The sequence below is a fragment of the Xiphophorus couchianus genome, chromosome 4, assembly GCF_001444195.1.
Source record: "Xiphophorus couchianus chromosome 4, X_couchianus-1.0, whole genome shotgun sequence".
Classification (NCBI taxonomy): domain Eukaryota; kingdom Metazoa; phylum Chordata; class Actinopteri; order Cyprinodontiformes; family Poeciliidae; genus Xiphophorus; species Xiphophorus couchianus.
The window spans coordinates 2,092,043-2,236,221 of record NC_040231.1 but is presented as its reverse complement, the minus strand read 5'-3'; the positions used below and the strand labels follow the sequence as shown (position 1 = coordinate 2,236,221).

The window sequence follows — 144,179 nt, the reverse complement described above, 5'->3', positions numbered from 1 at the left end:
ACAGAGTTGGGGTTACTGAAGTACTTAACCCTATAAAGGTGATCTATTATGCTTCCTTGAACAGGTTACGATAAATCTATGGCCTATACAAAATATGTTCATATACTTTTTGCACAAAGTCAACCTTAGATAATGAGATTTTAGTCCGGACGTTCCAGAATGAGCAGTTTTAGTGTGCGTTGTAACTTTAAATCCAAATAAGTTGCTGACTTATGTGACTCGTTTACACTCACACATAAAATGTATGCAAACAGACCCACATTTATACAACTGTACATCTTTGAAAAGCAGAAGTGGAGACTCCTGCACAGTCAACAAGAATGCATTAAGTGGTTTCTGGATGGTAAGTCAACAACAAAACATTTGTCTTATCCAGCAGCCACTGTACAGCACATACAGCGGTAAAACCAAATATGTTGGAACTAAACTCAGGTTGCTAGGTAACGGGCTGAGCTCTGCTGGGGTTGCTAGGTAACGGGACGTGCCTGCTGGTATGTGACGTTACGTTCTGGAGGTTTTTTAAATGGCTCATTTTCCAGACACAGAAAAGCATGAATTTACTTCCATAAAAATGACTCGGGGTTTTTTCTTAAGCAGTTGGGATGTTTTTTTAGAATCAGTTCACGCTGATTCTAACCATTTTGAACCATTTTTTAGCAGAATTCCTGAGAAACATCCAAATTAGCATGAAAGAAAGGCAAACTGAAAGTAAAGTAGCTGCTACTGAAAGAAGGAAAACCTTAAAGCTGTGTATGTTCTGGCAGCAGGACGCAGCTCAGCCTTTCAGACCTCTGTGTTCCCGTCGCCATGTGATGTATGGAAGGCATTTTAAGGCAGTTCACCCACATGTGGTGGTAATGGCCCTGCGCTCTTCTCGGGGTTATTGGTGAGGCTCAGAAAAGCTCCGTCTCATTTCTCACCGGGCCGCAAAGACAGAAACTGGAGTTCTGCAAACAAAAGTTCCAACATAAATCTCCTGTGGGTGCGTCCCGACTGTGACCGCGGGCAGAGCTGAAAGATGGCCCATCTTCTGGTTGGCTTCATGCTGGGAACGTTTCTGGGTGTATCTGGGGAAAATAATGTATTTTTATGAGTAAAACTCATTTTAATGTCATTGAAAATTTGTATTTATATAATAAAAAACTACAACCTAAGGGGAGATTTTAAAAAACTCTATTTGCGTGTTCAGTAAATGCGTGTGGATATACTGGCACAAATAATGCGCCAATATATCCACCTACTTGCTTTGATGTGATTCCCAATCAACAAAGTCTTGTGTTTTAACGACTTTATATTTCTAAAATGCTATTTAAACCAGTTCAACTTATATATCTTCCCACACAAATTAATCACCATGTTTAATTCCTAACAGGAAGTCGTAGTTGTTTGGAACAATCTGATTGGCTGACAGGTTTTAGCTTTGCTTTTTAAACGGTTTGTAATGTTTAAAACAACGAGCAGAGAAAAACTTTTCTGAAACTGATTTGGTGTGTATAATATTATCTTCAAAAACGATGAGGAAGAGATTTCTGATTCTATAAAGATCTGGTTACATGTGTTCAAGGTTTAAAATTGTAAATAATTCATTAATATTGGTTAAAAAGTTCTACATCTATTGGCAAATATTTTCAATCATAACATGGAAAAAATGTTTTGTTAAAATGAAATAATCTGTCACTTTTTCATCAATATTAAAGAATTATTGACTAAAATCAAGCTCCGATATGTTTCTGTAAAGTTAGTTTTGTTTTCTTCAAGTGTGCTGAGATCTTTGGAGTAGAAACAGAAACACTTGGTAATATTTTGTGTTTTTGCAGGGAACCTATATTCACCATTGTTCTCCTTCTGCATGTCTTTGCAGCTGAAATGCAGAAGCGGTTAAAGCTAAACCAGATTCTCCACGTTCTGTCATTTCTGTGGTTTTAAAATCAGTAAATATTTTACTGGCAACGCCTCAGACGTTGACCAGACCAGCAGAACAAAGATGCGTATAAAAACACTCACATTAGGGATGAATGTGAAGGAATAAAACATCTTAATCTGACTAATCTGTGCTGCCTTAATGAGTCTGGGGACTTTGAGGAATCCAGATCTGGTTGTGGATTCCAGGGGAGTTTGGAGTCTATTGTTACTCCGGTCACAGAGGAGATGCTGTGATATCTTTCCAGGAATCCCACATCCACGCAGCAGGAGGCTGCGGCGATTTATCTCTAATTCCCTTTCAGCCTGACGAAGTCGTCTGGCTGCAGAATATTTTATCTTCTCGGGGTGATGGAAGAAAATGTGGAGAGATGATTAAAAAAAAAGCTAAACACGTTCATCACTTCTGCTGTTTTTCTGTAAACAGAGCAGGAGGTAATACCAGCCAAAAAAAGAGTTAAAAATGGGGATCTTCACCAGATCATCCGCTGCTGGGTTTTTAATGTGGAGCCAGTTATTAATTTTTTATTGGCCTTTACTCAGTTGACTTATTGCTCACCCTGCTTCCATAAATCAGAGTCAGGCGCTTTAATGGCCTGGGAGCTTCTCCCAAAAATGCTGCACAGAGAAAATCTGAACATTTTTACACATTTTTCCCAAAAAATTTAAAAAGAAGCAACAAATGTTATAAAAACATCCAAGGATTGATATATTTCATTTATTTGAGCACAAATAATGAATATATTTTAATTGCTTGGTTGCTCTTGCATGGTTTCTGATCTCCTGATTGGAGCTGGTTTGTCTCCCAGTCCCTTACTGGTTTTTTCCAAATTCCTCCCACAGTCCACAAACCTGCATGCTGGTTTTCAGTGAACCCAAACTGGGACTGAGTGGGATTATTTGTCTTTTAAGTTTCCTTCCCAGCTTCAAAGCGCTCAGTAATTAACTCACTTCTGAGGTTAATAATGAATGTTTTCCGTCAGAGGCTTACCAAAATAAAAGACTAATTCCTTTTCAATCAGTAAGGATTTCAAATGGGATTTACTGCCTTATGTGTAGAAACAAGCTTTAAATGTTTCCTTAAAATGAAGCAAAAAGAATAGAAAACATATATTTTGGAAGCTGCTGTCGAACAAGATGAAAACAGAAAATCAAATAAAACATTTGGTCTTAGAAAAATATGTGAACATTGTTTTTGCAGATTTATTTCCTCAAAGAAAGTTTTAAAATATACTTACTTAATTACTTAATTAAGTAAAACTGACTTTCTCCCATATTTTCCCTAATACATATTAAGTGAAGATCATTTGCCCAGGCTATACTAGCAGCTCAAAGGACTTTATGCAATGAAACATAAACAATAAAAAAGAAGTAAAAAAAATCAACATTACATTACAGAGGCAGAATAGAGAGAAGTAAAGAAAAGTTGTGATCCATATCAGAATTAATGTCCCAGTTGTTGTAAATTAAAGTAAACAGCTGCTTTTAGCCTTCATTTAAAGGAAATCTGTGTTTCGACTGTTTTGCAGTTTTCTGGAGCACAAAGAGATTGACAGAGTAAATTTTCCTTCTTTGAGTTTTTTAAAATATCTTTAGTTGATTTTAGTTCATTTTGCCAATAATCAAAGTTTGTTATCATCGTTGGATCGTTGGTTGATCAGACGGGCGGTCGGTCGGTTAGGCTGCATGTGAGATGGTTGGTTGTTTGGGTTTTGGAGAGTTTATTGGTTGGTTGGTCTGATGATGGATGGATGGATGGATGGATGGTTGGTTGGTTGGTTGGTTTATAGGTTGGTTCAGCCGTTTGGGTTGGATTTGAGATTTTCCTGCACGGTGGGTCACTGTAAGGCTGATCTATGGTCAGTTACCAAAAACAGAAACCAACAGGCTGTAATTCAGCATAAATTAGATGTTTTTATAGATTAAAGTCTGTTAGCTGACTGAGGAGAGATCAGTGCCAAACATCCAAATGCTGGCCTTTTCCGCCTCAGTGGAGACTCTCACATGCTACAGATGAAGTGTAACAGTAATGGCTGACTCCTGACTGACCCTCCCAGAGCCCCACTTTAATCTGGGCCCAGAAGGCTTTGACATTTCTCTGACATTTCACATCACACCCTTCCTGCATGGGAGTGAAAGCGCCAGCGACCGGCTGTCAGATCAATATTCAGTCAGTTCATCCTCCTGCAGAGTCCCGCTGTGAAAGAAGGGACGAGTGTAATCACATTACAGCTGCTTAGCACCTCCACCGAATCATCACCGGGACGCGGCGCTGCGGCGCTGCGGCCGGAGATGAAGCAGGTACGATCTGTCAGCGCAGAAAAACTCAAAAATATGAAGAAAAAACAATTCACAGGTGAAAATGATCTGTTGGGTTTCCTCTGCAGTCGGTGTATCAGTCACCAGGTTCAAACAACTCATCGCTCCGTTTCACTTCTGTTTGCTATAATTTAATTTTCTTTTTCAGGTTGGAGAATTTTACTCAAAATGCCTCCAGCTATTTATGCTGTGATGTTCTGTTTTTTCCCTCATGACGTACATTTGGCTTTTAGCCTGCAGCTACACGGAAAAACAACCTGATAAATTGTTCATTTATGCATCATATTTTTAAATTATTTTAAATATAGGCATGAGGTGAATGTTTGATTTATTGCTGCATATTTCAGGTCTGTAAAATTTAGGATTCTGTGAGAAAAAGCGGGAAAACGATGAATGACTTGTTGACCCTCTCTGTTGGTTTATCTCTGTCTCTTTGTCTCTGATGTTGCCACCTGTAATCCCACGCTGAGAATCCAGATTATCTCTGTATCCATCAGATTTACGACTCTCCAGGGTTAAAATGCAAAATAAACGGCAGGAAATTAATTCATGAAGCTCATGTTCAGCATCGGCAGCGTGCGGCGGAGTCATTAGGGCTGGAAGGAAGAGCCGGTTTCACATTGAGCCAGGAGGAAGACGCCATCATGGCTGCTCACAGCAGCAGACGATGAAGATGTGCTTGGGGCGGATTTTCCCCCTGAGGAGCCAGAAATAATCCCGCTAACACTGATTTCATCACAGATCTGCAGAACAATGTGAAAGATTTTAAATATATCTTTAATTTGGTCAACTTTGATCAACAAGGAAATACGAGGTCAGGTCAGCGTGAGTCTCTGTGATGCGTCTGTTGTGTTGGTGTCCAACTGCTGCAGACGGAAAAAATCCCACCAAAAAAACTCTGTTATTTTGAGATTAAGCTCAGAAATTTTCTAGAAAAAAAACATGGAAATGTCTGATCTACAAAAGCAAAACATTTTTGACTTTTGTAGCTTTCAAGTTTGCAGTTTTTTGGGGGCGGAGCTTCACGTCGGTTGCTAGATGAGGGGCGGTGCCCACAGTCTGTGATGTCGTAACCAGGAAGTCTTTGAAACGGCTCATTTTCCAAACACTAAAAAACTTTTTTTAGCACTTGGTCTGTTTTTACAAACCAAGAAGGATTATTAGGCACTTTGTAAAAACAAAAAAGGTGAAGGAAATTTGAACAAACTCAGAAAAAACATGAACATTTTCTGAGTTTGTAAATAAAAAAAACAAAATTTTTTAGCTTGTAAATTAAAAAATATACAAACTCAGAATTATTTTTTTTTAAATGTCCATGTTCTTTTTCTAGACAATTTCTGAAATTTCTCTCTTAATTTCAGAATTTTTGCTAGCAAATTTTTCTACTTCTCAAATTTTTTATTTATTTTTTTCTAGACAATTTTTGAGATTAATCTCAATTTTTTTTTCTGGTTATTTTTGGGCAGAAAAGTACTCTTTTATTATTATTATTATTATTATTTAGTTCAACCCCAATACATCATCATTGTAAGAAACGCCAGAGACCCAAATGGAAGCTCAAAAAATGCAAAAAGTTAATCTTGCATAACAGATCCCCTTAAATTTGAATTATTCTTCAGTGTAGCATTAATTTCTTCATTTTGTAATTGTAAACACGTGTTGGTCTGAGAAAGGCACTTTGAATTTTTTAGCTTTATTCCTAAAAATGGTTGCAAACATTAAAAGAACATTTTTTACTGATATTTATATTATCTCTATTTATTTTTATTTTTACTTGTCGACCACCACAAACACCGCCTCCCTCATCGTCTTATTTATAAAAATGAACCAAACATAAATATTCAGTGTTTGCTTTAGAAATCGTGCATCACATGTTGCAGGACTGAGTTTCTGGTGAATTATTGCAGCTTAAAAGTGTTTATTTTTAAGACACTTAAAGTAATTATGTTGTTTCTTCGCAGCTGACGAACGAGGCGCCTGGAGGGTTTAAATCTATTAAAATCGAAATAAATGTGTTGGTGTCTGTTTGTTGTCTGCTTCCTGTGCGGGTGTGAAGGTTAATAGTGCTGCATGTGTTCCTGTGTGTGGATGAGTTTTGGATGAGGCCCATTTGCGGCGCATCATTACTCCTCCGGCTGCCGGCTCCGGCTGCTGACAGGCTGATCTATAAATACGAGCGGTCCGGACCGCCGACGTGACGCCGTCGGACCGAGCCGCGTCTCCGGCGAGCAGACAAACACACCTGGAAATAAATCACACAGAAATGAGGCCTGGCTGCTCTCCGTGTCACCAGAACCAGCAGACAGCCGGGGAAAATAATGATGTTATTTTATTTTCTCCAGAATACGATCTGTTTTTATATCTTGTGGAATTTGATGCTTTCACAGAAAATGTCCCCAGAAGGCTTCCAGTGTTTCTGTAGTCTCTAGAAAAAACGAGGGAATTTCTGAGCTCCAAAAGTTGAAAAATTGATAGAAAAAAATCTCAGAAATTTTGAGACTTGATTTCTTGGAATTTCTAGAAAAAAAAACAGAACATTTTTTAACTTCTAAAGCTGAATATTTGTTAAAAAACTCAAACATTTTGAGATTAATCTCAGAAGTTTCCTAGAAGAAAAAATAAATTCCTGATGTCCAAAAGTTGAAAACTTGCTAGAAAAAATTCATGACGTTTTTAGGCTAATCTCATAAAATTTCTAGAAAAACAATAAAAAATTTTAACTCCAAAAGTTGAAAATTTACTAAAAGTCAATGTTAAAACATTTTAGATAAAATAAAGAAACTCAGAAATTTTGAGATTAATCTCAGAAATTTTCTAGTAAAAACTTGGAGTTTTAAAACTCAAAAATGTTCAACATTTGAAAATTTCCAAGTAATTTTTTTCCTTGTCCTTTTCTTTATATTCTGTCGTAATATATTGTACTTCTCAGGCACTGGAGTTAATTAGCTGATTTTTAACATAAGTTTTTGCAAAACTCTTTCAATCTATAACTTCCATCTGACGTCCAGATTGCTATTAAGTCTTTGATTTTACACCAGAAAAAAATTTAATATAAACTGTTTACTGCAGCAATCCTCACTCAGAAGAATCAGGTGAATCTTTAAAACACGATAAATAGCTTTTAAAAAATCCCTGAAATCCAAAATAATGCATCTCCATCATTTCCCCCATCATGCCTGGACCTCCAGTCGGTTAAACCTCCAGCTGAAGAATCTCCAGAACAAACGAGACAACAAGACAGAGAGATGAAAGTGGTCGGTCCGATCCATTCTCTTTGATCTGAGCGTTTGACATTACCGCTGAGACGAAACCTGAAAGCGAGCGGCGCCCTGAGCATAACCAGGCCGTCCGTCCGTCCGTCCAGCCGCCTGTTGGTCTGGTTGATAACTGGGAAGGAACACGAGACGCTGCTGCAAAAGACACAGCGAAAAACAAAAACATGAGAAACTGGAACAACTTCCTTCTTCATGAAATGTGAACAAAAATGGCGGCGTCAGATTTTAGCAGTTGGAGGATTTCTCTTTAGCCTTTGGCAAAAACCACCAGACATTTCTCCTGCTAGCGCTAGCCTAGCGAGTTTGCTTTGATTGTATTTACCCATAATGCCCTGCACTGTAGTCCACTTACTTCATTTGAAACCGAATAATACCAGGAAAATATATGGTTGTGAATCTATAGCAATCACGATTATCCTAAATGTTTTCTTTCCGTTTCATGATTCATTGTCCAAACCAGTCAGTGTTACACTCCAGTCACTAAAAGCAAACATCAGGTTTGTTCACTAAACTGGTCAGATTTATTTGTTATGAGTAGAAAATGGATGCATGAAGCTCCAAATACCAAATATTGCACCAATATATTGTGCAGCTCCATGCGATGAGTTTATGTTTAGACTGACTGGGTTTGTTAAAAATGGAGTTGTGCATTCAGTATTGATGTTGGAAGAGCAGAGTCAGCAGCTGGTGGATGAAAAAGTTTAACATTTAATTCTCCTTAACAATACCACAGAAACGGATTTATATGTGGAAACAGCAACAAGGAGGAGCACTGCAGTTACCCTGGAAATATAAATGTATAGATTTTTACTTGTTGGATGTTTGCAGTAGCAGGAGAGTAGCAGGGTTATGATAGTTTGGGGCTTTTCATTATAGTTTAATTTTAATTAATTATGACTTTTTGCTTGTTTCATTCAGTTCGTTTTACTTAAGTTTTTAAGAGCATATTTACTAGTTTTTATTAGTTAAACATTGTTGGTTCATTTCAGGTGCAGATTTGTAAAATGTCAAAATGTTATTAGAATATTTACATAAATTGGTTGGTTGTTACTGAACCAGCAGATTCTCCTGTTTTCTCCCAACGTTTTTTGCTGTGGCCATTTTGCGGACCATCTTCGGTGCCGTAATTTGCCGACAGCTGACGTAAACTGCTTGGCTGAGGTGGGGTGGGGAAATAAATTTCACATCAGTTCGAAAAACAAAATAACAAGATTCATAAACACGAAAACAAAGGATATTATATCCATATTTTCAGTATGTTTAGTGTCATAAACATATAATTTAGTTCCAGCTCGTCATACCTTTTCCTCTTTGCTTAACGTTTTAATTTATTTCATCTTATAAAAATGTTTTCTTAATACCAGTTTCTGTTATTTTGTTAGTTTTAGTTAATGACAATAATCCTGGAGAGCAGAAAGACAGTGTCACTGTAGAGCTGCTGCCACAAACTAGAGAAATATCTGTGTGTGTGTGTGTGTGTGTGTGTGTGTGTGTGTGTGTGTGCGTGTGTGTGTGTGTGTGCGTGTGTGTGTGTGTGTGTGTGTGTGTGTGCGTGTGTGTGTGTGTGTGTGTGTGTGTGTGTGTGTGTGTGTGTGTGTGTGTGTGTGTGTGTGTGTGTGTTGCACTGAGGCAGAAAAGCTTACCGGAGCATTTTATGCTGACTGCTGACAGAGAAGCCCGTTATCATCAGAATCGGGCCGTAACATCCAGGAAATCAAAATATGATTAAGTTAAGGCGAACCCAGAACCCAATCAGGCATCTGCACGGACAGTCCCGTCGCGGCTCGCAGCTGACGTCAGTAGGTGACATGTTGGAGAGGGTCACTGCGGCCTCACCCTAGTAGAGTAACAGTTTCGGTCTAAACCGGGGAAACGGGACGCGCCTCCGTTTATTTGTCCCTCACGGTTTTATCTGTTTTACGGATCGTGTAAAATTTTACATCCAGCAGTTCATTTTAAGCTTACATCTTCGTAAATTCCGTTTATTTTCACACAAGCAGAAAATAAACAGAGTTGAAATAAGCAGACTGGAGAAATAAACATTTTCCCATAAAATCCAGAATATCTAGTTCACTTCTAGTTCTGAATCTCTAGGTTAGGAATCCTGTTTGTCGTCAGATAAACATTATTCTTCAATATTGATCAAGTTTTCTGTTCACCTTATAACATTTAATCCATCACAAAAAAATCTGCTAAACCCTGATTTACTTATTTTTTAAAAATGTATGAAATCTAATATTATTTAATAAATTCTAGCATTTATTTGGAAAATTAACCTTGTGAAAACTAAGTGCGCTAAACATTTTCAAAGCAAAACTGTAAACCGCTAAACGAAAATGTAGCTCCGCTATTAGCGCCTTAGCATATTAGCAGAAGGGGCCCAACGCAGCTCAGCCCAACATGTTAGCATCTACGGCTCATCGACTGAGACTCCTCTGTATTCTTAGATGGTGGAAGCTAAATTTCTCCAGAAACCGCAGAAACAAGATGCTTTTGCAGTCAGATATTTCCCAAGGAATGAGCTAATTGTAGGAACCAAAAACCACCTTGGGTAGATCACACAAATTGCAGAACATTTGGGACAAAAGCCAGGAAATTGTGATGATTTTCCTTGTTATTGGAGCATCTGGTCCAAACTTTCCATAAATCAGTGTCTGCTGGAGGCGTAGCGCCTGGTGAAACCTTGTGCTAACTTCAGCCAACTAAAGTTTGAATGCACCTAAAAACCAAACAATGAGGTACTTAATAGATTCCAGTCTTCCCTTTTTCCTGAAGTTTGATTGTTTCCCTCAGATACTGGATCTAATTCAAGACTCTTTACTCTTCTTCTTGGGGATAAATTGAGTTCATCCTGACTTTTAAATTAAACTGCTCTGCTTTTGACACGATGTTATCCAGAGCAAACAAAAGACGAAGGAGGCGGGACAATGGAGGACGGAGCTATTCTTCCTCTAAAATCCCAGTCAGATCTGCCAGAGGAGGAAATATCTGTTAACAAAAGGTTCGTTCTTCATGACTGAGACGGAGCTGATAGATTAACCGACTAACGCAACCAAAAGTCTTTGACTGCATTGAAGAGCAGCTCTATCTTTAGTCCCGAGGTTCTTGATTAAAAATAGAGGTCGCTCTCGGTGGTAACTGGAAAATAAAATTAGACTCGACTTGAATGGAGTTGAAGTGAAAGCGAAGACAAAGGCTGGAGAGAAAGAGCTGGATCCAGAGTAATTAATGACGGTCGTCAATGAACTGTCAGCCATTGTTTTAGCTTTAATGAAATGTGCCACCGACACCAATTGTATCCGCTTCTGAGCCGACGAGCAACTGGCTGTTTATCATTAGGCTGAATTTATTCATGGTTTTTTTAGTGTTGGAGAAACAAAAACCCAGAGCCAAAGGTGAAGCCGATACTTAGAAACCCAGAGATTGGTTTTTGATTTTCGGTGGAGGAGATCCAAAAGTCGAAACCTTTGTTGTTTCGTTTGCCATGTTTTTCTCCACAGTTTTATTCCTGGAACCAGGAACGGTTCGGGTTGGTTTGACTGTCAGGTGTTAACAGGTTTATGTGGAACTCAGGATTTCACTCCTTTTTACTGTTGGAAACGTCCTGGACTCAGGAACCTGTTTCTCACGGTCCGGCTGGGTCACAGTTTGAGTTTCTTCCTCCAGTCACTGACGGAGATGCAAAATATGTCACTCAAAACAGCAAACATAACTCAGAAACTATAGTTTTTTAAATGTAATTTATGTGTTTTTTATAGCTCCGTCATTAAACATCAATTTCTCCTTATCCATTTCTTTTATTATTATTATTTTTTGTTCTTAAAAAGCTTCAAATCATCAGACAAATTGTTCATCAATGCTTTCAGATGTTTTCCCACTTTATAGTCCGACAGACTCGGTTTGACTGAGGACCAAAATCACATCATTTGGTTCATTATCAGCAACCTGTTCCCCTCCTGGCCTGTGGGGGCGCTGCACCAATGAACTACTGAAGGAAACAAGACAAAAAACCTCTGAAGACACTAAACGCAACTTCCTGTTTCACCAAATGAAGACAGAGATGGAATAGCGTCAGATTTTAGCGGTGGTAAGATTTCTCATTTGTCTTTGGCTAAAGACCAGGATCCATTTCTCCTGCTAGCGCTAGGCTAACATGTTGGTTTTGGTCGTATTCACCAAGAACGCCCTGCGCTGTGGTCCACTCCCTGAGACCGAGGTTTGGGCGGACCAGAGATCGATCAGCATTCACACCTCACCAGCTGAACCGGACTTTCTAAACAAACAGACCGGAGTTCGAACCAGAAAACTCCACAAGTGTTACACTTTTAAAAAGCTATCAGTTTTGTTTCAATGAATAATTAAAACAACTAATAAAGTTTTCATTATTTAATATCATCTGACAAAAAGACCTTACGCCTTTAATGGAGTAAAGTTTGAAACTCCTGGCAGGAACCACACATTTATTGTCAAATCATGAATTTCCCGACTGTAAAAAACAAAATTTAACTGCAGAACAAAGAAGCAGCGCCTGCAGCGCCTGCAGCGTCTGCAGCGCCTGCAGCGCCTGCAGCGTCTGCAGCGCCTGCAGCGCCTGCAGCGCCTGCAGCGTCTGCAGCCCACAGACGCCGTGCTGCTTCAGTCTGTGCTCCCAGCCAGGAAACACGATCACGTCTCCCTTCTCATCCTCACATAACCAGATTTTCTGTGATTACAGGGTTAAACGGCTTGTTTTCTGCCAGACGGCTGAATCTCAACGCGACTCAAAACGTCTCTGAATCTCACATTCGGCTAATCACAGATTCTCTGTGACGCACTAAAAATAATAAAAAGAAAAACAGCATTTTGAGTCATTAACCTTCAAATGAAGCCATCATTAGTGTCTCAGCAGAAAAATAAATCTCCTTATTCAGTGTTTTCTATTTATCGTTGGCTGCAGGTTGTGTTGACGGTGCAGTCGCTGATTCTTTTGTGTTTTCTTGTAAGAAAAGCTCTTCTTTTGGAAACAAAGACTAAAATATGGAGTAAACAAAGGCAGGAAGTAGAGGAGGATGTAGAAAGACCCCGAGGGAAATCCCGTTTGCTGAGATTAACTCGGTGAGAACATCTCTCCCCGCCGGACGTTAATCCGAGATAAAACGCAGGAGACGGGATTAGAGCGCGGCTGTGAAAGTAAAACTCCTTTGTGTTCCCTGCTAGTTTGTTAAGTCTTGGACTCCATCTATGATTGTAAAAGGTAATATATTTTGTTCTGACAGAATGAGAGAACAAAACCGTCAAACCTCTAAATACATCGGTGCATCATCAGCATAAAAGGGAACCGCTCTTTTCCAGACGGATGGGAAAGGAGCCGAGTACTGGCTTTCTGAATGGAGGTTGGAGGTTCTGGTCATGTTCGGGTTCTCTCTGGGTTCTCCAGTCCAGAAACATTCCTGCTGTGTCGATGGGCTTTAACTTTAGGTTTCAGTTCGGTTGTTTGTCCCGATTTTGTGAACTCTTGGCTCATTGTTGGCGGCTGTAAAGCATGGCTACCTCCAAAATCTGTAACTTCCTCTCAGATCAACAGGTTGACGCCTGGACTCAACTGGGGGAATAATAATAATGTGGATTCAGACATTTACAAATCGGATGTAAAAATTATGTTTTCAACTTTACATCGTCTTATAAAAACATTCCTGGAGTGTTGCTTTGAGTCATGTTTAAGAAATCTTTTAGTCTCCATGGCAACCATTCAGCTGTGCAAAATGCCTGGTGGACCTAGCCCCGCCTCCACTCAGCTCCTTCAGACTAGCCAGCAGCAATTAGCAAGCATCTGGTGAACCTGAGCTCATTATAGGAGCTGCTGCTCAGAGCAACGCTGGTAAAAACATGAAAGGGTTAATAGAGGAGCCATGTTGGGATGAGCTTCTTAAAGAGACAGAGGCCCAATTTCAAGATGTTAATTATGAAGTCAAATATCTTTCAAGTGATGAGATATACAGCATTTTTAATAACTGATGGTAGTTATTTGATTATGCTGTAAAATGGCGCTATGTTCCTGGAAAACGAATTAAACTGCCACTTTAACCAAATGTTATTAAATTATTTGATTTCATAACCATCCCTGGTTATTACTCACCCGATTTTAGATCCTCATTTAACTATTTTACTAAATGAAAGTCTATCTAAAGCAAAGAGTTTGATCCGCGCACCGAGCCAGGTGGAACTCCTTAGCTCAGTGGTTCCCAAAGTGTGGGGCGCGCCCCCTATGGGAGGCGCAGTGCCATTGCAGGGGGGCGCGGGAAGCAGTATGGATGAATGAAAAAAAAAAACCAGTAACACAAAAGTGTTTCACTGTAAAGATGGTTTGTAGTTTTGTTGCAACATGAAGTGTTTTTTGGGGGGGATTTTATTGTAATCCATGGGGGGGCAGAAGGAAATCTTTGGGAACCACTGCCTTAGCTAACGCTGGAGGATGTAAAAGACTTGTTAGCATGAATGAACTGACATCTGTCCATTAAAACCAGTCTAAATCTCATCTGGCTCAAGCCTCTGTCAGACTTTATCATGCCAACTGTGTCAAATCCAGCTGTGCGAATATCATCAGACTTTCGCTAATGCTGCTTCAGATGAGCTGCTAGTCGCCTGGTATTCACTCTGAGTGTCCTCAATATGAAAAGCTTCATGTTTATTCTGGACTTGATGAGCTGTAAGTCATCGTTTGCAGCAGTAAGCAGTAGCTTTCTCCCCAAACGGTGATGAAATCTGGATTTCTCCAGCCCAGTTTGTCGGCTCTGATCAGGAGGAATCTCACCTGTGGCTGTGAATTTGCAGAGAAGCGCTCTACTGTGAGCAGATGCTGAGGGCAGGTGTCTGTGCTGCTGTTCCAGATGAGAAGCTGGTCAGTAATTGGAGACCTGAGGTCACGTTGTTTTGGACACACATCCATATTTCAGAGCGCCGACGCTGCACTGCTTGGGCTTCATTTAGCAAATGTTGCAGCGTGTGTCTCTAATGAATCCATCGTGTAAATGTGTGCTCACCCCTTCGCCCTCATTAAGCACGACTCCCGCCGCAGAGATGGATGTCTAGAATGAGAGCGCGGTTTTATGATCCATGTTTTGTTTCTGCAGGTCTGAGAGAGGCCGGCCGGCCGACCAGCGCCAGGCCCGGGAGCAGCCTGTTTAACGAGCTGAAACCTAAACATCCATCCACCTGTGATGGGGCGAGAGGCGGGGGACGCCATCTATGCTAACGCACACAGCTAACGGCCAAACATGCTAACGCACACAGCTAATGGCCATCCATGCTAACGCACACAGCTAATGGCCATCCATGCTAACGGCCAAACATGCTAACGCACACAGCTAACGGCCATCCATGCTAATGCACACAGCTAACGGCCATCCATGCTAATGCACACAGCTAACGGCCATCCATGCTAACGCACACAGCTAACGGCCATCCATGCTAACGCACACAGCTAATGGCCATCCATGCTAACGCACACAGCTAACGGCCATCCATGCTAACGCACACAGCTAACGGCCATCCATGCTAACGCACACAGCTAATGGCCACCTAGACAGAAACAGTCTGGGGTTTGAACTGTCTAAATATTTAGCTCAGTTCAATATTTAGTTTGCCAACTATATATTTAGCTCAGAGCTAAATATGTGAGCTATATTTAGCTCAGAGCTATATATATAGTTGGCAAACTAAATATTTAGTTTAGAGATAAATATTTAGCTTGCTGGGTTATTATTTAGCATTTGGGCTCTCTAAATTCTCCCTAGTTGTGTTGTGTGTCCCGTCTGTCTCGCCGTTGCCCTGCAACAGACTGGCGACCTGTGCAGGTGACCCCGCCTCTGACCCCGCCTCTCGCCCAAAACGTCCACTGGAGAGGCACCAGCACCTCCTGACCTCACTGGGAACAAAGGTGTAAGAAAATGGATGGATGATTAATATTTAGCTTCCTAACTGAACATTCAGTTTTGTGATGAACAAGCTAAATATTTACCTACCAGGCTTCCAAATTAAATATTTAGCTAAGAAACCAAGTATATTGTTTGGAGTTACATATTTATCTACCAAACTAAATATTTATCTTGCTAGCTAGATATTTAGTTTGTAAATTGTAGCATTTATAAATGACAGAATAACATGGTGAAAATACGACTGACAAACTGAACCCTCATTGTGGCTAAATAACCCAAATTATTGTTATGGTTAAGTTTAACCTCCACTGAGTTACAGTTTGCAAACTCCTGTCCATATTTTCCAGTTCCAGCCTGGATCCACTTGAAGATTTTAATTCAAGTCAGAACAAAACAGCAAGAGTTGCACCATAAGATTAGAAATCCTGTTTTTAATCAGCAGAAAATAAATCCCTCTATTATTCTCACGCAGCTAAGAGCCGGGAGTCTCTGCAAGCCAACAAAAGCATCTGAAATGATAAATCTGCCAGATTGATCATTATTCCATGAGAATACACGAAGTCTCTGACCAGGGACAGAAACAGATCACTGACCAACAGGCATCTCTTCTTTCTGACAGAAAACACTCCAGGCACGAAACTAATTAGCTCTGAATTTTTAACGACGTGCTCTCAATTAATATCTGAACGGTCCCACCAGATTACACAGCTCTTAATTTGGTCCAAAGCAGAGATCGGAGCACCGATGGTGTCAAAAGTCACAATTAGACAAACGTCAGCAGGCGATCAAAAACCAGACCTGATGGACATGGAGGTCCATCGTTTTATTATCCAGATTTCTAAACCGAGTTCGGCTGCAGTTTTCTGAATGCATTAAACTCCAGTCATCATTCTGAAGAATTCTCTGACTCGGTTCAGGACGTCCGGAATCCCGAGGATCCAGCGGTCAGTGGAGCAGCGGCGGGACAATAACAGCCCGGAGTTAATGCTGCGTCTGCCGGCCGTCTGAGCGACTAATCACGGCCGGGGAGAGAAGGCTGCGGGCCGCGGGCCGCGGGCCGCCCCTTTATCGAGCTCCTGGAGCGCAGCGCTTATTGCCATTGATCTAAAGGCGACGAGTCCCCGGAGCCGCTGCTGGGACTCGGTTTTTGTTGGAAACACATCGATCCTGCCGCAGCTCTGACACTAATGATCGGCCTTTGGCTGGACTGGACGGCTCCATCCCACTGATACCGGTTCCTGCTCCCATCAAACCCTAAACTAATTATTATACATTCTAATAGTGCACCGAGCATTAGTGTAAATGTATGTATGATACTAATTAGCCACACTGGGCTTTTATGGAAAAGAACAGACATTCTATGAAGTGGCCTTGTGAAAAGCTACTTGAGTTTTTGCTCTCAGACACTAAATTAATTCAAAACTATCAATTTTAAAATTGCACCTAGCTTTAGTGTAAATTTACATATGATGCTAATTAGCCACACTGGGCTTTTAAGGAATGAAACAGACATTTCTCTCTCAGGATGTTTATTATTTTATAGATTCTGCTTTTGATCAAACAAACCTTAAAATGAAGTTAAAATGTGTAAATAAATGAAGTTGATGCAACGTGTTGTTGTTGCGCAACACCCCCCCCCTCCTTTCTGTCTCTACTCTCTCACTCTCGTACTTCCTCTTCTGAGAGGGGAGATGTGCTACCAGCTCTCCGTCTAACGGGTCCGTTGAGTTTCCTAAATCTGCTGGGATTTACCCTGTCCAGAACTGAAGTAAACTCTGTTTAAGCTGGTTTCGAGAAACGATTCGCCTGGTTATCTGACGGCCTACATCCAGGTGTCCCACCCTTCTTCCCCCTGTGAATTAGCCAGACTGAGCAGCCTACAGCCAACTAGTTTCACAGAGCACACCTGTTAACGGTCGCTCGTTCTCTATTTTGCAACTTGCATTTGTTATTGAACCAGGTAGGTTTTAGTGACTCGGTCGAGTCCCAAGGATGTTGTTTTAAATATGGGCTACCAGCAACCTAAAAACATTTTCCACCTTTTCCTCTCCAGAATCAAACATCACAGCTATTTTACAACCATCAAAGAACTTTAAGGTGACTCATTAACTGAATGTCCACAACATCTTTAGATTTTCTTTATGCTAAATATTTTATTAGTAAGGCATTTTTGCAAGGGTCAGTACAGCTTAATTCAGTAGCAGAAATAATCAAATAAGTAAAATCAATCATCTAGTCTATCTTTCCCTACTGCTGATACTGAGAACTAAAAAAGGGAACCTTTGAGAGAGACGGACGGAGTTTGGCGCCTCGAACCCCAGACCTGGCACGATGATGAAGAAGGTGTTGCAACAGGAGGAAGATGTTGATCGATGAAGGCCAGGATCTCCGCAGGTCTGATGAACTTCTTCTCCGCATGGATGCTGAGGTCACACAGGACTTGGTGCTGGCAGGAAAAAAGGCACCAGTTCTTCTTCCTTGTCTTTATCTTCATCTTTGTCTTTGGGGTCTGAACCCAGCCGATGAGAGAAGTGCGATTCGAAGCCACAGATTGTGGGCCAGACGGGTTGGTCTCCATGTGCAGGACAGTCTCCGGCTCCGTGGCCCCGGCTCTTCTTCAGCTGCAGAGTTCTTTGTCCATCTCGATCTTGGCTCGAAGCTGCCCGGAGGATCCAACGAACGGTTCCTCTTTTGCACCCACCTTATATAGGGTTTATCTGTCTGCTTAGACAGATGATCTCATATCCGTCACTGTCTTAAGAGACATCATGTCATGATGTCTGTGCCAATGTCTCAGGGCTGCTCAACCTCCTGTTTCCATATAAGGTGCTGATCATCTCTGCTCTCCTGTTAGTTCCCCTTTTTCCCTTCCTGTCACCTTTCACCTACCATCTACCTCCAACATATCAGTGATGTTTAATTGCAGTTTTACAACCTTTTACACCATTTCAAGTTCAATGTCAAAATCACATTTATATCACATTTATTTTCTTTAGCTTCTCTGATTTAGCATTCATTTATAATTTTATAACCATAACTTATTAATTATATTTATTATAATCTTAATGTGAGTTATTACAGATGTTTTTCTGAAAAGAAACCAAGAATAATACATGATTCTAATTATTTACTACTAAAGTTACAGTTACTTGTTTTTCTTGTAGGTGTTCTCACAAATATAAGTGTAAGTATTATTACAAGTAAACCAATATTAATATAAGTATTTTACTTTGAATCTTATCCAATTACTAATAATGTTTAGATTTCATTCTTTAAAACTTTCATGCTTTAAACTAAGAAATAGTCTCAGCTATTTTTATAAATCTGCAGGCTGGAAACTTCCTCTTTTTCCAGGAAACCTGCTTTTCCTGTTTAATGAATCTCTCTGACTAACTATGATTTCTTATGATTAGATAGAAAAAAGTAGAATTAAAGCAAAGTTTGCATGAGACAAAAACAACACACACAACTAGATTTATTTTATTGACACTTAAGTCTACTGTTGGGCCTAGATGTCACTTGAGTGATTCATTTTAAAGATAACTTTATTTATTATTACTGTTAAACTAACTTTATTGACACTTAAGTCTACTGCTGGGCCTTGATGTCACTTGAGTGATTCATTTTAAAGATAACTTTATTTATTATTACTGTTAAACTAAAATCTCCAGCATGGGGAAGTGGGATGAGCTCGGATTTTCTTGACACCCCCTCCACGAGGTCAGACCTTTCACATGCTGGGAGTCCATCACCCTCCTGCAGTTCGCCGTCCTCATCCACTAGAAAGAGAAGAGGTTCGTCTGGGATGTGAAGATGCAGATTCTTCATCCTCAGTTTTCACAGAGGGCTCGGTGTAGTCATCAAAACTCCACTTCTCTTGACACCCCCTCTTTGGAGTTTTGATTTCCCCCATGAGGTGATGAATGTCGAAGAAAACTTGGATCGCTCTGATTCTTCTACAGGAACCTTCGCTGGATGAACTGTCGGTTCTTCAGGATGTGGAATGGTTCTTTAGGGAAGATGGGCTGAGACAGAAGGCCTCAAAAAAAAAAAAAAATCAAATTCTGGCTGTTCAGCAGAGCAAAGCAAAAAGCATAAGCATCATGACGCTTTATCCGTAATCATGATCCTTTTCCATTTTAATCCATCAGGTTGTGACAGGAGTTCTTCTTTAGCATAATCCAATTTCTTCACGGCCCTCCCAGTCCAAAGCCTTGAAGTTGTTCTTTGAACGGCAACCTTCCTGTAATAGTGGCCAGTCTACTGTAGGATGGCATGGTGCTTGATTCTCTGGCCATCTTCTCGTAATGTTCTGGTTTGCTGTAGCCAAGAACTGGCTTGAGCACTGCTTCCTCATGGACCCCTTTCTTCATCAGTAGTACTGTGTTGAAGTTCAGTACTTACTTTACAAAATCTTGGGCGTTGAATCTCAGCTTGATCACCGTAGTTGCAGGCCGATCTTGAGCTTTAATCCAAACTCTCTGCCCTGTTTTCAGTGACACTTCAAGCTGCAACTTCCCTTTTCCTTCTCTAAGCAAAAAGGAGAAGTGTCTTCGCCTCCCTGCTTTCTGTGACGTGAACGGAGTTCCTCTGCAGGGGAAGACCTGCTCTTCTAGCAGTTGTCACTGTGTCCATCAGCACCAAGAGGTACGTCTCACCTCTCTTTCCTGTTATCCCATTGGTTCTGCTACATCCATGCAGACTGAACCCCATGGGACTGTGCTCTTGATGAACAAACCTTCCATCCGCTGCCCTGGGTGCCCTGCGTATCGACCACATACCTCAAAGTCACACAGCTGCATCGGATGGGCTGAAGGGACATCCAGCAGTCCTGCTTGCTCAGTTCTTCACGGGGGTGTAGCACGCCTGCATATTCGAGGGCCTTATGCACGCACCGTACTACCTGGTCCCCGTGCTACTCTAGGACCACCTGTCCTTAGGTGTTCTGTCCCACTTCTCGGTACCGACAAAGACGATCTTCCTTTGTTGGACATAACAGTCCACTTCATCATTCCCACGCCAATGAGCTCCCTCATGCGTGTGTGCTCTTTGATGCTCAACTTCTATCTCCAACTGCATTTTTAGCTCAGCAATCTTTTTCCACAAATCTTTGTGTGCCACGGGCTTGCCCTTTGCAGTCTCGAAACCATTTTCTTCCCAAATGGCCAAGTCCTCTCTAAGGGCCTGAGCACAGTAGTAACTGTCAGTTACTAACCTGGCACTCTTGATTTTCCTTTTCACCAGCTCCAGCAATCCTTCCAGTACTGCCGTTACTTCTCCGGCTTGAGCACTACCGGGAGCTTTTCCTTTCTGACGGCATCTCTCTTTGCCGTCTTGCTTCAGAATAAATCCCCAGTATGCCGACTGGTCGGACCCCTTTCTGGATCCATCGGTGTAGATTGTCCATTCCGGTTGTTCTGGCTTCTCAGATGTCTTGTGCATGCTTGCTGGCTGGTCTTTTCTTGTCAGCATTACATCACAAACCACTCCAGCAAGACTGAGCCAACTTTCCTTTGTCAGGGGTTGATGTTTCAGTTCCTCATTCTTGGAACCAATTTCCCCACTTGCTTCAGGTCTGAGTCACAGTAGCTCTGTAGAAGCTGATGCAGTTCTGTTGAGGTCTCCTCCTTTTCCAAACGATCTGGGCGGCCGGCTTCCTCCGGTTTCTTCCCCAGATTTTCCTCCTCGAAGTGATCATCCATCACTCCGTCTCTCTGTCGGTTCGAGTTGTCTATCCCCCAAAGCCTCTCTTTAGCCTTCGAGCAGGGATGGGTCTAGACTATGTTGGCTACTAGCTTCACTGTCTGGATCCGGTCATTTATCCTCAGTAGAAGCTTTCCCTCACCTGTATGCTATACAGTTACTGCAAGGGTTGTGACTGACGGCCTTATCAGTCACCATTAACTCTATTCCTTAAGAGTTAACAAGCCAAGTGAGCTATTCAGATCCTCACATCTGTTTTTACTAACTTGGCCATAGGGCCCTCCTACTCCGTTGGACTGGGCCCCACGTTGGGCGCCACTTGTTGTTGCGCAACACCCCCCCCCTCCTTTCTGTCTCTACTCTCTCACTCTCGTACTTCCTCTTCTGAGAGGGGAGATGTGCTACCAGCTCTCCGTCTAACGGGTCCGTTGAGTTTCCTAAATCTGCTGGGATTTACCCTGTCCAGAACTGAAGTAAACTCTGTTTAAGCTGGTTTCGAGAAACGATTCGCCTGGTTATCTGACGGCCTACATCCAGGTGTCCCACCCTTCTTCCCCCTGTGAATTAGCCAGACTGAGCAGCCTACAGCCAACTAGTTTCACAGAGCACACCTGTTAACGGTCGCTCGTTCTCTATTTTACAACTTGCATTTGTTATTGAACCAGGTAGGTTTTAGTGACTCGGTCGAGTCCCAAGGATGTTGTTTTAAATATGGGCTACCAGCAACCTAAAAACATTTTCCACCTCTTCCTCTCCAGAATCAAACATCACAGCTATTTTACAACCATCAAAGAACTTTAAGGTGACTCATTAACTGAATGTCCACAACATCTTTTAGATTTTCTTTATGCTAAATATTTTATTAGTAAGGCATTTTTGCAAGGGTCAGTACAGCTTAATTCAGTAGCAGAAATAATCAAATAAGTAAAATCAATCATCTAGTCTATCTTTCCCTACTGCTGATACTGAGAACTAAAAAAGGGAACCTTTGAGAGAGACGGACGGAGTTTGGCGCCTCGAACCCCAGACCTGGCTTGATGATGAAGAAGGTGTGGCAGCAGGAGGAAGATGTTGATCGGCGAAGGCCAGGATCTCCGCAGGTCCGATGAACTTCTTCTCCGCATGGATGCTGAGGTCACACAGGACTTGGTGCTGGCAGGAAAAAAGGCACCAGTTCTTCTTCCTTGTCTTTGTCTTCATCTTTGTCTTTGGGGTCTGAACCCAGCCGATGAGAGAAGTGCGATTCGAAGCCACAGATTGTGGGCCAGACGGGTTGGTCTCCATGTGCAGGACAGTCTCCGGCTCCGTGGCCCCGGCTCTTCTTCAGCTGCAGAGTTCTTTGTCCATCTCGATCTTGGCTCGAAGCTGCCCGGAGGATCCAACGAACGGTTCCTCTTTTGCACCCACCTTATATAGGGTTCATCTGTCTGCTTAGACAGATGATCTCATATCCGTCACTGTCTTAAGAGACATCATGTCATGATGTCTGTGCCAATGTCTCAGGGCTGCTCAACCTCCTGTTTCCTTATAAGGTGCTGATCATCTCTGCTCTCCTGTTAGTTCTCCTTTTTCCCTTCCTGTCACCTTTCACCTACCATCTACCTCCAACATATCAGTGATGTTTAATTGCAGTTTTACAACCTTTTACACCATTTCAAGTTCAATGTCAAAATCACATTTATATCACATTTATTTTCTTTAGCTTCTCTGATTTAGCATTCATTTATAATTTTATAACTATAACTTATATCACATTTATTTTCTTCAGCTTCTCTGATCTATCATTCATTTATGATTTTATAACCATAACTTATTAGTTACTCTTATTATGATCTTAATGTGAGTTATTACAGATGTTTTTCTGAAAAGAAACCAAGAATAATACATGATTCTAATTATTTACTACTAAAGTTACAGTTACTTGTTTTTCTTGTAGGTGTTCTCACAAATATAAGTGTAAGTATTATTACAAGTAAACCAATATTAATATAAGTATTTTACTTTGAATCTTATCCAATTACTAATAATGTTTAGATTTAATTTTTTAAAACTTTCATGCTTTAAAATAGTCTCAGCTATTTTTATAAATCTGCAGGCTGGAAACTTCCTCTTTTTCCAGGAAACCTGCTTTTCCTGTTTAATGACTCTCTCTGACTGACTATGATTTCTTATGATTAGATAGAAAAAAGTAGAATTAAAGCAAAGTTTGCATGAGACAAAAACAACACACACAACTAGATTTATTTTATTGACACTTAAGTCTACTGCTGGGCCTTGATGTCACTTGAGTGATTCATTTTAAAGATAACTTTATTTATTATTACTGTTAAACTAAAATCTCCAGCATGGGGAAGTGGGATGAGCTCGGATTTTCTTGACAGTGTCTTAACAGTAGCAATCTCTGTGATGGAGGCAGAAAGTATGTCTATAAATAAATATGTTTTACATACTGAGTAACTAAAACTGCACATTGATTTCATCAGATGCTAAAACTAAAGTTGTTTTCAAATTGCAGTTGGTATTTTAAGATGTAAATGTTATTTTTAAGTTTCAGACGTAAACATTTGAACAGTTTGTTGATTTGGTTTTATTTTTCTGTGTATTAATTATTTTAACTCCATGAATTCTCAGACACTTTTTTGCAAAATAAAATCTGTTTCACAGATTAAATTTCAACATCTATTTTTAAACAATGCTGCAGTGTCTTAAATACAGCTAAAGTAATGAAACATCCATTTACTATATGGTTCCTGGGTTTCATAATAACATAATGTTGTATCAGGTACCGGTAAATATTTATTCATAATTATTGTTTTTTTTATGGTAATGTTTTTGTAAAATTTGATTCAAAGTTGTATAATCAAATTAGATTCATAGAATTTATTATTTTTACAATTATACATGACACATAAAGTTCAATTTAACTTTTTTTCTGTTCCTTAGTTGCCTAGTGTCGCTAAAAAGCTTCACACCTAAAATCACAAATCACTTTGAAAAATCTGGTCACATGTCTATTTTAATATGTCATATATAAATGACATTAGTAAACCTAAATATATTTTATTTCACAATCTGACTCAGGGTTAACGATTATTTACAGTAGTTCCCACTTTTACCACTAGATGGCATTAAAGCACTTCTAATCGCATCTATTTTATGAAAAACATTGTAAATAGTATTTTTACGTCTCCTGGCTGCATTCACATCTAAACAGCTAATGAGCTTCAGTGGTTCATGAAGGTTTATTTAAAGGTTGAGATTCTGCTAATGAAAGAGATAAATAATGTATTTCTGTGAGTTTCCATCAGACTAACAGCTGCCGGCGTGGAGAGGATGACCTCCTGCTGTGAACCCAGAGATGGAGGGTTCTCCGGCTGCGCAGCGTGGGATGGGCTGCTCTTCATGATGAAACCTCTGGAGAGAAACCGTGAGTCGGTCCAGATCTGCTGCTGCTCTCTGAATCTACAGAAAATAAAGAAAATATTAATAATGACCTCTGACCTGGTCGGCTGTAGTTTGAGTTAGAGAAAAAACATTAAATGGAAACAGGAACACTATGAAGTTACTGTCGTTTAAAACTGAACACAAATCTGTACGTTTTTATTTTAGTAGATAAATATCAATAATTCAATTCAAAATACTTTAATTATCCCAAAGGGAAATTTAATGTCATAACTCATACAGATCCAGTTAGAGTCACTCTGGGAGGTTTGGTGTGGGCAGGAAGAATCCTGCAGCTCCTCCAGTCAGTGCTGCTACACATCTGAAGAACCCTCTGACTGAATCAACGTTCTACAGCAACATCTGAGATTTGGGGTCAAAGTTCAGGTACTACTTGAGCTTTTCAGATGCTAATCAGCTACTCCCAGTTGTAAAAACATTTGTTGCCATGATTACGCATCATAACAACGGTCCAAAAGTTTTTAAAAAAAAGATGAAAAATCCTTCCAGCTGCACAACATCCAGAACAACAAACATTAAACGCCTCAACCAAGAAAAGATGATTCAAAGTCTACAAGAAGAACAAATGAGAGCTGGCAGCATCATCATGTTTTTATAACTTTAAGGTGTTTTATTTCAAATCTACGGTGGCCCAGAAGGGATAATAAAATCCAAAGCAACAGCAGCAGAAGCCACTAAGCGATGCTAAACCATAAGCTGTGCTAGCAACATTAGCTTTAGCTTTTATCACGTCCATGTTAGCATAGCTTTGTGGTGGCTAGTTGACCTTCTGGGCCACCGTACATAAACAATCCATGGGCTGTTTTTGCTAAGTTCTGAATTTTTTTTGTTACAAATAGATCAAAACATAAATATTAGGAAATATTTTATATCAGAATATGAATGCTTGTTGAACATGAAGTTTTGAAAATCAATTTTTCTTCCACCTCCAGAAAATAACATTTAAATTCATTGATACAAACTGTGATTATAATTCATTACAGAAATTAATCAACAAAATATTGCAGCCGTTTTCCTGGCAGTCAGATTAACGAAAAGTTTGTTTCTGATGAGTCGATCTCTCAAAAAGATGAAACAAAAAGTAAGTTATGAAACTGAGATTTTACTGATTTATTTGCAGAATTTCTCCTTGTCTTCAGTCTTCCTTTCCTTTCTGTTGTTTTTCAGTTTTTTATTTCTTTCCTCTGTGAGTGAAGCCAACTCTGGAGAAAAGTTCAGTGAAACTATTTCTCCAATTATTTCAGTGATTAGCATTTAAACAGGAGGAGAAGCCAGGGGACCCATTTCTCCAAAACAATGTGTTTCTATTAAAAGTTTCTTACTGGACCAATTACACACATGGAAGCGTCGCTTGGCTTCAAACCGCTGACCCCGATAAATATAAACGTTGGATCTCCCCCGACATTCAGCCTGCAGAGGGAGGAATATAAATAATTTCACAGGGTAATCCAGAAAATAAAATTAGCTCTTTGCAGAAAACACGCAGCAGGCGGAGTAATTAGAAAAGGGCAAATTTATTTAAAGCACTTACATAGAAAAATATGATTGATTTGAGTCAACAATAATAAATAGAGCCTGTCGGTTCCAGGCCGCGCCGTCCGTACGACTGTACAATCAATATCCAGTTTCACAATACAGCAAAAGGCACTAGCATTTACCACAATCAACAACAAGAGGCTGGAGGCGGCGTGGACGGAGCCGCGACGGTCTCCATGGCAACGGTCCAGTCGCTCTGCGCCAGACGCGATCCGACGTTTGGTACCGGGACGTTTCCTCCGCCGGGGAGCCGCAGCGACGACGCTTCCCTCAACATGGCGGCGGCGTAAAAACGAAACGGTTCAAAACAAAACAAAGATTAAAAAAATAAAATAACAATTTTAATTAAACCGAAGTCCAGAGGAGAAAATCTGAACGTTAAATACTTTCATAAAAAATTAAATAAAAACAGGAAATCTAGCTGGAATTAAGATGTTTTTCTTGCTGCTCGTTTGTTTATGAATTCTTCATTTTTACCCTGATTATGATTAATTATAGATTAATGAATTCAAATAGTTTTTTTTTATAGTCAGGCGATCAGGTGGGACCTAAAAGTTTCCCTTCACACAAATTTATTTCCTGTTTTGTTTAAATGTTTCGGATCGAAGAGAAAACTGAATATTTTCAGAACGATTTCATCAACTTTCCTAAAATGTCTTTTTTTTTTTTTATAATTTTTTTGAGCCAATCAGAGGAGGAATTACTAAAATGTTTGTTATTATTTTCCCAGTGCATCATGCTGCCACCACCGTGGAGAGCATCGGGGTGATCTCTGAGACGGGTCAGCGCCGGTTCTGGTCTTGGATTCCTCCCGCGGCGGCCATCTTTGACCAGTTTCTCTCTGTCATCGTTGAATCATGACCTTTGACCTTAGTTGAATCTAGGACTGGGCCATAACTTGATTTTATTTCTTTTACCCACCAATGATGTTCTTGGGTCTCCATCGTTCAGAGTGATGTCATCATGCCCATGGCGGCCATCTTGTTTCACAGCATTTTAAGTTCATTTATCTGCCACTGGAACAAAATTAAGGAATTATTTATTAAAACAAGCCTCCGTGTCTTGCTGAAACGTTTACTAGGATATTTGCACCAGAAACTCGACCAAAGTTACTTGGTAAAGTTTTGTGTTTTTTCAGTGTTTGGATCTAAAAAACACAGAATTTCCTTAAATATGAAGAATTTTGACGCAGCAGCAGGAAAAACGAGTTAATTTCAGCTGGATGAGTAAAACTCAGCAGGATGACGAGTGAAAACGGTCAGTAGACGGCGCAGACATCCAGTGACTCAGACGTAAAGTCCAGCTTCCTGTTGGTCCCGGTCGGTCCGGTCAGAACTTCTTTGCCGCTGTGAAACCCGAGCGATGAGATGAGGACCTGGTGCAGCGGTTTACATGCAGAACGAAGCAGACGTGACTCCGAGTGGCGTCGCTGCGGCGACAGATCGCACACACACTTAAAGCACACGGAAACGTGATCTGATCCGGAAACCGTCGGGTTCTTTTCCCTTAAACCCGTCCAGAAATATAAAGCCGTAATCAAAACTCTGTAAATGCAAATGTTTCGCTATCATTGGTTCAGATTTATGCCTTAAAAAACAAAAAAAGTGTTATTAAATATCTTTGTAAATGTCGTGAAGTTGATAAGGCTTGAATCGTTCTCCAGCTCGACTGGTTTCCCTCGACCCGGAGCGCCGGGTCCGGACTGGCTCCCAGTGGGAAAAGCCCTGATTGTCAGAACAAAGTGAAAACCGTTATGGTTCCTGTTTTCCTTCGCCGCCGCCGCCGCTCCGACGGGCCATAAAGCTTCACGGTTCCGCCAGACGCGCTCCGGGCCTCAGCGCTCCGTCTGGAGCTCACATGTTCCTCTGGGCCGTCAGGTACTTGAGGGCGGCGGCGCCGTACTTCCTGGACAGATCCTGGTGGAACTCGTCCTTCAGCGTGTTCAGACAGTTGCGGTAGCTGGAGCTGGAGCGAAACTTGGAGATGTCAAAGCTGGGAGCGTGCGGCATGTGGATCATGAAGGCGTTGGGAAGGACCATGAGGTCGAACTCCTGCAGGAGAAAAACGGAGAACCGGAGTCAAAGCTCAGGATGTTTACCTGCAAGGTTCTGAAACCGGATTATTATTCCACGGTTTCTATTCCAGTTTTACTGAATAGAAAAACTTTAACTACATTTATGAACCCAAAATGGAAATTATGATGTAAATGGAGGAAAAAATTAAATCAGTAGCTGGAGGTCAACATTCTATCTATGCTAACCATGTTGGTTTACTGATTTCGCATTAGCATCAGCTTATGCTAATTATTGTGCTCGTGTGGCGCTTTAGTGTTATCTTCTGTTAAATGTATTAATTTAGTGCTTTAGCATCAGCTTTTGCTAATTACTGTGTTGGTTTAGTCAATTAGTGTCATTTTTCACTAAATATTTAGTTATATATATATAACATATATATACTATATATAACTATATTACTGTTATTTCTTTATGAATACCACGTTGCGTTAGCGCTTTAGCATTAGCTTCTGCCAAACCTGTTTTAATTTGTTGGTTTAACAGAACATTTGCTTCCACATAATTTTTTTAAAAACTCAAACATTATTTTCAAAATCTCCATTTTAAAAATACTTTAAGGTTAAAGTGAAGATCAAAATGTTTATCACATAAAAAACTTGCTAAAAGTAAACGTGAGCGCTCTTCCATAATTATCCCTGTTTTCTTGTGGATTCCATTTTGTTTACTAAGTTCAGTCCCGTTTGGTTCCAGGCGGTGGCGCACCTGAGCGTCCAGCTCCATGATGTGGGACACCTTGTTCCAGCCAAAGCCCACGAAGCGCTGGTCGTACTCGGGGCAGTCCCGCCTCACCACCACGTACGGCTCGAAGTCCGACTCCCACTCCACCTTGTAGGGCGTGGTCGCCGTTCGCCACTTAGCATAGTTGGTGGGAGCGTGACCCTTCGGCCACACGTGGTACCTGCAGACAGGGGGCGCTGTTAGCTGGGTGCTCCGCTCATCTGGAAGGTTCTGGTTCTGGTACCTGAAGGTGTAGAGAGTCCCCATGTCCAGCATGGAGAGGAGCTCGGCTTTGGATTTGGGGAAGGACAGACGGTAGCGCAGCGTCTCGAAGGCCGGGACCACCAGAGCCTTCTTGGTATGAGCCACATCCAGCTGGACGATCGACTTTCTGAAAGACCCAAAACATTTAAGGTCGTTGGGTTTCGATTCCCAGGTGACGATTTGGCTGAGAAACAGCTGGAGCATTAAGTATTTAATACTCAGCAGATTTCTTAAGTGACAAAGAATGGAGAGGTCAAAGGTCAACTGTGAGGGAAAAAAATCTGACTGGCATTTTATTGCATATATGTAGCATTAGCAATTGGTTAGCAGCTAGTTAAGCACCTTAGCGTTAGCTTCTGCTAAATACCATGTTGGTTTAACGCGTTAGTGTTGTTGCTTAGCTAATCACCATGTTGGTTAACAAATTAGCATAAGTTTCCACTAAATATCCTGTTTGTTTAGCAGGTTAGCATCCACTAAATGCCGTGTTAGTTCAGAGATTTAGCATTAGCATCCGCTACATACCATGTTTGTTTAGCAGGTTAGCATCCACTAAATGCTGTGTTAGTTCAGAGATTTAGCATTAGCATCCGCTACATACCATGTTTGTTTAGCAGGTTAGCATCCACTAAATGCTGTGTTAGTTCAGAGATTTAGCATTAGCATCCGCTACATACCATGTTTGTTTAGTGCTTCAGCCTTAGCATCCACTAATTGCCGTGTTAGTTCTAAGATTTAGCATTAGCTTCCAATATGCATGATGTTGGTTTAGCACATTAGCATTAGCGAAAATAATGTTTTTGATTAGCACACATATCTTCTTATTTAGCGTAGAAACCACAGACACCAGGATCAGCTAAATGTTTTGTAACCAAACCTGCAGGATCGCTGTTCTCACCTGAGGTAGTCGTAGAGACCGTACATCGGCAGGAAGTCCACGTCTGTCAGGAACACGTAGGGCGTGTTGGCGTTCCTCAGGGCCACGTTCCTCACCAGGTTGACCGGGTAGAACTGGCCTTCTTTGTAGACGATGTGGTAGCCGACGTTCTTGCGGTTCTTGAGGACCTCGGAGGCCTGAGCGTAGCGCAGGAACTGCTGCGCCTCGGCGTCGGACATGTAGAGCGCCAGGCTGATGGGGCCCTCCCAGTGCTTACAGATGGCTTCCAGCATCTGCAGCCTGACCGACACAGGAGGAAAAGAGCTTAGAGCAGCAGGAATCAAACTCTACGGAGGGCTAGAAGGGACAAAATTCAATAAATAAATACATCATTATCTTAATGTGTCATGAAATAAATAATTGATTTCATAGATGGTTAATTTGTTAAATAAGTCATTCAAGTCAAGTCAAAAGTTATTTATATAGAATATTTACAAGGTCTGAGCTTCACAATAAGTACAACATCATAGACAGAGGAATGACAACAGAAACAAAATGAAGTTTGAGTACAAAAAATAAAAGTTGCAGTAAAATACCAAGAAAATGATAATAATACAAATAAAAGACATACTGTAGCAATAATATAAAAAATAAAAAATTGGGGGTGGGGCTACCGGAGAAGCAAAACAGTGGGCGAGGTGAAAAGGTGGGTGGAGTTATATTTAATAAATTAGCTGTTCATTAAATAAATTATTTTAAATATTTAATGAATTATATATTTATTTCATGTTACATTTACTAAATAAGTATTTTTATTCAGTTCTCAGTTTTATTCATGTGAACATAAGGAGTTCCTCCAGGTTCTGCTCTGGGCCCAGTCTTGTTCTTCCCTCTGTGGTTAATTTTAGCAAACACAATGCCGATCAAAACTAAAAACTGATGATTTTATCTGAGTTTTCCTTCCCCCACCTGTCCATGGACAGCTGAGCCACCAGCGTGACGTCGGTGTCGTCCTCAGCAGGCGTGTAGTCGTACTGCAGGAAGTACAGGTGGACCCGGTGCACCGTCAGCCGCTCACGCCGGAAGTCATAGCACTGATCGTCTTCGTCCAGCTCCTCCAGCGCCGCCTGCAGCTGAGGAGAGGAACTACAGCTTCTAACAGACTCTTTGCCTTTTTTATACTTAAACAAACGCAGGGTGATTAATTTTCATGATGGAATGGATTATTGAGACGTAACGAGCTCCTGTGTTTATTCGTGTGTGTGTGTGTGTGTGTGTGTGTGTGTGCCGTACCCGGACGCTCTCCGGACTGGCCTGGCTCGGGCAGCCGAACAGCTCCCTCCGCAGCAGGTTGCCGTCGTACTCCAGGAAGGTCAGGTAGAGGTTCCTGAAAAACTCCACGTGTTTGTTCTTCACTCGCAGTTTCTTTGGAGAGTTCCAGTGGATCACCTGAAAACACAACAACAACAACAACAACAACAACAGGTTGTTTCTCACACTGGATTAGAGAAACACAAAATATCAGATCAAGCTGCGGCTGCAGCTAACAATTATTTTAGTAATTGATTTTCCCATTCATAATTCTGACCATTAATCTGATTAAAAATTGGCACTTTTACATATTTTTCATTTAACCAATATTAGAAATTCATGAAAAGATGAAAAAAAATAATACAGTTAATTTTTTAAATAAGAAAATAAACATTTAATTGAATAAAATGCAATAACAGCATTCCTTCACTGAATTTGAACTAAAACTACAAAGACGTTTTGGTTAAATGTATTTACTGACAAACTGTTTTTATCCTAAATGCTTTATGTTAATTACAGCTGACCTGTAATTAGCATAATTAATTACATCTCAGTAGGTGGCATTTTTTTCTGTTCCAGTTAATGATTAATTGATTACTAAATTAATAGATGATTATTTCAATAATCGATTCATTACGATTAATCTGATCAATCTCTTCAGCTATAGATCAAGCAAATCTATAGTTTGATATGAAGGTGACCTATCATATCTGTGGCCTATACAAAACATGTTCATTACATTTTTTCCACAAAATCCTCTTAGATCATTTAATTTCAGTGTGCTCAGTTCTGAGCTGTTTTAGGGCCTCTGTCACTTTAAATCCAAATAAGCTGCTGCTGGCCACGCCCCCAAAACCAATGTTTCTACTCACACATTTAAATGTCCACAAACAGAAGCAAAATTATACATCCGTACAGATTGGAAAAGCAGAAGTGGAGCCTCCTGCACAACCAGCAAGAATGTGGAAAGTGGTTTATGGATGTCAACAACAAAACACTTTGTAGAAGCCATACAGCAGTAAAACCAGCTGGAGTTCCGATTGGGTTGCTAGGTAACGGGTTCAACTCTGCTGGGGTTGCTAGGTGACGCCGCGGTGCCTGCTGATTTATGTCGTTACATTATGGAGGTTTTTTTAAACGGTTCACACATCTGGGGGATTTTTAAGCACTTTGGCTGTTTTTAGAAGCAGTAGAAAAAAAACATGCAAAATGTGAGTGTTGCATGTGTTCCCTTTAAAAGGTTTCATTCTGGGTTCTTCTTGCACACGGTCATTGAACCCAACCAGAGGAAGGCCGACGGCGGTCCGGTCCGGTTCGGTACCGTACCTTGAGGTCGGACACCTCGGTGTAGCATTGCTCAGAGCGAGTGTGATCCGACAGCTGGACGTTCCAGAAGCAGGGCAGCTGGTGCACCAGGACCGGGTTCTGCTTGATGAAGGCATTGAAGATGTCCTACACACACACACACACACACACACACACACACACACACACACACACACACACACACACGGTGTCAGCCACACGCTCCTGCTGCCAGAGCAGAACTGGATGATCGAGCGTTCTGAGTCATCGCTGCTTTACAGAGAAAGTAACGCTCTGATAAAAACATCTAGAAGAGAAACCTTTTCCTTCAGGTCAGGCCTCAGCTGCCAGTTAGAATATTCTGATTCGGAGGTCGTCTCACCTGGTCCGCCAGCGACGTACTGAGCATGCTCATCAGCTCCCGCTCTGCCGTCAGGCGCCACATCTGTTCCCAGCTGATTCTCCGGAGTCGCTCCAGGTAGAGCAGGATGACGCCTGCAGCGGCAGCAGAGGAGGAAATGAAACCCGGAGGACCGTTAAAACGTTCACCAAACATACAGGAAACAAAACTGCTGCCTACCCGTGTTGAAGCCCCGCCCCAGCGCCGGCCAGGGCTTGTGGTTCTTCCACAGGTTGCCCAGGTACCAGTCGCTCTGGTTCTCCACCAGACCGATCACCTGCTTATCTGGAGACAGGAGAAAAACTTCAGTCGACAAACTTAAACTCTTTTGGTTGAAAAACCAGCCTGAGGGAATTTAAGGGAAGTTGATTTTTATCAAGTCAACTTCTTGTCTTTATCATGTTGAGATGGAGGCTGACCTAGTCAGATCCCCAGTAATCTGATAAACTCGGCTGAACTACACAGAAAAAATGAGCTGCTGCTGATCAATCAGGGAGAGAAGAAAGTGATCGGCTCTGCCTGCAGCAGAGAAACCGTTTACATCCTGGATGTTTTCATGGAACATTTTATTTTCTGTTAGATTACAGAGCAGCAGCCATTTTCTGAACAGATCAGTTAGGATGTTAAAGGTCAGGAGGATCGAAGGAGAAAGTCTCAGTATCAGAATCATCTTCTGAACAAATGATCAGACTGACGTAAAAACTAAACATCAGATCAGCAGAAACACTTCAGACCAGCTGAATCCAGTAACTTGACTTTATCTTTGTGGTTTTGAGCAACTGGACCAAGTCAGAAATTTGGTGACGCTCAGATATCCCAGCTTTTCTTCTGCCTTAAACGCAGCATTATAATTATAATTCTCTGATTTTGTGTACATTTGAGAAACTGTTTACACTGGAAAAACTAAGATCTTACCAAGTAATTTTGCTCTAGTTTCTAGTGAAAATATTTTAACTATGCTTGAAATAACTTAAAAGTAACTTTTCAGTAAGATTTATTTTTTATTTGCTTTAAGCAAATAATTCCTTAAGATTGATGAAAAAGTTCTAGTTCCACTGGCAGATTATCTCACCTGTAACAAGACATTTTCCCATGTTATAAGTTAATTTATGCGCCAATAAAACACAAATTAACGTAAAACAAGCCTATATCCTGCTGAAAAGTTACTTTTAAATTATTTTGTCTTATTTCAAGTGTACCAAGAAATATGAACAAGAAATTAGACCAAATGACTTGGTAAGATTTTGATGTTGATGTATGCATTTATAAGTAATGTTTTACACTTACAAGTCTTGCTGTGAATGTTTTTGACACTAATTTAGCTCCATATAAACCTGTCTTTTTATGCAGATTGGAAACTTTCTGAACAGGAAGTGAGCAGGTTTGTGTTCATGAAGCGAAGCCCATTCTCACCAGTGAACTTCTTGAAGATGCCCCACAGCTCGGCGATGTCGGTGGCGAAGGTGATGTCCGTATCCAGGACGATGACCTTCGCCAGGTCGGCCGGTAAAGCTTTGGTTAGCGTCAGCTTCATCAAGCCGTAAATACCTGAGTAATGCTTGTTGGGGATCCAGGAAACTTCGGACTGAAACGGCAAGCAGACGGAGATTATCTCTGCTCTGATTGGTCGGTTCGCACAAAGACGCTTTCAGCAGTTTTCTGGCAAACACTAAACATCAATCTGCAAACAGTGTCCTTTAATTAATTCTCTCAATTCAGAGTAATTGGATCTGCGTAAGTGCATCATCTGTAAACATAAGCGGCTTACAGTCGCCGCCGTTTTCCTCCACTTAATGGAGAGTGAGGAGCGGCTGCAGGTCGGCACGGCGACGGCACAAAGGGCCGATTGTTGGGCGCGGCGGCGGCGGCGCAGGAGGAGAACGTTAAACACAAACACCGATTCATGCCTGATCCTCTTTATTCCACTCAGACCGCATCCATCAGCATCAAACTGAGGATTTACTGGTCAGCCTCTTTCTGACGGCTTTAAGAGTCCAACTCAGCTACACTGCAAAAACACAACCTGTTACAACGCACTCTGATCTGGTTTCCAATGCAAACGTCTTGGATGGATCTGTCGCTGTAACACATGCAGACAGATGATAAACTGTCCCAGAAGTTATTGTGATAAACAATAATATGAAGATAATGGTCTAGAACACGTTTTCAGAGATCAATCCACTTTAAACTCTAATATGTTTAAAACTAGAACTGGAAGACATTTAAAATGTCCAAAATAAATCAACAAAACAATAAAAATAACAAATAAAATCAAATATGAAGTCTCTGTAAACTAAACTGTTGTTCATAAAAAGGCCAAAGCATCAGACTGACGACGTCATCATCCAGAGTTTGGTAGAAAAAGAGGAAAAAATCAATTAACTCATCTTAATTTATCATGAGATTTAATTGATTTATTGCTTATTGCAAATATTGAAATAAGACAAAACTAACTTAGAAGTAATTTATCAGCAAGACACAGGAGTTTATTTTAGGGCAATAATTCCTTAATATTAATCAAAACGTAACAGTTCCTCTGGCAGATTATTGAACTTATAACAAGATTTCTACCCATGTTATAAATGACATAATCTGCCAGTGGAACTAGAACTTTTTAAAGTCAATATTAAGTAAATATCAAGCTCCTATTTCTTGCTGAAATGTCACTTGTAAATTCGTTTATCTTATTTCAACTGTACTGAGACATTTGCACCAGAAACTAGACCAAAATACTTGGTAAGATTTTGTGTTTTTACAGTGTAACTTCTCTTTGTGACAAATTAAAAACAACACCAGAACATTTACAGTATATTATATTATATTAACCATCCAAACTTTCCAAATTCCAACCCACAAAACTAGAAGCTGCAGATTTTAATCTCATGTTCAAATGACTGAAACTGATTGAGGTCCATCTTACCCTGATCGCCATGGCAACCAGAGACTGACTGATTCCACAAATATGGTCATGTATCCTGTAACCGAGAGCGGAGCCTAAACCTGAATCCGGCTCCAGAGGTAAATCAGGAAAATGCTGCGCCTGATGCGATTCGATGCGATACGATATGATGCGGCGCCTCACCTTGAGCTCCTCGGCGTCGTAGAAGCTGACTTGAACAGACGGAACCATCCAGGACCGGAACAGGGAGCCGAGGATCCGACTGGCCACCGAATCGGTGATGAAATGGAAGTGGAGAGGATTCCTCCTGGAACCGGACGACAGGAAACGAGAGCCGAGAATGAGAAAGGGATCAATCCATCCATCGATCCATCCATCCATCCATCCATCCATCTATCCAACCAACCAACCAACCAACCAACCAACCAACCAACCATCCAACCAACCATTCATCCATTCATCCATCCATCCATCCATCCATCCATCCATCCATCCATCCAACCAACCAACCAACCAACCAACCATCCATCCATCCATCCATCCATCCATCCATCCAACCAACCAACCAACCAACCATCCGCCCGCCGGTTCGGTTCTACGGACTCACCTGTGAAAGAGGACGGACTTGACCAGAGTGACCACGTCTCTGCTGGCGTTGTGACCGGCACAAACACAGGCTACATGGATCAGCTGCAGAGACACAGAACCATATTGGTTAAAAATGGTGTCAAAACAGCAATATTATCGCTTATCGCAATAATTTCTGGGACGGTTTATTGTAAACATTCGTCATGGCGACACTTCCTGACCTCACACTTCTGGACCAGCGGCGATCGGGAGCAGTCTGTGTGGTTGCTCTTCTCCTCCGCCGTGTTGTCGCCGTCCTCCGGCACCGTGTCCGCTGATGCGCCCCACTGCTGGTTGCCGTAGTTACCGTCAGAGAGCTGGGCGGCGCCCTGCGACTGGCTGAGCTGCAGCTTGATCTGCCGGTTCTCCTCCTCCACCTCTCGGACCCGGGACTCCAGGACGGCTCGCTCCAGAACCTGTGCGGCGGGCGTGTCGGGCAAGCAGGGCGCCAAGAGGAGGGAGCGGCCATCTTAGGAGGAACAACACGGCAACCGGCTTTAGCTTAAACTCTAAGATAGTTTACCAGCTGTGATAAAATAAAAACAACTGGATTTTCATCACCAACATGGTTTCAAATCTACTAAAAACAACTTAACAGACTAGAGTGGAATATGAAGAATAAAATGCTTCTTTTTGTCTGGTTTTATTTTGCAGCCAAACATCAGAACCAGAATCTGTGAGGCTGAACTTTGGGCTTCCAATCATCACGTCTCCATCAGAGTCGCCGCCGCCATTGTTTTTTCCCGTCTGTGACACAAACAGACTGTGAATCTGTGAGCTAAACCTTCTCCAGAGTCTCACACTTCAAATTTGGCTCATCGCACTTCCTCCTCCTCTTCCTCCCCAGGAGGCTCGCTTCTGTCTGAAACGTTGGTGGGTCTTTGCTAAGAAAGAAAATCCTCCAAAACTGAAGGAACGTTAAGGTAGGATAACCTACAGTTTACCCTAAAATCACACTAACGATGAAAATGAGACGCAGCTGGTGTTAAAAACTGGACTAACATCTTCTTCTCTTTGGGTTTTTCCACCAATCGTCTCTCTAACTTAACTCTCCTCATCGTTCTGTCCCTAAACCAAACATTATTGCTGGCCTCTCCGTCTGTAGCGTCCTTCCTTTCGGTCTCACTGAAGCTCTTTTCTCTTGTTGTAGCAGAAGGTCTACAGAATGACGAGTCGGTAGGACTGAGATTTCTCTGAGAAAAGCATTAAATGCAACATTTCTACCCTCAGTGTCAACACGAATGTTAAACTATAATGATTTTATCAGTTTTTAACACTAATTCAGATTTTAAAATCTAACATATGATCTAAACTTGAGGGCCTGGTGGACGAATCAAAACAACCGAGTCTGACCAGGATTTGGTTCAATGTTCAAAGGAACTGAAGAAATCGACTGATTCTGGTCCGTCTACAAACCTCGGTCTCGGTTCGGTTGAAGTGAACTCTGGTGCAGATCGGAGACCGCTCCAAAAGCAGGAAGTGCAATACAGCGCAGGGCATTCTGGGTAAATACAACCAAAACAAACGCACGTGTGTAGCGCTAAGAGGGAAAACGGCTCGTGACATTTTATCAACGACAAAATAGAAACAGCAGGCAAGCTAGTTTTCTTTGCACTTCTTCTTTTTGAGTTTTCATGCCATTTCCTTCAGTGGTTCTTGGAGCAGCGCCCCCACAGGCCAGGAGGGGAACAGGTTGCTCTAAGGGTTTGGTTGGTTTGACTCAGAGCAGAGAGAAAGAGAACCGCAGATTGATTGACAGCACTAAGACCTTTCTCCTGGCTCTGGTTCTGCTTTTCTGGCTGTAGAAAAACACAGAGGAAATTGATTTTTTCACAGATTATGTCTCATGCTATGCTGTCAAAACAGTTTTAACTGTAAAAAGGATATATTTTAATAAAAGTTACCTACTGCAGCTTTCAAGCTCTACCCTTTGAGGTAGTTTCCACATTACTTCACAAAGGTTTCTGGGGAAAATGTTCCTTAAATCTGGATTTTAATTAATTGAACAACCCTTTTTCTGCCTTTCAGCAGAAGAAGACTCATTTTCTTCCTCATCTCCACATTTAAACTGCTAAAATCTGAGTTTAGTCATGGAGAATAATCAGGTCATTTCTGACCTTTGAGAGAAAACTCAAAGATAACCAGAATCAGGACGATAAATGAACTGCGTGTCTGTTAGGAGCCAGATCTAATTCACTTTGGCTGTTTTTCTGCCAAAAGCACAGAAATGCAAATCGCGCCTGGTGGCCTGAACACTGGGAGCCGACTGCAGCGCTTCAGAAATGGAAATGTGTGCAGCATCTGCCAACGCTGCGTCCTGTCCTGTTTGTCCAGTCCGCTTATCGCCGCTCACTGAATCACATGTATCGCTCTGCGTGATGCTGACTCATCGGTACGTTTCCTCTCGCATATGAAATGTAATCATAAAAACCGACAGCAGCGCTCAGAACAAGGTGTTAATCACGGCGTTCCAGGTAATAGTCACATCCCGTAAAAACAGCATCAGCAGACAGAAAACAGAAAACATGAAAAACTCCAGTTTCCTGGTGAGACTTAACTCTGGAAGCAGGTCAGTGCGTCACACACACACACACACACACACACACACACACACACACACACACACACACACACACACACACACGCCCTCCTTCCAAAGATTGCTTTTCATTGTTCTGAAACACTCAGAACAACAAGCAGCAGCTGAAAATATTCCCAAAGAAATTATTCTCAGATTAAACCGGATTAAACACAAGATCCAGTTCTTATGCTGAAAACATTTTTACAAGACTGATTATTTTTCTGTCAAATTTTAAGTAAAAAAGATTCTGAATTTATGGCAGTTGGACGTAGAGATGATGGATGGAGGATGGATGGATGGATGATGGATGGATGGATGATGGATGGATGGATGATGGATGGACGATGGATGGATGGATGATGGATGGATGGATGGATGGATGGATGATGGATGGATGGATGGATGATGGATGGATGGATGGATGATGGATGGATGATGGATGGATGATGGATGGATATATGGATGATGGATGGATGGATGATGGATGGATGGATGATGGATGGATATATGGATGATGGATGGATGGATGGATGGATGGATGATGGATGGATGATGGATGGATGGATGATGGATGGATGATGGATGGATGGATGGATGATGGATGATGGATGGATATATGGATGATGGATGGATGGATGGATGATGGATGGATGGATAATGGATGGATGATGGATAATGGATGGATGATGGATGGATGATGGATGGATGATGGATGGATATATGGATGATGGAGCTGGGCTGGCTCTGGCTGGCATGGCTGCCTGGACTTGGCTCTCTTGCTGCTGGCTGCTGGCTGGCTGCTAACCTGGCTGGCTCCCTGGCTGGCTGCTGGCTGGCTGGCTGGCTGCCTGGTGGCTCGGTCCTGCTCCGTTCCCTGTTACCGGTTTTCCTTTCCCCCTTCGCCCCCTGCCGGCTCCGCCTTGCGCCTTGCTGCAACGACTCGATAAAGAAAATGATTCATTATTAAAATGAATGTTATTGACTTTGACTGAACTGAACAACTAGCAGGATCATTTCCCTTCATCATCATCATCCTCCTCCTCCCTCCTGATCCTGATGGCATGATGGGAATGTTCACATGATGGGAATGTTCACATGATGGGAATGTTCACTCCCCCGTCTGAGGGAGGAAAAACACTTTGTTCTCCACACAGAGGAAAAGCTGCTGCTCCAGTTTTAGTTTCCTGCTAGATGTAAATAAAATGCAGAAGTGCATCTTTAATTCTGGCTCTGAACACACAGATTCCCCTGTGGCATTATGGGTAATCTGTATGATCTGCAGCTGCTGCGTTTACTGACTGTGGGATTTTAGAGCTTCCAGTCAACAGACAGAACTGCTGGGCGGCCATATTGGTTCTGCTGGGCGTCAGGATGAGAAATGAGTTGAGGAATCAAACTTTGTGGTGAGATTAAAGAAAACTGAGCTGAGCTGGATTAAAAACTGGACCAGTTCCAGTAAAGCAAAGGTGTCCAAAGTGCGGCTCAGGGGCCGTTTGTGGTCCTTGAAATGAGTTTGAGCGGCCCTAACTCCTAAAATGTAAGGTGGGACACAAGTTTTACTTTTTAATTTGATTTAATTTGTAAAATCAAATCACTTTTACTAAATGAAGACTTGGGCGTTCCCTTTTAATTAATTTTTCAAAATAAAGCAGGAGTGAACCAAAAACATAAAAATATAGAATAATATGGTCAAGATGAAAAAAATAAGATTTTTTTTTTATCTGGCAAACCTGCAAAACCTTTCTCATGTTTTAAATCTTCAATAAGCCCGGAGAAATGTGACCGCCATCATGTTCAGTAAAATAGTTTTTGCAAAACCAAAAATATTAAGAAGTTTTCTCAGTTCGAGTCCGACCCAAACCGACCCGGCAGAACCACTTCCCGCTCCTACTCACTCTCCAGGTTTCCTGCCAGCAGGTAGAGCCAGGTGAGCAGGACGACGGCGGTCAGAGACGCCACCAGCAGCTTGAGGCGCCCGCGGCACAGCAGGTGCATGATGGGACGGCGGCGGTCGGGTCGGGACGGGGGTTCAGGTGGGGCTCAGTCCGTCTTCAGCTCCCTGCAGCATCCTTTCATCTGAGGAGACACAACGGGTCAGAACCAGAGATAACGACCCAAACATTTCAGTAACTGAATGAAGCTTTAAGCTAAACTGTGTTTATAAAACTAAAACCTGCTGAAATTACAGATATTTATCCTTTTTTGTGTTTATTAATCCATTTATTGAACTTTCAAACTGATGGGAATTTTTTTTTTTTTTCGCCACACAAGCAGCTAATCTAAGATAATCTGCAAAATGGCGGCAACAGAAGAAGGGAGAAAACTGCAGCTGATTGTTCAACATTACTTGGATAAATGTTTTTTACATTTTTGTTGAGCATTCAACCCAATCCAGGTAAACATAATCACAAAACTAACTACTACTAACTACTACTACTACTAAAACTACCACTGTAAGAGAAATGAAACAATATTTACCTAAAACAAACAGACTGTAAAAACTCATTTAAACCAACTGAGTTAGACAAAGAAAATAAAACTAAACCCAAAACTTTTTTAATAATTCTGGTCAGAACACAGGAAGTGGCTCATCAGACCCGTTTCCTCCCAGTTCGGCTGGGAATTCAAAATAATCCCTGGGATTAAACATCTCTTTCACCCAAAAGACAGAAACCGACAACATTTACACGCATGAACCAAAACCAGGAGATTTACCAACAAAGTTTAGAGTTTATGTTGGAAAAAAAACCTCAAACGAAAGTTTGGAAGGAAATTTGAGATTCAGGATCAGAGAAAGCAAAAGAGTCACAGGAGAGAAACCATTAATGAAATAATCCTCAGATAATTTAGTAATTGATTCATCATTAACTGGAGGTTAGAGTTCCAAAAGGGCCATTTAGTGAAAACAACATATTCAGAGCAGTAATTAAATATAAACATTTAAAATGAAAAATCTTGTTTTTCTGTAAATCTGATCACCTCAAAGCTTTTGGCAGTTTTAGCCTCAAATGGTTCAAATTCTGTAAAAATCTCTCATTAAGCCCCTTTTACTATCCAATCAATAATCAGTTAATCTAAACAAATAACCAGCAGATCGAACAGAAAGTTTCCCACATGTTGATGTTAGCAGGATTTTTAAGCTGCTGATGCTGCAAACAGCCAATCACTGAAGGAATGATGCTGCTGCCGCCGCCGCGGCTGCTGCTAATGCTGCAAACAGCCAATCACTGAAGGAATGATGCTGCTGCTGCTGCTGCCGCGGCTGCTGCTAATGCTGCAAACAGCCAATCACTGAAGGAATGATGCTGCTGCCGCCGCCGCGGCTGCTGCTAATGCTGCAAACAGCCAATCACTGAAGGAATGATGCTGCTGCTGCCGCCGCCGCGGCTGCTGCTAATGCTGCAAACAGCCAATCACTGAAGGAATGATGCTGCTGCCGCCGCCGCGGCTGCTGCTAATGCTGCAAACAGCCAATCACTGAAGGAATGATGCTGCTGCTGCTGCTGCCGCCGCCGCCGCAGCTGCAAACAGCCAATCACTGAAGGAATGATGCTGCTGCTGCCGCCGCCGCGGCTGCTGCTAATGCTGCAAACAGCCAATCACTGAAGGAATGATGCTGCTGCTGCCGCCGCCGCGGCTGCTGCTAATGCTGCAAACAGCCAATCACTGAAGGAATGATGCTGCTGCCGCTGCCGCGGCTGCTGCTAATGCTGCAAACAGCCAATCACTGAAGGAATGATGCTGCTGCCGCTGCCGCGGCTGCTGCTAATGCTGCAAACAGCCAATCACTGAAGGAATGATGCTGCTGCAGCATTTCAGGAAATAAAATGTTGATCTTCTTAATTAAAAAATGATTCAATGTTTGTTTATTTGCATGTATAAGTTAGACGATGGGGTCTGAGGAGACGCTGAGGCTCTGACCCAGAGGTCAAGGGTCATACTGGTCAGGTCTATGGTTGATCTGCCACCAGTGGGCGGCGTAGAGCAGGTCACTGAGTGTCACATGACCCGCTGAGCGTCAGATCGAGCGTTTAGCTCCAGAAACAGTCGCTATGTTGAAGGTAAACAATCCAGATAAGCTGCAGGTAAATCGTGGCCCAGTCATGGGGCGGGATTATTAATCCCTCTTAAATTACCCAGAATCCCCAGCAGCAGCAGAGCAGACACGTACTGTGCGATTTTACAGAAACTTTGGGGTTTCATTTGTCTTCTGGTGGATTCTTGGATCGGTACTGATCCGGTTCTGAGACAGAACCACAGATTACAGATTAAGGTGGATTAAATCTCCTGAGTTTAGGACATATTTAATATAAACATGTTGGAATGAGAGTTTTAAAGTAGTGAAGAAACAGAGTTGGAAAAAACAAAAAACAGTCGGACAGTTTTTGTGTTTTTATTATTAAAGCAGGTTGAAATGCCTGAAAGGTGATTTACAAATAAACTTTATTGATTTAAATGCAGAAAATGATTAAAAAGTTACAGAAACAAGAAATCTTAAATAAAAAGTTAGGGACTGTCAGGCAGATAATTTCAGATTAGAAATCAGATTTTTGGAGGTTAAAGGAAAAATAACAATTGTTGTATTTAAAATGATTTTTAATTCTGCATAAAGCCTCCAGTCCAGGAGTTTGTTTTCTGTTGGCTGAGCCCCCAGAGCCGAGATAAGGACGTCTGTAGATGTTAGCCTCCTTGCTAGCGCTGAGTCGGTTTCCACTGAGCTTGTTGATTAATTTTAGGATGTTTGATGTTTAAACTATAGATAAGAGCCTGTTCTTGTTCTTAACAAAACCATTCTGCTAATTGTGCTGTTATCTACGTTCACAAGTTGGTAATACTGGATACTTTTACTTACTTATACAAGTAGTTTTACTGAACTTTTCTCTTTTACTTCAGTAATATTATTATTATTATTGCTCTTGATTTAAAGATATAAACTCCACAGATTGGAAATATTAGATTCTTAAATTTAATCATTGTATGAGCTAATGTTTACGCAAATTTGAGCCTAATTAACATTTCATACATGTCAGTGTTTACATCATAATTGTTCATTTTGTTTTACTAAACATGGTTAATTTATATGAAAGGTTACATAAAGGTTTGGAATCAGTCATAACTGGAGAACAAAGAGGAACACGAGTTCCTTCAGAGTGACGCAGCATTAAACGCAGCACAAATATCTGCTTGTCTAGTGGCTCAAAGCGAGAGCAGAAAGCCCTCCAACGCTCATTTAAACTTCCCAAGTATGATTTATGAGTTAATTAGAGAGGCTGATGTATGCGCTGGATGCCGTCAGGAGCCAAGAAAGCTGCTGAGACGGACAAGAAAAGAAGACGAATGGAGAGCAAAGATTAGGAGAAAGAGGTGAAGAGGTGACTGGAATTACTGGAAGGAGAAAAGGACAAAGAGTGGAGAAAAAGAGAATAAAGGGAGCGGAGAGATAAATACAGCGAACAGGAAAGGTGACAGGAGGAGAGGCGATAAAAGGAAAAGCAAAGATTAAGCGAAGGCAGAAAGATTAGACGACAACAAAGAGGGAGCGATAAACCGGAGGAGATAATAAACAGGAAGATTCTGTTCAGCAGATTAAATAAGCAGAGAGGAGACGGTGGAGGTGATAAACCGGGTCGGGACAGAACCCGGACAACCCGCCTCTAATTACGACCATAAAACCCAAACGACTGGCTGACAAAACCTGAGCAGAGCGGAGGACGGCACCGCGGGGCGCCAAGTTAAAACGCAGCAGCAGCGGCCGGGTTCTGTTCACTAATCCTGGAAACACTGCAGAAACGACCGGACCGGTTCCAGAACACGGAGCTCAGAAAAACCCAGAAACCCGGAGAGAGTCGGGTCAGAGGAACGACGAAAACACAGAGGGGAAATCTGATGTGGGTTCGTTTTCTCCGGAGTTTAGATCCAAAGGAAGAATGTCCAGGTGGGCAGGGAGGCAGAAGTTCTGCCAGACCGGACCGGACTGGACCGGGTCCAGGTGGGCAGGGAGGCAGAAGTTCTGCCAGACCGGACCGGACCGGGTCCAGGTGGGAAGGGAGGCAGAAGTTCTGCTGGACCGGACTGTACTGGACCGGACCGGGCCCAGGTGGGCAGGGAGGCATAAGTTCTGCCGGACCGGACTGGACCGGACCGGGTCCAGGTGGGCAGGGAGGCAGACGTTCTGCCAGACCGGACCGGACCGGACCTAGTCTCGATCTCGTCTCCACAGATCTGACAATCAGACGGTTTCCTTTTGACTGACTGACCCGGTGGACGGGGTCACCAATGTTTTGGTTATATTTAACCATTTTTCAAAAATAAGAAAAAAATAAATCTGTGATTTGGATCCTCCATCCATCTTCCAGAATCCCACAGCATGACGCTGCCATCACCCTGCCACATGGTCTGGTCTGAGGTCATCTCTTCAACCATCTTCCATAAAAGCCAGACATGCGGAGCAATCGAGTGGAACGGCCCAGTCAAAGTCCAACTGAGAGTGTGTGGTGAGACGATGAAGAGGACGGACTCACACACTTCCTCTTCCCGCCTGGGATTTTCCCGGCGTTCCGAGCTGCAGCAGCAGACGAACGGGATGGTAATGAAACGATCCTGAACCGCCGCAGCCGTTCCCGGCGCCGCTGCTCTCTGAGCACAGAGCTAATCACGGAGAGGACGGTTCTGATTAGCAGAATAATCAGCAGGCGCTTCTTCCATTAGCGCAGATAAAAGAGCAGAGCCGTAATCAACTGCCCTCACGCTCTGCGTTGACCTCCCTGACCTCTGAAGAGGAGCTCCGCCCCCTGACATGGCCGCCATCACATTCTGATCTGCTTCCACAGAAAAACCCGTTTACAGATTAAACTCCCTGAGAACATCCCTCCTGTCTTCGGATCATTGCTTTCTGTGCCAGCAGGAGGCGCCGCAACGAGGTCTTTCTCTCTCTGACCCTTAATTATCTGCCTTGATCTGAACGGAGACGTCAGGATGAATTTCACAGGCAGCTGGAGTTAAAAGCGACCGTGACGGTCCGAGTCCTCCAGGCCGCTAACGAAGCCGGACAAGCTGAAGAGTCGGCCCGCTTTCAGAGGTCACGCCGAGGGACGGGTCAAGACTTTCAGAGAAGTAATCTCTGAATAACAGCTTTACAGACAAATCAGTCGGGATCCGACCCAAACGTCCCTCCTGCATCCTGATCCTCCGTCTCCCTCACCAACTCCTCCTTCCTCTGAGGTTTTCTTTTCCAATTTCAACTTTAAAAACTTTTATTTCCAGTTAATGTTTGACCCATTTTTAAAACTCTAATCTTAAAATTTACTCTGAATTTACAGCAGATATTTCTGCAGCAAAACAAGTCTGGAATAAAACATTAAAACTCGGGTTGTTCAGTAGAAACCTGAAGCCTTCAGGTCACAAAACCTCAACCTCACTTAACGACAATAACTGATATTTACAGATTATACATATATTTATATATTGGTGGAAATAAACATCAGTTAAAATCAGCCCAGCTTTACTTACTGATACTTAAAAAAATACAGATACAAATGCTAACTTTTTTATTTGTTTTAAATTAGCATATTAATGTTTCTTTATTATTTTTAAAGTAACTACAGCTTTGACAAAAAACTCCAGCTTTTAAAATGTTTGATAAATTTTTTTATTATCTTGACGTTTCATCAACATGTTCCAGATGTTCCTGTTGATCCTGAATTTAATCTTTGCTTCCCGTCTTTTGTCCAGGCAGCAGATTCTGCTGAATGTCTCCATGTTTTAATCCTTCACAGGAAAAACACGATGAAGAATAAAAATCATAAGAAGCGGCGCAGAAAGCTTCCAGCTCGGCTGAGACACGGTTCTTATCGGCCCGTCTCCGTCCCGTCCCGGCTCCAAAATCCAGTTTTAAGATATTTAAACGATGCAGCAGGATCCTGCAGAACAGGATCTGTTACATCTGAAGCTGGATTATCTCTGATTGGTTTCTAATTTCCACTGCGGTCAATTTTTGAACCCTAAAGTCAACTTTTCAAAACAACAACTTAGAAATGAGGAACATCAGTCAGAGTGGAGCTTTGGTCATAATCTCTAGAATAATAGCAAAAATAATCAAAATATGACAGGAAACCTGATCCAAGTTATAATCAGCTCAGTGGAGAAACTTCATGCTGGACAGGAAGGAACAACGTCTGATCCGGAAGATCCGGGTCGGATTTTACTCAAAGCTTGTCCACATGTAGCCGCGTCTTTATAAAAACTAAATATCACTGAAATATTGTTTTAAAGAAAACATTGTAAATGGGATCAGTTTCTGAAGTTTTCATCCACAGGAAACAAATCTGTTGTTTTAAACATGCCACACCCACAGGGGGCAGCGCAGCGCAAAGCTGGAACCCAAGGCAGCCAATCAGACTGCTTCATAACAACTACCACTTCCTGTTAGGAAAAGCTGCAGAAATCAAAGTGCAAATTTGAGAACTTAGATTTACTAAAGGTGTTTTTATTAACCTGTAAGGTTGTAAATGTCTGAGTTGGTTTTGGATATAAAGTCTTTAAAAAAAACTTGTCTTTAATAATAAAAATAGTTTTTAAGTTTTATTATCAACAGTTTATAACATGTTGATGTTGCTGCTTTGCTGCAAAAATTCACACGACTTAAGTGAAGTTTGACTAACAAAGAAAAATCAGATTATACTTTTTCATTTTATACTAAGAAAAAGAAGATTTATGATCTGTTTTGTGTAAAAATACAAAAACAAATCCTCCTTAGAGAAGAATTATTGAAAATGCAGAAAAACATTTTTCTGTTTGCAGTTTGATCTTGTTAATTTTTGACCAAATGAAAAGTAAGTTTATTCACAAAAACCTACGAAACGTTTCTGCTCTGAATTCAAGTGTTAAATAAAACAGTTGATTCTTTTAGGTGATGTTAGTTGAACACAAATAATAAAATTTAACTCAACTGAGTTTCATTGTGTTGGACCAACCTAAATTATTCACATTCTGAGGTGATTCTTTCCTTCAGATGCGTGTGGATTCGGTTGGATGGAGAAACTGCCTTGAACTGAGCCGAGTTCGTCCAGTGAGTCATTTTTCAGCGTGTGAGGACAAGTCGGCTGATCCTCACTTCCTGACTTCCAGTTAAGCCAAAGAAGCTAAAAAAAAAAACCCTCCAAAAGCCACAAATCCACCGACCGCCTGCAGAGGAACGAGAGCGAAGCGGCGGCGCTTGTTTCGCTTCTAACTCGGAGAAGCACGGAGCTGCAGGAGCCGCAGCAGGAAAACCGACGGCGGCGTTTCGACCTGCTGGATGTGTGGAAACGGATCGAAGCTCAAACAGCTGGGTCGGCTCTGCGGCGCTCAGCAGACCTGCAGAGGGTTCGCTCGTTTCTGCAGCTCGGTGAGTGAAAACAGGAAGAAACCAGAGTAAACTGCTTTAGAGGACAGAAATGGCAGCAGTGACCTTTGCCCCCACCTTCCCACCTGGATATTTCCCGTCCTGCGATCCAAACAGAAACAAGTCAAAGTCCAGCCGCTCAGAGAGCTCAGCTCTTCCTCCTCAGGATCTTCCTCAGCCCAGGCTCGTCCAGGATCTGCAGACCTTCGTCCCACTTCGTCCTCCTCCTCCTCCTCTTCCTCGCACACAAACAGACCATAAATCTCCTCCACCTCCCAGGAAACTGCTCCGATTTCAGCCCCACTCCCTTTTTTCCCACTTTATGGAGAAAAGAACAGATCATCCCTGCCGGGGAGGAGGAGGGGAGCGGTGTCACCTTACATTGTCGGGAACAACAGAGGGGCATTGTGGGGGTTTTCTTCCTGCACCGTGGAATGCACCGGTCCCCTCTGAGGCCTCGTTCGCTTCTTTTCAGCATCATAAACGGTTAAATAGTTTATGTCTCCTCCAGGAAACGCGGCTTTCTCTGGAAGCAGCGTTTCTCCGCTGTACATTTGACTGAAGAACAGTCTGATCCTTCCTCTGTTCAGGCAGGAAGGCCGTTTATCCAGACAGATTAAAGGATTCCTCTCCTCATCCCGGGAAAAAGACACCTTATCATTTATAAATGCCGCTTTATGCAACAGGTGGTGTCTGTGAACGCTCCGGTTAAATCCAGCGATTCTGAACAAAACCTTTATTCCAAACCAAATCTGACCATTTACTAACAATAATCTCACTGTTTTCATTGCATTTCATATTAAAGTAATAAACCAAGAATTGTTAGATAAACCTTTGATGTTTACTGTGTGGTGTCTCTTATAAATTAGTATTTTTCAGTTTTTAATCAATCAGGTTTATTTGTGTAGTTTGTTTCAGCAGTAAGTGAGTTCAAAGTCAAAAATCAACTGAAACATTAAATTCTTCCATCATTAGAGATCAAAATGTTTCATTTATTATGAATCAAAAGAAACTGCGACCAGCTGGGTTTAATCTGGATGTAAAGGAACTCAGTGTTTCGGCTGTTTTTCAGTTTTCTGGAAGTTTGTTCCAGATTTGTGGTGCATAGAAGCTGAGTGCTGCTTCTCCATGTTTGGTTCTGGTTCTGGACGCAGAGCAGAACCAGCACCAGAAGAAATGTGCTATTTAAATAAACTGATCTAATCTGAATCTAAAGTATCGACCCGATACCGATATTATGGATATTTAGGATCGATGCGTCCAGCTCTTCTCCTCAGAGCTGCAGGTTTTTAACCTGAAGTCAACATTCAGAGATCAGAGCCGAGCGACGCTCCAGTCAGGATTTCCTCCTCTGTGGAAGCTGCAGACCGGCTGCAGGTTTCATGCAGAACCTGCTCAGGAACCCGCAGAACCATGTTGGTTTAGTCTGGAGGTTCTGCACCATAAACACACCATGAGGCAGCAACGGCTCCACCATTACAGAACACACTTCGGGTTCAGGTGGCGAGTGGAAACGAATCCTCCTTTCCACCCAGCAGAGGTCAGCAGGTCAACAACACCTTCCTCTGTTTACTCAGAGGAACACTGACCCGACTCGCCCCTCCCCCGCCTGCTGCTGGGAGCCGGATCAGGAAACATACCCAGACGACCCGACAGAACAGCGCAGACACTTCGCTGCTTGTTATGGAGTCAAAGGTCAGATCTATGGTCCCACAGAGGCAGGGTGGGGTGGGGGGAGAGGGGTTCCTGGACCTGCGGCTGTTTGCTTCTTCCATTACCGACTCTGAACTATAAATAAACGTCTGATCTCAGAAATCCACTGATGATCGTTTCCTGTAACGTCTGGAGCTGAAAGAGCTTAACTTTGAGAAGGGAACATTTACCTCCAGAGTCCAAACACACAAACACAAACCGGGACACACACACACGCCAACACACGCACACACGCACACACACACACACACACACACACACACACACACACACACACACACACACACACACACACACACACACACCGAGTCTGGATGCTAAAAACGATATTTTTTCTGCCTGGTCTTTCTGTATTTAGTACAATCAAGTTACTATGTTAACTTCAGTTTTTATTAAAATGTTATATACAGTATATCAAATATGTCTTAAAAGAAATTTGATTTTCTAATTCAGTGACTTGAAATTGGGCCACTGTCTCTTTAAAAACTCCTGCTCTTTCTGAAGCTCCGCCTCCATGTTGTTAACCCTTTAGCAATGTTTTCACCAGCGTTGCTCTGAGCAGCAGCTCCTATAATGAGCTCAGCTGTTTGCTAATTGCTGCTGGCTAGTCTAGAGGAGCTGCTCTGTGAGGCAGAAACTCGTTAACTGCAGCTCAGAGGAGGAGCCGTGCCTCGAAGGCGGAGCTAGGTCCAACCAGGCGTTTTGCACAGCTGAATGGTTGCCATGGAGATTTGTGGTTCTATGACGCACATCAACAAAACATTGACCAACATGTTTGATTTTAACGATGGAACTTTACAAAACGTAATGCCTGTTTTTGGTTTTCACACATTCTGACTATATGACGTGTTTATGATGTTTTTCATAGTTTAATGATGGAAAGAACTTTGAGCTGCTTTGATGCTGAAATGTGTTAAATAGATAAACATGATTGATTGAAAAGTCAAATAAAATGTGACCGTTCAGACTGCACACATTTCAAAAACTATTGGGAAATATTTTGTTCCACATATGGAAGTGTATTATTTTTTTATTTTATTGTGAAAGGATCAAAATTGGATCATTCATACTGCCAAGAAAAAGTCTGAAATATGGGTCTCATTCGTCTGTTGTGTGAACATAGCCTTACAGCGGCCTAGTCAAAGCCCAGTTGACTTTGACTAGGCCGCTAGTCATCCTTCGCCATCCAGTGTCGCTGAGTTTGAACCGTTTTGCAGAACGAAACAGACAAGCATGTCTGTTACAGATTTGCAGAACTGATTGAAACAAACCTTTAAACAGCTGCAGCACAAGATGGCTCTCCAAAAATACACTCCACACTTTTCAGATTTTTATTCAACTCACTTTCAATGATGCTCTAACTTCTGCCTAACATAAAACCCGATGAAGTTTGTGTTTTTGATGTAAAATAATGTGAATATTCAGCGTTGTGAGAAATGTAAAGAAAAGTGAGCTGCAGCTGCAGTGGGAGGACGAAGATCAGCCGAGTTATTCTGAATCCAGATCGCCGTTCTTCATCTCTCAGTGTAAACACGCGCCGCCCACACACACGGACAGCAGAAATAATACCACAACACAGCGCTCTGAGCCACACACAGCAGCTCTTCTGTGTGCCGCTGCGCTCCGGCTGCCCACACACTCCACTTCCTTCCACAGCGAATCGGTTTCAGGAGCAGAGAGGGTCAGAGGTCGCATCGGGAATCTATTATCAGCCGCTGCGCGTTTAGCTGCTGGATCCATAAAGTCCTGGAGACGAAGCCGCCTTCGTTCCAGATCAATACGCCAACTAAACTGGAGAGTTCTGACTTTTAAAACTTTCTGGCACGAAACTTGAAATTCCCCCCGGAACGCCGCGTTCCCGGGGAGATCGAGGATCCGGATTGGATCGTTTCTGGGTAATTAGCTTAAGAAACGCCCACATAATCGAATGAATATTGGAAAAGGAAAACAGAGGATTTAAATGAGCTCTTCAAAGTGGGAGCAACATGAAACAAGAAGCCCGGAGCGACAAACACGTCCAGCACCACCCACGGCCCACACTTTGTCCGTCCAACAAGTTTCCTTTGGGTTCTTTCAAACTCCTCCGAACTTTATTCCTGTCAGCTAACGCAGCTAAGCTAACATGAAGGCGGCGCTCCAATCTGGAGCAGAAAACATGGGAGAAAAGCAGCTGAAAAGCATTTTTATCTGCAGAATTATTTTTATCTTGGACATGTTTGACCGGGTCCAAACGTTTCATTGCAGAATTTAATGATACTCATGATGTTTTCTGACAGAACCGCCTGCTTTCTTCCTGGATTCAACAAAATGTCTGAAATGTTCTGCCACAACCCAAAGGGCTTCTGATGATATCGGCCCGTTCCGGTTCACTATGTGAATATTTTTATGTGGAATGTGACTCCAAAATGTTCACAGAGTTTTTAACAGAGCATATCTATAGTAGTCAAACGTAAATGTAGCTTAAAAGCTGAAATACTGATGCTAATGCTAGCTGACCTGCGATTGGCTGACATTTCCAAGGCAGCCAATCCAGGAGCACCATTTACTTTCCTTAGCATTGAGTAATTGATTACTAAAATAATTATTAGCTGTTTATCTGATTTGACTGGCTGTTTATTTTGGCATAAAAATGGATCCATAAACATTGGTGGAGTAACAATCTGAAATTTACCTCAATATCCCCTAAAATAAAACTTGTTTTGTATAAAACATCTAAACTTTGTGTTTAAGCCAAAGCAGGAGGAAACTGAAGAACCATCGGCTCCGTCTCCTCCTGCCCACAGCTTCCTCTTCCACAGAGGATCCAAACTTTTCAGAATTTGGACGGATCCAGAGCAGATGTTTGGTTTCTCTGTTGGACGGGAATGTCGTCATTCCACCAGAACGTCTCAGACCGAATCGGGTCGGAGAGCAGCACCATTGGGCTGGACCACGCTTCCCTTCGTCCGGTCAATGAGCTCCATTGATTGTGGCCCGGTGCCATCGTGACGGAACCGGCCCAGCGGCTGCAGCGCCATGATCCGTCTGGACAGACTCGAAGCTTTTAACCGCTGCTGTCAGGATCCTGATTGGTTGAGAGACAAAAACGAGTCCAGAGAGACGACAAGATGGCAGCACAGATGTGACACGAAGATCCGATTGTATCTGAGGTTTGACCGTGTTCAACCAGAACAAACTGGATCAAAGTAAGTACACCCCGGTCCACTCAGCAGCTGCAGCTACCAGGAGGTTTTCTTATCATTTTTAAACCGCTGGGTTCGTTTTTACGAGTTCTGCATGTATGTAGTTTATTTTCCATTACAATCCGCTGCCTCCAGTCATTTTAAAAATCAAGGTTAAGCAGACGGCCTTGGCCCGAGTCCGAAGTGGGAATGTGTTTGGGTTGGAGGGAAACCTCGGCCCGGCGGGAGAAACGGCAACATGTCAGTCAGGATGTGGATCCTGCTGGTGGAGCGATGTCTCTTTAAAAAGACGCGTCGGTTCTGATTAAAAGCCAATCAAGACGACAGAAGGAAACCGACCCGCAGACGGGAGGAAAGCTCTTCAAATAAACGATGTTCCTGCTTGTTCAGCATGAGGGAGTCTGATGGGTTTTAACTGTTCACAGAGCGGCTAACGGAGAAAAGGCGTGCCGACGGCCTAGTTAAAGTCCACACCTCAGCCTGAATGAAATGCTGTGAATGTGGATCAGATGAGAACGTCAAGTTTCCTGATAAATGATTGTGGAAACCTTTACAGGTAAAATAATATCCAATTATATTTATTTACTGCTTTAATTAATCAAACTGGGATATTTTCTACAAAATTTGATTCCAACAGAAATAAACTTCTAATCTTTTTAGAAAATGATCTTAAATATTAGTTTTTTTAGGAAATGATTTGTAAGATTTTTAAAACCAATTTAATGTTATTTTCTTTTTTTTATTAATTTATTGTTGCTTTGTTTACTTTCAAATTATTTTCAAAATTTTATTTCAACATTTCTCATCTAAATTCCATCTAACTTTTATTTTATTTCCTTTGAATGTGATTTTTAATTGTGTTTAATTACATTTTAATCTCGTTTTAATTACACTTTTATCTAATTTCAGTTTCATTCCCAGTTACTTTTATTTATTTTAATAATTTTTTAGCAATTATTTAATAACAAAAGGTAAGTAATAAAGACATAATTCCACTTAAATCTTTATGTTTTTGGATTTTTACAGACATAAAGCAGTAAATATCAGAGTTTGTCGCTGAAGCTGGTTTATTGTTTTTAATCTGTAATCTGAGAAACGTGAATGACTGCAGAATCTGCCTCATGTTTAAACTTAAATCCCAGTTTCTGCCTGACAGCGGCGTCCTCAGCTGATCTGAGGTCAGCTGAGGACGCCGCTGTCAGGCGGCCATGATGCCGCCGAGCCGACGTTCACACGCCCAAACATGTCATCAATAATCTGCTGCAAAATGCAGGAAAAATAACTCGCTTTCTCCCTTATGCACTCGTTTATTTTAAATGAATCTTAATCTGGGTAAAAACTCTCCTTTAATGCATCAGGAAGAGAATTAAATAGATTTTAGTTCCCGTTGACTTCCGACCCGCAGCTCTCGATTCTGTCACTTTTCTAAATGCTTTTTAATTTTGTATTCTGAATCCATTTAAATAATAAAAAAAATAGTAAAAATTAGTTTTTTTGTGATTGGAAAATAGTAATTAATTATAAAATATTTCAACATTCAAACAGCTTTTCTGGTTAAAATGTAAAAAATAACATTTTTCTCCATAGTGCAGAATTATTTATGACAGATGTGAGACACGTTTATGTGTTAATTATGCAGGAGTTTGGTTTCCCAGTGAAGATCTGCAGAGATTACTGGTTCTAATGGTTAGTTACTGGGACTAACTGGTTAAATATTGAGACGTTGGCCTCAGTGGTTCTGAATGTTTCTTCTGCAGCTTTTCCCCATAAAATGCTGCATCCATTCAGGTTCACAGTCATCAGCAATAAAGACGATCATCTGCATCTCTGATCTATTGCTATTGCTTTTAATCTCTATGGAAACGAAGGTTTGGACTGAATGCTGACCGTTACGGACAGAGAGGGAGAATTCTCCGTTCTGGGCCTAAATGTGTCTCTGAGTCTCAGAGGTTTTAGATGACAGGAGTTTTTAATGAAGCTGGAAGAACAAAAGCAGAATGAACTGGTGCTTTAACTGGTCCGTCTGTCCTGGAAACAGACGGATGGATGATTCAGTTCAACTGGGACAGGAGAATAATTGAAATGGGACAGATGGATGGATCGATCCATTTGGGACAGGTGGATGGACGGACTGCTGGGTTTTGCTTTCCCAGCTTTAATCAGCTAACCACCCAGAGGGTAGGCTAACTGTAAGCTAACTGAATTAGCCACGTTGTGCCATATTTCTGTCCCGACTGCCTCATAAAATCACAACCATTCGTTGTTATGAACCATCTTTCCTGATTCCACCAGCACTTATGCAACAGCAGGCAGTGAAATCCGTCCTGCTCCTCTCTGCTGATGCGCAGGAATTCAGCGCCTTTCATGTGGGTCACAAAGTGCTGAGAGGCGTCAGTTTCTGGGAGCTCCGGGATTTTGTTTAGAGACCGGAGCGATTCCTCACCTCAGCTGTCAGCTGGCAGAGGACAACAGAGAGGCGGAAAGAGCAGAGAGAAGGAAGACGGCAAGAACAAGGAGTGGAGGTAAATGATTAAGTATAGCTGCGACTTAATTTCCCCAGCAGAGCTCCATTTCTTTCCAGTCGCCAGCAGGAGATTCATCTCCCTGACAGCGGAGGAAGGAGGCCCGTGTTGTTGTTTGTGAGGTTGGAGCGAGTCGAAAAGCAGCAGCAGACATCCATTAATGAGAGCTTCTCACTGTACCAATCACATGTTGTCTCTTTCAATCTCCGTCCGTCACTTTTTCCCTCCTTCAATCTTCGCCCCTCATTTCTCCGCCAGTCATAACAAATGTAGTAGATGGCTCTTCTGGAGCGCCTCATCATTTACTGTCTATGAAGAAGAGGACAGCGAGGGAAGATGGAGAAGCCAGGGAAGGTCCAGCTCAATGTGCTGCTGGCGAAACGGAGATTCAGCCGGATTTTCTGAGTTCAGATCCACAACCAGGCGCCCAACGGCCATCTGCACCGGAGAAACTGCAGATAATCACTTCAAGCCTCCACCAATCAGATATTAACATCTGTATCGGTCCCAATATCAAAAAAACTTCTAGATGGGGTTTTGGTGACAATGTGCCCAATCCATAAGGGCAGATCTATTCTGTGTATTTCTATGTTCTGTGCTCTGAATGACGTCATGCTTTATTGTTTATTTCGTCCTACATTTATAATTCCTAGTTGCATTTTCTGAACCATGTGACAGTTTATTATCACATGTAGAGAACTTATTATTAATTATTTTACATTAGCTGTTCCAGTGGAGTTGTGTTTTTTTTACTGAAGAAGCTGTTGGTGTTTGTCAGGATGGAGCTGAGTTATCAAAGAAATGTGTAATTCAGTGCATTTATGTCTGTCTGTGTATAAAAAGAGAAACGTTTTAAGTCAACGGAGCTCTGATGGACCTCAGATGTCTGTGCCAACACTCTGCACTGGGAAAACCTTCGTCACCCAAACCCTGACCAGTTGGGCCTCATCTCCTAACTGGTTCTGCAGTGGGAAGATGCTGGACTTTTCTAACTGGTTGAATATTTCCAGCATTTTTCTTTGCTCCTCCTCTGCAGGTCACATTTTCTGTTGGGTGCTTTTTTTTTTTGCAAACACATTCAATCCTGTCTGAGCTGAATCTGCTGTCTTACAGAGATTACATTCCAATACATTAGTAAAATCTGCCGACATGAGCGGAAATATTCAATCAAAAAAGCACCGACTTCTGCTTTTATCGTCTCCATGGAGACGGAGGGCGAGAGTTAATCTGAGACGTTGGTTGGTAAAGTTCGGATATTTCTCAGTGTTTATGTCCTGACATTAAGAAAGCAATCAGTTTTACCCCAAACTGTTTACTGTCCACTGATTATTGGTCTGAATGAAACCGAGGCGCTGCAGGGAGGGAGCCTGGATTATTAAGATCTTCTGAGTTAGAAGTGATTTTAACTCAGTTTTACAGTGTAACCACGGTGAAACAATCAGACATCATGGCGGCTGACCAGAACGCTGCAGCAGAAAAACCCCTTTCATTTGTTTCAGACGCGTTTCCATCAGGTCTGGAGCGACTTTACACAAGTTATTAATGTAAACGGCGTAAAGAATCATCAGTGGTTTTATTACAGAAAACCAACCGGAAGGGATTTCATCTCCTCATCAACACTCAGCAGTCAGGATCAATTTAAGATCGACTCCAGTTTCACATTTCCACAGACTTCAAGGTGACACAGTGGAGCATTTGGGCCTGATGAGCCAGGCTGGTGTCGGTGTTTCCAGGCCGTTAAAGCAGAAACGGGTCCATGTTTCCCCTCTGGACCCCAGAACAAAACTCTTTTGTCTCACAACCAAACAGTTTGTTTATGTCTGTGTGAGCCGACAGATAATCAATAACCAGATACGCTGCTGATTTGTTTACTGCTGATTGACCGATCGACTCATTGACAGGCCGTTTTCAGCACACTGAGCCGTGTGAAAACTGCTGCAGCCAAACAATCTGCCACCAGTTTACAGTCGACTGGCCTTTTTACCACCACCTCTCATTTAGCTGCTGTTCTTACAGGAAACTATATTTATGCATAACTATGGCGGCTTTATGTTTTCAGCGCTGTCTGAAATATTCATCCTGACATTTTTAGTCTTTATCAAAATCCTGCTAAACCACAAAGAAACAGATGGTTTTAAACCCAAAGTGAATAAAAAATAATTAGCCAACAATTCAGCTAATTATTAACATGGATGTTAACAGAATCAACAGGTGGAATAATGAACTTTTCTTTTTCCTGTTCATTAAATCCATAAAACTCATCAGATTCCAAACTACCTGGAGAGTCAATGTTTTCTTTATTTAAGTGCTGGATAAAAACACTAAGCACCGGCCCAGTTTGGTTAATTGGGAGTACTGGGTCATGTCCTGGTGGGCCTGTGGGACGTTTGGGCCGGTTTCCCCTGCCAGTCTGAGACAGGAAACTCCAGGGCTGAAAATGAGTCCCACTCCAGTAAAACACTCAGGTTTGGATGTGTTTCTGCTGCTGGACAAACCACAGGAACCAGTACTAACTGGATATCAGTACTGGTCAGTAAAAGTCTCAGTTCTCCACAAACGCAGCACAATCATTTGTTTCAGTTTAAACAGTTTAAACGGTGAATCTATGCCATTATAATGATCAAGTTTATATCTAATAACTCAGAAAATGTAGAGTGTGACATAAAACCCGTGTTTTTAAAAACAGAAATGTGGGTCTACTCTGACGGTTTTCCATACGCTGCACAAGATATGAACTCGTTGCTCGTTAATTTGCATGAATTATTGCATCATCGAGGCGTTGAGTGGTCTTATGTAACGCTCCGCATTTCTCTAAAACTTAATGTGAGGTTTTTATTTTCTGTTCACTATAAAGATGAACATTAAATAGTTGAAAAACATCTTTCTGTTGAATGAATGCATGTAATGCCATATGAGGAATGAAACGGCCAGTCCTTCTGACCACAAGCTGAACGACAACATCTGGCTCCAAAAACCACTTTACACTCCGACTCTTTTATTTAAGATCTTTGCAAAGGCAGAAATCAAACAGTGGGTAAAATTTCTCCTTTATTTACAGGATTGACAGCATGTCCTTTAAAAAAATTATAACAACAAACTGGGGATTGGTTTATAATCTCGTATTTATGAGCACCTCAGGAGTCTACAGTGATGATTTATTAAGGAACATCTGAGATTAGGTTTGTAACTAATGTAACGTTAATGTTTCATGCTGCAGCATGTGGTTCATGTTCCTTCCCCAGAGCATGATGGGAGCAGGATTTTGGTTCCAGCTGATAATCCGACCTGGAGGTTTTGTTTTGCTGACTCTGCAGCGTTTTCCCCTCCGGCTGCGGCTCCTCTACCGGAGCTGAGACCGTTTCACTGAGGATCAACACATATTCAACACCCTGCTGAACATTTGGGTTTTGATTCAGGAAATGTTCTGACCCGGTCCCAGAAATCAAAGCTTTGGTCAGAGTGTTTCTGAAACAGGGATTACCTCGTTACAGCGGTTAGTCAGAGTCAGATTTTAGTCAGGTTTCCTCGGCCTCCAGCAGCTCAGACCTCCAGTGTGTCTGAACTATCCAATGAGAGGCAGAGGTCAGAGGTCAGAGGTGCTCTGAATGGGAGTGGGGTAGATGGGAGAAAAAGCTCAGTAAGGTTGGATGTTGTTTTGAGAACATTTTAAAGTAATATTACAGTAATAATGGCAAAATAATGCAAGAACACATTCTCACAGATGTGAAACTTTAAATTTTAACTAACATTTAACTCTGGAACTGGGAGGTATTTTAAATATTCAATAGATAAATAAATCAAACAACAAATTAAATGAATTATGAAGTCTCTGTAGAGAAAACTGTCCTTCAAGAGACGGGATAGTTGAGAAAACATGAAGCCGATCCTCTTCCGCTCAGCAAAGGTCTAAAAATCAGCGACTGTCGTCTGCAGCTTCGCCTTTAGAGGTTAGACTGACAGACCACCTCATGTCTGCATATTTGCACTTAACAATAGTTGCTCAACTGTTGCCAACTCAGCAACTTTCTTCCTCCATTTAGCAACATTTCAGAAGAAAAAAAATTGGTATCGGCCAAAATCAGCTTAGCCTTTTAAAAGATTGGTGCGATTTTAAATATTCACAATAAATAAACAAAACAGAAATAAAAAATTAAATGAATTATGAAGTCTCTGTAAAGAAAATTGTTCTTCAAAAAAGGCAGAATCCAGCAGGAAAGACATTTATCATCCGTTCTTTAGAAGAAGGAGAGAAAACCCTAAATCATGCAAATGGGAATTACTGAGCTCGTTTTAATTTATCATGCGATTAATTGATTTATTGCGGCAGCTTTTTGTTTTTGGAGGCGTGAAAACCTTGAGCTCTGCGTTATTCTGCTGTTTTATTATGATTATTATCTGCTGGCGGCGCCGCTTACTGAAGCAGAACCACCGCAGGTCAGACAGACCTCGGTTTCATCCAGCGGGGAGTTTTCATTAGCGCCGCTTTGTTAGCTGGGCACTCATGAGCCGGTTCTGTCTCATGAAGTCAACGGGTTGGTCCGATCCGTCACTCGGAGGGCGGATCTTCATCAGGATGACTCCGCTGCAGCAGACTGCGGCGCTGAGGACGGGGGAGGGGGGAAGGGGGGCGGCTAATCGAAAGCAAGGTGTGAAAGTCTGAGGGGAGGATGAGGGAAGTGGTGACAACTGGGCTAAAATCCCCCATCAGCAGTTTGGGTCTCCAGCTCCAGTCAGAGCAGCTTCAGCACCAGAAACCAGGAAGCTCGTCTGAAACCGGACCGCACATATTCTACATGTTTAATAAACCAACAAACTGGTTTACGGCCGATCATAACTCCAGGTAATCATGTACATTTTAAAAAGAACCTTAAAAAATTAATAATGAAATAATATTGAATTTATAAATGGGTAAATTTACACCGACAGTAAAGATTGTTTTAGTTTGTTTTTAATCTCTGAAATTGGTGAATTTTTGCATTTGAAGGTATTTCGTGATGTTCTTCTGTAATGTTTGTAAAATGTTTATTTGTTGAGATGCTTGATTTTGACTTTGTGGCTTCAGGAATTTCATTACGTCTTTTTTTGTGATGTTTGTAGAATAGTTTCTACAGGGATCCTTAAATAAACAAACAAATATTAAATAAAATATTTTAAATGTTTTTTTATCAAGTCCTTCTTACGTAAAAAAATAAAAATACTAATTAGATCTGGATGCAGTTATGGAAGAGTCCTGCTAACAGCGCAGCTAGTTTCTCATGTTAGCGCTTTAGCATTTTTGCTAACTTTGAAAGTGATTAGCACACATAGCTTCCCCTAAATTAATTTTTCTGTGTAATCTTTAAAACACTCATTTATTTAGCTGTTTTGTAAACTTTCAGTTGAATAAATAAAGATTGCCAAAAAAAGAAAACTGAGTCAAGAACAAGACGTGATTGGTCGACTCTGTGGTGGGAAGCTAAATATAGCATTGTGTAACTCAGCAGTCTTCCATTGTTTTAGCATTAGCACTTTAGCATTAGCTTCTAAATAAGATATTGGTTTAGCGCTTTAGCATTAGCACAACTAAGTTTGTAGCTAGCGGTGCCCACCACTGAGAGTATTTAACTATTTATATAAATATCATAAATATGATTAAAAGCAGACTAATATTGATTAAAGTATTGATCCTACGCACAGAGATATTGTGATCAGGATAAAACCAGATTGAAATCATAACCTTTCTAAGGCAAATCCTGTTAAATGTTTGTCAGGAAACAAATTAATATCCACAGAAATGAGCTCCTGCGTCTCAATCCGACCTGGAAGGCCTGATTTGTGTGAAGCCAGTTTCTTCCATTTAACAAATATGGTCCCTCAGAGCATAAAGGAGAAGCTCTGCAGTATCGATCTGCCTGTGGTGCTTCTTTTAGAGCTCACTCCTCTGAATGAGGCGCCGACGCTGAGCTAAATCCCAACAAAAAATGCCTCCAGCACATATAAATAATTTCCTCTGCAACTCCTCCAACGGCTGACGCAGAAAAGAGGAGCAAACAAATAACACGACATGATAAGAACACGGTGAGAGCACACCTTAATAGCCTGGAAGCCAATTTAAAGGGAGAAACAGAGTCTTTACCAGATTCACTAATGTAAATCCCAGCATGAGGAAACCGATGAGCGGTGACGAAAAGCCTCTGCGAAGACTTCAGGAGAAAATCCAGCCTGCAGAACACACAGGAGGAAACGGACACAAATCAGACGGTTTAAAAAGAATAGCTGGAAAAAACTGGAAAACAGGAGAAGATGCAGAAAAGTGCTGAATGTGAGGCGGTGAAGGCCTCAGAGGATGAGAGGAGCAGCAGACGGAGCCGCTGCTCCTCTCATCATCACAGCAAACATCCATCAGCTTTCCTTCTTTATTCTGCTGCCAGAGCGCGCCGCCATGTCAACGACTCGTCACCAGAAGAAGAAGAAGAAGAACGCCACGACTTCAAAGATTTTAAACCCAGGCGAGGCCAAGTTGGCAGGGTTTACAGCAGGGGGCCCAACATGTGGCCCGCGGGCCATTTACTGCGCTTGAAATGATTTTGTTCAATCACAAGTAAAATAGGCAAAAATTTCTCCAATGAAACAGAAAACAATCGTTGACCCAAAAAACTAGGAAACTGCGACAATCTGAGGCCAGTTTTAGATCTTTAATAATATAAAGATTTCATTAAAAATGTTTATAGTTGAGCAGGTAAAAGCAAAAAAAAGAAAATAAATCACAGTAACTAAGGTTTGCATGTTTTACTTTTGCAAAAAGCCTAGTTTCCCAGCTGTACCTGAATGCAGCATGAGTAGCTGCTGGAAAATCATTCTGAAACATTCTGAATGGGTCGGTACCGAACCGACAGGGAAGAGTCGGATGTTTTCAGTGTAAAGAAGAGGCATGAGTTGAGGAATAAAGTTTGGAAACGCCAAACTTTCCATCCCAGTCCTGGAATTGCAGACAGTTCCGACCCGGAGCGCAGCGGCAGCCATCTTGTTGAGCCATCAGCTGTAAGGAAGCAGCTGCACCGTAACAAACTTCACTGGTTGTTTCTGTCGAAGGTCGTTTCCATTCTGCAGGCAGCGACGTCTGGGGAGGAGACGCTCTCTGGACGGAGGGGCAGATAAAAGCAGGTTCTTGTTCTGGTTTCTCCGGTCCAGATGGCCGCTCCGCGCCGCAGCGGTCAGAACCCTGAAAACTCCAGATCGGATCCATATTCTGAGATAAACAACGCTCTGATCTGCATCAATGCGGTGGGATGCGGAGGTTCTGGAACGATCCGGCACCGCAGGAGGTCCGGGACGCTTTTATTGCTGCTGTAGTGAACCAACAGCTCTCTGATGGCTGCAGGAGCGCCGCCAGATTGGCTCGTAGGGTGAAACAGCAGCAGCCATTAAAGCTGCTTCATATGGCCTGAGGCGATGAGGGGCCCCATACGGAACGGGCTGGGCCCAGTGTGGGGCGGCTCTTTCTGTTTCAGATGGCAGCAAACTGAACCGGAGAGAAGCAGCTTCGTTTTATTTTCACTGATAAATCTGCAGCTTTTGGTACCAACATGATGTAACGATAAAATTACGGATTAAAGTTACAGATTAATGACTTCATCTGAAGTTAATTGGTAAGCAGCCATCTTTTCTTTTGTATCAAGATGGCGGCCATATTTTAAGAAATCTTTCATAATGGTGAATTCTTTTTAAAAACTTTATATTTTAACATTTTAATGCCCTGAGAAAACTTGCTTGGTGGTGGCGGCGCCAGAGCGGCCATGTTTTTCAGTTAAAAAATGTTTAAGGTTGACAGGAAATTTGAAAATATCACAAAGTAATTGTGTGTTATTTGAAGACATTATTAACAATTCCCATACATCAACTATAAAGTCTTAAAAAGGAGAAAAATAATCCTAAAATATATAAACAAGGAGCGCTCAGTCTGGCAGGGCTCCAGTCAGCCTGGTGGCCCGCCAGGCTGATAAAACTCTGAGGGAAACCTGAGTAAATACTGACTGAATGAACAGATAACTGTAGTTTTCTCACATTAATAAACTTAGATATTTATAAAACAACAAAACAGAAAGTTCTTAGGTTATTGGACAGAAAAATAAAAGATGAAAAGAATAAAATATGTGAAACACTAAATTCCCCAGAAACAGAAAAATGTTCGGCTTATTTCTGGTTGAGAATTTGATGCAGATCAGCTGTGTGAGCGGCATTATGGTGAAACTTAGTGTTGATATTTCTAAACAGAAGCGCTTTCATCCCACATCGGCCTTTGTTTATACCATTTCTCTGTGATGTCTCCGCCATCTTTAATTCTGTATTTTATTCCATGCTGATTTTTAGACATTTCAGTGCTGCTCTGTGCAGAATCCAAAGTATAAACTAATCTGAATTAGTTGGCCTCATTTCCAAATTCCTCTTAAATCAACCAACTCACATCATTCTGCTGGTTTTATTCTTGAATATTTATCACAATTTGATCTTTTTAGTAGTTTAATAGTTTCATCATTTTTACTGAGATTAGTTGTCTTTGTAGCTCAGTGAGTTTGTTGATTTAAGTATTTAAGTGTTAGCTCTTGTATAATGGTGGGAGGTATTTTGTGTTTATTCCAAACGTGTATTTAAAAATAATAACTGAGGCTGAAACATTAGGCTAATATTTTCTAATAATCAGGCATCAAAACTTGCCAATTTTCATCTAAGATATTATTTTTGTTAAAAAATAAAAAACAACCCTCAGTAAACTTTCCTTGTTTGCCAAACCAGAGCTTTTGTTGCAGGACATCCTGGAGTTCCAGCTTCATCCAGGTGCAGCTTTGCAATTTAAAGTGATTCTGTTATATTTTTATAGAAAGTCTCTCCAAACAAGCTACATTTGTTCAGTTTTTTCCTAATTTCTCTTTAGTCTTTGATGTAAACAAATATAGTCAGACGTTGAAACGCTAACCAGGCAGAAACAGACGAGGGAAACACGGCAGAGAGATTAGAAACGAAGAGACGTCATCAAACTGAAACCAATTAGCGAGTTGCAGAGCGACAGTCTGAAAGTCAACGCTTTGATGTTTGAATTTTCAAAGCACCACAAAACAAATCATAGTACTGAAACAAGGAGAAATCCCGATCACACTGCTGGAGCTTTTGTTTTCTAAAAAAATAAAGAGAACTGAAAGGATTTCAGGGAGCATTTGGAGTTTATGTAAACAGCATCAAACCAACGTCTTCCATCCACGAAGTTCGGTTTTAACTCTACTTCCAAACATCAGGAAACAAAATGGCAGCAAAGCTTTTCCTCCGGTGTGCGAGTTAGAGGTTATTTAGAACATAATGCTGAACGGAGCGAAATACAGGAAAACTATGAAGAAAAATTCTGAAAAGCTGCAAAAGATCCGTTACTGGGGTGAAAGGTCACCTTCCAGCAGGACAACCACCCTAAAATACAGCCAACGGATGGTTTAGATCAAAGCAGATGCATCTGACAGAATGGCCTAGTCAAAGTTCAGACCTCAATCCAAGTGAGAATCAACCAGTTTTTCAGGAACATATCTTCATTTTAAAGCACAATCATGTAATTATATTGTTCTGCAAATGTTATATCAATCAATCAATCAATCAATCAAATGTTATTTGTATAGCACATTTCAGCAGCAAGGCATTTCAAAGTGCTTTACAACATAAACACAAAAGTCATGCAACATAGAATCTATCAGTGATTTATCAAATATGACTTAAAACAAATTGGACTTCCTGATTTAACACCTTGAAATTGGGCCTCTGTCTCTTTAAGAAGCTCCTGCTCTGTATGAGGCTCAGGAAGTCGTCCCAACATGGCTTCTCTATTAACCCTTTAGCAACGTTTTTACCAGAGAAGCAGCTCCACCAGGTGTTTGCTAATTGCTGCTGACTAGTCTGAAGGAGCAGAGAGTTGGAGGAGCTACGCCTCGAAGGCGGGGCTAGGTCCACCCAGGCGTTTTGCACAGCTGAATGGGTTGCCATGGAGATTATTTTTTGCAAACATGCATAAAAAAAAATTTCTGATGAGGGAAAAACATTTTAACACGATGGCACGCTCAAAAACGTTGATTTTACATAAATCTGCCCCTTTAAATGGGCAAACAGGGCAGCTTTGAACCGGTTCCAGAGGGTGACATGCTTTCAGACCGGAGGTGGTGGAGGCGGAGGCAGCGTTCCCAGTCACAGACTGGGATCCTCCAGCCACCCTGGTGTTAATTTTCTGCTCTGCTTGTTTGTAATATCTGCAGCTGAATGTACTCTGATCATTAAAGTCAATGATTCAGAGAACACTGAAGGCTTCCCCTGTTGGAGTTTGATCAGCCAGCAGCTGAAGAACTGCAGGATCGTCTAGAGGCAGACATTAGTTGATCAATCTAATTATAAAGGCTTCATTAAAAACATCATTATTTCTGCTTTTTGGCTCATTACAGGTTCTCCTTATTAACTCATAAGGTTACATCATAAAACAGAAACTTTGATTTCATCCAACTTTCATAAAGTTGGATGAAAAACCTTTTTTCCTAAAAAATATCTTTTATATGTTTTTACGCTGATGCGGACAAATTACTTTAGTTTAATAAATCATCCAGCAGCCATCTGGAGATTAAAGGGTCAAAACCTGAATGTGACAAATGAAAACAATTTTTGGTTCTTTATCGGACGGATGGAATTCATTTATCTATTTTTAACTCTAAACTGTAAACATGAGGAAAATAATCACCAAGCCAGTAAAATGTTTGAAAGCAGCGGGTTCTGTCTAGAACCAGTGAGGTGAGACTGGTCTCCTGGTGTTTTCTGCTGCTCAGCCTGTTGGAGTGAAGCTCAGCTCAATATGAATCTGTTTCTTTTACTCCGATTTCTCAAAGCAGCTCAAACAGCTGAAGAAGAAAAAATAAAAAACTGGGAGGAACGGAGATAAGACGGATTTTGGGATGAGTTCGGGGACTTGGGGAGAGATTGTGACTTTGGTTGGAGGCAGGAGAGGGAGGAGGTTCAAACCTCCAGCTCTGCGTTCGGCGCTGAAGGAGCAGGAGCGACTTTGTGTTTCCTCCCAGGTTAAAACAATGAAGATTTTAAAATATCCTCATTAATTGGAGCCGATTCTCACGACTCCTGGCGGCGATCACCAGCGGGTTCCTCTGAGGACGGATCAGAGAAAGAAAAACGTTGTTTTATCTTCATGATAAAGATCGGGGCCTCTCAGAATGTCTCAGGAAACAAACGTGAACCCGCCGACACCGAGCCGTTTGGACGGAGCTCTGAAGAATAACCGGGCCATCGCTGCTCCCCTCAGACGCTTCGGACCCAAATATGTAGCTGCAGTCACTCCATCAATCTCTTCAGGTTCATCTGTCAGATTCTAACAAACGCAGAAATAAACGTTGTGTTTTTGGGTTGTTTTTCCTTTCTTTTCGTCATCACCCACAGAATCCAGAATCTGGGTCAAGAATTCACTCGACCCGTCGTCTCCATGAACGTTTCAACATGGCTGCCTCAGTAATGGAGGAGGTTTCTGCACCTGCACCGTCAGTTTCAGGCAGTCAGGAGGAAACAGACGGACACATCGCGTAACACGTTCGCGTTTGGTGCCAGCGTTCACATCCTGCAACACGCCTCTCCGCTCGCCGCTCTGACATCACATCCTGCAGCACGCCTCTCCGTTCTGAAGTCACATCCTGCAACACGCCTCTCCGTTCTGACATCACATCCTGCAGCACGCCTCTCCATTCTGACGTCACATCCTGCAACACGCCTCTCTGCTCTGACGTCACATCCTGCAACACGTGTCTCCGCTCTGACACTCTGATAAACTCTGTTCTGGTTATTTCCGGTCACATTCTTCCTCCTTCGTTTCATCGATGACCTGCATCATATTTTAGATTAAACTCTTAAATTCCCAGTGAATATTTTGTCCACAGCTTTTCTGGTGATTGAGGCAGGATGTGGGCTAATCCGGCGCTCCACATCGCACAGCGGTGTTAGACTAACACAGGAGGAGGTGGAGGTGAAACCTGACACACAGGCTGGATGTTTGCTCAGCTTGAACACACACACACACACACACACACACACACACACACGTCTCACATTGACAACCTCTGACATTTAAACAAAGATTAACCTCGTCAATCAGTGCTTTGACTCCCCGCTCAGATGGAAACAGGAAGACAAACAGAGCTGAACAAACACCTAATAACCAAAGATGAGTCATTATTATCTAAACTAAATAAGTAGAAACACACAGATATGAAACTTTAGGTCAATAACTTTGAGACTTGGCGGTTTAACTCCTAAATCCTGCTCCAATAATATTCCAGGCTGCACTGCTCCATCAGGAACGTTTTAAAGTTTCTACATCATTTAGACGGACTGTCAGGAAAGTTCTCGCTGGTGTCTTCTGGTATTTAAGAGCTTCTGTCTTGAAGCCAGTTTGGTGCCAGCCCTGGCAGCTGAGCATGAGCTGATCATGTCTGACCCGGGGGAGAGCCGTGGCTCCACATGTGAAATGAAAATGGACAGAGCGCAGTTTGAGCCCCAAGGCAGTGAGCCAACCTGTCAGAGGAAATGAGTCCGACCGAGGCCGGATCAGCGTCTCTGTTCCCGCTTTAAACTCACTTCGCCCAAATCCAAACGCCACTTCCTGAACCGCAACCTCCTGCCGTCCAATCAGAGCCCGTTTAAATCTGGATTAAAATCTAATATTTGAGTTTAAACCAACCATAACTGCTGATATTCTTCCACCTTTATAGTCATTCTGACTGTTGATATGTGAAACCTGAAGCTTGTGCAGAACATGAGAACGGTTCCAGACGGTTCTGAACTATTTTAAATCATGAGTCTGGCTTGTTTCAGTGAGTTTCCAGCCAAGCAACCATCAGCATCACGTCTCTGTTTCATACAGTTATTATGTCATCACCAAACCAGCGAATAAAAACATCAACTAAGTAAATAAAAAGCTTCATTGTAAGATGATTAGTGTTACATTAAAACCAAGAACAGTTTTATTTTTTAAAATTGTAATTTTTTTCTCTAAAACTTTCTGTCAAAATTTAAAATCTAATTAAATAAAATGTACAGATCACAACAGAACATCTGGGTGTAGATTCACACATTCAAGAAGCTCAAACTTTAGAAAAGGCAGCAAGAATCTACAGTAGCTTTTGCGGGAAACTTTGTAAAAATGACAATAATTTGGTTTAAAAAAAAAGGTAAAAATATGACATCAGCAAACAAAGTGATGCGTCGCCCTTTAAACCTGCAGCTGCTGCAGGTCTGTTTGGTTTAAAGGTTTGAAGTTTTATCCACCCACTTCAGGATTCAATGAGTTTTTAATTATCAAAGGTGGGCAGAATACCTGAAAAATATAATCAAGTAAGAGTAGAAAAGGATTTGGTCGTCTACTTATGTACTGAGTAACTGATCAAATGATCATTTCATATTTAAAACTACATCATCAGGTGGACCAAAGTGTAAGGTTCTGTGGAAATCTTGGTATTTTAAGGATGAAAATGACAATAATTCATATGATTAACAAAATCATGCAAAAGAAAAAGTTTCCAAATCAGATTCTTTCAATATAAAACTTTAACAAAAGCTGCAGGTGTGTGTGTCTGTGTCTGGTGGATTTTTGGTTAAAACATGTTTGTTTTTCATTCAGTGGGTAGAAAATACACAAATTTTACTCAAGAGTAGAAATACTTCATAATAAAGTTACTCAAGTAAAGGTAAAAATTACAGTGTATGTAAGCAGTTTCTGCTCAGCTGTGTTAATAATTAATCGGTTAGATCAACACGTTTCCACTGGATCAAAGATCTAAACCGGATTCTTCTTTCCGTCTTCTCTTCCCTCCTCTTTGTTTCCGACCGAACCAAGTGATCGGACTCGGCGCCGGCTCTTCTCATCTGGTTCATTAGCCTGTTTCCAAACGACGAGCCGACGCCTTTTATGGTCTCCATGGAGACGATGAGGGGGCTTCAAAACGGTGCAAACTCAATCTGCCGCGCTCATCACCAACCTGAGCTGCAGTGGGAGCAGAGGTGGAGCGGCGGGCTCATGCAGTGAAGATCTGTTCCCACACACACACACACACACACACACACACATACACACACACACACACACACACACACGCTCAAAGAGCTGGGAAAGAGAGGAAAGACTTCCAGAAACAGGAGTCTGGAACAGGAAGGAGACGATGAAAAGACTTTGGTTTATTTTGGTTTTAATAACTTCACTGCAAAAACACAAAATCTTACCAGCTAATGTTGGTCTAGTTTCTAATGCAAATATCTTAATACCACATGAAATAAGACAAAACTAACTCAAAAATAAGTTTTCTGCAAGAAATACCAGCTTGTTTAAGGCCAATAATTCCTTAATATGGATGAAAAACTAATTGTTCCATTAGCAGAATATTTCACTTATTACAAGATATTTTCCTCAGGTTTTTAATTAAACAATCTGACAAAGTAACTAGTAGTTTTTCATTTGAAATGAGATTAACTTTTAAGTTAGTTTTATCTTAATTGATTTTTTTGCCAGAAACGAGACTAAAAATGTGTTTTTGCAGTGAACACGTCTCTACCAGATGAGTTAGAAAGGTTTTATTCTGACTGATTAGTTATGAAACGTTAGTTTGGGAATTGATAAAAATCTGTCTGTTCATCAGGAGGTTACGTGAACGATGAGTCAGACCTTCATAAAATAGTGATTCTGCATTTATCATTCATCTCTAACGGTCCAGCATCGCTGCATGCATCTGTTGGTAATTAAGTGAACACAACAGTTTGATGAATATTAGATTAATACGGGTTGTAATGAGGCTCCCTGGTGATTTCTGTGGTTTTCTCCGTTCTGCGTCGCTGCTCAGTGGAACCGTCACCAGGCAGGAAGCGGAGCGCTCCGCCGGATCATCAGCTGAGTGCCTTCATGTCTGAATCCTCACTTACTGGGTCAGGAGAGAGCATGCAAATGAGCCGCTTCCCTGGGCGACCTGGTTTCTCTGAAGACGGAGTCTGACTTCATATTTAGCTAATGTCAAGAAGAAAACGTGGGGAGGAGAAAAAAATATATATATTTTTGGCCTTCAGGAGCAGGAGAGGCTCAGGTGGCTGAATTCCCATTAGGAATAAATCCAAGGTCTCCTGCAGGAAGGTTTGATGAAGATGAAGACGAGAATATGATCCTGAAACTTGTGTTATTGTGTTATTTTGTAACATTTATTAATGATAAAATCAATCTGTGTTTGGTGACAGACTGTTTGCTCTGCTGTGATTTTTATCACTAAACAGTAGCAATGGGAAACATGGATTAAAGTTTTATCACCAGATTTTGTGGTACTGTTATGATAAGGATAAAACTGAACTATTTATTATCTTTTTCAGGTAACCATATGGCTGTGACTGCATGGCACAGAAAACTCAACACTGCTCTTCAGAAACATTCAGATTTATAGAGAAGTGTGATTCATATCACTGAACTGCACACAGTAACTGCATTTCCTCATATTTTATATTAAACTCTCACTGCAGAAACAATGGAGAAAATAAAATAAAACTAACAATCCTGACAATACGAACAGCTTTGGGACTTTTAAACACCATTAGCTGCTGGCCGACTGGAGCGCGCCACCAAGCTAATGTTTACATTACCGGAGACGCAGCTAGCCGAGGCAGATGCTAGTTAGCATGAGCATTAGCAGGCCATAAGAAGAACAGCCTTCTGTGTGCGACGTTGTATTTGTGCTGCCAACCTGAGCGAGCAGTGAGACTGATGTGAGCATATAGATCTGAGAACAAAGAATAATCTGTCATGTGAATTTAAGTTTTCACCGCGACTGGCTCGCTTCCTGTTTATCTTATAATAAACAGGAAGTTAGTCTGTTTGCATTCAGTAGTAGCAGCATGAGCTAATTGTTAGCTAAAATTAGCTAATTTAGTTAATTTTAAATAATCTAAATTAGCTAATTAACATCTCACACACACACACACACACACACACCATCCTCTGGGCCAGGCGGTGTTAAAACTCTGCACACTCCATGATGGCTGCATGGTGCCAAACCAACACTGGTTGCTACTGTACAGTCCGACTCAGAGCCTCCATCCTCCTGCAGGAATCCAAACGCTTCGTTTTTGATCAACGACCAAAATGTGCTTTCTGTACATCATTCATCCCAGGTATCACATTTGGTCAATCTCTGTCACACAGCCTGAAAATCTGCTGGACGGCAACATGTGCAGAGAAACCTGGACCAGCTGATGACCAATCAATACTGTTCGAAGTCTCATTTAGTGCTGGAATAACTTTAGCATCAATCATTGTAACCAGGCCCGTCGCAATAAACAATAAATCAGTTAATCGCACGATAAATTTAAATGAGCTCAATCATTTCCATTTGCATGTTTTACAGTTTTTCTCTTTTTCTACCAAAAACTGGATGATAAAAGTCACTTAGCCCACTAAGGTCACCAACAGGTTCTCTAAGGTCACCAACAGGTTCTCTATGGTCACCAACAGGGCCGCTAAGGTCACCAACAGGGCCGCTAAGGTCACCAACAGGTTCTCTATGGTCACCAACAGGGCCGCTAAGGTCACCAACAGGGCCGCTAAGGTCACCAACAGGTTCTCTAAGGTCACCTATAGGGCCGCTAAGGTCACCAACAGGTTCTCTAAGGTCACCTATAGGGCCGCTAAGGTCACCAACAGGTTCTCTAAGGTCACCAACAGGTTCACTAAGGTCACCAACAGGTTCTCTAAGGTCACCAACAGGTTCACTAAGGTCACCAACAGGTTCTCTAAGGTCACCAACAGGTTCTCTATGGTCACCAACAGGGCCGCTAAGGTCACCAACAGGTTCTCTAAGGTCACCAACAGGTTCTCTATGGTCACCAACAGGGCCGCTAAGGTCACCAACAGGGCCGCTAAGGTCACCAACAGGGCCGCTAAGGTCACCAACAGGTTCTCTAAGGTCACCAACAGGTTCTCTAAGGTCACCAACAGGTTCTCTAAGGTCACCTATAGGGCCGCTAAGGTCACCAACAGGTTCTCTAAGGTCACCTATAGGGCCGCTAAGGTCACCAACAGGTTCTCTAAGGTCACCAACAGGTTCTCTAAGGTCACCTATAGGGCCGCTAAGGTCACCAACAGGTTCTCTAAGGTCACCTATAGGGCCGCTAAGGTCACCAACAGGTTCTCTAAGGTCACCAACAGGTTCACTAAGGTCACCAACAGGTTCTCTAAGGTCACCAACAGGTTCTCTAAGGTCACCAACAGGGCCGCTAAGGTCACCAACAGGTTCTCTATGGTCACCAACAGGGCCGCTAAGGTCACCAACAGGGCCGCTAAGGTCACCAACAGGTTCTCTATGGTCACCAACAGGGCCGCTAAGGTCACCAACAGGTTCTCTAAGGTCACCAACAGGTTCTCTAAGGTCACCAACAGGTTCACTAAGGTCACCAACAGGGCCACTAAGGTCACCAACAGGGCCACTAAGGTCACCTATAGGGCAAGGCAAGGCAAGGCAAGGCAAGGCAAGTTTATTTATATAGCACTTTAAAACAGTACCACTGACCAAAGTGCTGTACAATCACAAAATTAAACAAATAAAAACAAAATTAAAACACATCAAAACCAACAATGCAGTGACGTAAAACACTCTATATAATACATAAACATACCCAGATAAATACAGAAAAGCAGCATCTCAAACCGAATCAAAGGCCAACCGAAAAAGGTAAGTCTTAAGAGCAGATTTAAAAATTGCTAAAGAGGGGGCCTGTTTTACCAACATAGGTAAAGAATTCCAAAGTTTGGGAGCTGCAACAGCAAACGCCCTGTCTCCTCTCTGCCTCCTGGAAGTCCTCGGCACCTCCAGGTTCATTTGGCTCGCTGATCTAAGAGCTCGAGGAGGACAGTGTATATGTAGCAGCTCAGAGAGATAGGAGGGAGCAAGGCCATTTAAAGATTTAAATACAAATAAAAGAATCTTAAAATGCACTCTGAAATGTACTGGCAGCCAGTGCAGAGAATATAAAATCGGGGTAACATGTTCTCTCTTCCGCGATCCAGTTAAGAGCCGAGCAGCCGCATTCTGGACCAGCTGAAGACGGGACAAAGAAGACTGGCTGACACCCACATATAAGGAGTTACAGTAATCCAGTCGTGTTGTAATAAAAGCATGGATTAATATTTCAAAATAATCCACTGGTACCATATTCCTAATCTTAGCAAGCCGCCTCAAATGGAAAAAGCTCGTTTTCACAACGGCACTGATTTGTTTATCCAACTTAAAATTTGCGTCCATTACAAAGCCCAAATTTGTAACAAATGGCTTTACGTAATGTGATAGCGGACCCAAATCCACAGGAGTGGACTTGCAGGTAGTACCAGGGTCAAAAATAATAACTTCCGTCTTTCTTTCATTAAAATTCAAAAAATTCAGAGCCATCCAAGTTTTTATGTCATCAAGGCACTCCATTAAAATTGGTACTGTATTGACTCCCTTACGATTGAGGGGCACATAAATTTGTGTATCATCCGCATAGCAATGAAAAGCAATATTATGTTTCCTAAATATTGACCCAAGGGGAAGCAAATATAAAGAAAACAAAAGAGGTCCAAGTATCGAGCCCTGCGGTACTCCACACAATAAAGGAGCAGACGATGATCTAAAATCATCTATATCAACACAGAAAGACCTATCCGTCAAATACGACCTAAGCCACACTAAGACTGTGCCTTTGAGACCTACATAATGCTCTAAACGGGAAAGTAAAACATCATGGTCCACCGTGTCAAAGGCTGCAGTCAAATCTAAAAGAATTAAAATCACTGGATCTCCAGCATCAGTAGCCAAAAGGATATCATTAAACACCCTCAACAATGCAGATTCGGTGCTGTGTAAAGTTTTAAAACCAGACTGAAAATCCTCAAGAATATTATTTACATCGAGATAGGCCTTTAATTGATTATAAACAACTTTCTCTAAAATTTTAGACATAAATGGAAGCTTTGAAATAGGCCTAAAATTAGATAACAGAAAAGGGTCTAAGCCAGGTTTTTTGATCAGCGGTTGAACTAATGCCTGTTTAAAAGGTTTTGGAACCACACCAGTGATCAGGCTACTATTTATAATAGCCGTAATAGAAATCCCTAAAACAGGAAGAACCTCTTTAAAAAGTCGTGGGGGTAAAATGTCAGCTGCAGAACCTGAGGCCTTAAGATGACCTACAGTCTCATGTATTAAAGACAAAGTAACAGGTTCAAACTGAGACAAAGCAGTGGAGCATTTGACAGCAACTGAAGGGTCAGAAGCTGAACACATAATATTGGCCCTAACACCAGCCACTTTGCCCTCGAAAAAAACGCGAAATTTCTCACATACCTCCAGAGATGGCTCAAAGCCCGTATAATGCGGAACATTCAAAACGCTATCAACAATATGAAATAATAAGCGAGGCTTGTGACGATTAAGTAAAATTATATTTGACAAGTGCTCCCGTTTGGTGTCTTTCACTATTAGCTGATATCGATGCCAGGAATCCTTCAACAGCTGGAACGACACCTGTAACTTGTCTTTTTTCCACTTTCGCTCAAATTTTCTGCATTCACGTCGAGCAGCACGAGTTCTATCATTGAGCCATGGTTCCATTTTAGTCCTCCATTTCCTGGGTTTCATTGGAGCCACTTCATCTAGAGCCGATTGACATGTAGAATAGAGCCAAGCGGTAAGGGTCTCCGCATCATTAAATGATGGCATAGAAATTTTTGATTCAAATAACTCAGAAAAACGAATAGCCGTTTGCTGGCTTATTACGCGATGGCACCGTGCAGAAACACAGGGTTTTACAAAGTTACTAGGCATATCAATATTGAACAACACCGGTTTATGATCTGAAAACACAGCATCACCAACCATCAAGTGGGAAATTGACAACCCAAAAGATAGAACAAGGTCTAATACATGACCACCTTCATGTGTGGGCTCAAATACCCACTGAGTGAAATTAAAAGAATCAATCAAATTTAAAAAATCTTTTACCATCTGTTTGTCCGGGCAGCAAACATGAATATTAAAATCTCCAACAATAAGAACTTGATCATATAGAGGCAAAACATATGCCAACAGTTCAGAAAAATCATTCAAAAAGTCCTTATTATATCCAGGGGGTCTGTAAATAACAGCACACAGCATTGGGTACGAGCGACCTAACTCAAACATACTCAATTCAAAGCTGGAGTTAGGGGAGGAGAAAGACGCGGGCAGCGGCTTACATTTGTATACATTCCGGAAAAAGGTTGCTATTCCTCCTCCACGACCAGACTTTCGGGGACAATTCAAGTAAACACAGTCTGGCGGTAAAAGTTCAGAGAATACAGTGGACTCCCCAACACTCAGCCAAGTCTCTGTTACACACAGGAAGTCCAGTCGATTTGAAGTGAAGAAGTCCTTAAGAATATAAGTTTTATTTGAAAGTGATCTGGCATTTACCAAGCCGATCCTGACAGGGGCCGGTCGGTTCTGGTCTTTAGCGCTGTAAACACCCCGACGTAGAGCCTGGAGGTTCGTCGAGTTCACTCCCTGCTGTCTAGAGCGTCTCTGAATACGGTAGCGGGGCCGTTGCTGAAAAACCCGTCCTTCTGAGCCAGCCAGCGGCACCAACCAGGTATAAGCAGAATCCAGAGGGGACCAAAAAAGATTCGTTCCAGTTGTGGCAGTCCGTGATAAGCTGAACTTCAACCTCACCAGCCTACCGCTGCGTCTCCCCCGGACGCGATGGCGTTTTCTCCGGAAAGGTGTGGCCAGTATGCAGAGGAGGTAATCCGGTACTCCCATGAAAACCGGAGGCAAAGTTTTCGGATTTCCATAAAGAAATTTCGTCTCTGCTGAGGATCGAAGATCCAAAAGAGTTCGGCGGTCATAGATCAGTAGAGCGCTGGTATAAAAACTTTGGCAAATAAGCGCTAATACAAACATTAACACACATAGGTAAGGTAAGGACAGACGGCCTGCCGTACACACTGGCGCCATCTTGTCCATCACCCAGAATGTACTAAAACAAACCACTATAGGGCCACTAAGGTCACCTATAGGGCCGCTGTGGTCGCCTCCTGTGCTTAGTTTGGGTTATTTTTAAATTTACCATACATGTGTGTATAATTTAGGAATTTGTCTTTGATTCATTTAGGCTCCAGCATCCATTCTGTGCCTGAACACCTGGAGGCAGGTAGCGAACCGGCATCGTTTCAAGCTGATCCGTCACCAGCCGTCAGTCTGGACCCTATAGTCCCGTCCGGCGCCGGCATGCTGGGAGCAAAGTTCGCGTCCAGCCGGACTGACGAGAGCAGAGGAGACGGAAACAGACAGGAAGAGAGACGCTTCGCTCCTCCTGGGCTGAAACACGTCCGAGGAACCACTCTGAACCGTTTGGTCCATTTCTAGACGCCACAATAGCAATTACAATAATATGGACGATTAATTAGAAAAAAATATATTAAAATGCATTATTACCAACTGAATCCTCCATGAAACATAAATATTTACATATTTAATTTCTGTTTTACTTCTACTACCTGGTTCTATAAGGTGGTTAGAGAACTCATCCAACACAAGCTCCGTTTGCTCCAATATAAACACAGCAACACATCCAAATATCTGACCTTTGACCTGAATATCCAGCCAGCCAACTAACCGTCACACACCTGTGACCCACTGAGACCCAACAGAATAGAACCGCAGTGAAGGAAGAACCGGTTTTAGTTCTGATATATCATTCATCCCTAAAAACAATCCTGAGGATTATCTCAAAACTTTACTGTCCCCAAGGGGCAGTTTGCGTTGCAGCCAGGAAGAACAACTGCAGATAAAAACATTAGAGACAGAATGACTGAATCAGAACTGAAGAATCTCAGGACGTTCTTATCCTGTTCAGGCGTCAGAACGACTTTTTGAACCAAAGTTCAACCAAAATCTGTTTTTTTAGTGCAGCTTGGCCTTTTATTTAGAAATAAACCACCAGAAAACCACAGCATGAACATCTGTGCAGTGCCACGTTTATCGTTTCTGTGAATATTATGTAGAGACCAGAGCACACACACATGCACACACACCCACCCACACATGCACACACACACGCAGCTCAGACGGCCAAAACAACCTCTGCAGCTCCCGATCCTGAGCCGTCTCCATCTCTCCATCAGATCAGACACTCCCAGTAACTTTCCGAAACCACCGCCGACCTCTGACCTCTTCCCCCACCCACTCGCCTTCTCCTCCACCCTGCTCCGCTTGCAGCAGCTTCGCCTCTGCCTGTTCTGGTTGCAGCAATGCAGCTATTAAAGTTACATTAAACAGCAGAACTCCAGAACAGCCAGAACTCTTCAGATCTGATCTAAACTCTTCTGCAGATCCAAACGAGGCCGAGGAATCCCAACAAAACCGAATCTGTTGGATCAGATCTGTTCAGTCTGAGCTTAATTCCTGCCTGTTCCTCACCAAAATACACAGAGAAACTGAGGATTCAAGAGAAAAACAGAGAAACTGAGGATTCAAGAGAAAAACAGAGAAACTGAGGATTCAAGAGAAAAACAGAGAAACTGAGGATTCAAGAGAATCGGAGAAACTGAGCGGGTTAAAGTGACGCCTCACCAGCTGAAGGTCCTGCAGAGCTGCAGCTTCTCCTCTCACGCCGACGTCCAGCAGCAGCTGATGTGAATCTGACTAAAGACCCTCCCAGTGCAGCTCAAACACCTCACTGCCCCCATCGGCCCCCCGCAGGGCATTCATAGGCCCTGCAAGGGGCCACGCAGTCAGCAGCCCACCCTGCAGGGCAAACACCCCCACTCCTGTTGGGAGGAACGGATCGACTCCATGCAGAGACACGCAGCTGGACGAGCAACTAAATGCATGCAAATAATAAATAAAATATTATGAATCTAATCGATCAGAGTTCAGATCTGATCTGTCACCATAACGAATAAATTATCCCAGGAATTATTCTGACAAATGATAACATTGTTATTTTCAGACCATTCGTAAGTAATATAACCATGATAGCAAAATAATGCAAGAAAACCTCCTAAAAATCAATAAGCTTCAAACTCTAATAAACATTTAACATCAGAACTGGAAGATATTTTAATATCCAAAATAAATAAACAAAACAACACAAACAAAACGAACTATGAAATCTCTGCAGACAAAACTGTCCTTCAGAAAATGAACTAGACTTTTATTATTCAGTTTTTGGTAGAAAGAGAGAAACAAAAAAATCAAGAAAGCGGAAATTATTGAGTTAATTTAATGTATTGAGTATTGATTTGTATTGATTTATTGCTTGTTGCGACAGGCCTGTCCTGTTCCACTGACAGACGAACCCGTTTAGTTCCCGACATTCAGGAGAAATAATCCTGATCATCTGCTACTGTACGCAATAAAAGCCAAACATTTTAACCACAATTAAACATTAATATCAGAGTTGGAAAAGATTTACATTTTAAAATCAAGTTACTATACATCAACAAAATGAGCACCATTTTCAATTCAAAGTATCTTTGCTGCTAAATTGTTGAATATGAGCTCAATTACAAAGATATCTCATGTTTTTAATCTGATATTCAGGTTATTCAGCCACCAGATTGGAGTGAAGTTCAACTTTCCAGAGTTTCAGGAGCTAAAAGTGACACAGTCATTAGCATTAGCTGCTATAATTTTATCCCTGCATGAAAAACATACCTGGAGTGTTGCTTTGATTCTTTCATGCATGTTTGAGAAATCCTATAATCTCCATGGCAACCATTCCTGGGAGGATCTAGCCCCGCCTTTGAGGCGCAGCTCCTCCCATTAGCTAACGAGCAGCTCCTAATAGAGCAGCTCCTCCCTCACTCAACTCCTTCAGACTAGCCAGCAGCAATTAGCAAACAGCTGGTGGGGCTGCTGAGCTCGTTATAGGAGCTGCTTCTCAGAGCAACGCTGGTAAAAACATTAAAGGGTTAATAGAGGAGCCATGTTGGGACGACTTCCTGGAGTTACAGAAAGAGACAGAGACCCAATTTCAAGGTGTTAAATAAGGAAGTAAAATTTCTTATAAGTCATATTTGATATATATAGCATCTTTAAAATGACTGAAGTTAGAATAGTTACTTAGGAGGTCCAATGCTGTTCATTGACTTCAGTTCAGCATTCAGTACCATAATACCACAACAACTTATCTGCAAACTGGACAAGCTGGGGATTAGCACCTCCCTCTGCAACTGGCTGCTAGATTTCCTCACTCAGAGGCCTCAAGCAGTACGGGTTGGCAACTTAACCTCCAACAGTGTTACCCTGAACACAGGCGCCCCCCAGGGCTGTGTGCTCAGTCCTCTGCTCTTCATACATGACTGCACAACAACCCACACCTCCAACCATATAGTAAAGTTTGCAGACGACACAACTCTTGTGGGTCTCATCACCAAGGGCGATGAAACCCACTACAGGGAGGAGGTCCATCTTTTGACCAAGTGGTGCAGCAACAACCTCTTGCTAAATGTCAGCAAAACCAAGGAGATTGTTATGGACTTCAGGAAGGGCCATATCGAACACCCACCACTGACCATAGATGGCGCTGCAGTAGAGAGTAGGCAGCACAAAATTCCTTGGGGTGCACATCTGTGAAGACCTCTCCTGGACCACCAACACCACATCACTTGTGAAGAAGGCCCAACAACGCCTCCACTTCCTGCGCAAGCTCAAGAAGGCAAGTGCTTCACCACCCATCTTGAGCACTTTCTACAGAGGCACCATAGAAAGCACCCTGACTAGCTGCATCACAGTGTGGGGCGGAAGCTGCACAGAACAGAACAGAAAAGCCCTGCAGCGCATTGTGAAAACAGCCTCCAAGATCATTGGTGCCCCACTCCCCGCCCTGCAAGACCTGTACACCACCCGACTCACCCAGAAAGCGTTCACGATTGTGGGAGATGTAAATCATCCTGCCCACAAACTGTTCAGTGTCCTGCCCTCCGGGAAAAGATATAGAAGTCTCTGCTCCCGCACCACCAGACTCTCCAACAGTTTCATCCATCAGGCTGTGAGGATGCTGAATTCCCTCCCCTCAGCATCAAAGCGGCCAAGAAGATGAAGAAGAAGAAACCCAGAACCTTGCACAACTGCAACCACTTTTTATCTGTATATCTCCATATACTTATATATATATACATATACATTCTCAGTTGTAAAACTTTTTACGCTATATGTCTAGTTATTGTACATCTATTTATTAATTGTTTAGGATAATTTCAGTTAGACTGTGTTTTTTATTGTTACTCAATGTTAGTAACACCCTGTCTTGTATCACTGTGGGATAGTGAGAAACATCATTTCGATTCCCTTGTATGTCTGGACATGTAAGAGGAATTGACAATAAAGCTGATTGATTGATTGATTAATTATGCTATAAAATGGCACTTTGAGTCTAGAAAACACAGTACTGCGCCTTTAATTAATTGAAATTAATGTGTTAAAGTCCTGCCCCTAATTAATAGACGTAACACAGATAATTAATAAAACGCCACACAGAGCACACCGCCAGGTGTAACTCAGACATCTTCCTCTTCCTCTGGTACCAATTTAACATCTCCAACAGGAACAGGATACTGGTTCTGCTGGAGATGAAGGGAACACAGACGCTCGTACGTGGAATCAGATGTCAAAACTCATTTCCCTCCAACAAAGCTGAGATTTACTTTACAGCGTAGTGACGGTGATGAGCTACAGGTGCTGCCAGGACATAGAACCGGGCCTGGAGGGAAGAAAGCAGCAGCTGGTCGCCAACAAGCAGCTGGAAGCTGAATCTGATCAGCTGTTGCTGCGAAGCTTCAGTCTGATTAGCATCAGGTAAACCGAGGAAGAGGAGGACGGTCGCTCTTCCTCCTGCAGCTGCTGGCTTCAACAGTCTAAAAACTCCTGATTTGCATCCAATTAATACTTAAAATGTCTTTAAAATATATTTTCCATGCATATAAAAAACTAAATACTTTGTGTTTTGCATAAGAAATTAAATTTAATCTACAAACATTTAGTTTTACATTACATTCATGAAGAAGATGATCATAAGATTATTGTACATATCTAGCAACTATCCTTAACATTTTTCTACATTCGGTTAGTTTTTGGGTTAAATTTGTATAATAAAAAACAACAACAAATTTTGCTGGATGATAAACTGCCCCATAATTACAGTAGTAAAGAATAATATTGTCATTTTGAGTCCATCTTAAAGTAATATATCAATAACGGCGTAATAATGAAATAAAATCTAATTTTATTTGTATATCACATTTCAGCAACAAAGCAGTTCAAACTGTTTACATCATAAAAACACAAAAAACGACAAACGTTACATTTTTCCAAGTGTCGTCAATTAAACATAAAAATGTTGGTCAGTGTTTCATTAATTAAGCAACTAATAAAATTTAATTCTGTACAGAAGATTTAACTTGAAGACATTTTAAATATCCAGCAATCAAAAACAATAAATAAAACGGAAATAAAAACCACTTACAACCTAAACCATAAATAAAATTGATTATAAAGTTTCTAACTAAAACTGACCATCATCAAAAAATATTAATCATCAGAAGAGAAACTGTGGAGCTCATTTTAATTTATCAAGCGATTAATTGATTAGTGGTTTGTTGCAACAGGATTTCAAACAACATTTATAATAAATTACATTTAGAGTTCAGTTTAAACTCTGGAAGTTTCTTTTGTAACCAAAACTGTAATCACTTCCTGTATGTGGCTAACTGCCAATAATTTACACAGAAAATGAAATAATGTTTCCAACCTGAGAGAAAACCTTTGGTGATAAAGAATCATTGGACAGTTTCTGATTCACGACACGCAGCAGATCAACGTGCCGTTAAGGCGCCGATAAACAGCTTCCAACAGCAGCACTTGACTCACGCTTGTTAACATTTAATCCTCACTGAGGCTAAAATAAAACTCAGAGAAAACAAACAACCAGCGGAAAGGAGCCGGTTCTCAGTCAGAGCTGAGGGGAAATGACTCCCGTTCAGCCGAACAGGAAAACACAAACCTGAGGTGGGTTTTCCTCCCTGAACACAACGCAGCGTCCAGCCTCCGGGTTTTTACCTTCTGGTGACTCAGACATGCAGTGAAAAGACGAAATGCTTAGAGGTGAAAACCGTAGCAACATATCTGAACCAAAACCAGCAGAACAGCATGAACACCTCAGACTCCAGGTTTCATCCAATCTGCTGCTAGAAAGTCAACAGGGAGAAACTTTACAAGACAAAACTGTTTGTGATTCACTATTAGACGATAAAAAAACCTCATTCTATGTAATTCCTGTAAATAAATGAGAAATTCCTCAGAGTTTTACTCTGATGTGTGATTTCTGATTTTAGTCCCAAATGAACTGGACTTTCTAGGCAAACAGAACCATAAATGCACAGAAGTGGAGTTCTGATGATCTGGTCACCTTTTCAGGTTATCAAAATACTCAAATTTCAGGATAATTAAACCAACTTTGGTAGATATTTGATCACTTTTCAGATGTAAAATGTCTTGGTAGATAAACCTGGACACAAGCATCACAAACATCTTGGATGCTGGAACAGAAGCGGTGGATGAAGGTGGAAAGTGCGAGCCACTCGTCTTACATCACCGTCCACATCGATTTTATTTTTAAATATCCTGTTACACAACACAGCAGAGGCACAGGACCATTAAAAAGTGAGCCCAACATGGAGTAGATACTCAGCTGCAGAGAACAGAGCGTTCAGGACGTGACAGCTACACTTTCTGGCAACCGTTTCCATTAAAGAGCAAAGTCAGGCTGGATGAGTGAGTGCAGCACGCCGAGCTAAATCTGAGGCCCGCCCGCCTAATGTCTCTTTCTGCTTGGTCAAACACGTTATTTATTTCTCATTGTGTGTGTCCACGGGCCGTAAATATGTTTGTAATTACCCACACTGCCATCAGGTGGGGTTAATGGAGAAGCCATTAGCACAGATAGAAAGTGGATGGATGAAGGCGCAGAGGGGAAACTGCATTAGAGAGGCTGTGGAAGGAGAGACGGGCATAATCAGCAAATATAAGTCATTAATTCTGCTATTTATACATCCAGCTGCCGGCCCGCTTCCTGCTGGACCGGGCCAGCACTTCAAACCGGATCGCACTCAACTACACCAGCAAAATGGTCATTAAAAGTCTGGAAGAGGCAATAATGACTTTCTATCAATACTAACATATTGTGAACTTTCTAATTTGTCCTACATTTGTTCACTGGAGGAGAAAGTGTCATTATTATTATTATTATTATTATTATTTACAGGTCAGGTAGGTTTGTTGATGATGTCAACACAGAAACGCTGGTTCCATCCCAAACTTTTTGCCCTGGTGGCCAAAACCGGAAAATTTATGTAACCCATGTTATTTTAGTGAATATGAATTATAGCCTGTAATACAACGTATTGGTGATAGGTGGCAGTAAATGGCTTCAAAATAGCCTAAAGCTACAGTGATATGCTCCAGATAGAACAACCAGAAGAAGAAGAAAGAACTGTTTTGTGGTCACTCTTTTTCTTTTGAATATTTTTCAAGAATTCGTTTTCATCTATGGTTGATTTTTGACCCCTGTGAACCCGGACCAGGAAAAAATTAGTTTTTGAGACTCAATTTCTTTTTTTGTCTTGCTGTGAATCTCTGGTTGTTGTATTTTTTCTGTTGAGAGACAAAGCATGAAGAACGGCGAGTCAGGATCCAGAAGAGCGGATTCACATTGTGTCACATGTTATCACTACTCGGGTGGCTATAATATAACATTCAGATCTGAAGACTGAACTGAGCTGAAAACAAATCAAAGGGGGAAAAACTCTTGAACTTGACTTAGGACTTCTATAAGAAAACATTGACTGTTTTGTTCTGTTATTGCCAGAATGTGTAATAAATATGTTTAGTCCTCCTGCTCCTCCTGAGTTGAACCTGGTTCTGATACCTTGATTATAAAGATTCATAGTCAATGTTCCCCTTGTTGAGGTACCAGGTTAGTAGATTTTACATTTAAATTACTGGTGGGCCACAAAATTCATTAAATTAAAATTAAAAATGTATTTTTTAAATTTTGTTTTACCTGCTCAACAGTAACAAAGAAGGTTTTGAACTTATTAAAAAATATATGATTTTCTAATTTTTTGGGGCATTAATTATAAAATTTTAACTTTGTATGAATTGTGAAAAATGTTCTTACTTGAATAAATACCATAAAACTTTGTATCTCATTTAACCTCCATAACATAATTTATAATAAAAAATGTTCATTTTTAAAGTTACAAAAAAAATTAAAAAGCTGATTTCACTTACAAATTAGTTTAAAAATGTAAAATTTGATGTTTGAATTTGAAGGCGACTTGATTTAATAAAGTAAAAACTTAAATAAGTTGGGGGAAGCTTTTAAAAATGTCTCTGAACTAATCATTTTTAGTTTAACATAATTACTAAAGACCTTTAACTGAAGGTAAAGCAACAGCTTTTATTTATGTATTTTGAACTTGACAGTTAAAGTTGATTCAACTTAACCGAGTTAAAGCAACAAGAAAACTAGAGTCAGGTTGAGTCAAATATGTTTTACAGGAAAATCAGAGTAAAACTGGTAGATATGTGGATCTGTGAATATGTGGGGATCTTTATGATCAGTTCAGCTTGGTGCATCGTTTGGTTTAATTCAAACAAACTTTACATGAATGATGTTCGCTACATTTTAAAAAGGTCATTCAATAATCCGGATTGGTCAGTAAATCCAGATTGGTGCGTTTTTATTAGGTTGAAACGGACTCCAAATGCCAAAACAGTTGTGTTGAAACGGGTGCAGACACATTAAGAAACAGTCATCAGCAAAACATAGAAACCTGCACCAGGACAGGAATATGGCAAACAGTGCATACAAACTAACAACTCAGGCACCAGGAAAAACTGACACCATTTCCATACTGACGATTCTAAGCACTATTTTTAATATGTTTTAAATAGAAAACAGATATTAACTGATAAACATGCTGAGTTTTTTCTCTCCCATGTTAACCTCCCCAAGACGTTGCAGGCAGAACAACTTAAACGTTTTACAAAAAAATGATGCGATTCATAAAAGTTTAGAGGCAGAACAAAACGTATTAAAACTCCATCAGCTGCATTAGCCAGAGATTACATTAGGCCCATTAAACAGAAGCATGCTGCATAACTGTATCGGATATACTTTTGGATTATTGATCGCCTTTTTTTTTAACGGCTCGTTTTCAGCTTCGCACACAATAGAGGAGGAAGAAGTCATTACAGGAGTGTACAGGCTGCAGACGGAGAAGACAAAGAAGGAGCTGATCTGGATGCTAAAATCCAGGAAATATCCTGGACCATCCCGGTCCAGAAAGCAGTCGGGGTTTATGAGGTCGTCTTAAAACAAACGTCAGGTCTTAAAACTTATTTCTAAGGATTCCTGGTGGATCTAAAGCAGAGAAACCCTGAAGACACCTGCAAAGGTCAGACAGACTGTAGAGCCTTAAAAAGCTTTTAAAGACTCTAAATGTGATTCCAGACATTATCTCCCCTGATCAATGAAGTGATGCTGCAGTCAAATGGCAGTTATATAATCTCTCCTCTGGTTGTAAAAGCAGACTCTCCTACTCAATCTGGGAACACTAACAGCATGCCGATGATGCGTGGCAGGATATAGCACACACACCCACACACCCCACACCCACCCACACACACACAGAAAAAGAAACAGCTTGTTCTGCCACTGAAATGGATCCACAGCTATGAGGCTTTCAGCTGCATGACAAATATCATATCTTAGCATAAAGACAACATCTCCTGGTCTTTACGCGTGAAACAAATGTCTGCAGCCAACACAGCAGTTCCTGAGGTATTTTGGCCACTGCGGGCCTCTGTACCCATTAGTGATATTCCACTGATTTCCTTTCCGATCCAATACTCAGTAACACTCACGCTGGTGTCAGTGGTACTGATCCAATACCGATACTAAAACACCTAATGTGTCTAATAAATCTAAAACAATAAACGCTATTTAATTGTTGGCTTCATCATTCTAGTTTATTTATTTTAACTCAGATGAAATAGCAGGCAGCCATACAAAATATGTAAAATTGTAAATCATTAATCCTACTGAAATAAATCCTTGTTTACTTATTAAGAGCTCCTATAAAACAAAAGAATAAGAAATGCAGAACATGTTAATGAAAATCCAGCAAAACGCATCCAGTTCAACATTTTTCAGTTCTGTAATCTTTTACCATCCAGTTAGGAAACAAAATCTCTTTTCTTTCCGATTTTGGCCGAAACCAATTTTATTGTCTGAATTGTTGCTAAATATAGCATGAAAGTCGCTGAGTTGGTAACAGTGGGGTGAATATTGTTAACTGAGAACGTGCAGACGTGACCTGGTGGGCCGGTCCGTCAGTCAAACCTCTGTCACTGCAGAGCAGGAGAGGATTTATAGATCTTTGCTGAAAACATCACCTTCACATATAAACATCAGCCTATTACCGATCCCCCAAAATTAAGGAAATCTGGCACCAATAAATTAGCCGGCAGATAAATCGGTGCCCCCTTAATACGGACAGATCCCAGTTTAACGGTACCGTCTCCCAGCTGCCACTTCTTGGTTAACAGGACCAGAAACGGATCAGCAGCAGGATGGAAACCTGCTGTCAGATGAAGACATAACATAACCATATCCAAGGTTTCCAGGATTTTTGAGAAACTGCTGCAATTAAATGAACCTTCCAGATTCTTTCTCCTCTTCTTCATGATTAATTAACGCTGCAGCCACGCGTTGCCACGGTAACAGGTCACACTGACCATGATGACATGTCTCAGAGTGAGTCATCCGGTCATCAGGAGCGTCATCACCTGGTCTTTACCTCAGTCTGGGTGTAGAAATGCGCCGCCCAGCCGGCTCCCCGCCTGCTGCGGCGGTCCCAGCAGGAAGCGCCTCGCTGCAGGGATTACATCCTGCTGCTGCTGTTAGTATTCCCGCTAATCCCAAACGTGCTAAACGGTGCCGAAGCAGATTATACCACATCCGGCTGGAGGTGGCAGGCTGGGGGAGGGGTGCTATTAGCTTTTTGGATCACACACCTGCAGACAGCATCAGTTATCAGAGGAAAACGAGACCAAACTAAAACCTGGAAAAGCAGAAAAAGATCCAGATTGGTTCAGTTTCACGACTTCAGACTTAAAGAAACAAACGACGACTTTTACTCAACAGCTGAAGCAGAAACAAACCACGGCGTTGGAGAAACGCTGCTCTGTAAAACCTGCTAAAGCTAACAGCAGCTCACAGAACCCGCCTGCAAACATTTACTGTTCCCTTTTTTCATTGTTCACATCGGCAGGGTCGGCCATCTTGTTTTACAAGTTCAAATTTAGTTGAACTTTGAATTCAGGTCAACTCCCTAAAGGGACGATTGAGAAAAAAGCGAGTTTTTAACAATATATTCAATCATTTGTAATTTGATTTTAAGAAAAATAGTCAGAGGTCATAAACGAACAACTGGCTGTGATTAACAGAGACATTAATAAAGAAATTAATAATCGTTTAGATCGTTGATCTTCCATCTGCCTAAACTGACAACATAAAACTCAGAAGTGAAATATTTACCTGCTGGAAACCAGACAAGTTTCTCATTAGTCTTTATCCACAGAAAAGCAGTAAAATATGAGTTAGCTTCAGGCACTAATGCAGCTTTCATGAGGTTTATGATAAATAAGCCAAAGCATGGCGGTTTAACACGTTCATGTTTTACTGATTTCTTTGCAATAATCACCAAATAATGAATATTGATCTCTGCCATGCTTCACTTTCTGTGCATCTTTTCCATTCAGTTCATCAAAACACTTTTAAATATTAAAGCAAAGGGAAGGAAAACCTTGTTGCTTTGATCTGATCGCTCCATGATGGATATAAGAGGATTTGAATCATAGCAGGAAACTGGCTGGTGTCTAAAAGTGGGCGGAGCTCAGCTTGATTGGTCGTCAGGTGACCTTTACCAGCCAATCAGCTGACAGCAATAGAAGAAACCAGATAATAGGAAGATAGCCAACAAGTCAGCAGATAACAGGAAGGCTCCATGAGGACCATTTGTCCTCACTTTCTTCTCCTACTACTCTCCAATTTGCATTTTTTGCTGTTACTTCTGGTTTGGTGTTCTGATTGGCGGAGGTTCCTACCTGGAGGAGCGCCTCGGCTGACATAATGCTGCCATGACCTAGTGGTTCTCTCTCTCCTGTTATTAACTTTTCACTTTTCATTAACATAGAAAGTGACTCCTGGGTCAGTTTTCTGTCTCTTTTTGTTTCTGCTCTGTCTTCTCAAACCCAAAGTCGATTCTGCTGGAGGTTTCTTCCTGTTCAAGGAGAGTTTTTCCTCTCCACTGTCGCACCATGTACACTCGGTATGAAGGATTGCTGTCAAGTCAACAGCTCCATTTCCACTGAATAATTTCACAATTTGGCATTTCGAAAATCCATGCATCCATCCATCCATCCATCCATCCATCCATCCATCCATCCAGATCCCGTTGGGGTCAGGGGTTGCTGGTGCCTCTCCAGCTGTCGGGCGAGTGTCGGGGTAAACCCTGGACAGGTCGCCAGTCCATCGCAGGAATTTCAAAAATTAATTTGCTTATGGGAAACATGTCAATTTCTTTAAAAAAAAAAAAACAAAAACAAACTTGGATTTTACTACTTGCAGAAACTTGCACACATGTGTTTTGCACACATTTGTAGCTGATGACACAACTTTCTACTGACGCTACAGGCTCGTCCAGGAGGCCGGAGCAACGTTTCCATCCAAGCTCCATGCAAATTCTGACCAAACTTTTAAGATCTTACAAAAAAGAAAAAAACTGAATCAGGAATGTTTCCATCTACTGGTTTGGAGTGAATCAATGGGTTTCACAAAGCGTAATTTCCTCAGATCTGGACACTGTGCATGTCTATAATAAACAGGAAGAACATGTTGCTAAGTTGCATGGACAAAACGTCTGGTGGTTCGGACTCTGACATTTTTCAGAATTGTTCATGGCTCTGGTAAGGAACAGAACCGCCAGTGGATGGCAGTGTTTGCTACATCAGAACTTATTCAGCAAACATGTTTCCAGCTTTCCTTTAGCAATTTAACTCTTTTTTTGGAAAAGCCAAACTTGGTCAATCTCAGGCAAGCGTAGAAACTTTTCTTGCAAAATTCAGGAAGTTACTTCAAATTTCCATCAACCTTTTCAAATGCGATACGTTAAAATGAGCATAAAAAACATTGGTGGAAAACGGCTAATATTTGCATTTCCATTACAAATGTTAGCAAATTTTGTCAATATTCCGATTATGTCAAAAAACAGAATTTCGCAACTGCAACGTTTCTATTAAATATGAAATGTCATTAAAATGACACGTGAATAACCTTGTTTATGTGATAAGTCATTAAAAAACATGCTGCACCAGGATCCTCCAACTACTTCCTGTCGTCTTCTTCATAGTTTTTGAAAGTGGAAACATCCAGTGTGACTCAAAAAAAATGTTTCCATTGCAGTTTTGCTAAATAAACCAATTTCAATATGGCAAAAAAAGGAAACTCATCCAATTGGCAAAATTTTGTATTGAAAAACAAGGTTTTTTTCCCGAAATTGATGTTTTCATGAAACAAATTTATTTTTGACAATATGTAGCAGTTATATGTTCTGTGGGAAAGCAGATGATGACTCGATGCAACTGATGAGTTTTCTTACATGGAAACTTTGTAATCCTTCTGGCGCGGCATGTGGGACGTCTAAACTGACTCCAGTTGGGTTTAAAGCTCTAAAATATATCAGAACAGAAAAAAAGGCAGAAATTACACAACTACAAGATTTTCAATCCCAGATTTATCTGTTTTTTATAAAACACGACTTTCATGCAGTCAAGGGATCCAGAATAAGATCTTAAATCTTAACTTTAAGCCTCTAAATGTGGATTAAGAAGCTCCATCCTTCCTTTAAAAATGTGACATCAGACTTTTCCTGCCTGGGCTTTAATTCTCCTTTTACATCAACAGATCCTCAACACTCATGTTCTAAAAGTTCTTTAGGCTGAAGAGGTCTCCACGCAGCAAATAAAATCACCTCAATATGCAAACTCACGCCTGGATGTCAGGGAGAGCCTCGGAAAGCCCGGCGTCGGCCCGGTCCGCGCTCCCCGACACGCATGGCCGCCTCCCTCCGCTCACCTCGCCAACCGCGGCATCGACATCAAGTGCTGGAGGTGAAGTGTGAAATGGTTCTGCTGCAGCTGGCGGCCAAACTCTGGGGACTCGTCAGGAATTTCAGACTCACACTTGGAAGGATTTGAGCAAATGCAAAAAGGAACTTTTTCCATTTCCTGACTCTGATTTATTTATTTTTTTTACACGTCCTGGACGGGTTAAATAAGGCAAAGTGTTCCGGCACACATCCCAACAACTGATAAATATTTAAACTGCACTGTGGCGGGCGCAGAGGTGGAAACTCCAGCAGTGGTGTTACAAGGAGTGAAAGGAGAAAAGGGACAAACAGCTGATTTAATTATTGCAGGTTTGTCCTGGAAACAGCAACAAATGGCAAACTGAGCAAACAGGCGTTAAAGGACAAGCAGCGATTAAATCAGGACTGCAGAGGCCGACAGAGGCTGAGTTTCCATTGGCCATAAAACTGCACAGATTGGAATTAAGAAAATTAATTTGCACAATAGAAACATGACAACTTTGTGATAAAAAAAAATAATTTTTTTGCTTGAATGAAGTGGTTTTTCTGCTGTATTGAAATTAGCAAAACTGCAATGGAAACACAGGAGTTATGTGATCAACAAAATGTTACTACTGGCAGAAATGATGAAGAAGACAGCAGGAAGTGGTAGGAAGATGATGACGCTGCATGTTTTTTAATGACTTATCGCATGAACAACCTTACGCATGTGATTTTTCACCACAATTCCCAAATTGTGTTTTTACAACATTAGCAGATTGTGCACAATTGTAATCAATACACAGCTGTACAGATGTTCACACCGTTTATCACATCAGTTTGCAGGTTCTGATACAATCCAGTTCTTTGAGAAAGCATAAAAAAACTACTTCGCTGAAATCTTTCTCAGCGTTACCACAGCAACGTCTACTGTCTTCTTTAGCTCTTAAGATACGGCCAATCAGCACCAAGGAGAACGAATGGAGCTCCTGGATTGGCTAATAGCACGCTAGGTAGCATTGTGTCTTGGTATTTCAGCTTCCTAAGCTGCAGTTTTTTAAAACATACTTTAGATATACAACAAAAATCCACATATAGGCAAATTCTCCACAAATAATTTGGAGCTACGTTCCACAGAAAAATCTGTGACTATGCAGTTTTTAAATTAGATTACTTAATTAAATTACACTTAAAAACATTGTTAAAGATAAAGTCATGTTTTTAATACCGGGATTAGGACACAAAACTAAAGAAAATATGAACTTTGGGGGTTATTACATTAACAAAAGAATATCATGTACTTTTAACACAATAATTTCATGCTTCAAATGAAAACGTGATAAAATCATGTTGGATAAACAAGAAATTCAACAACTTAACGTTAATGAAATTTAATCATGTTGAGATAACATGATTCATTATAGTCAGACTGATCTGATGCTGAAGACGACGAGCGAGATCACGCGAGATCATGGAAACTCACGCGAGATCATGGGAACTCCCGCGAGATCATGGGAACTCACGCGAGATCATGGGAACTCACGCGAGATCATGGGAACTCACGCGAGATCATGGGAACTCACGCGAGATCATGGGAAATCACACGAGATCATGGGAAATCACGCGAGATCATGGGGAACTCACGCGAGATCATGGGAACTCACGCGAGATCATGGGAAATCACACGAGATCATGGGAAATCACGCGAGATCATGGGGAACTCACGCGAGATCATGGGAACTCACGCGAGATCATGGGAACTCACGCGAGATCATGGGAAATCACACGAGATCATGGGAAATCACACGAGATCATGGGAAATCACGCGAGATCATGGGAACTCACGCGAGATCATGGGAAATCACACGAGATCATGGGAACTCAAGCGAGATCATGGGAAATCACACGAGATCATGGGAAATCACACAAGATCATGGGAACTCACGCGAGATCATGGGAACTCACGCAAGATCATGGGAAATCACACGAGATCATAGGAAATCACGCGAGATCATGGGAAATCACGCGAGATCATGGGAAATCACGCGAGATCATGGGAACTCAAGCGAGATCATGGGAAATCACACGAGATCATGGGAAATCACACAAGATCATGGGAACTCACGCGAGATCATGGGAACTCACGCAAGATCATGGGAAATCACACGAGATCATAGGAAATCACGCGAGATCATGGGAAATCACGCGAGATCATGGGAAATCACGCGAGATCATGGGAAATCACGCAAGATCATGGGAAATCACACGAGATCATGGGAAATCACACGAGATCATGGGAAATCACACGAGATCACGCAGGACAATCGTTTTTCGTGCCCAGGAAAACTCCAGTGGCAGCTATAAGAAGACTAAATTTTTCTGGCAGCATATATACGAACAATGTTGCTATGTTTGATCACGTTTTTATGTAATTGATGTACTCATTCAATGGCTAACATGTGCTAACATCATATGAAGTGATGGCTAGCTGGCAATTAATCAGCGTTTCTCTACCATTTGCACCATTTTCTGCTTGTTCCATGCTTGTGTCAGAAAAATGAGTTGAGGTTATCATTGCATTTACAAAAAAATAACATGTTGTTTTAACAAAAATAATTTTATGTACTATAACTATTACTTTAAACTAGCTTAAATGCATGTTGAAAGAGTTTATACCTTTTGTAGTAAAGTGCCTGCACTGCACATGTAAATGAAAATGGATAACAATTTTGAAAATGCATTTCTGTTGTACCTTTTTTAATTGTTTCTACCCTTTTACCCAGTAATGTCTTAAAACACTTAATTTAATAGCACTTAAAAAATGTCTGAATTAACGTAAATCAATCATGGAAAGGATTTCCACACGATTAAATAGCTTTCTTTCAGCATGAAGCATGACTGAGCTAACTTAATTTTCATGAGTTGGATCAACTTAATGAAGTAGTGTGAAGGAACCACTGTAAAATAAGTTGGTTTCAACTAAATTTGCATTCATCTTAATTAAGTAAAGTCAATTATTTGGTCCAAAACATTGCAAATTAGTTGGGCTGGCTCAATTATACTACATTGGGTCCAACTATAGTAAATGAGTTGAATCAACCTTAAAGTTAAGTTTAGCTAACAGATTTGCTTTAAATTGAAGTAACAGAATTACATGGTGCTGAAATAAAGCAAAGTAATCAGGTGGAAGTCCTTTCCATGATTTTTTTATGTTCATCAAAAACAACCCAAAATGATTCGCTAAAGTTAAAAGGCAACACTGAAACAAACAACAAAACTGCTAGCAAGAGCGCTATCAGAGGTCACACTAAGGTTACGCTCACACTGCAGCTCCATGCTCAATTCTGATTTTCTTTTCAATTTAAATAACATTTTTTGCATGGTTGTTCATACTACTCTTCTATGTGAACAGTTTATGACCCCAACTCACATGCGCAGAAGAAGAACGCTGACGTCACACAGCTGTTTATGGAAGTAAAAATGGCCGCCGCCATCTGGTTTTGGCTCAGATGGCTTCAGCCACTGTTTACGTCTGAATCTACTGCTGCTGGCTTCTTCTGATGCAGAATTATGACGCATGTCTCACGTCAATGATGTAAAAGTCAAGATGGCCATTCTCTGAAAACTACTGGACACATATCTGATTTTATGCAACATATGGAAGTGGCGTATGGACAAAAAATAAAATCCAATTTGAGCCAGACGTATTGTGAAAAGACTGCAACAAGAATGAAGGTAAGAAAAACCCAAATACAACTAATAACTAGCTTCTTCTGGTGCAGTCATGACGTATGTCTCACATTAATGACGTAAAAGCTGAATAAAATGTAACTTGACCTTTCTGATTTACTGAAGTGATACAAATCAGTAAAAAGATCAGAATTGGGTCGCTCAGAAATCCATGAAAATGTCGGACATGAGTCGCATTTGAACGTAGCCTAAGTCTGACAACTGGATGATGCTTCATTCAGAGTCCATCAATCTCAAGTTGCCTCAATCCGTGTTGAGCCGCTTCCTTCAGTTCTGCTTGGTTCTGACTTTGGAAGATTCGGTCCAAAAGGTGGCGGTGTAACGGAGCGTAAGGCGGAGAGCCCGTCTCCACCCAGGAAAAACAGCATGACTGAGGGAATGGAGACCATTACTGATGCATGAGTGGAAGAGACTTGGACACAAGATTTCAAAGCAAACTGACAGCTTGAGAACTAGAAATCAGAGGTGGATTATTTCTGAAGTTTGTCCAAGATAATTTATCATGTTTTGAAGATGAAGACCAGTCATCCTGAGGAGGTCAAACTAAAACCCAGCATGACTCAGAATGCCCCAATCTGTGTGCGGTTCTGCATTTTCAGTCATTTCTGGAAACATTTAAATGTCTTACTGCTTTAAAAATATATACAAAATACATTCTTAGATTAAATATGAGAAAAATATGATCCTTTATATAGAGCAAGTCAGGGTGAGCACAGATTGTACAAATAGATTTGACATCGGGATTAAAAAAAATAAAATCAGTGGTACTGGATTATCATATAAACTGCAACAGATTAATTCATAGTAGTTTTTTTTTTTTTTTTTACAATATTCAAGATGATCTTTTGCTCCATACAGCCGATTTCAATTGGAAAACTTAATATATGTATTTTAATATAAGATGGAAAACAAAGTAGGAATCTGTACAAGATTATTCCCAGGATTTATCTTCAATCCAAACAGAACTGGGTCATCAGTCACCAATTTAAGACCGAAGAAAGAAAACTAAATAAAGACGCGTGAATGTGCGGGATCGTGGGGAGTACACAGGAAAAATAGGAGAGTAATTTTTTCGGAGTTAACATCATTTTCATCTAAAAGAGTCCTGTTTATACATTAAAGAGTGAAATCATTTCCATTGGTCAATAGAATCGGAGTAAAAAAATAGAGGAAATTATATCGGAGTAAAACAAGAACACGCCCACTGAAGTTCCTTAAGTTTCGTTTCTTCCACCATCTTGTTATCCTGCAGTGGAAACGGAGGCAACGATTAGCTGTGTGCCAGGTAAGTCCCCAAATGGGTTGTAGATATATTTTACGTGGGGTTTTATGATTTTTTTAATTATTAAGACTAATTATGATGACGTGCTGCTGTTTGGTAGTGGGGGAAGGAGGGGTGCAGCGAGGAATTAACATGGTTGGCTAACTAGTTAGCATGTGTGCTTCAGCTAACTTAATTTAGCCGTTTACAACAATGTAAGCAGAAATAAAACATCAGTGTTGTACAATTCTACGTCCATTATTTTATTTTCACAAGTCAAGGCTGCCGCTATTTTTAAGCTGAGAAACGGAGTTTAAAAGAGGAGCGAGCTGTACTATCGGAGCTAGCTCTGCTAGCATGTGGAGTCAGTATTCCGCCCACAAAATGGCGCGGGAGGACTATGCTAGTAACTTTTCTTGAAGGTAGAGCAACGATTAAAAAAAAAAGAATTAAAGTTGTGCTTTGTATGCAAACTGTGTAAGTTCTCAGTAAAACATTTTTGATGTACTATTTTGTCCATAAACCCCGTTTATATCGAGTTGTATGGAGCTGATATGTTTTTTTTTTCCGTTTTAGTTGTGGTAATTGGCTAAATTCAAGTAAATCCTGCAACCAAACTGCACAATAAGTTCCCAAGCTTTATTTATTAAATCCTAAGATGGATGTGAGAAAGTTTAACAAAATGATTTTTAAAACCTTCACTTCATCTAGGTTGAGCAAGATTTTACATTGATGTTTGGGGAAGCCATCTCTGCAAAGTTCCTGGAGAAGTGGCCCACTGTCTACAAGCAGAAAGTCCTCAAACAAAGTCGTGGTCTCACACAGTCTGATGACCTTAAGAACCTTCTTGACAATGCTGAAGGCACAACAGAAGAGGAAAATGGTAAGTTGCAATGACTTATAAAGAAAGTGTTTACTGTAACAGAATTTTATATGAATTGGTTCAATATAAGTGCACCTTCTCCTGCCCTCAGTGTTTGGTAAGCTTACTCTGGAAGTATTAACATCGTTGCAAATAAGAAGTTTTGGTAACTTATGTTTATTTTACTTTTTCTTCTAGGATGGGACATTGACATGTCATCCATTTTGATCCTAGTGCACCTCCTGCCACCGTCACCTCTTGGGCGCAAGAGACCAGGAAAACTCTCAGCCAGACAAGCCAGTGAACATCTTGTGAAGTTTGTCAAGGTAAGGTTACAGTAAAGGGAACATTTATGTTGATCAAAATTCTCTATTTTTCCCTTTTTTATATATATATATTTATTTATTTGTATTTCTTGTGAAGTTGGTCTCAAATTTAATTTCAAGTGACATTTAAAAGATGCTGAAAAGTAATTTGCCTTATCTATTAGAACCCTGTCTTCTTTGAAACCCAAGACTAATCATGTTTTATTCTGTTTTTGCCACAGACAGGAACCAGCATCCAGGAGCACCTTGATGGCATCGCAGAAAGCCGTCAACCATACCTGCTTGCAGTAGGGACTCAGAGGAGCGTGATTCACAAGTACTTCATTGTGATTGACAAACATGCCATACCTTGTAAATCACAAGGTTCTCTTGCCTGTTTTGATTAGCTTTTTAAAGCTCACTTTGTGTTCCGCACTTCATATGATCATAATCTGGTCAATGTGTACAACTTTCTGCAGACGGCCATTTATGAGATAGATGTTGAGACAACCAAAGTGAATCCTAGGGTTGCAGAGTTGAGGGCTCGGATGCTGCGTTAAATAGTTGTTTTGCTATGATTCAGTTACCAATCAACACCAAGGTATTAAATGTAAAATGGGCCAAACATCATGGAAATATGTATCGTGCAGATTTAGTTGTTTGTAAAGAAGTTTTTTGTGAAATGCCAGTTTTCCATAAGATCTACAATGTTGTTGTGAAAGATGAGAGGTTACTGTTTGTTACATTTGCTCTGCAAACAGTGTGTCTGAATGAGCATTTCAGTGCTTTTCAAGTTTTGTATACAAGAGATGGACCTCATGTTATTTATGTAGAAGAGCTTTACTGTTACAGAGCTTTTGATTTACAGGTGTCATACAGTCATGAAGATGCAAATGTTTATATTGTTCCATACTGTTTCCTGTGAACAATAAAAATGGCTGTTCAAATACTGATTTCTGGTCTTTGCATTGTACTCTTACAAACTCAGCTGTGTATTATAGCTATAAAACAATTGCTTAGTGAGTGAAATAAAGTTAAATTTGGCACTGTTTTAGAATTTAATTAAATGTTTAACTGCACAATATGGAATTAAATTAAATTAGGAGTAAAATTTTATACTATTAAGAGCACAATTTTACACTATATGGAATAAAATGTTATTCTATTTTGTGTAAAATTTATTTTTAGTTAGACTAAAATTTTTCTCTACTTAGAATAGAATGCAATTCTCTTTAGAGTAAATTATATTCCACTTGGAGTTAAAATACGGTAGAGTACTTTTTCTTTTAAACAACTTGGAGTAAATTCTCTTGGCATTGATTAAAATTTTTGCACTAAATGGTGTTGATTTTAATCTGTAATTTCAACTCTTCCATGAGAGTAAATTTTACTCTATTTAGACTGGGACCAAATGTTGTCTTTTTTAGAGTAAAATTTTTTTCAAATTGAGTACATTTTAATCTGGAAATTTTACTGTGTACTGAGCAGGGTTCATTGGATAAGAATGCAGCTCAATTAGATCTCAACAAACACACAGATCACATGGACCTTACACACACACACACACACACACACACACACCATCACCAGCAGAGTTACCAGCTCACATCACCTGAATGATAAGAGGCTAAAAGTGCTTTCTGTTCGCTCAGATGGGAGGCTGAACAGAAAAAAAAAAAAAATCAACCTCACCTGAAAATCTCAAGGTTGTTCCTTCGACTTGTGTCCTCAGAGCAGAATATCCATATGCTAATCCAAGGAGGTCGGTAAAACGTTCAAAAATCCATGTGGAATCACAGGAAAAACCTCGGGAAATAAAAAGAAGATAAAGATAGCACTGTTTCCGATCCAGAAGATCGGTCTCCGCTCCAGCAGGTTCCCAAAAGCCGCCTTCATGCGGTCATGCTAGCACATCCAGGGAGGCAGCGCGCGAGCAAAGCCGGCCGAAGGAGCACAAACCCCCGCGAAGTCCTGCGGAGCTCCGGGGGGAAAGAGGCCGACTCCGTCCCGGAGTTCAGCCCCGGACGGTCGACTCCTAGCCGGTGTGGCAGAGCCAGCAGCTGTCAGATCCGGTTTCCGCTGGTTCTTGAGGACAGTTAGTGCCAGCTCGCCCCGATCTGGCCGCGGTCTGCCCCGGTCCGAGGCTCCGTTAAGACTGGGTCAGTATCACCTCTCTCCGATCCGCCCGCTGTGCTCCTTCTGGAGAAATGAGGCAGACTGCAGAAGCACCGCCTGTCTGTCCCTAAAGCCCCGCCCCCCGCAGAAACCAACCAATGGCAGCGGCTCTGTTGTCTCCTCGCCCCGCCCCTTCTCCCTCTCTTCCGCCCAGCTCTGATGCAGGGAGTTTGGCAGCGCGGAGCTTCCCAACAGGAGCCAATAGCGCACATTCACCCTCTAACACGAACAGACACGCTCTCCGCCAAGCTTATTCAGCCACAGAGACACTTCTGTCCACACCTGACTGAACCACATTAAAGGCATTTCACAGTGTTTTAAAACTGAGTCACCTCCCGAAGCTCAGCTCAGTTTAAAACACTTTCATATAAAAAACCCAAACCATCAATTTTTTTTTTGTGGGCTCTAGTGTCCCTTATTTTTTGAAAGTGGGTTGACAGAAAAGGGGGGAAGACATGCTGCAAATGTCGCAGGGTCCGGGAGTCAAACCCACGACGGCCACTTCGAGGACTCAAGGCCTCCAAACATGGGTCGTGCTAACCCCTACGCCACCACGTCACGCCCCAAACCACCGATTTTAGTCTGAAAATACAAAGTTAAATGTATAAGTACGTGGCTCAATGCCCAGAGCGGCAAAATCATGGGGGACAACCTCTAACAAGTTTTAGTGTGTTTTCACACCTGATAACTGCAAAAATGGTTTGCCATTGAATGACTTTTGACACTTTTGATGCTCCTAAACTCTTAAAGGTGTTTTCAGACCATATAGTCCAGTAGACTCGGACTGTTTGGGGACCAAAATTGCAACATTTGTGACATTTTCAGTTGGTATGGTTCACTTTCACACTGCACTGAACATGGGCGTAGGTTTGGGTATGGACGGTCGTGACATGTCATGACCAATATTCAAGGAATATAAAATAGTCCCGACCAATTTTTGCCATATTAATAAAAATTTTTTATTTTTTAACAAAAACAAAATAAATAAACGAAAATCTACACTGATTAGTTTGATATTTCAATATACTACGCAGTGGGGGGTGGGAGGGTCAGTAAGTTGTAAGGTCCCACCAAAACTTAGACCAAACCTACGCCCTTGGCACTGAATGATCCAAACATTTGAACAACTTGTTCTCCTCCTGACCTGTGGGGGCACTGCACCAAAAACTATAGAAAGAAACAACATGAAAACCTCCAAAGAAGACAAGTTCAACTTCCTTCTTCACAAAACGGAAACAAAAATGGAGTAGCATGAAACTTTAGCACTGCTTTTGGAGCGGTCTGCAGTCTGCTTGGCGTTCACATGTGCATTCAAACATGTGAATTCAACTGAAGTGAGTTTGGTTGAATTCACTTCAGCTGAAACGAGGCTTGCAGGCGGACCAGAGTTCACTTTTTTGAATTGATTCACACCTCCACAACTGAACATTTAGTACTATGCTATTTGGCACGATATTGGCTGGCATTTGCAAACCAACCAATCCAGGAGCACCATTCATTTTGCTTGGTGCTGATTGGCTGATACCCTAACAAAAAATATTTAGAAAAACTGTAAACATTAGCTTCTGCAGCAGTGCCAAGATGGTGCATTGATGCATTTAAAGGTACATTTGGTGTCTAAACAGTTAAAAGTGTTTTTGAACAGAATCTAATTTATTCTGGATTTCAGTTGAGGAAATTCTCAAGATGAGGAATTAATTCATGAATTAATGACATGAATAATTGAAGCAGTTCTGAAGACACAGGGTGAAAAGTGGTTCCAGTGAGGTGTACCTATAATAAAAAACAAGTCCACCTTTGGTCTGCATCATTCATGATAACCTGCTCCGATTGGCTGGAGGTAAACCCTGAGGCGACACATTTATCAAAGCCGACGGAGCAGAATTCCTGCAGCGATGCCTCCTGCTGGCGGTGTGAGACCATCAGTTGCTGCTAATTAGCCAACAGGATTCTGAACAAAAGAGAAAATATGATCGACACTAGCTGAGACTGGAACTTATTCTGCAAAGGAAGATTGAGCCAAAAGCTCATTTTACACACAATTCATTAATAAAAAGGTTTAATTCCTCCAGTAAACTGATTTATTCAGTCACTGAGACCTTGATTTGATTTTTTATTTCTCAAATGTTTCCCCAGTGACGCGGTGGCTGTCTGGATAATCTCTCAATTGGTTTGATTTCCCCAGATCGTGTTCACTGGTCTGTAACTCAGGCTTGTTCGTAATAAAATCCTCCTTTTATGCATCGAAGCCTGACTAACAGAGTCTGCACTATTACATCTCACAGAGGCAAATTATAGACGAACCAGTGATACCTTCAAAAGCTCCAGAGTTAAAGCAAACTACAAAAAATCACAATGAGCCTCTCATTTCTATTCCACAAGACAAAGCTGAAGAGACAAATAAGATTAAATATTGAATAAAACTGCCGGATTTTCTCCTGATGATAAAGCAAACATAATGAACTGGATTTCAAAATGATCACAAAGACAAAAAGTTGTGGAGATGTACTGACCCGAACAGTTTTAACTTTATTGATCAAATCAAATGAAAATAATAGATGGAACATAAGAACCTTATCGGGTCTGTTAAACAGGAGATGTTTTACAGAACCAACAGAGCAGGTGGTCCAGCTGGTTCTTAATGGACGGTACCGTTCAGAACCTGAATCAGAATGTCCAGTCAGAACATCTGGATCAGCAGCAGCAGATGTGGAGCAAAAACTTGACAAAGGTGTCATAGTTCAGAGGTCAACGTTTAGACCTTCCACTGGAGCTGAGGAAGGTTTATTATGTGATAACCTTTGACTTGTGTCACATGACTCCATCAGCCAATCAAATTCCTAGATGACTTGTTTGTTGATTTTGATGCTAACTGTGAATGTTGTCCCATTTAACGGCCAAATATCAACTTCTGTTACTGAATCTTGTGTTCTGTCTCTTATTTATTTGCTTTCCAACTCAAAGTGATCAGAAGTGGAGGTTCTGTGTCCTTGTTTCCAACTACTGACCCAATGATGGGTCTTACGTATTTATAACTGAGGAAATAAGTTTCAGCTGCTTTAAAATATCGAAACATTTTTCATTCTGGATCCTTGATATTTAAAAAGACATCCAGCTTTTCATAAGGAAACCTTTGCATTCATGCAAACATGTGTCCTTGGTGGTGATTATGCAGCCGCTTCCTAAGTTTTAATCAGGCTTATAAGATAGAGTTTGTATAATTGGGTTGAATTTTTACACCTGCAGTAAATTTAAAAACATTATGTTAATCCTGTCTGAAATGTTAAATATTTAAAGTTCACTCAATTCAGCAAAAATCATACATTTAAACTGAATTTATCTTATTAAAGAAGATAATTAAACACCTTGAACATTTCTGTTATGTAAACTCTGAGTACTTCCAGTGAATTTGACCTTTGACCTGTGCTTCTAACTGATGTTGCATTTGACCAGTTCTTTTTCCAAGAACTTATAGGATCCAAATGATATAAACTGGCTCAAACATAAAAACTCTTTAACGTTTGCTGAAAGGTTCCTGCACTCGACATTTTTCAGCCGGTTGCAGCTTTCTGGCTGGATTAAATCTGATTTATGTTTGAGAGAATCTCTTTCCAGCCAAGGTTCAGCCATAAACCTGCTGATGGGAGGAGAAGGTGGAAACCTTGGACTGAACTTTCAGCCCTTTTTTATTATTCCATCCACTTTGATGCAGTTCTACTGAACTGAAGGCTGTTTATTTTTATTTTATATTTCATGTTGTTTTTTGTGGTTAAAAACGAAAAGTTCAATTGTAGGATTTTTGTCATATAATCTGTGTAAACAATATTTATTAAACGTTTTTTAAACACTAATAAGCACAAAACAGAATCCTGGACATCAAAGATAACTTTAAAATCTTCATTAAATCAGATATTAAAGTGTAACTGAAAGCTTAGCCCCGCCCCTAAATGTCAAAGTGGGTGGAGTCAATAGACGCTGGGGGCGTGGCTACGTGTGGGGCTGAAAGGAGGGGCGTGTTTCTTTGTTTAATGATGTTCTTCTGTTTTATATTTTTATGCTTTTGAACAGATCGTTGCTGAAAATGAGAATTTGCTCTCAGTCAGTTTAACTGGTTTAATAAAGATGAGATGAATAACATAATAAAATTCAACTGCACCGTACAACCTAAAGAGGGCAGCACTGAGACGGTTTTAGGCTAAATATTGCAGAAATTACACAAAAATGTCAGCATTTGAAAAGAAATATAAAGATATCCTTTAAGCTGCCATATGTAAAAATATACTTTTACACATTTATTAAAACTATCAGCATGTTGTGACAGTAGAATGTGAGATCAGTCTCTCTGTGATTCTGCTGTTATCTGAAAAAAATAAACCACTTCATCACAAACAACCAATCAGAGGCAGGAGGAGGGTCTTAGTGCTGTCAATCATCCTCGTGTACACGCTGCTTACATCCCACCGCTTTCTATATTTCGCTGGTTCATCACACTGTACTCTGCCATGAATGCTAAAGCTAGTTAGCATAGCGGATGGACAGTTTTCCTGGAATAATGAGTTGTTTCTCCAACAGAGGGCATGTAGCAGCGTGAACACAAGCCTGACTGACAGCGCTAAGACTCCTGGCTCTGATTGGTTGTTTGTTTTTTTACATTTCTGCAGATCATTATTGTAGCTCCCCTCTGAGTTACATGCTGCAGCTTTAATGACTCATTTATGAAAATTAGCTGGTAAAAAAAATGATTTGAGGATTTAGTTAAACAGTAATAAGCATAGCCTGCTTCTGCATTCACCATGAAAACCTGTAATAACAAACATGTAAAAGCGCAGACAGGCAGATTAGCAGTCACACCCTCAACATAACACCTCCACCACCGTGCCTTACAGCTGGAGCAGCGCTCAGGTTTAAAAGCTTAACAGCTTCATGTTTAATTCCTCTGGACTGAAAGCCAGTCCAGCTTCAGGTTCTGATGGTGTAAACTTTAAATGCTCCAATTCAAACACTTTTTACAGTTTTGTTGTGCAAAAAGCCTGAAGATGAAAACTAGTCTGAACTTTTGTTGTTGGAAAGAATGAGTTGAGACAAACGTTGGTCGGTTTCCTCAGAAACATTTAACAAAGCAAAGATGGCCTCAGGACAGAAACACAGTAAATGTTTGCATTAGCCACAGAAGACACGTCTGAAGGCATAAAAGGAGCCTGGCTCTGCATGTTTCTGAGAAATCAGCCTCCAAGGCCGACAGGAGCTGAAAGGAAAACTTCACAATGCGACTGCGGAACCAAAGAAATGTACTACATTCACCAAAGCCGCTCAAAAACCAATTAAAACTTGTTGAATCTTGTTAGACGCGGCGCCTGGAGAGCTCAGATCAATAAAAACTTATTAAATAAATACACAATCACCACGTTGAGAGAAGCACAATTACAAGTCAATCTGCCATTTCTTTGTTTTCTGTCATTTATCAGCGTTTTATTTCATTTGTGGATTCAAGATGTTCGTCCAATCAGGTTGGTTTCTGAGTTTCCTGGCTGAACTTTGACCTCTCTGACTGCAGGAAGCCTCAGTTTGTCTGACCTGAATAAACATCGAGGGAGGGATTATTAACACATTTATTACATTTATTCAAAAGTAACTCACTTCTTACTTTTTTTTTTACATACATTTAACATTAATTTCTGAAATTTGCCAGAAAAAATGTGTAAATATGCATTTTTCAGTTTTCAGTTTATTTTTCTTGGAGTTTTTTGGCAGAAATTTGCTCTTTTGGGCCCTCATGTGCCGTTGTAAGTAAAGGAAAAAAGATAATTTTTCTGTTTGTTTTCTTATTTTTATTTTCTAATATTTCTTTGGCTGCGTGATGAAAAACCTTTTGAGTATTTCGACTCATGTGGTGAAAAGTTTGGACTTTCCTGAATGTAAGAAAATCAAAAATCTCAGTTTTTATAGTTTCATTGCCAAAGAAAATAAAATGTTTTTCAGTAAAACACAAATAACATCAGATAAATACTTTCCTTTTTTTAAACTGACCTTTATAAGCTGTTTTATTAAACATCTAATTTTCCGAAACAAACCTCTTGGTTGAATGAAAATAATAATTAATCTGTTTGTGTCTGAAGGAGAGATGCAGACTTATTGTTGAGACGCAAACCAACAAATTAAAGTTTTCTGATTCTCCAAACTCAGAACAAATGTTTTTATCGTTATATATTTGCTGCAATTTGTGTAGATAAATAAGAAATGTTGCATTTTGCATGAACCCTGTGATTCCTCATTGCTCTTATAAAACAGTCCAGTTCTGGATCAGAACTCTAAACCTGCATGTTTTATCCTCACATTAACATTCTTACTGACGCCATTTTAACCCAAAAGGCCATTTTTACCGTGACTCTTCAACATAAATGGAAGTTAAAGTATTTTTTCTTGCGTTCAGCTGTAAGCGACTGTTCGTTCTTGCATCAGAGTTTAACCTTACAGCTCGGATCCTCGGGGAGCCATGAGCAGAATTTAAATTTCAGCAGCTCTCCTTCAAAACTCCAAGTCAAACAGCATCTTCCCCATAACATGACAGCCTGTTTTACCACCTCAACAGTTTAATGAACGGCAGTAAAGCACAGACAGGAGGCAGTTTAGTGAGGAAAAGGTTCTGAACATGAAAAACAGACGAATCCGGATCTTAATGAATCTGTGAAAAGGTCGACAGAAGAGCTGCGTCGGATCTTTTGATTTAAACATCCGAAATGTTCCTCGGCTTTTAATCGGGAGATTTTGCAGGAGAGCAGAAATAAAAGGTTGTTTAACTTCCCAGATGGCGACACTTCAGGTTCCTGCTGTTCATCTGCTGATTTCAGAGCGTTTAAGATTAAAACACAAAACTCTGCAGTCTGTGTCATGATATTTGGTAGAGGTGGTGAGGCAGAACGCAGCAGAACCAGGTTAAAATGAATGATGGTGGTTTAATAATGAAAACAAGCACAAACAATCCAAAGTCCAGGCAGCACAGCTGAGCAGAAAGGCGAAGGTGCAACACTGGTAGCAACTGGCAAACTAATAGACATCTAGCAACAGACTAGATGGGACAGCAAGACAGATGAAACAAACTGGTACGACAGGATGGACAAGAACCCGACACAGAAACACAGGTAACATTAAATACACAGAGGGTAATCAGGGAACGAGACACAGCTGGGAACAATCAGGGGGAGACAGGAAAACACGGAGACCCAAAATAAACAGAGAAAAACTCAAATCCTTCCAGTCTGAGCCGCATTTAGCACAACTAAACCCGACCCGGTTCATGCAAACCGACTCAAAATCTCCTGGAAAATCAGCGATTTGGAAGAGAACTTTCAAACATCCTAAATTTATATAAAATAAAAAGTTCTCAAGTCAATCTCTAACCTTTTCCTTTAGGTTTTAAAAAGAAAATGAAAGAAAAAAAGAAAGTTTTCTTAGATATAAACACATAAAAATAACCTTATTGAGCTCAACAACATCTTGAATGTACAGCCTAAGTATCCCAATGAAGTAAATATCTGGGCTTTGACTAGGTCAGGATTTTTCTGCTCTTAATTCTGTGGATTTACTGGGTTGTTTTGGTCTCTCACCATGACACCTCCACCTCCGTGCTCCACAGTTTGCATCAGGTTTCCATCCAGTTGAATCTAGTTTAAATCAGCATTTTCTGTTTCTTATTTTTATTATCAAAAATGTAAAACAAACCAGCAAATGTTCACTTTAAATATGTTGATTTCTGTAGGAAACGAGTAAAAGAATCAAAGAGAATAAAAATAAAACTGAAAACAAAAACAAACCTGATGAAACTTCATCCCAACCCAGCCTGAAGCTAATCCCAGATGTTAGCCTGAATGCTCTCACCTCCTCTGTGTGTGTGTGTGTGTGTGTGTGTGTGTGTGTGTGTGTGTGTGTCCTGAGCAGCTCCACAAACTGACAGCAGCAGCATATGGGTTATTAGCATAGGATGTTTCTGCAGTGTCATCACCTTGAGTTTCAGTTCTTAGAGAATCAGAACTGAACAGAAACTCACTAAAAGTTGTTCTTTTTTTATACATCTATAAAAAACCAGCTTGTTTCTGAATAATTTATGTCCTGCTGCTTTTCACTTCTTTTCCTCTGTGAATCTGGATTTAAACCTCCTCTTCATGTCTGATCCTGTCTGAGCTCTGATGATTCCCAGGAATCAGCAGCAGATAGAAAACAAACTGTTTGGTGTAAAATTGTCGCTTTACATCCACAGAAATGTTTCTCATCATTATTTCACCAGTTTTGGACCAGAAGCCATGATGTCATCATCTGGGCTTTTACCAAATGTTTACAGCACAGGAATCTTACCGTATGCAAACTTATGAGTTTGATACAACGTAAAAATATTTATGAATAAATTTCAGAAATTAGTGTTCCAGAATATATTGATAAAACCCAATAAATTATAAAAATATTGCCTCGGCACTCAATTCAATTCCTGAACTGAATATTCATCTAGCTCTAAGCTAAATATTTTGTTAGCATGTAAAAATTTAGCATGTAGATTAAATATTTTGGTTGGAGCTAAATTTAGTTACAAACTAAAAATCTATCTTTAGCTAAATTGGTGTTAATTTACATCAATTCAGACACAAAAATCTATTTGATAAAATTAGATAATGTTGAACCTCCAGGATTTTATGATTGTTTCTGTGATTTTGAGCAAAGATTTTGTGCTAATTTCAAAATATTTGCGCTTCTGTATGACAGTTAATGTGACTTTTTGTTTCTCCACAGACTATTAAAGCTAAAGCAACAGTGGAGCAGAAATGAGAAACACTGCCACCTGCAGGTGGGAGTTAGCATCACCATATATTTTTTTTATTTTAGATTTGCATGTAAAACAAACATTACATTTTTAAAAAGAGCTGTTAAAGTACAAAACAAATAACCAGAGAATGAATAACAGCAACAAAAATGAACTAAAATAAACAAACAATAACAAGAGTAATGCATTAAAATGGATTCATCCAGGACAAAAACAAAACACAGAACATAACCAACTGGTGTCAAAACAAAAACCATAAAATTGTTTAACATTTGGTGATTTTTTTTCTCTTTAATCTTGGCAGATATTTTCTGATTTGCATTATTGTTTTTCTTTTCTTTGCCTTTTATTAATGTAGGGTTACAAACATTTTGGGTAGAATTGGGAAAGAGAGAGAAAAAGAAAAGAAATAGATAAATAAATAAAATGATATGCTAGAATAAAACATGAACATTTAAATAAAGAAGCTCAACTTTTTTGTTTTTGTGGAAAATTTGCAGTAAAGTCACATTAGCTTGAAAACATGCAGGAATCTGTTGATTTTGAATGAATTTCCACAGAAAACTGGAGGAAGTGACGGATGTGTTTTGGTGTCTGGAGTCTAGAGGGCCACACAAAAAGCTACGGCGGGCCAGATTTGGCCCCCAGACCTTCTGTTTGACACGAGAGACATTTGTTTATGCCAAATGTAAATCTATTTCTTCCTGAGTTTTTCTAAACTTTCTGCCGCTCACCTTGTTGATGTTTTGCTGCGGAAAGAGCCGCCGCATGCAGCAGGAACACAACATGTTCCCGCCGCGCAGCCGCGTGTGTACAGGCTGCAGCAGACCGGCACACCTTCAATATTTTATAAGCTTCCAGATGGTGCCGTAGAGCTTCTAATAACCGTCTTTAATCAGAGGTGTGTGTGTGTGTGTGTGTGTGTGTGTGTGTGAGGGATTCCTGCGATCAAAGAATCCGACTCAAATAGCAGGCAAACGTTGAGAGCCAGACGCAGCATCAATTATTCATAAAACCCACATGAAATCAGCGACGGCCACAAAATGTGTCGTCTTCTGTAAGAACGTCTGAAGTTTCATCAGAAGTTTCCGCAGAGCGACGCCACAGTTGAAACTTTTCCTCGTATTTTTAAGGGTTTCATTTGTGAACGTTTCTGCAGAATCACTGTTTCCTTTCTTTCCTTCTCCAGCCGTTTCCTTCAGCAGCCGCTGCTCTTCATCTCTGCTCTTCATCGCTGAGTTTCTGCAGATTCACTCACAGCCACCCGCTGCCAGCAGAGCAAGCTCTGCCCCGGTGGCATCAGGGCTTTAAAAGTCTCTGAAAGTTCTCGGCTGCTGAAGGTGAAATGGCTGCGATAAACGGCAGATATTAAGTTTTTAATTTCCTTTTCAATCGTTTAATATTTAAATCATTTTTCTGAACATCAAACTTTGATATTCAAACCAAACTTTGGGTTCCTGATCTACAGGATCCTGTTTGTAAAGTCACATGACCTTCACATGACAGCAGTAGTTTGGGTTATTTTGTCATAGGAGAGAAAAAACGGGGCGTCATTTTCACCATGTCATTCATTAATTTATAAATGTTTCAGGTTCAAACTAAATGTTTAGTAAGCTAAACGTTTAGATTACAGAGTAATTATTTCAAATATTTACACATTAGATCAATACTTATATTTTAGCTAAAGTTGGCTTTTTAGTTTGCAAACTAAATTTAGCTCCAACCTAAATATTTAGTTTACATGCTACATTTTTACATGCTTAGCTAAATAGCTCTGGACTAACTATTTCATTCATAAAATAGATTTATCTCTAAACTAAGTATTTGGCAAGCTAAATATTTAGCTTAGAAATTAACTATTTATTTAGCACAATAAATATTTAGTGTGTTATGTAATTTGTACTTTGCTCTGAGTTAAATATGTAATTAGTTATGAACTAGTTTAATAGATATTACAAACAAAATATTTAGCTTCATCACATCTCATTTAGATAAAAAGCAAATATTATAGATATTTTTCTTGTAAACTAAATGTTTAATTTACTAACTAAATGTTTATTTTGAAGCTGATATTTATAAATTTGTAAACTCTTTAATTGGTAAAAGTGGTGAAAGAATAACAGAAAAATTTGCCCATTTTTGTCTCTTATTACAGACTAAATAACCCAGATCACTGCTGCTGCTGTAACTTCATAAATGTAATAATCTGCCTCTGATTCTTCTGCACAACCAGAATGTTTTGCTGCTGGTGAAACTTTGTGGGAAACATCTCTGGATGTAGAGATGAGGCGCGACCTTCCAGCCCGGCTTTGGATCTCATTACTGTCGGTTTGTGATCGTTTCCTCTGGTTTCTGTTCGAGCAACATTTACAGTTCTTCTAATTGCTAAGACATGCCGGCCGTCCTATCCTAGATTTGCATCAGATTATCATCCATATTCCATGAAATGCCCCCAAAGGCCCCATTAACAAGTCAAAAAAATTCCTCCAGTCAACTTTTGACTCGCGCGGCTCATCTGTGAGCTTCAGTTTCCAACCAGGAGGCATTCTGCATGGAAAATACCAAGACCCACATAAACAGGAAAGTGGGCCAAGCCATTGGCAGCCATTTCCTCATGTAGGCCACAGCAGTGAGCTGGGAGAGCAGAGCCGCGTTCGCTCCCGGTTTGATCTGAGCAATGGAGTCAAACTTATTTATGCATGAATGTGACACTGCAGGAGGATCCAGCCAAATATGAAATGTAATTTTCTATTAGAGCCAAAACTCTCAATATAGATGGAGACTGATGAGGCTTTATAGGGAATGTCTGAGTTTTACAACAGGACAAATAGAAAATGTACTATGTTTTATGGTAAGTACACACAAATACAACTGATGTAGAGTGTTGATTTCATAAATAAATTAAATCTGAATCTTTAAGGCATTTTGGATAAACATCAACATCTGAACTCACCGGCCAAAATCCTCCATCTGCAGGTTTATGACTTTTCATTTATGTCATCTGAAACATTTCATTAAACCAGAAGCAAAGTCAAAATAGAAAACTGTGTTTGAGAGGCGAGAAGAGGTTTAAATACACTGAAAAAAATACTCTGAGGTAGAGGGGGCAAGAAAAAACTTCAGGCATTATAATTAATCCTAATAACAGAAAACTCAAATAAAAATATTTTACTGTTGTAGACAAAAAAAAACTTTTTTACATGAAGTTATTTACTACTGAAGCAACAATATAATGCTTAAAATGAAACAAAAACATGAGAAACGTTCCTGTGTTCAGCTGCTCCATCTGTCCTGATCCAGGAAGGATTAGATTTGATTCAGTTTGTTCATTTAAGATAAATATTTAACTTCATATAAAACATTCTGCTGACTTTAAGGATTTTATGGTTTCACTCCTAATTCATCCTCAAGAAAATAAAACCTGTCATGATTATAAATGTGTCAGTTGCTCGTTTCTTATCCAGTTTATAATTTTGGTTAAAAGAAAAACAAAAAAGCAAGATAAGGTTTCAAACTAAAAAACAAACTGCCTGAATGTACTCGGCCTGTTGCCTTTGTTAAGTCAAACATTTTACATTTTTCATTGGTTTGCATCAAACAACATAAAAACAGAACTAAAACAGAACTAAAACAGAACTAGCGAACCACGAAACGCAGCAGTTGAACTGCAGAGGGCTGAACACGGAGCCCTGCAGAACTCCAGCGTGATTCAACAGTTCTAATGCAAACTGAGAGGAAACAGCAGGAGGCTCGTCGTGGCTCATGAAAGAGCTTTAGCACAATGCTTTCACATTCAAATGAAGCTTTATGCATTCGCTTAGAGGGAATCCTGCATATAATTATTACAATGAATGCAAATCACCAGCAGAGCAAGTTACTTGCTATTGTTTCAGATCAGATCAGTGTTAAAATGCAGATTGTCTGCAGAAGGAAACATTGAGCATTTATTTAAGAACGGGTCAGAACAGGTGGAATCGATCATCTCCAACAGAGAAAACTGAAAATAATTCATCATATGCATCATTTAAAACATGTTTGAGATTTTATTTTCAGAAACAGCATAAAACCAGACGAACTCAGCAATAAGAGAAATGTAAAAAATCAGAATCAGAAACATTTAACAGCCGTTTATTTAATTACAGCAGGACTTTTCAAGGCCACTGGAGCCTCAGAAACTCACAAGATGAAAATAATTAAAGTTCAGACTAAGAGCCGCGTCTCTGGGGTTTAATGACGTTTAGTCTGACTTGAACATTTAGTCAAAGAATAAAACTGAAAAATTGGGAATCTGAACGTCTTTTTATTATTTAGGCTTTTATTATCAATTTATAATATTTATGATCATTTTTCACAGGATGGAGCGATTAAAAATCATCCAACCAACCAACCAACCAACCAACCAACCATCCAACCAACCAACCAACCATTCAACCAACCAACCATCCAACCAACCATCCAACCATCCAACCAACCATCCATCCAACCAACCAACCAATCATCCAACCAACCAACCATGATCAGTTATTGATAAGCGAATCTGAACCAAACAGTTTTCATCACCATCAAACCACTGATGCAGGTTGAAACCTGTAAAAAGTTTTTCTTGTGTTGTGAATTTTTCCTCTGAAGGTTTTGGAGCAGTGTCCTGGTTCTGCTGGTCCAAATGAAGCAGGTTGAGGGACAAACAGCTCAAAGCTCTGGAGGCGTGTCTACAGAGGTCAGAGGTGACCTGCGGCAGCAGCACTGGAGGTTCACTGCAGCTGCTGTAAGTTTTCTGAAACGTCACCTGAAACTCTGAAACAGCTCAGAGTTTAAAATACCTGACAGAGCAAAGAGCTGAGCAGGAAAACCGAAAAACAGAAAGATGAGAGGAACATTGATGAGTCTGCAGCACCAGCTGGGTCCAGCTAACAGGAGCCTCATCGGGTCAGTACCGATCAAAATATACTTTTAACAGTAAAACAAATAAGAAAAAAGTAAAGCATAAAATTAAAATGTAAACAAAATATAAGAAATAAAAAAAATAAGAAAAAAATTAAATATAAAATGAATAAAACTTGATTAGTAAGAACCAAATGGTTATTTGGTTATTTGGTGAGATGGATGGATGGATGGATGGACCAGTTCATCTTGTCATGGCTCCTCCTTCGTTCTTCTTCTCCTCCTGCGTTTTTTGTGTTTTTCTGTATTTTGGGACATTTAAAGGTTTTTCCTGGTGGCAGATGAAACTGGCAGATTTAACGAGACGCAGTTTTACTGCAGCGTGAGGCGCCATCTGCTCTCACATTCCTCAACACCTACTCACTCATACAACCTTGAACATATAAAACACACACACACACACACACACACACACACACACACGCACACACACACACCCTCCCACTCAGTCTACTATACATGAGGAAAACAGTAAACAGAAACACAAAACCTCGTCTTTTCTAATCGCACCGATGCAGTTCCGTCTTACAGATGAAAACTAGAACTGCGGTTTAGGGCCTCTGCAGGTGGAAAAAAAGGGAGGAGAGAATTTTCGCCAGAAAACTCAGAAATTTTGAAATTAATCGCCACAATTTTCTAGAAAAAACAAAAGAGTTTCTGAGCTTCGAAGGTAAAAAATTTGCAATGAAAAACTCAAAAATTGTGAGATTAATCTAATATAGTTAAGGGAAAAAAGAAGTGGATTTCTGCCTCATACATTTTCTAGAAAAAATAAGGGAATTATTTGGCTGCAGAACTCAAACATTTGCAAGAAAATAATCAGAAATTTTTAGATTAATCTCTGAAATTTCCTAGTAAAAAATAAGGGAGTTCCTGAGCGCCAAAGTAAAATAAAAATGCAAGAAAAAACTCAGAAATGTTGGATTTAATTTATGGTTTAATTTAATTTGTGGTAATCCTCTTGCCTGTTTGTTAATCTTTCAGTTGAATAAAGTTTAGCATCTGTGTTGAATTTTTGGTTATCGACTGATAATTATTCAAGCAGTCAGACATTTACATTCATGCTCTTATTTTGAAGTGACTGGAGTCTGTTTACGCAGCAGTTCTATTTCCTCTCCTGAATTTCCTCAGGTGTGTTGCCATAGTTAATCCCATACCCAGAATGCATTGCAAACAGTTTAAAATCTTCTCATATCCTGTGTGTTTCTGACTGAATTCCTCCTTTGGCTAATAAACCAAAATTAGCAACATAGTTAGCAACACCTAATCGCTCAGGTGGGGTTGCAATAACAAATCTGACCCTGTTGATGGCGATATACTACGTAGTAGGACATGTTTCACTGACACATGGTGGGCATCGACATGGTTGAATTTAGCATGTTAGCCTAGCGCTTTAATGTTGGCAGAACTAATGATTAAGATTAGTGCTTTAGGGTTAGCACAGCTAGCTTCTTAGCTAGCTGTTCCCTCCACTGGGTTTTAAGCCTTGATGATGTTTCACTATTGGTTTTTGTCACTCATGCTGCCTCCCATTGGCTACATCAACAAGATGACAAGAAAGGGACAGAGTTGCATTTCAAACTAAAAGCATGCAAGCAAAACAAACACGCAACAACAACAGTGTCATGCCTCCACATGAGGCTGACTGACGCTGGTTCTGACGGTAGCTGTTTATGTCATAAAACTAATAAAGCATAAGAGCTGCTCAGTGAGACGTTGTGGTGTGATTATTCTGATGTAGAGAAACTGTGAGATGTTCATTGTGGCACTGAGCCATTAGAGCCGGCGTCAACAAAGAGCTATAAATCACTGATGGTATCAGCCGGCAGGCCTGAGGAAACTGGCCTGGACGCTGCGTTCAGAGCCGGAGTGTTAGGACGAGATAATAGCACATCAGGTTTTACTCCTCCACTTAGACACAACTTTTATTCTTTAAACAGATTCTTGGTCAGAGAACAAAATAAATAAAAAAATAAAAAATAAAGAAATCAGTTGAGTAACACAGACAGCGGTTACCATGGTTATAGTCCTGCACACAGTTATTATCTTGTTTACTGGGTGACATCAGAAAATCCTGGACTGGATCTGCTTTCAGAGGGTGAATCTGTGGGTGACTGTGGTGAAATGAATCTGCATTAAACTGTATTAACGTTAATAATCAGCCTCAGATTTAAATTAAATTTAAGACTGAAAAAGCTTTTATTCTAGGCCACGGTTGGGGGAACTTTCTGCATTACAACTAAGCTTAGCAAAACTTGTGAACCTGCCTTTGTAAATGGACTGAACTTATATAGCGCCTTTCCAGTCATTTTGACCATTCAAAGCGCTTTACACCAGAGTCACATTCACTCACTAACACGCACATTTATACACCGATACGCAGATCGGTAGGCAATTTGGGGTTAAGTGCCTTGCCCAGAGGCACATCGACATGTGGCAGGAGGAAGCTGGAATCAAACCTACAACCTTCCGATCGCAAGACAACTACTCTACCAAAGAGCCACAGTCGCTCCTGTGTACACATGATTTTTGCTAGCTAGCTAACATAAAAGCTAGCTGGCTCAAATGTAAGACTTTGTATGACCTTTTAATGCCCCTTTGAATTAAATTTAAGACTGAAAAGTTACTAATTTAAGGCACAATTTACAGACAAGCTTAGCAAAACCTGCCGTTGTACACATGATTTTTGCTAGCTAGCTAACAAGGGTATATTAGCAGTTAGCATCTTGCAGCTGAAACTTCCTCCAGTCACAGAATGCAATGAGGATGTTTGCATGCGACTCAAACTTTCGCTTGACAGAAAAGTCCAGCAAGAAAAACTACATTCTTCGTTCTGCCACAGGAAAATTTTATTAACATTTTTAAATCAAATTTGAGACATTAAAGACATCCAGGCTCACCAACCAGCTGTTTCAACACTTCACTGTTTTACCAAGCAGCTAAAATAAAGACTCATCCTCAAGAAAAGAAGAGAAGAAGAAGAAAGATGTTTTAAAGTTATGATAGAATCAGTGTAAATAAAAAAAAGCAGATTTTTGGGTTTCATGTTCCACTCTAACAGAGACGCTGCAGGTTAAAACTACTGAGCAAACTGATCCACTCAGCACTGATAAACTATTATTATCCTCTGTCGTCATGTTTGTTTCTACTCAACATATTTTGTAAAGCAGAAACACTAAAACAATAACCTTAAATAATCTCTATGTCAATGTCAAATTTATCTAAGGGCAAAATGTTGAAATGCAGTTTTATCATCATGATGGGAAACGTATGTTGTGCTTCTTTTCAGCCTCTTTGCCCCTTTGGCAAAGAGGTTTTTCATTATTTAAACGTCTTTTGAATATTTGATGGTGAACCACAGTGAGGTGGACGGTCCTGCATGTTTTAGACGAGTCTCTGCTGCAACGCATTAAAACGACTCCTGATCAGACTCAGCCTCACAACGACACAGAAAGCTGTAATATTCAGCTGTGAAAACACTAAAAATGCATTTCAGGTTTTTCTTCTAAAATAGTTTTAGACCTTTTTTGATCACAAAGGCAGTAAAATATCACCTTAAACATGTTAAAGTTGGTTTTCTGTAATTAAACGTTCTTTTAGTGTCAGTCTGCTAAAATGTATCTCAGATATGATGGTTTACAGGAGATACGATTATTTATTCACACTCAATACTCAGGATCAAGGCGGCGTGTTCAGGTCTGTGTTTAGAGAAAAGGATTCATGTCAACATGGACTCATAATGTTAAAATCTCCCACTAAAATGACTCCTCTTGTGAGCGTTCAGTCTGTTATTGGTGGAGAACCAAACGGAAACACAGGAAGTAGATTCTGCGTTCTGATCCAGTGGAAAACATGGAGAATTTAATCATGCCATTATTTGGCTTTTGGGTTTTAAATGATCTAGGAAGTAAACCGATCAGACTTTCGAGAACCTGTGGAGAGTTGGAACTTTAATAAAAGATGCCGGCCTTCGTTTATTAGTTTGTTTCAATGAATCGCTCAAAGCTGATTTGAAACTGAGACAATCGCCTCCTAATGGTCTCCAGGATTGTTCTGCAACCTGGAGCGATTGCTTTGTTCACATCTACACAAATAAACTGCGCCAAGGAGAGAAACAAATCAGAGTTCATTTTGAACAAAGTAAACATTTGTGAAAACACAGTGAGGTCCGACGGACTCGTTCTGACTACAGACCAACACTTCATCATCTGCTCCACCTCCAGCTCTGTGGTTCTTCTCTCTGCTCTGAATCAAACCAGTGATTCGCTCTAAACCTCATTCTGTTTCCAGAACGAGGAGGAACTCTCCAGGCTTTATGGACAAACATGTAAAGTTAATGATTCCACATGGATGTGAGTCTTTTCTGCTTTAGCAACCAGTTGGCGCTAACAGCCCTGCAGGGCGACTCTTCTGTAGGAATATTTAACAGTCTAATAAGTCACTAAATACTCTCCCGTCTCCATATTAAAGATAATACAGAGGGACTCGGAGGAGGTGTAATTTTTAAGAACTGGAGCTGCAAAGTCCTGATGTGAAGCTCTGCCACTTCTGCAGTACTCTTCCTGTTTTTCTATCTCCAACAGTCCCAACACGTCATCAGACTTTTAAGTAAGTAATTAAAATTGATGAAACAAGATTTTTTTCATAATCTGCCAATGAAACAAGCACTTTTTTTATATCAACTTTAAGAAGTTGTTGATGTAAAACAAGCTCCTACATCTGGCTGGAAAGTTACTTTAACTTATTTTTGTCTTATTTTTCAAGTGTACAAAGATATTTGCACAAAGAAAATAACTAAGCGAAATGTAGAGAAAAAGGTTTAAGATGTTTAATTGGGACGGTGAGAGAATCTTGCCGCCCCTCCTGCAGAAACCGTCTGCACATCCTGACGCCAGGACTTTATCCTCCACTATAGGTCACTAATGGGAAGAGTGCAGCGGTATAAAATGCTTCTTAATGGACAGCAGGGCAGATGGTACAGCTTTTTACAGAAACTGAGAGGTGGATGGAGGGCGAGAGCGACAGCCGGCTGTAGATAAGTTAAAGTTCACGGCTTTATTCCTAAATGTTCAAGTTTAACCGTAAATATACCAGAAAATACGCAGAAAACGGCAAATTCACAGTGTTGGTGCATAAAGTGCAAGTTACTAAGAGAAGATTCCCTAAACGTTGCAGTCATAAAACCCAATATAAGAACTCTAGAGAAATATATAATATTGAGATGCAAAGTGAATAAGTTTCAAGGGGAATTTTCATTTAAGAGAAAAAGCTTAAAAAAATCAATATTAATAAAAACTCCCTGCTGTGGAGTCGAAGCGAATGCATAAACACGAGCAGGAGAACTGTGCTTTTCTCTGAATTTCTGCTTTAATTCCATAATATCATCAGGATTGTTGTTTCTTTCCAGAATCTGATTCAGCCAGAGACTCAAATACATCCTGCCAAGAAAAATGGGCAAAAAATTCAGTTTATAGACATAAAAATCCAAAAAGACCTGCAGTGGGAGAGAAGAGCTGAATACAAACACGCAGCACAGCCTTCAGAGTATTTGTTTAAAAACTAGATAGATAAATGTACTTCCTATCAGATCATAGATTTAACATCGGCAGGAAAGATGTACACTGCAAAAACACAAAATCTTACCAAGTGTTTTGTTTAGTTTCAAGTGCAAATATGTTGATGAAATAAGACAAAACTAACTTATAGGTAACTTTTCAGCAAGACGCAGGCGCTTGTTTTAAGTCAAGAGAAAGTTAATATTATTGAAGAAGTAGTCGTTCCACTGGCAGATCATTTAACTTATTACATGTAAAAATGTATGGAAGCCTATTTCTGCCATGATAGAAAAAATAAAATCAGAATTGTGACTTTCATGTCATAATTATGAGATCCAAAGACATAACTACGGGATATAAAGTGATAATTTCAACATTCCGAAACAGTGTCTCTTTTTCCAGAGAGCATGCTGTCTGAGATATACACAGCGTTCTATTTTATCTGTCTAATATGGAATATGTAAAAGGCACTTCACAATCATGACTTTGAATCTTATAATTTTCTATCTCATAATTATGACTTTGAAAATTGAAATTATGACTTCTTGTTGGGCTTTTATTTTTTCTTTTATGGCAGCAATGGGCTTCCATAAAATGTCCCATTATAAATGGAACTGGTACTTTTTTTATAATCAATATTAAGGAATTATGGCTTAAAACAAGCTCCTATATCTTGTTGAAAAGTTACATATGATTAGGTTTTGTCTTTTTTTGAGTGTACCAAAATATTTGCACTAGAAACTGGACCAAATTTTAGTAAGGTTTTGTGTTTTTGGAGTGTATAAACTGTTAAAGCTTTGCCCTCCATAAACTCTGATAAAAACCAGTTTGACCAGTTCAATTAGGATCGATGGTAAAAAGTTAGACGCTAACAATCATGAGCTTCGATAAATGTTGCTGCCAAATCCTAACAAAGTGTGAAATTCCTTTAATGTAGAAAGATGCTGTAAAAAGCACAAGATAAATTCTGCATTATGTGCAGAACTGCTCAGACTCTCAGAGTGAAGTAGTGATCATGACGTCGCCTCTCTGCTGTTTTTAATCTTTCCATTCAAATTATTCTGTTTGGTTTCGTTTCAATGTTTTCAGCGCCACAGAGAATCCAAACAATGTTGTTCAGCAGGAGATGTTAAGGCTAAAATAATTTATTTAATTACATAGAAATATGTACTGAATGTCGGCATTGAATTGTTGCATAGTTATATGATGGTGAACTGCAGATACATGTGGGTAACAAGGCAACACTAAATGAAGTAAAATTACATTATGGGGACATATTATGCAAAATTCACTTCTTTTACGTTTTTATTTTAATTGTTTGTTTCTCAGCAGATTCTAAAAGCAGCTTAAAAAACATTTTGTGGCAGTAAGTTCATGTTTTCTGGTGTCTGAAAAGAAGCCGTTTCAAAGACGTCTCCATTACTGAGTCACATTCTACAAGCGCTGCGCCGTTACCTAGCAACCCCAGTGGAGTTCCGCCCGTTACCTAGCAACACAAGCTGAGTTCCAGCAGCAGATTATTTGGATTTAAAGTGACAGAGCCCTTAAAACAGACCATTCTGATAGGAGGTCAAAATAGGCAGAAGTGAGCAGACTGAAAACTCATTCTCTAAGAATGAGTTTCTAATGAATGCATTTTGTATAGATCTATAGATCTATTCTGACAAGACAGCATAACACGTCTCCCTTACAGGAGCAACAAAGCACTAGCTAATTATAACATTTTTAACAGACTAGTTTGTTCATTACCTATTTCTATTATATATGAATATATAGTGTTTTTGCAAGAGAGGAAGGCATACATGCATGGTATCAATCTGACTTGGGAAGAAACTGTCTCCATGGCAACTGGTTGCTGCTGGTAGTCCTCTCTAGCGCCAGTCTGAAGGTAAAAAGTTTAACATTTTGCGTCCAGCATGTGTGGGGTCTGCAGATATTTTAGTTTCCCTTCTTTTTGATCTGTGAGATTTTCAGTCTTACTAATTAAATCTCCATTTTCCTCACATTTTAAACAGATAATGTACTAAAAGTGAGATTAGAAATGGTTCAGTTCGTTCCTGATTCCTTTGTAAATAAAAAAGCGATTTTTTTTTTTGTGCTCCAATCTGTAAAGTGTTACTAACATTTACAGAATCATACATTTTTGTTTCATTGTGTATGGTTGTGGTTTAAATAGAAAGTGAGATTTTAATATGAATCTTTCCATGTTTGCGTTTTTGTCACGTCGGTTTTAAAATGATGACAGTAATAAAAAGCCGAGGACAGATGGAATCTGCGTTTTGTGTAAAGATGAGCAGTGGAGATGTCTGGCTGCAGCACAACATGAAGGAGGAGAAGAAAACCCGTCAGCAGCTTCCCACACAGAGAGAGAGAAACAGGACTGGAATAAAATCTGACTGAAGCCAAAAATAAAGTAGCTGAAAAGCTGCAGGTCAGCCTGAATAGCTAGAAATATTCTAAATTATCTCATTTATATTTAACATTCTGCTTCTTATAGTCAAGTTTTCTCTTATTCAGCAAACAAAGAACTGAATTAATTACTAAATTAGTTGACGATCGTTTCAATAATCGATTGATCCAAATAATCGCTCCAGAACCAGCCATCAGATTTAGATTTTTACTCGTCAATTTTTTCTGGGATGAATTTAGAAATATTTGTGATATTTGAGTTCATGTATGACGGGAAATGTTTAGATTTAGAAATCTCCCTGCACTTCAGCCCTAAACGTGAAAATAAAAACAATGTTCAACGAGCTGCGCAGGACTAGCACAGGCATGCTCGCGCCAAAATAAATAAGAAAATTATAATAAAATTGTTAATAAAAACCCACAATAACGGTCAAAACTGCAACATAACACACTAACAAACAACAATAAACAGCATGTGCCAGAGAACTCAACATGAACAACTACTTCCATGTAGAAAACAAACATTTTACCTTCAGCAGCGCAGAAAAAAGGCGGAAGGAGGAAGCTAGGAGGGCTACGGAAGCCCAGGAGGCACAAAGGTGATTCCCGCAGGCAAAAATAACAAAACGGCAAGTAAAAACAACTGAATGACATAAAAATTCACAAATACTCAATATAAAATGAATTAGAAATAATATTTTTTAAAAGTACATTTGTAACTCTGTTACATTAGTTATGAACTTTATGATTCGCTACTTTCTTAAGTAGGTGTGAAAGTTTCTGCAGCAAAAGCCTGAAATGATTGTGAGCGGGAGATTTAACATTTATTAACTTCATCCAGCTCCCTCTGTGTTTTATGGTTCCCTCTGATGAAGACAACCTCCGTCTCTCTTTCTCGGCTGTTTTGGGTCTTGATTTGTGACGCCGGACTGTGAAAAGGCCAAACTCGTCAGCGGGTCTCCGGAGGACGGGGCGCAGACAGGCGCCGGAATTGGTTCCTGCTCTTAAAGTCCAATCCCAAAGCTATGAATCTCAAATAGGCCGGGAGTCTAAATCCCTCCGCAGCCTCTCACAGGCGTCAGCCGGCGAACAGCTTCACTAAGTGATTCCTCCGAGCTGTGCTGACTGTTCAGTCCGTGTCGGCGTCTCACCTTTACGGTCAGCAGGCCTCCAGGATCCATCGCTCCGGCGGCGCCATTACACGGGAATCAGCTTCCGGTGTGGCGGAAAGGCGCCTGATTAAAAAGTTATTCTGCTGCTTTTACATCCTCAACTTCAAGCTTCAAGCTTCTGCTTTCCTCTTACAGATTTCTTCTGTTTTTGCTGCTTTTGTCAGATTTAAATGGATCAAAGAATTTAAATTAAACTTTTCAAGGCGATAAACTATGATGGAGTATAATGGCCAGACAGGAGACTATTTTATTATTTTTTATAAATAAAAAATTAAGTCATCCCATTGTGAGAATAAAGATATAAAGTTACAAGAAAATTGTTTTAATGAGAGAAAAAAGCTTTTTTTTTTTAAAGAAAATTATTAGTTATGAGAATAAAGTCATAAAAATTACAAGAAAATCGTTTTGAGAAAAAAGCGTTTAAAAAAAATGTGAATAAGGTTATAATATTACTAGAATAAAGTTCCACAGCAATAAAGTCGTAATATAAAAATAAAGTTTCAAAATAAACAGAAAAAAAATTGTAATGTTATGCATGTATAAAGCTGCATAAATACAAGAATAATGTCATTATGGTACCAAAAAATGTCACAATATTACAACAGTGAAGGTATAATATGGGAATAAAGTCATTTAGTGAGGAAAAAGTTTTTCTTCTGATTTTCATGGTTATTGTTAATATTAAATTAAAAGATTTTCTGTTTCTTCTTCTAATAATTCAGCTCCTCCCAGTCAGTTTACTATAAATTAAATATGTTAAACAAGCCGACAGGATTCAGATCCAGACCGTTTTTCCACTCCTCTCCATCCAGGATCCAGACTGACTTATCGGATCGCCCCGCCTCACTGAGCTGGTGCTGCTGGTGCTAACGAGGGGCGAATCAGAACCAGTACCCGGTTTTCACACATGAACAGCTCATTGGGTGGAAATCGAGCAGCGCAGAAATCATTTAGGAATTCAACCAGCTGATAATGTCTGCAGCCAGTCCAACAATTAGAAATCGTTATTCATTTGCTGGCTCAGCAGCTCACTGCACAGATTCAGAGGGCTCAGAAAATGAAGCGATAATGAGGAGATTATTCTGCGCTCCGAAATATTCTGGGATTTCGCCTCCTTCCTTATCAAACCTCCAAACAGCAGCAGAGGCTCAGACATTTTATCAGGAAGGTAAAAACTTTTAAAAGATCTGCAGCTCTGACAAAATCTTTCCAGCATCTATAAAAAGTTAAACTGTTAAACTTTACACTCTAAGAGTCTGAAACAACCAGACTCAGTTGAATCCATGAGAACCAATATTTTTACAAACAGCAGCAGCTAAAAACCAACAAGAACAGAAGGAAGGAGATATTTTGTTTCATCATCAGGAGCCAAACATGAACATTTCACACTAGTCAGGTTTATTCTTATAGCACATTTTCAGAAGCAACGCATTTCAACCTGCTTTGCATCATAGAAACATCCTACAGTCAGCCAGAAATAAACAACACATTTAATCAAAATCCAAGAAATCAAATCAATGTTTCACTTATGAGTCCTGGAATCCTGGAAATGTTCTTCAGGTGAGAGAAGGCCGGGTTTGGAACCGTCTTTATGTGTCTCTGAAGGTTCAGGTCAGAGGTCAACCTGATCTCTAGTTTCTATCTGTAATAACTGAAGCTGTGCGTTGACTCTATAACTCTAGATCTATAACTCTAGATCTAGAACTCTAGATCGTTCCTCTTTAGGTCCAAAGATAATAACTTCAGTTTCTGTTCAGCTGGAGAAATAGAATAGAATAGAATAGAATAGAATAGAATAGAATAGAATAGAATTACTTTATTCATCCCAGCAGGGAAATTATTTCGCAGTTACAGCAGCATAGAGACAAGACACACAACAGCTACCACTGAGTAGCAATTGTAGACAAAATAAAAATAAAGTTTGGCACCTCAACGGATTGATTTGTTCTAACGAGCTGTTCATTGATTGGATGGTTGAGAGTCACCTGGTGACATCATAATTTACAGGTGTGTATCGTCTCTACACAGAACACACTTCCTACACCAGGTTTTTATAGTTTACTTCATTTTTCCATGGTCCTGTGAGGGTAAGGAGGACGCTGTCTGGAACTGATCAAAGTTTTAAAGTTTGTTCTAAATGCTCTTCGTTTTGATCCAAATAAAAAAAATCTACTTAAATCCTCCCACAAACTGTAAGAAAACAAATTAACTTCCTGTTCTGTATTTAGTAGAAGAAAAATGGAAGAGTTTCTATGGTGGCCGGCAGGTTCAAAATACATGAACAAAGCAAACTCCAAACTCCACTCCAAACACACACAGAAAAAAAGCAACAGAAAAACGCTGCAGTTAGAGAAAATAACAACAAAAATCTACAAACAGCAAGAGAGAAAAAACTGAAACCAATAAGAGCAAAAGGGAAAAAGCTGCAAATAGCAAAAACATGGGAGTCATAACCAACGTAAACATGCTGCTGTTCTATAAACATGAAGTAATTTCTTCCTTCCTTCAACTTTCTCCTCTGTGTCCCGTCTTTTTTGAGAGTCTAGTCCCGTATGATCAGTTGGCCGACTCCCCCTAGTGGTCTGGAGGATTTCTGTTCTGTGGAGTTATTTTGGTATTTGTTGCTCGAGTGAACGCGAAATGCGAAATGCAGGTGACTCGCAAGTAGGAGCTTCAAAGACGACCAACTTAACCGCATTTTAACTTAACCGCATTTTGAAATCGATATTTAAGTATTTTGAATTGATTGTGATTCTCAATATAATAATTTTTTTTCTGCACCTTTAATAAGCAAGTGCAGACGACAGATTGGTGGATGGATCAACGCAGAACTAATATAAGACAGATAATTGCAAAATCTACAAAATTATAACAATTAGAGAACAACTAGCAGGTGAGAAACGTCAAACTCTTTGCTGAGGTGAAAACATTGTTTATGCAGATTCCAGCACTGCAGGAACTTTGAACACAAACTAAACAGGGATTCTTTTTTAATCATTATTACAGAAATAATTCAGCCGAGCTGACTGTGACGGCTGTGAGCCAAGCGCTAATGCACCATTAAGGTATTTATCTCTCCTAAATAAACAGCCGCTCCACAGTGTCCTCTGCCTCGTTATGTTTCTAATACAAACTGGGAAAGTCATCCAAAGGGGCTTTTTATAGAATTGCTGGATTAACCTGATTTTTTCCTGTAACATCCTGCATGAATGTGTGTTTTCAGTGAATTCACTGTACAGCATCCACCTCTCTCTCTCACACACACACACACACACACACACACGCGCGCGCACACACACACACACACACACACACACACGCGCGCGCGCACACACACACACACACACACACGCGCGCGCACACACACACACACAGAGAATAACCTTTTGTTCCACCTCCACAGTCCCCAATTACAGTAATCTCCTTCCTGAGTTAATCCCACTCTGTGGAACTTTGAAGTGGAGGCGCTTCGGTGAACATCAAAGTTTTCTCCTCGGCTCACGGCGGCAGGAGAAACTCTGCGGGAAATAACGGCCGAGGACGGAGGAGGATGTCATGGATGGAGAATCACACACAACACAAATATGCCCTTCACTGGACCATTAGAGGGGAAATCCACCTGCAGCTTCAGAATCCTTTCACCAAAGTTTGGCCGTTTTACAGAGGAACCGGAGGGCAGAAAATCCTCTTAAATATAAAAGAGGCAAAATGTCAAATGGATCCATAAAGCACAACTTTAGACTTGAAGTGCACCATGTATTAAATGTTTTTGTATAATAATAATAATAGCGCCACCACGCCGATACAAACCACTACAGAACAATATGAAACGTCAGTTTTAGGATTAATTTGACAAACTTCCAAAACGATAAGGGGATTTATTTAGATTTAAAGACCAGCAGGTGAAATTTAGGAGGTTTGATGCTAAAACAAAAACCCAACAGGTAGAAACTGTTCAGTTATTTTACTTTAACACAAAATGACCTGTAGATTAAAACATCTTAAACACAAACAGAGCCCAAACATCTAGCTAAATGTTGACTTACTTAGCATTAGCAGCTAGGCAGCCATTAGCTTTTAGAAATAAGAAATAGGTAGCAACCAGCCTTAAGCATTAGCAAGTAGGGAGCGAGTAGCTTTTAGCATTAACTTCAGTTTACTTACAGAGAGAACAAATGCTGCTATAAGACACTTTGTAAAATGTTACATTAGCAGGTAGAGACCTATGATTAGCAGCTAGGTAGCTAATAACAATTAGCATTAGTAACCATGTAAAAAGTCTTTAGCATTAGTAATTAGGAAGCTAATTGCTTTTAGCATTAGCAGTGGCACCTGGGTAACTAGACACTTTTACAATTAGCTGGTAGCTTAGAATTAGCTAGTGGAAATTACTAGTTAGCTTCAAATTTCATGAGCTACCTGCGGATTGCTATCGGAGTTTCCTTTTGCTACCGAGAACAAAAGCAAAACAGCTTGAAGAGTTTGTTTTTACAGCAGTGTGAGTTCCTTTTTTGTTTTGTCAGAAAAGTTTCCGTTTTCTTTCTCGTTAAACAGAAAATGAGCATCAGAATTAATTTATATCAAATACTTTAACTTATATTTCACAAAATAAAATAAAATAAAAATCTCTTCTTTTATGTTTTTATTATAACAGAAATTATGATGAAAACACTGAGATTTGATTGTTTTTTATTTTTGCATTTTATTTTTTTTTATCTTACCAGTAACTACTTGAGGCCCCTCACCGCCCTCTAGCGGCCCCCCGCAGGGCTGTGGCCCCCACGTTTAGAAACACTGCACTATTTTATGCTCCAGCATATTAAAAATAGCGTTTCCACTTCCAGTTGGACTGGTTGTACTGGTGCAAAGACAAACGGGACTAACCGATGTGTTTCGTGCATTTCTGTCCCCCAGCCAACGCACCGCGGTTTATTGGTTCCTGCTAACCGAGTTGGTTTTATTTATCTGTTTCCAGATTGATTCTAGGATTTATTACTAACTTTTTAATCGTTTCTCTGTGAAAATAAAAGTCTGGATGCTGAAACTGAACCTTAACTTACTTCAGCAGAATGTTTTGTGAAGGCCAGCCTTGTTATTGCTCCTTTTCTAAAGTCCTACTTTACTTCACTGCATCCTTCTGGATAAAAGTTATAAAATAATTCATGACAGAGGTAACTTTTAGACGACGGGCTCAGCTGAGGTCAGGGATGATCCTCCAATAATCACCAGAAATAAAATAAAAAAGTCATAATTAAAGGTTACAGCCCGCGGAGAGCTCAGGTCTGCACATAAAACTTTAATAAAACGTAAAACCAGGATTCATGTCTTCCCCTCCTGATCCACAAACCTGCAGCTTTTCTTCATCTTTACCTCCACACCTTATGAAGCGTTTAATCATCTAATTCACCCTCACTGTTGGTCATGGTCGCACAAACAACTAAACCTGCTTTGATTAATTATTCAGGTTGAGTTTCCTTTTGTCTGCAGGGCTTTCAGACGATTAATTAGAGTCCAGACGGGCGGCGCGGCGCGGCTCCTCGGCCCTGAATGAAAACCGCCGCAGTGGAAAAACAACCAGGAACATTTTCTCCATCTGCTCTTGTGAGAAAATCAATTTGTGGCTAAAACGTTTTCTAAGAAGAGAGGCAAAATGTCATCCTCATTAGCTTTTAGTTTACTGACGGCTTTCTGAGTTAAGACAGTCAGAAACAAAAGGCCTTTATGAACCCAACATGTTTCAGATCATTTTCCGGTCACGGCTGCTGGAACCGGAACTGGAGGAGGAGTAAGGAAAGAGGTCAGGAGGCAAAAACACGCCAAACATGAATCTGATGCGAGGCTCAGGGTTTTAAAGTGGCTCTTTAATACCAGGCTTTATGTGAAAGTTATAACCGACACAAAGAGGAAGAGGAAGCAAAACGCTGCCAGGTTCTCAAGGTTTGTTTTCTATTCAGCCTCACTGCTTGAATCAGGCTCAATGTTGCGGGCATCTGACTTCCCTCCATCAGCTTCACACTGACAAATAGCCCCATTATTCACTTCAAAACAGTTTAACCATTATTTATACATTTTTATCTGTAAAAATTAAACAAGAGTTCAGTGTATGGAAGAGGATTAGGGCCACTGAAAAAAAAAAAAAAACATTTCTCAGAAAAATAAAGTCAAAATTGTGAGAATGAATTCAAAGGAAACTCAAAATTCTTAGAAAAAAATCAGAATCTTGAGATTTAAATGAGATTTTGTTTTCATTGCTGCTAACTCTCTTCCACAGGAAATCAATCCAGCAGTTTGATGGATTAAATCCTCAACGAAACTCGTGAAACAACGTTTAACGTTTATTCTGAGTTAACTTTTCTCTGCCAGACACACCAAATTTAATCGTTAATTATAAAACTTTTAGTCACGAATAATCTTCATCATGAAGCCAGGAAGTGAAGAAGCTCTGGGAGGAAATACAAGAACAAACATTTACCCTAAATACTTTATCAACATAAAATAAAAGCCTGTAACTCAACGGTGTGAAATATTTTTAGAAATGCAGTAAAATATTTAAGAAAGCCGATTTCTTCTTCCTGACTGAAAGTTTTTACACTTTGTTGGCGTTTTGGTTATTTCAAAACTCAATTTAGAAAGAAATGATTCTATTCCTCGTCTTCAGTGTTTGGTTTTTTAAAAGATAAATATAGTAGTTTCATCTCCATAAGATGTTTTCAGAAATAAGCTGTTAATGTGGAGGTTCCTGCTGATGTTGGAAAAAATAATTTTCAATTGTTGCTGCAGCAGAAACAAAATAGATGAAACTGGAATAAAACTTAAGGTGTAAACCTGAAATAAAGCGTCTCTGCTCTCCTGATCGATTGAGGAAAATCATCTTAAAAAGCAGAAAACCTTTTGTTCCTTCCTGGAAGCAGAGCAGAGACGTTTCGGGAGCAGATTGAGGATTAATCAAAGGCAGGAAATCTTTTGGACCTTTTTGTTGTCGTAGTTCAAACAATCTTTGATGCTGGAGTTAATTTGAGCCGCTGGGTTTGATGTGAAGATGAGAGCTGCAAACTTTAACCGCTTCAGCTCAGTTCTCATTATTTACATGGGAGCCGCTTCGCAGAAAAGATTATTTTAAGATACATTTAAATAAAACCCCAAACCAAACGATAAGTCCATCATTTCTTCTCACTCTCTGAAGTTAAATCAGAACAAAATTCTCTTGTTTTCACTCAGAATCAGTAAAATTATTTCTATCTGCTAAAAGTCACACAGAGTTTTGTTTCAACAGGACAGGAAAAAAATTTATTTTATCCGTTTTTCTATGGAAAGAAAGTTTTTTTCTGTTTTAAAGAAAGTCCTGTCTGTCGTTAGAAATGATCCGAATAGTGACTCATTGCTCTCATCCGGTTTTTAATCAATATTAAGGAATTATTTACTTATAACAAGATCCTATATTGTCCTGGAAAGATACTTTATAACTTAGTTTTGTCTTATTTCAAGTTTAATAAAATATTTGTGGACGATTCTTTTTATTCGCAGTATGGAAACTTCTGGTTCAATCAGAATCAAGTTTCCACTGAAGAAGCCAGGAGGTTTGATTCTTTTCATTTTATGATCTTCAACCTGAACAAGCACCAGGCGACAGTGGAAAGGAACAACACAGGAAGGAAACCATTTTTATGGGAAAAGAGAAACTGTGAAGATGGCAGCAATTATTGCAAATTAGTGCATACTTTTACATTTCCACCACATTTTTTTCTTCCACTTAATTTTCCTGTAATATGTCTGGATGCCTTCAACAAAGGCAGTTTTTTATAATGTTAAATGGTTTGTCCTTTATGAAGGGATTCAGGTCTCCAGTTTTCCAACTGTAACAGAATAAACTGTTTAAAACTATTTTTTTCTGTTTTTCAGTAACTTTGTGATTTTGTAGCTGAGAAACTGAATGCTGGATTTTTACTCAGCTGTGATTCATCATCATAAAAAGAAGAAAAGTGATTAAAGAAAACATTTGTACTGATTCCTCGTATCGTCTTGCTTCCAGTCAGGATTCATCTTTTTGAGTTTTTCCAGGAATCCAGATCAGAAACGTTTTATTAACCGCAGAATAATTAACTGGAAACTTTAAACAGTAGGCGCTAAATAACCAAAGATTGGATCTATTTAAAACACAAGCAGCATAAATAATTACAGTTCATGTCTGTATCACATTACTGAGTAATTCCCCGCGGAGCATAAACATAAACTTATAAAGACGTCTGATTATTTTCTCTGCAGGGAGAATAAAATCTGCTGATCCGATCGGCGAAACGTTCGGCCCAAACGGACGGAAACGATAACAGAACCGGAGTTTCTTCAGGGCGTTAATGAGAGTCGCACACAGTTAGTCGATCCGCCATTAAAACCTTCAGTTTGGAACAAATTGAAAGCTTCACCACGTCAGATGGATCACCGCTGCAGGAAGGAGGTTTAACTTTTACACGCTTTGTTACTTCACAACAAAACAACTAAAATTCAAATTTAACTAATATTATTATCTAGTTACACTGTCAAAAATTTATTTGGGTTATTTAGCCTGTCAGAGAAAAACAAAAAGTTTTCAAACTAAATAATTGACTCCAGTCTAAATATCAACTTAGCAAACTAAATATTTAGTTTGTAACTAAATACTTACTTTGAAACTAATTTATAAATTAATAACATAGTAGAAATGTGACTTTGAAAGACTAAACCCCATTTTAAACTAAATAACTGAAATTATTACTGTTAATATTTGACTGTGTAATCTAGCAACACTCCACACTAAACAGTTTTTTCATTCATTCTTATAAATAATATAAATTTATTTTTCTGTTTAGCAGAGAAATAAAATGAGTTTGGATCTTTGTGAGGAAAACTCCTCCTTCTGTCCTCCTTCTCCTCCATCTCTCTTCTCCTCCATCCCTCCATCTCTCTACCTCCATCTCCCTCTCCTCCATCTGTCTCTCCATCTCTCTCTTCTCCTCCATCTGTCCATCCCTCTCTCCTCCTCCATCCCTCCATTTCTCTCTCCACCTCCATCTCTCTCTCCATCTCTCTCTTCTCCTCCATCTCTCTCCACCTCCATCCCTCCATCCCTCTCTCTTGAACCCGGTTCTGTGCCTGCTGGCGGTATAAAGTCCAAAGAGTCGAGTCTTTACTCACATCCTCTCCCTCTGCTGCTCACATCACATATTTCTGAGAAATCACAGACAGATGATCCTGAATTAACCAAAGTTCATCTCTGGGCGGAGAAGCGCCCAGAGATGAACTGGGACAGGAGAAAAAAGAAGAAAGAAAACAGCCATGATGCATTTAAGCTGAACTCTAAGAATAAAACTCTTGTGGCGTTTAGTTGTTTGTTTTACTGTTCAACCATCAATTATTTATCCGTGGCTGCGTGTCGGCCGCATCGTGTTTAATGTAAAGCAGAGAGCTGAGCAGCTGCCGGAGTTCATTCTGAGTTCAGGTTCAGGAGAAAAACCGAACCTTCAGATCCAAACATTAAGACGTGAAAAACAAATAAAACTGGATTTTTTCTCCACAGATCTGAACAGCTGAAAGACGCACATCTGAAAAACAAAATCTTTGAGCTTCAAACTGTTGTTTTTGGTTTAAAACTAACATTTCTTTTGCAAACTAAACATTAGTTGACTGTCTCCTCATTAAGTATTTAGTTTGAACCTAAATATCTAGGTGCAAACTAAATATTCAAGTAGCTCAGAGTTAAATGAAGCAATAGTTAGCCTTTGCTAAGGATTTAGCAGGCTAAATATTCAGATTCAGACTAAATATTTAGATTACAAACTAAATAATAGCATACCTATAATTATATATTATTAAAGCTCCACTAGATAATTAGCTCCAAACTAAATATTAGTTAGCTCTGAGCTAGCTAAGTATCTCGTTTTAAGCTAAATATTTAGCTTGCTAATCAGATTACGGTTTCCAAACGCTCTGAAAGCAGCTTACAGCAACAAGTTCATTTCTGGAGACATGAGATTTTATGGTTTGATTAAATTAAAACTATCTGGATTTTCTCTCAGTATTCTGAGCAAAACTAAATAATATTTTGTTTTATTTTAGTTTCATAGAGACATAAATAATGTCTCTATGAAATATGCAACAATCAAGTTTCATCCAAACAAACAATAATGTTCCATGAAAACCATGAAGAAGAAAAACAGCATCAGATCCTGAAGGAAATGTGAAAATGGAGAAATGTAGATTTCTGAAAAGGTTTTTCTTTTATAATATTTTAAGCATCGTCTCAATTCTGCCCACAAGCAAAACTGTGAATAAAAGCAACATTCACAGCAAATGTTGAGCAATCTGGAGATAATCTGCGTTTTCCAGCCCAGAGTAATAAACGACCAGAACATGGACATGTTGGACCTGCTGCCTGGAAACGGATCTGAACTCTGACCTCGTTTCCATGAACTTCCAGACTCCATATTTTTATGCTGAAGGCCGTTTCTGTATGTTTCACTCAGCAGATTTAGTTTTTCCCTAATTAGCTTCTTAACTTGCCAGAGGAGCGAAACGTCCTCAGTTAGACCTTTAATTACAAGATGTGCCGAAAACTAAATTCTGACCTTAGACAGAAAAGGAAACGTTTCATCCTGAAACAAAAAGGAGCTTAAATGTTCCAGCTCTGGTACAAGACTTACAATTTGTTTCATTTTTTCCCTGCTGGTCGGTAGTAAAGCTAAAAATAACATTTCAGGAGAATATTCAGAGATAAACATTCGGTTTGGTTTTAAAAAAATATCCCTGATTGAATTTCTTTCTGATTATATTAAGTTTGAATATGAAATTTTAACTTGGAAAGAGAAAAACAAATTTCAGAAACTTTGATGTCTAAACATGAACAAAAAGCTTCACTGTTGCAAAAACAGTAAAAAGTGAAAAGTTAATTTTATTTTGACTAAATTCTGGTTTCAGTTACTGTGATCATTATTTTTTTAATTTATGCTACTTAGTTTAAGCTGATATTGTGCTTACTCTGAATTTAACTTGTTTTATTTAAGTTACATTAGAAATCAATGATCTTAAGATTTTCCAAGGTCAGAAAAGTCAGCAGAAAGTCTTCAAGAAGTAAAAGAGTTGACATGGAGAGCCGTTCCAATATGGCCGCCTTACTCTTTTAAAATATTAACAAATAAATTATTGAATAACATTTTGTTAGTAAATGTCATTTAACATAATGCACAGCCGTTCTTCAGGAACATGTCGCTCTCTGTTAGTCGACTGGCTAATGCTACATAAATCCCACAGACTCATGCTAATGCTGCTAGCATGACTTTTTGTTTTAATATTTTAAGCTTTTTCTAAACATTGTTTTACCTTGTTTATCACAAGAAGCACTTTGAAGAACATATTATTCACAGTTCCACATCAAAAAGTATCAACTAAAAGTAGAAAAACAACTTATTGTTCAGCCCAGACTCCAAAGCCGCTAGCAGCCACTAGCTGCTGAAATCCAACATGGCTTCCGCTCAGAAAAGCGGCAAAGATCAACAATTAATTTACATTTCTTTCAGTTTATGTTTAAATGTTTTAAGTAACATTTATTAAAAGTTGGTGACTGGAACATGTCACTCTGTCAACTGCAAAGCTAACGAATTAGATGCTAAAGACTTGAGCTAATATGTTAGCATTACAAACAGAACAGAACTTAATTAACATCCTCAGTAGGAAGGGCTGCAGTGAAGTTATGTGTTAATATTTCTTTCACAGGTTCAGTCTTTTGTATTGTGGAATAAATGATTTTAGAAATGATTCCTTTAATAATTAACTTGGACTCCATGGAGGAACTGTTTCAGTTTGATAATTTTCGCCGCGGTTTGAGACAGTTACATAACCAAGGACACGCAGCAGAACTGGACCCCAATGGCTGACTTATCTCAACCCAGAGACAACTAAAGGATACTTAATTTACCTCTGATTCACACTCGCCTTTAAACGGCGCTAACTGTCGGTAGCTGCTGTGATGTTACTGCTCAGAGTGAGCTGGAACGACACACGGCTCTAACAAGCGTGTGGTTTCCAGAAGCAGCCATGCTGCAGTAAAGGGCAGAAGGTGGAGCTTTTACGGGGAACACAGAGTGTAAGTGCACCAACCTGTGCTGGACATGGATTAGCAAATGCAAGCAGGGCGAAGTGGAGTGGTGCAGCTTTCTGCATGAGCGCTCTGCTGCACATTTTATAACATCCAGAGCTTCACTGCATGCACATGCAAACCCAAGTTTTCTCCTGAAAAGCTGGTTGTTTGAATAATTTACCAACAAACCAGGCTCTGCAGATGAACCAGCATTAGTTTGAATGTTTTTATTTTATTTTCCGTCTCAAAGCAACATCTAAATATAATTATGCTAACACTAAAACTTAAATAAAAATAGCATTCTTCTTCTGTGAGAACTAATTTATGGAATATTTTCCCGATGTACAAAGTGATACGGTGGCTGACAAGTGCCAATCTACTGCAAACTCCAAAAACACACAAAAAAACCACATGCAACAGAAAAACAATGTAAACAGTAAATACTGCAATTACATGAAATAGCAGCAAAAACAAATGCAAATAAAAAACACTGTAATCAGAAGAAATGAGAGCAAAGGGGGCAATGATAAAACAGTCAGTATAAAAAGCTGCAAACTCTCTAGGCAACACGGAAGTCATCCTGGCCACTAGGGGCAGTCTGGAGTAGGTAATATTACCTAAACAAATACGCTGCTGTTATAATGAAGTGTGATGCACTGAGGGTCTGGTCCAGCGATTTTCTCCCAGGACTGTCCAGACAACTTCCTATTAACTACGAACAGCTTTCCTGTCTTATGTCTGACTGATGTACAAGTCAAACACGGCGGTGGTAGTGTGATGGTCTGGGACTACAAAAACGAGAGGAGGTTTTCAAATGACCTAGTCAAAGTCTGCAGTTAAATTTGATTGAAATATAGTGGCATGATAAAAACAGACTGTTTACTCTGGAAAAACTCCTAAAGGAAAATAATCCTGCAAAGAAAAGAACGAAAATCAGATCCATCTCAAGACAGGAGAAAATATCCGGCTATGTTTCCTCAGCCAATTTGAATAAATTCACATAAAATCATCTACTAACTCAAACATTTAGTAATAAACTTCAAGAACAGAACCCAAGATGCTTTTTCACATCAAATAATTGGAGACTTTTCATTTTTGCCGTATTTCTGAAGTGGCAACCTCTAAATCAACCTGTGTGACCCTGAAACGAAGAAAAGGCAGAAGAAGAATCTGACAGCAGGAAACGGTGACAGCAGCGTGAAAAGCTGCAAATATTTACTTTAACCCTGACAAGATTTATTTGATTTATTATTGATTAAAAAAATAGACTTTTGACATTCCTTCTTTCATGTAGTTTTCATGATGAAAGTAAAATATTATCAAACCTTCAAGGTTAAATTTTGATGCTGAGAAATAAAAAGTTTTCAGTTTTTCAGAACAAATAAAACATGGTAACAGTAAGTACATATTTCATATTTCTGGAGTACAAAAGTAGATTTTACTTTGCAGAGTTTCAGAAAAGTTCCCAAGCAAATTTTAGAAATAAACTTCCACAAACTGCAGAAGCAACTTTCCGTTTTAATTCACCAGAAATCTGAAACAAACTACCAGAAAACTGCAAAACAACCGAAACACTGAGTTCCTTTAGATTAAGGCTAAAATCCCACTTTTGATTAGCAGCAAGTCGAACATTGATCAACATGTTTTATGTGTGTTTGCTTGATGATTTTGATTATTTCATTTCACACGGTAATATTTACTGCTTGTTTCATAATTAGTGATGTTTTTATGAGGTAAAGCATTTAAAACTGGCTTGTTGCTGAAATTTGCTGCACAAATAAACTTGAAGATGACTTTAAATATCTGGTCATAATTTCTGGAGAGTAATCTCTGAGAATGTTTCACACCTGATGGTCCGGTTGACCCGGTTCTATTAGGACCAGAACTTCATGCTCCACCTCCAGCTGCTGTGGTTCTCTCTCTCTGCTCTGAGTCAAACCAACCTTTTCCCCTCCTGGCCTGTGGGGGCGCTGCATCAAGAACCACTGAAGGAAATGACACAAAAACCTCTGAAGACACTGAGAGCAACTTCCTTCTTCACCAGATGGAAACAAGATGGAGGGGCGTCAGATTTTAGAGGATTTCGCTTTAGTCTTTGGCTAAAGACCAGGACCCATTTCTCCTGCTAGTGCTATTTGGGTTATATTTACCCAGAATGCCCTGCACTGTAGTTCACTTCCTGCTTTTGGAGAGGTCTCTGGTCCGCTTGGTGTTCACATAACCGAAGCAAAGTTCACTTCAACCGAACCCAGACCGAGGTTTGTAGACGGACCAGAGTTTGATTAGAGTTCACACCTCCACAACCGAACCGAACTTTCTAGAGAACCAGACTGGAGATGGATTAAATCGGACTGAACTGGGCTGTGAATGAACCCAAATGTTGAGGACATATGGAGTGTTTTAGTGCCAAGCAGATGTTTACAGGAGAAGTTGTGAAATCTGACAAGAGGCCGCTGACATGAACGAAGCCTCGTGTTCGTTTCTGCAGTGGCTTCAATTTAAAAGCAGCAGCCGAAACTTTTAGCTGAGCACAACGCTGACATGTCAGGACACTGAACTGGAAAAAACCCTAAAACATTCAGCTTGTTTACTGCCGAACATTTTCCACATGGTGATAAAGGAAAAATCCATAAACAGGCCATGAAATATTCATGGGTTTCTGCTCACCTTCCTCCTTTGGCTCATTGTTGCAGAAGCGCTGAAACAAAAACTGTCAACTTGATTATTCAGACAGACATAACACAGCACCGCTTCTGACAGGACTGTCAGACATCAGCGTTGCATGGTGGGTAACGTAAGCACAAGGTTCTAAGGTTTCGGACCAATAAAGAGAAAACTACGAGCATCCGGCGTCACTTTCAATCCCTCTGGGAGCCGGCCGCCGTTTCTGGAGTGCAGAACTAAATTGCTGGAGTATTGTGAAGTTTATAGGAAGGCGGCGGTCATGGTCAAACGCTCCACTCTGACAGTTGCTAGGAGACGACATGTGAACAGCATCCTGAAATCAGTGGGTTTGTATGCCGAAGCATCCGCTCCGACCTCCTCCTGCAGAGCCGGCCGTTCTCTGCAGATGGAGCCCCGATTGGACACAAGTGAGACTTTTTACGCTCAGCACATTTCCAGTGGCTGTTGTGTTCTCGTAAACAGCAGGTGGTGGCACAGATGAGACAGAGGGAAACACGGGAACAGACACTGGGAAACGCAGCTGAACAGCAGTTTGGATGCAGAAACTGAAAGAGCTCACACTCACTGCGGGGTTTGGTTAATGTTAGAGTACAAGGCTTTAAAATGCATCAATAAAAAATTAAATACACAAGTAGAGTACAGTGAGAATGCCTGAGGCTCGCAGAAATGTGAATGTTCAGCATTTATGCATGTTGGAGTAGAAATATTTTACTACAGAAGCAAAATTTAAAAAACGTGTAACTTTTAATTTAAGTACTTTGACCCAGAGGAGGAAAATACCACATTAAGAACTAATTACTTTACAAAACGAACATCCTGGCTATGATTAGTTTGTATAAACCAGTTCTTGGTCAAAGAGCAGAACTTTGAAGAAAATTGTGCAAAACGTTGGAAATCCAAAGTTTGATAGTATTTCAAATGTTTTAAACAGTCTCTCTGCATTCATCCACAAATAAATGAGGCCTTATTTATGTATTTATTGTGTGCATATTTAAGTAAACGTAAGCTGAAACAAACAATTTCATGATTTCAACAAAGATGTTGAAGATTGAGGTGGAAAAAATACCACCTGCTGAAAGTCTGTTGTCATTTTGACAACAGACTGTTGTCAAAATGTGTTTTGGAAACCAAGTTTCAGTTCAAACTTTATTATTGTGGAAATTTCAGCAGTTTTTCTTACAGAGGAATAAAACTGCAGTTAGTTGAAATCGCTTGAGGATTTCTGACAAACAGCCTCATAAATTACATAGAACCTGATTTAATCTTACTCATGTTATTCTCACATAACCAACATTTGTTAGTTTATTTGTGCAGACTGCGATAATTTTATAATGTGATAGATTTACAATCAATGCATTTTATCTCTGATTGAACCAGTTAATAATGGTTCACTCATTAATAATAAAACATAAACATACGAGGCTTTTCAAAGTTTCGGGTCAAATCTCTTTATTTTATCGTCTTGCAATAAAGTTCAAGCAGAAAAGTGAGGAAACTACGATGAAGGGAAAAAACGCAACAGTCTGGAAAATGTGAGTTGATTTTGATCGATTTCGTAATAATCAGTAAATTAATTCCAGTTGAATGTTTTCCTAATATTTTCTGCTCAGTTTTCTTCATTCATCCAACTGGAGCTCACAGGTCTAGTTAAAGTACCAGCAGAGTTTTAAAACTCCATTTAAATGTTTACATTTGTGATGGTAGGAAATCACAAGGCGGCCATCATATTTTATTATTATCTCTGAACAATTGGTTCAGGTGAAACCAGAACTGAATTAGCAGTAATTCATTCGGCTTCCTCCGTTTTCCTCATTCTGAGGGGAAACTGGATTCCTGGATTCTTATTTCATTTAAAACTAAATATCTGCCGTTACTAGAAACATCCAAAAACCAAAATGCAGACCAGAAGAGGGATCCTTCCTCTGGCCTCCATTTTGTTTCCCTCCTGCTGTTTGTTAGCTGGGCCTCGTCTCTCTGGGAGGTTTGGGTAATGAATTACCTCCTGACAGCACAATGCTGATTAAAATGCATGTCTGAGGTTCCTGTAAATCACACCAACGTGAACAAAATCCAATCTGTGAGCGTCATCACAGCTGCTGCCCTAAACGGATGTGAGCCCAAGAATGATGGCGGAGTCGATTTAACGGAGACGGAGAGAACGTAAACAAACCCAGCGAGACGCTTCAATATGCAGTTCATCAGGCGCCGGCTCTTCCTGTTCAGCAGCCACTTCCTGTTCCAACAACCACAAAAAGCTTCAGGAAGTAAACCCACCGGGCTGGGCCGGGCCGGGCCGGGCCGGACCTTTATCTGGATATTTAGTATTCATTTTAGCAACACAGAAACATTTCAGTCATTTTTAGGCCTGTCACAAAATTAGATTTTACTGGACGATAAATTATCTCAGAAGTTATTATGAAAATAATATTGTTGTTTTGAGACCATTTATAAGTAACATAATGGTAATAATGGCAGAATTATGGGAGAACACATTCTCAAAGATCAATAAACTGTAAATATTGATGAGTATTTAACACCAGAACTGGAAGATATTTTAAATATCAAAATAAATAAACAAAACAACAAATAAAATGAATTATGAACTCTCTGTAAATAAAACTGACCTTCAGTGAAAAGGTTTAGTTGAGATGAAAACAGACTGGAGACGTTTATCGTCCAGGTTTTGGTAGAAAGAAAGAAACAATAAATTATGATGGAAATTATTGTTTTAATTCAACATGCGATTAATTGATTTATTACGACAGGCTTATTAAACTGACTGAACAATAAAACAAGGGAATCAATTTAGTTTATTTTATTTGCATTGCATTGATTATCAATCAGTTCAGTTTATTGTTCAAAGTAGTTTAAAAAGTTTTTATCGAGTCAGTTGCTGCGATTTCATTACAAATGTGCAAAAATCTCAGTCTGCTAATGTCAGAAAAACACGATGTTTCCATTAAATAAAAAATGTAACTAAAATCTGACGTGTTATAGTTACATGAAATATATTCATAATTCAATCGTCTATCAGCCAATCAGAGGAGGCGTTGGCGTCTTGTTCAGGTTGGCGCAACAAGCCCCGCCTACTGGAGGGCGGCTCCATGAACAGAGTTTTGGGGAAATTATGGTTGGCCATTTTCCAGAAGCGTTTTTGACTCAACACGTTGGAATGAGATAAAAACTTTTTCAGGATGATATCGAGGCTTGTTTAAAGTTAATAATGTCTTAATATGATTTAAATTTATGTTTTTCCTGGTGACTGTTTGTTGTTTTTGTTTTAATGAAGTTAGTTTTGTCTTATTTCAAGTGTGCCAAGATATTTGCACTAAACTTGATCAAACGTGGTAAGAGTTTGTGTTTTTACAGTGTGGTAACTCGTCCAGCTGTGTTTTTATGAGACATCAAATGTTTATGATTTGTTTCTAAATTTAAAAACAAATCCCCCAGTTGAGAAAAGGAGAGAAACATGTTTATGGCACTACATATGTGCCGTAATTCCTATGAATTAATGGGAAAGTTTGCATTTCGCCTGAACCCTGATGGATTTCTGCCTCTGCAGAGACATTAAATAAAACAGACTGCGGTTCGTTTGGGCTAGAAATCTGGTTTCAGCTGAAAGAGATGTTCAACTTTCACCCTGACCTTTCACCTGTTGGGCTGGATTTCTTTCAGAGGTAAAAGGTTCTGATCAACTAAATCTAAATGAGTTTTTTGATTCTGCTCCTCTGGGACTGAATAAAAGCTCAGTTTGGGTTTTTCTTCCAGTCAGCGGATCCGGGATTCTTAAATCCAGAAACATGTAAGCAGTCGCTGCAAACATCCCAACATTTGGTTCTCAGGCTGAGATGAAAAATGGAGCGCTGCAGCTGATCAGCGCGGCGCCTGCAGCATCAACCCTTTCCTGCTTTGCTCCTCCATAAATTATTTAACTTCTTATTTCGCCTCCTTTCCCACAGTTCCTGGACAACCACTGACTTACAGCACTTTATGATTCCCATCAGGATAAACATGCTTATAAAACTGTAGCAAAGACGACCGCAGCCGTGTTAACCAACGTTTCATTTTTAGCAGAAAAAGATCCATTTATATATTATTCTGACAGAAAAGAAGCAAAACAAGGTTTCTTTTAATTCCTCGTTCCACAAACAGGAGCTGCTCTCATTAGCCACAAACAGCTGTTGGATATTTAACTTTGCATCAGGTTTTTTAAATGGTGAAGGCAGGAGTGCTGGAAGCTCAGCAGAGCAGAACTGGAGGTGCTGAATCATTCATCTTCATCCAGTTATTTTCCCGTCTTCATCGCTGTGAAGGGACTGCGCTGCAGTAACAGGAGCCATGCTGCAGGCTGCACACATCAAGACACATTCCAGCACAAGTCCTGCTTTTCACTGGGATCTGGTTGCTATGAAGACGAGTCTTTGGCATTTTCATAAAAATAACTTGAATTTTAGTCGTTCTGGTTGAATTGGAAGAGCAGGACTGATTTTAAAGGGAACCCGTGTTTTTCTTTCAGCTGTTATCTCCAAGGAAACATGAGGTCGTTAAAAAAGCTTCAGGAATATTAGCAGTCAGAAGATTTCACCCAAATCTATTCCAGGCTGGAGCCGTTACAGAGGGACAAAAGACTAAATTTACTCCAAAAAAATATTTAGACTAGACTCAGAAACTTTCTACAAAAAATTTAGACACTTCTGAGTTTGAAAAGTTAAAAATTTGTTCCAAAACGTTTTTGAAATTAATTGCAAGAATGTTCCAGAAAAAAACAATAAAGATTTTTAGGAAAAATTGTTCTAGAAATTTTTCTAAAACAAAATTATACAAAGAAAGTTTTCAGAAATGTTGAGATTAATCTCAGAACGTTTTTTAAAAGCACAAAGTTTCAAAAGACACAAATTTTCAAGTTTTGCATTTTCCTGAGTTTTCAAAAGTTGAAATCTTTGGAACTTTGAAAACTCAAAATTTCAGAGTTTTTTTTCCACAAAGTTTCTGAGATTAATATAAAAATGTTCCAGTTAAATTTTTGACTCTGGTTTACAAAATTTCTGAGCTGATTTACTCCTTGTTATCCTGTCAGTAATGATCCTCATACAGCATCATATTAAACTAAAATATAAATAATCCTGGGAGAATTTGGTGTATAAAGGCTACATTTGAATTAAAAATGTCTGATAGAAAAGAGCCTTGATAACATGACGTGTTATCATGTCAGTGATGAAGAGACAGCTACTCTTCATCACTCCAGCGTTTTGCTGTCAGACTGGACTCTGCATCATTTCGGTGAGATTCTGTTCTGGCTGAAATCTGGTTTCTATTCAGAGACAAACTGAGAATAAAATCCATCAGCATCATGTGAAGTCAGAGAGGTTCATGTGAAGAAGCAGCAGCTGTCAGGTTGGAGATATTTATAACTGAAATCTGTTTTTCTGCATCCGTGACGCGCTGATATGACAGAAACAACATCTCAAAAACATGAAGAAACACTTCGAATCTGATGAAACTTTCTTCTTCCAGTGGCTTTTTTCTTTAACTCTAGTGTGTGTCACCCAGACGCTAATGGAGGATAAACCAGTGGTGTTTATCAAGAAAACTTGGTGAAGAACCAGTTTGAAACTGGAACTTGAAGTTCTTACAAGCAGCTTCTCACAAATACACTTTGTTCCCATTTCTATGGTTAAATTGCAAACATATATATATATATTGTTTTTCCCCAAGAAAAGGTGCTGGTTGCTGTACATCTTTCAGGTTCTCTGTCAGAAATGTGACTTTCAGATATTTTTTAAATTATTTTTTAGACTTCCTTTAACCATAATGCTTCCTGTTTCTTAATTGTTCAGACAGGATAATTTAAGGTTACAGTGAAAATGACAGAACAGGAAATGACTGAAAAGTACAGAGAAAAACCTTTGAAAGAAATTCAGAAAGTATGGCTAACTACTAATTAAAATGTCCTCTATATAGAGGCAGAACAGTCTCATTATCTCTGCTTTAGACAGAGAGAGAAAGCTACTGGTAACATTAATGACAGGCAGACAGCTGTAACTGAGCGCATTAGAAAATGAGAAGGAGATTCACTGAAGCTAGCTGTGGAGAGGCTAGTAGTGACTAGCATGTGACTAGCTGGTCACCACTAGACTGCAAACTTTTCTATTGTCCACTAGCACAGATAGACTGCTGTTAGCCTTGAACACGCTAGCATTAGCCTCGAACAGGCTAGCATTAGCCTTGGATAGAGTGGCATTAGTTGTTGCAGCATGACTTGCTAGTAGCTCAATATCCAGAGATGATATTCTTCAGGAACATGTCCTGAATGTCCATTAGTTGTTGGCAGCTCTGCTAATCCTCCTCATTTGCTTCTGCTGCTCCTCTGTAAGTCTCTGTGTGGCCATATACACTAAACTTTCCAATGCTAACACCAGTCTATCCAAGGCTAATGCGAGAACAGGAAGTTTAAACTAACTCTTTCATTCATGATAACAGGCAAAGATCATATCCAACGTGTTTCGGCTTCTAAGCTACATTTTAATAGGGTGTTATTAGTGTTGGATAGACTAGAGGCACTTGATGGACGGATGTTCTTGAATAGGGTAACATTAGCATTAGACAGGCTAACATTAGCCTTGAATAAGGTGGGGTAACCACTGGAAATGCTACCAGCTAGCATGCCTGGGTTGGTCACCACCTTATTAGACTCATTCTTGTTTCTTTAAAGAAAATTTACCGAGAAGAAATGTAGGCGTACAATTTTTTTAAGCGATATACATTAGACGGGTTGACATGCAGACAGTTAGTGACCATGATCGCCGTGCTAGTCACTAGCTTCCCCAAAGCTAACGCTAGTGATTAATCTCCAGTCCAGCCTCATTTGAGCGGCTG

The 144,179-nt window shown here is 40.2% G+C and overlaps 1 protein-coding gene across 5 annotated transcripts; it reads right to left on the bottom strand.

The window, feature by feature from the left end:
* Window positions 1–26,087: 26,087 nt before the first annotated feature.
* On the bottom strand, window positions 26,088–99,649 carry large2 (LARGE xylosyl- and glucuronyltransferase 2). Of its 5 annotated transcripts, XM_028014520.1 has the most exons (16): window positions 99,144–99,649; window positions 62,099–62,184; window positions 41,080–41,260; window positions 36,786–37,072; window positions 36,584–36,666; window positions 36,160–36,283; window positions 34,491–34,662; window positions 33,258–33,362; window positions 33,060–33,172; window positions 32,699–32,824; window positions 31,355–31,510; window positions 31,031–31,194; window positions 30,083–30,361; window positions 29,165–29,311; window positions 28,906–29,101; window positions 26,088–28,179 (listed from the first exon to the last, which is right to left on the bottom strand). In XM_028014520.1, exons 3-16 carry the CDS (start codon window positions 41,177–41,179, stop codon window positions 27,982–27,984), a joined length of 2,250 nt encoding a protein of 749 aa, XP_027870321.1. In that variant the 5' UTR covers window positions 41,180–41,260; window positions 62,099–62,184; window positions 99,144–99,649; the 3' UTR covers window positions 26,088–27,981. The 5 variants fall into 5 exon arrangements, with proteins under 5 accessions (XP_027870321.1, XP_027870325.1, XP_027870323.1 ...); XM_028014524.1 differs by lacking the exon at window positions 62,099–62,184; XM_028014522.1 differs by lacking the exons at window positions 62,099–62,184; window positions 99,144–99,649 and adding an exon at window positions 48,157–49,653.
* Window positions 99,650–144,179: the final 44,530 nt, after the last annotated feature.

What these genes read in the sequence shown, in the direction of transcription:
- large2 (XM_028014520.1), bottom strand. Translation starts at nt 41,179, where the DNA reads ATGCACCTGCTGTGCCGCGGGCGCCTCAAGCTGCTGGTGGCGTCTCTG. An exon ending in CATCTTCAAGAAGTTCACTG is followed by an intron (nt 33,363 to 34,490) that starts GTGAGAATGGGC and finishes TCCTGTCTCCAG; the next exon opens with ATAAGCAGGTGATCGGTCTG. An exon ending in GGGGCGGGGCTTCAACACGG is followed by an intron (nt 33,173 to 33,257) that starts GTAGGCAGCAGT and finishes CTGCCGCTGCAG; the next exon opens with GCGTCATCCTGCTCTACCTG.